This window comes from Lissotriton vulgaris, chromosome 1_1, assembly GCF_964263255.1.
Source record: "Lissotriton vulgaris chromosome 1_1, aLisVul1.2, whole genome shotgun sequence".
Taxonomy (NCBI): domain Eukaryota; kingdom Metazoa; phylum Chordata; class Amphibia; order Caudata; family Salamandridae; genus Lissotriton; species Lissotriton vulgaris.
In genome coordinates, this window is record NC_141685.1 from 1,136,557,815 (window position 1) to 1,136,679,710 (window position 121,896).

A 121,896-nucleotide genomic window follows, 5' to 3' on the forward strand; every position below is an offset into this window, starting at 1 on the left:
GTGAGTGCCGACGGGGTGCTCGGCTGATTGTAAGGGGCGATGGCGTCCGGCTTCAGGACATGACATACGCCTGTGAGCGATGTGTACAGTGGCAACTCAGAGATCGACTCGCCCCCTGGGATGATGGCGTTCAATCTCGAATAACGACTTCTGAGGACCTGCCCGACATACGGGGAAGTGCTGCACCCTTATTTCCTGAGACGCCCCTGCGGACTATTGACGTCCTAGTAGCCCTGAGTGATCTGCGTGCTGCCCAATGTGCTGCTGCTAGAGACCTGGAGGACCGGCTGGCCGCCATTTCATCCAGTTTGCAACCGACCGACCAAACTTGTCCGCGAGTGCTGGGCGCTGCGCCACATCCTATGCCTTATTACTGCGGATTGCCTATTCAGCTGTCCACAGTTGAGCCACTGGCGCAGTATCCGACCCCCGCCGTGTCAATACATGCGCTAGCTCGGAATACGTCTGCTACTCATGGTCCCACGCGGCGGAGAGGGATTCTCCCACGAGAGCCACGTCCGGCAACTTCACTGTGGTCCACTGATGGAACTTGTTATCTTCCCCTGGGACTGATGCTACTGCTCGGATTGACTTTCTTTGGCGACCTAATGCTGCATGGTATTCCTTCTGATACGCTTCTTGCATGCTGGGCTCCGTGTTGGACATTCCATGGCGGTCATCATTCTACCCTGCCGTGGCCGTTTGGTCTGCCTGCCCCGTCCGGGTTGGCTATCCTGCAGCTGGACTCTGTTGGCACATTGGACCGTAAGGGGCTGGGTTGAGGCTGCTTCTTTCTCCTTTGCCTGCTGAAACTCTTATTGCTGGGACTGTAATATATGAGCCGGGAATGTGAGTGTTGGTTTTGTATAGGTCTCGGGGCTCGGGGATGGTCGATCGTGGTTGCGCATACTGATTGCTCTATGTATACTTGTTATGTCCTCCTCCGCTTTCACCGGGAGGTATAGATCAGGTTCTTCTGTTCTTTCTCCCTAAATCTTTTCCCTTATGTGGGTATTCTTGGGGCGACAGGCACGTTCTTGGGGGGGGAGGGCCGTAGCCTCTTCGACGTGCAGGGTGGGGGGGTTCGGGCTTGATTTCTCTTCCTTTTTTTGTTTCTATGGCCTTTCTTCTTGTTCTCTCTCTTATTTCCTTTTCTTTCTCTTCTTCATATCTTGGGTCAGACGGGAGGTGGGGTTTTTGGGTTTTTTATTTTTTCCGGGATGTTCTCTGCGCTTTGTGCCTATGTCTTTACCACATGTTCTGTTGACAGTATGACCAAGATGTCGATTTTAATGCATAGCTACTGAATGATTGCATATCCTGCTTTTCCTTCCCTCTTCTGCTACCAATTGAGGGCGCATATCCTATCACGCATTTTCCCATGTAATGAATGCCTCTCTCCATACGTCGTCGGATCCTTTTATTGCTTGTGTGTAGTGGTCCCTCCTATATCCTCTCGTATCGTAGTCGAGCTAGGTTGCAATTCCTGATGTGATATGTTGATTGGGCGGGCGCTAATTAGGGCGACATGTACCTTTGTGCTTAGTTATCCTTGTTGTAATGATCCACTTCAGTAATTTTTATAACGATGTTTCACTTGTGGTTATCCTCTTCCATAGTTCGCCCACTCTGCTACCCTGTCTGACTTTAGGACGATTCGTCAAAATTACAAAACGAAACCCTCTTTATCCTTTTCCGGTGTTTCCTTGCCAGTCTATTGTAGTGCTGCTTATTTTTGCCAACTGTTGCAAGCAAGGTACTTTGGAAGGTTGTATATTGTCATAGCGGCCGGCCAGCAGTGGTTGTAGGCTGACGCTGTGTACTATGTTTGAGATAAATAAAGGTTTTCAAAAAAAAAAAAAAAAAAAAAAAAACATGGCCTAACACCAAGAGGTGGAAGAGCAGTTTTTGTAATAGAGGCACATAAATCTCACCAGACAGAGGTTTTCTACTCATGAATAGTATTCCCTGAATCAAATCCAGTAACACATTTGTTTCACTTCTACAAAGAAGATGATCCACCAGCAGAATATATTCCTTTCGAGGATGTTGAAATTCCACTCGCATACCAGGAGCATGAGCTTTGGTTTAACGGCGCCCTAAAACATTTAAATCACATTACCAAGCTCGGTCCACCAAGTAGACCAGGAGCAACATGGCCGATTTTAGCAGGTTACACACCTCATCCTGAAATTGAAGATATGACAGACATAGAATTACTTGCTCATCTCAAAGAGCTAATCAAAATCTACAGACAATTGGTCCAATATGTCATGCCGACTTTAACAGTCCAACCTACATTAGTTATTCCACAACAAACATCTCGCCAGGGGAATACACTAAAAACCACACCACAGACTTTACACGCAGTCATGGGTAAATTGCCCGCAAAATGTGAACAAATTCCGTTCTGGCTAGCTCAAAAAATTACTCAACTAAGTGGTATTTCCTAATACCAGCCCTTATGAAATCATAGAATTCTAACAATCTGTTTACCAATGGAGATCACACCACATCTGGAAGACTGCACCACTTGGGGCACAGTCTTTGCTGCTATCTACACTAAAACACATGGTGTTCCATCCATGGCGGTAATACCTGACGTCCTGAAACAGATTCAAAACTAATACAGGGCAGAGCCTGCTCTGAATTTAGGTATGAAATTACTGAAGATTTTTAACCAGGTTTCATCAATAATATTATCTAATATTAAAGGAGAAGCAGCATCAGTAGCAATCCGCCAGAAACTAAGGGAATTTGATGTAACAGAACAACCACAAGAACTAGCCAGAATAATTGAAAAATCTTATGAAGAATTAAGCAGAGACAGTTTGGGTGGGAAACCAGTTAAACCACAAATGTCTGAAAGTCCTGAAAAGGTATTTTCTAAAAACACTCCTACAGCTTCTAAGAAGAAGTGGGAAAATGGCAAACAACATTCAAAAGAGAAAGATTCTCAATCCTGGGGTAGGTCTCCTCAAAAGGAGCCCTCTGAAAGGAGGTATAACCTCAGGAATAGGGACAATTTAAGAAAACCTGACAGGTATCAAGATACTGATACACGCTCCTCTTGAACCTTTCAGATATCGTCACAGACATCCGAAAGAAGAGGACGGTCAGAACACAAGGAGGAACGCGTGAAGTCCAAAGACGATCAACACGTTCTGAAAAGCAAACCCAAACCTCAATTATCCAAAAAGAAAGTAGCAGGTCTAAAGATCAGACATGCCGAGGATTTTGAGAACACAGCTCAAGAACGGAGAATGGGCTCAGACAATGTTGGACAGCACAGCAGAAGTAACAATAGCTCACCAGAACGTGAAGGGACATCTGGAGACAGTAGACTTGAATGAAGACATTGAAGTTGAAACTGCAGACACCAGGGTTAGTTCTCCACATAGGTTATATGAAGTAACACTCCGGATGGACGGAGACTTTCAAAGGGTTATGCAAAACAAGACTGGCCACCAGAATTTGTCAGGGAGTGCCCACATGGTGAAGACATCAGTATGCAAGCCTTCTCTAACCATATTCCAGTACATTTAAAATATACTTATGCCAGGAAATGGGCAGTTGCCCAAGCCCCAGCATTATACAAAAACCATGTAGGATGTGATGAAGATTCACCTCACCACAAAATCCAGTTAAAAAATCAACCAGTTAAGCATGAAGCTAAAAAACAGGTCAGGGAGATTTTAGATCAACTTGAATACCAAGGGGTGATTGAAACATGCACCTCACCTATTAACAATCCTTTGTTTCGTGTTTCCAAACCAGACAATACATATTGTTTAGTTTTGAATTACAGACATCTACACTCTTGTTGCAAAACATTTGCAGTGCAAAAGGCACACAGTACAGCATTAATAAATAACATTGTGCTTAAAAAATATAAAACCACATTAGATATTTCAAATGGTATTTTGTCAAAACATTTCACCTGAAAGTAGGTATTTGACCGCTTTCTCAATAATGGGGACACAGCGTCAATTCTGTTGTCTCCCTCAGGGATTCAAGAATAGTCCGGGGTTATTCTCAGCAAGGGTAGCAGAGTTACTACAAACTTATGATGACAAGGCATTGTCATATGTTGATAACATCTATCTGACATACGATGACCTTGATAGGCACTTGAACAGGGTGAACACCATTATAGTGGGCTTCGCCTCTGAGGGTGATAAATTCAATTTTAAAAAATCAAGAATTGCCCATCTCAACGTCCTTTTTCTAGGGTATGAACTATCAAGTGAAGGCAAAAGCCTGGCAGCCAACTTTTTAGAAAAGTGCGCGCTGCTCCAACCTCCAAAAACGCTGAAAAACTTACAATCAATTCTAGTTTTCCTCAATTTCGGAAGAACTTACATTCTAAACTACGCAGGAAGGGTTAAACCTCTCCACAAATTAATCAAACCTGATTTTAAAACAATAAATTGGACTCAAAAACACACAGAAATTGTGCGTTCACTACAAACATACATGTTAGCAACAAAACATTTACAAACACGCGTAAATGTATGCAACTTAGTGATCCGAACCATTCCGGGTCAATGCGGATTCACCTACTTAACGTTTAACTTTTAACAAGGGTGAAAAAGTACCAATTGCATACAAATCGCATCAAGTGAAATTCTCTTCTACAGAAAAAATTCTGACAGTAGTTCAAACAGCTGTAGCAAAAGAAAGCGCCCCAGTACAGGGAAAACGCATTATGGTCGTAACCCCTGTAACAGCCTTAGAGGCAGTTACAAAAGCGAGCATTCCGAATGCAAAAGCTTTACATCCGAGATGGATACAATGGGTTAATTCTCTTGCAGCAACTGATGTTGAATATGTTTTTGATCCTTATTTGAAAACACAAGCATTCCTGCAATACGAACAAGAATGTCTTCTGCCTACTGAAATTCTCCCTCTAGACCAGTATGAATGTATAATTTATACTGATGGATCTGCACAACCCGCTACGGGGGGTAAGCAAGCTTACAGTGCAGCATGCACGATTGTTAACGGTCGTATGCGCGATGGCAAATTCAGACCTATGGTCACAGAAACGCAATCTCTAGGAGATTGTACAGCTCAGCGAGCTGAACTACAAGCATTCATCATGGCACTTAAAAATACGGATCGCGAATTCCCCACACTCATAGTGTGCGATTCTTTTTACTGTGTACAGTCTTACAATGAATATTTACAGAATTGGCTTTAAAACGGTTTCAAAGATGCAAAAGGTGGCACAATTAAGCATAAAACGCTTTGGGAACAAGTAGTTCAGTTGTGAAACGGACTACAAACCACTCACTTGATACACACGCTGAGTCATCAACGTGATGGCGTTCACGTTGAAGGGAATTCATTGGCTGATGAAGCCGCAAAGGGAGCTGTGCAACCGGCATCCGTAGCTGTAATCACTCGTTCAAAAACGAAAATAGACAGTGAAATAATACTGGCTGTCAATGCTTTAAGCAAAAGCAACGGTGCAGCGTTCCCTAAAAAGTTTCCACTTAAATACTCATTTATAATTGATGCGAACAGCATTCCGTTTGCTCAAATCCCTGGAGTCGGGGATAGGGTAATACCAAACATGGAACCTAGAGCAGATTTGATTTATGCAGCACATCTGGGAGAGGGTCTGATACATCAGGGGTTCTCTAAAACAATACTAACTTTAAAAGAGATGTACTGGTGGCCTGGGATGAATGCACATATTCACATCTTCATCATTAACTGCATAAACTGTAATAGAGACCGCAGCACAGAACGCCACCAGATGCCCAACTACAGTGTAGCCAGCCCAGTACAGATACCATTGTTAGACAGCATTAGACTATCTATGTGCAGCCGTCCTTAAGGACGAATGCAGTCCCATAAATACTAAATCAATGTTCCTTTGGATGTGGCCTAAGCCCTCGGCTGACGCTTGAACTGTTATAAAAGATTTGCGAGTCTTTATCGGCACGTACACAATAGGCACACTACATTCTGACCAGGGCCCTGCGTTTAGCTCTTGAGCTTACAAAGAAGCCATGGTCAGTTTGGGCATTGAAATGCGGTATTCTTCTCCATTCCATCGAGAGGGAAATTCTGTTGTGGAAAGAAAAAAACGGGACATAAAGCAGTCTATAACAGCTAAGGTATTAGGTTTGGGTGATGGGTGGGTCCAACATCTGTATGGGGTTCAACGTGCTTTAAACAATTTGCCAAGAAGTTCTCTAGGGGGTGTCACTCCATGTGAGATCCTATTTGGGACAAGAATGTTGGTTCCGGATTTTGATTGTCATGGAACAGTGGTGGAAAATAAGAAATTTGATATCAAAGATCGTTTGGCTGTTTTACAGGACTTAAATGAACTAAGAACGAAACAAAGCAACGTGTTCCTGAAGCCAACCACCACAGGGGAAAAAGCAACCGTCCCAGCAAGGCCTGTCTGGATCCCAAAGCTTGGTGATCTAGTCAGTGAAAAGATTGTGGACAAGAAGGAATTTGGGCCTTCTTGCAGACGACCAGTACCTGTCTTAGCAATCCACGGATCAAGAACAGTACTACTGCCGCCCCTTGCTCGTAAAAAGGAGAGAAGATTTGTGTCTCAAGACCTTAACAAACCACACTATGTGGCCGATAATAAGCAGTAGGCCCTCCGACAATGTAGCAGACGCACTCCTCTAGCTACAATCCAAGATGTTCAAACTGAAAGACTCATCACCTTTGAAGATTCTACAGTGAGAAAATAAGGACTAAGCAACAAAGCTATGGAACTCGTACCTCTTGAGACCCAAATAACAGTTCGTCCTGAAGCACCTGTCTACAATGAAGTAACTAGTGATCAAGTGGTTCCAGCGATTTCAACAAATCCTGATGCAATTCCAACCATTGACAGAACTGCCTCTGGCCATTTCATTAACTTTAATACGTTTTCTGAGGATCCCATGGAACCGGAAACAACTTCAGCAAAAAGAACTTTCAAAGAACAAGCAACTGACTTTTTTCATCACCTGGAAAAGACTTATCTGGTTTCACCATGGAGTGAACTTTGGATTGTTTTGGGAATATTTTTCTTTCTACTTTGGTTAGCTCTGGTAATAACTCTGGGTATGCTAATAAATGGAAGATATATTTGAATGGACACAGCAAGTAAAAGAGTGAACTTACTTCTCCAGCCACACAAATCATCCCATTGTGAACAAAGAGACTTGTCAGCATTGAACATCACAGCTGTTCCTATACAAGATGGTATAGTTTGGGACTAAACAGAATATGCCTTTTTTTGCCCGTCAGAGCTTTGAAGATTCCACCCTTATTCAAGATTTCATTAAATGAATTTATTACCTCTAGTACCTTTTCTGATGATTAGGACTTCGAGACTGTTAATAACATGATGTCTGATCTAGAGATGTCTGCAGTATTTACAAATCATGAAATTTAGAGGGTTCATCAGACTATGAACAAATGTATTGTTATAACCATTATGGTCATCATTTCTTGCACAAATCTGCAATGCCTAGAAATGTATATATGTATAACCAATGGGAACATTGTCCTACACCTCCAAAGGGTATCTCAAAAACTTTTGCGAATAAGTTTCCCTTATTTTTCATGGTTCAATGTATCCAATCCAGAATCATTTTTCTTTAAAAATGTGAACATAACAGGAACGAAAAATATGTTAACAAATACAAAACAGATTTATTCTGCAGCCTTTATTGCCCAACTGTCTAGAAAGGGTTTCGACTTTTGGAAAGACAACATTGAAACAAAAACTGTCTAGTGTACAAAAGATTGGCAAGTGCAGGGGGTAGAAGCTTTGTTTAGAGCCTGTATCATCCCTGAGCAAATTATGTTTTTTAATGACACTGTCCAACAAACGTCTTCCCTTGGGTTAGCCAAGATCAAAGATATGTACACACAACGACCGTACCTAATATTTTGCATCACAACCGATCAGATCCAGATTTAACAAATGGTTGCTCTGGCCCATAGACACAAACAACTGTCAAAATTGTTTCCTGAACAAAACTCAGGGTTTTACTATCAATAGGCCAGACCCAAGATATGTTCAAAGGCAGCATCCTGGGGTAATAACAACATACAGTGTAGGGAAGTTATGCCTTGATTGGCTACAGAAAGCTACACTACAGGGTTTTAAACACTTATTTTTACTTAAAGATGGCCACAGACCTTAGGGAATTCTTGTTAGGACCAAGAAAGCGCGTCAAAAACGTTTCATATATGCCGGTATATATGCTGCGTGTAACGAAATATGGAAGATTACCCAAGCAGAAACTGCAGAACGAATACGAGAAATTGATCGTATTAATTTAGAGAAATCTCTCTCTATAGTAGACAATGGGTTAACGACTCTGTCGTCCAGGACATATATATTCATTGGACTGCATTGTGTCTTCTGCCATAGACATCATGGAACAAGACTTGGTCATGTTGCAACATGGTCAGTCTCAATTACGTTCTATCATGCTATTAGGCTGAACACTTCAAAACATGCATGCAGGCTATGTGCCTTGGCGTTTAATCAACACTGCGTTACTGTTTTCAGAATTCAATCTCACTGATAAACAGATCAAACTGGCACAAAGGGGAGAAAGCTATACAGTGCTGAGCATTGAAAAACTGGAGAAATTACCATTCACAGTGGCAGAAAAACCAGTTACTGAGTGAATAATACATGGTAAAATTACTCTGCCTGTTACAATTTTCCATTTTCAGTATTGCCTAAAACATATACCAGCAGGCAAATATGAAAGGTTGGGTAAAGAATACATCAAGACATCCTGGGATTTACCATACCCACACAGATGTTGGAGTGGGGGGCGTGAAATGTTTCTTAGCGGTACTAACTGTGAAAACGCACTAAGCGGTTCTCTCCTTTGTCAGGGTATTAATTTACATGGAGCCTGCGATTGTTCTACTACCAACTTATCCTGTCATCTGCAGAGCTCACCAGCTGCAGTGATTGATCCAATTTTTGGACAACTTTCAAATAGAAGTTACCTCATGTTGAACAATCACAGCTGCTGTGGCATGTTGCCAGGTGTCCCATATCTAGTGACAGTTACATCCAGGGTCACTTGCTGTATGCAAGTATTTTTTCCACAAATCAAGACAGCCAGGGAGTCGCCTTTATGGCCTTTACTGAACATCTCTTCTATTCAAATTGATACTCTAAGCAGAATTAAAGCCATTCCTTTCCAACAAACAGTGCCACTGACCTCGGCCAAAGAGACCTATGATTTACAAGTCACAAGGTCTCCTGCCGAGCTACATGCCCTTTTGAATACAAACTGCCCTATACATTTATCAGAAATGCCAGGTCGTATCTTAAACATGTCTGATACGAGCGTTATTTAACATGTATTTAATCCTCAGAATTTTTCCAAACTCAGTGCACTCTGTGTTTGGCGGATTGCCGCTTCTTTTATCACTCATTACGGGATTTTATTTTTGCTCCTACTGCTACGATATGGCAAGCCAAATCACCAGCGTCACCCAATTCACTGTGGAGAGAGCTCTGATGGAGATGAAGTCTTGTGAGCGCATTGTCCAAATGTTGGGTTTACCTCGTCTACAAAAATTAAAAACCACATGGTTTCTGTCATTCAGAACAATCTGGCAAGATTGCATGTTACCTGTTCTACGCTGCCTGCTTTGCGGTGAAGAATGCATGCTAGACAACTGTCTAATACTCCTATCAGTCATGCCTATGGACGTCGATACTCTGCTGGACCCTGTAACGGCCCATGCTCTGTGTTGTCCCAAGCGGCTACCAATTCTGATGACGGCATTCATTGAGATCTCACAGGCGCAAATTGCAACTGCTGAGGTACGGGAGGAAATGTCAGGCAAGCAGGTAACATCTGATACGAATATTGCTGATGCGACCAATGTGAAGGCAACAGTTCACATCTATGTGCTGTTAATCTTCTAAACGAGGTATTCCAACTTTCACCTACAATGGTAGACAACTCTTTGTCTACAGAAATAGACGATTTCATGTTTTCTCCGAGCCCAAACAATGACTTTTGATTTTGGCACACAGTGTACTGAGAGCCTCTGAATTTGGCCTTCATTTTTCAAAACAAGGGACTAACTTTGGAACTTTTTCTTATGATTACTTTTTTTTTTCCAAATTTGTATTTTTCATTTTTTGGCACAAGTAATCTGCTTATAGTAGAACTATTCATAGAGAACAGAATTCTTTTGAAATACTTCCAGAGACTTTATGTGACCTTGCCCACACCAATTGATTTATGTAATCTGACATGAAATGGTTTCTGTCCCTTTTTCTTCGGTATTTACGAGCCATTTCATAAAAGCATACTTTCATGATTCATTTATTTAGCATTCAAATGTCAACATATGCTCAGAATGAAACATTGCTTTAATATGTACAACACCAATGCATTTTTTATGCTTGCAACCAGTTCTAATGCATTTTTTACAATGTATTTTAGACATGTTTTTAGCACTTTGTGTGTAGCTATATTTTAGATATGTTCAACATGTTTAGGATTTAGTAATGTTCATACGAAAGTGGAATGGATGTTGTCTGATATAGATACCGTATATAGATTTACAGAGTCATGCCCTTATATAGGTACAATTCACATTGCCCTTATTTAGGCATAGAAATCGAGCCCTTATTTATGGCATTGCTCAAGCTAACCAAATACAGGCACGGTCAACTACATCCGTTCATCTTCGTCACAACGAGTTCTTGGAAAACCAAACTCTTAAGCCTTTAGGATTTCCCCTTGCCTGGATATTGATTTCTCCAAGAACTCATTTATTATGCATGAACATCTATTCCTTAGAGGTTCATTCATGACGTTCTTATGCCCGACTTGTACGTCAATATTGGCATTCCTAAACACCTTCAAGGTATAAATATACCTTCACTTGCCATGGCAAACCACAGTGCGGGTCAGCTACCTACTAACCCGACGCGGCTCGCCACAGCAAGTTCGGAAGGAAGTCAAGTCCCCAACTGACCCACTGAGTAGACGCTGTCATCCCCCTCGCCGAGAATCCAGCTCCAGTGTTTCTGACTCCCCTTGCGGGGTGTTAGAGATCGAGTCCCGGAAAAGAGATTCCAATCTCTCTCTTTCTAAGGTATGGAGCAGACTAGAACCTAGAGAAACTTTTGGCAACTCTTAGCAAAACTAAACTAGACTATAGCTAAACAGGTCCTCCTTCTTCCCTCGTACTACACTTAGGTTACGTACACTGGGGTAGAATTCTTTTAGAAGCACCAGTTGAGTATTTTAGCCTGTTATTTATGTATGTATCTTTATATATGTCATAGCTACAGACCATGCTATTGCAGTATTATTTTATCTTACTGCTAATTCTGTATGTATTATACTTAACATTCTGTCTTACGATTGTAGCAGTTCATATCTCTTGCATGAGAAATAAGACTGTTCAATAAACCCTTTTATTGAAACGCCTGTCTCTCTATTTCTGTGCAACTCTGTAGAAACGAAGCATGCACGTTTGACTGAGTGAAACTGTTATCTATTGTTTCCACGATTCTGAGACATGTTCTGATTCTAAAGGGAAATAAAATTGTCATGTTTATGTGGTTGTCAGAAACTAATCCCTTCTTGTTCATTCAAGAAGTTTCTAGTGACCTCTGAGTTAACTGGCATACACAAAGAATTACGTTTAATGTACTTGATAGAGACATACTGACCTCAGTCCTATGTCAAAACTATAGTGTGTATTATTCCAATGTGCAGAGCCTATCAGGGATATAGGAACTACACTACACTATCCCCCATTGGATGACATTGGGCCTCAGCACTCTGCACCCGGCCACCCCAGAGCAGCTGAGGATGCTTTGAGAGTGCGCCCTCGACCCTGGGGGAACCCTTGTTCTAACCCCAGAATACCAACTCCCACAAACTTGTACTTACTTGCAAACCGTTAACTTCATTTTTCTCCATAGGAATACATTGACTGTTTTTCCTAAAAATTGTTTTAAGTGTGGAGTTGGTTTTGTATGGAACTTTGAAAAACTGCAATAACTATGAAGTGCTTACTTACCGTTTCTCTAGGAAATGACCCAGTGTGATATCTATGTGTATCACACTGAGTAGAAAAAGTAATCTGTAAAGCAATCTAAAGTAATCTAACAGTAATTTCTACTGTATTGAAAGCATTTACAGGCCTGTAACGACGTCATTTTCATCCAGATTGCTTGTATTGTTCAACCTGCCTTGAAAATTATCATATATACTTACCTGTGCCAGGCTTGCTTGGTTTTAGGAAATAAATACAACTAAATAATATTTGTATACAAATAAAATTGGTCTGAGTTCAGTCTTTGAGTGTGTGACATCATTTGCTGATTGATTGTGTACAACAAATGCCTAACACTACCCTCTTATAAAGCCTTACTGCTCGCCCACACTACCACAGATAAAGAGTAAGGTGCTATCTACTTTTACCTCAGCCTACCTTTGGGGTTCCACTGGACTCTGTACGCACTATACATAATTTTGGTACAGTATATACAGAGCCAGCTTCCTACACCCCCAGTGGCTGTTTTTGTTACCCTCGTCTTGACCCAGTGATTTGACCTAGGTCTACAAAATGCTGATGTAACACTTCATTAGTGCAAATACTCAAAAAATGTTCCTTCATAAACAAATTGCAAAACCATGCACATTATTGCCAGTTAACCATCCATCTAGTGTCTTATCTGAGTAGTCAATAAAGTAAATCCAGGGCTGATTAGGGGTTTTGTGATCCCCCTGAATGTAATCTATATTCCTCAGTTTTGAGTCCAAAGCCCTCAATCAGAGTATTCTTCATGAGGTCATAAGACCCAGCACTGCCCCTGTAAGGGTCAGGAGTCTCTCCCTGCAGATATCAGTGAACAGTTACCAAAGACGTGCCGCCCAGTGTGACTTCCTCACTCTTGCGAGAAGCAGAAACATAAAATAGTATTGTGGGAGAGCGGACCGGATAAACAGACGAGGAGGCTATATATATTGTGTGCCAGTTGGACTGCTTTTATTCAACAAGACAAGTCAGGGATATAGTCTCGGGTTTCACTGTTTGGTTCCTATGTGTTCTTCTTTAGAGGTGTCTTCAGTTCTCCTCGATGTTCCAATGGAGTAGGCTTTGTAAGCTGTATTGTCCTTCCCCAGGAGGCTCAGAAGAGAAAAGAAGAACAAGGAGCCGTCAGTTCTTCCTAAGGTTTCCTTTCCTATACTCAGGTTACCGTCACCACACCTAATAGGTGATATCATAAGAGGGGAGTGTGAAGAGGGGTAGGTATTGTGAGGGGTAAAAGTGCTGGCTAGGTTGATAAAGTTCACAGTGACCTAAGACGGTGCAAGCAGCAGTACCAATGGTCTGAAACCCCTTTTAACCACTGGCTTACACAGGGATGTCAGAATCAGTTAACTACCATCGGTAACATAAAGGTGTGGAAAGAAATGAGCATGTAAATATTATGAGGATAAAGTGAGGATAAAAACTGCAAAAACAATTATGTGCCCCTTCCTTAAATAAGGAACCTCCCGCCACCCTCCTGTATATCCCCACACCTCTCTCTACCCTCCTTCCCCTTCACTTCTCAAGTACCCCCCCACTCACCGGCTCCGCCGCTACTCTCCTCCTGAGTTGTGGCCGCTCTTCAGCCACCTCCTGTGGGGACCACCAATCCTCGCACCACGTCTCGTCTTCTTCTTCTTCTCCCGTTTCACCTCTGCTCGTGGCCTCTCTCCCTTCAGCTTCTTCGCTGTCCTGATCCTCTCGGCGTTCTTCCTCCCTTCCAGAATCTTCGCGCCCGCAGTCCGTTTCCTCTCCTCCTTTCAGTTCCGGCGCCAGTTTACTTCCGGGGTTAAACCCGCCCCCTTCCTCTCTGCTGTAGGAGAGTTCTGGGCGCTGAACAAACAGAGGACATGGGGGCGTTACGGGTTATCTCTGTCAGAACCGCATTGTCGTCTTATCAGGTAAGTTATGGGGCCGACAAAAGCGTTCTTACCTCGGTATTCGACCGGTCAGGCGCGGCAACCCCTCACAGGTATTTATACCATTTTATGTTTCTACTTCTTGCACTGCGAGAAACCAGTAGGGCAACACTCTTCCACCCACATGGAGGAGCCGCACCTGCCAAAGGTGCCTTCGCCGTTGGACTACTAACCCCAAGCTTGGTTTGTTTGTGTTCCTTAGGATTAATGGGGCCCCGTAAACAGGCAATCATCGCTATCTAGCAAGAGATTGCAATGCCCGCAGGGACTACAGGACAGTGCACTCCTCCATCGCACTCTCAGGAGCTGAGCGACAGAAGGCCCAGTGAGCCCTGCCGTGTGAGGAGAAGAGTTCCTGCAACCTGGAAGGCTCCGACGACCACCACCCCATGGAACACGCATGACGGGGTATGATCGTCGCCCATGGGACACCCTCCTGACGAACCACAAAGAGCTGGTTTGGAGACATCGGCCATCGCGCTGGCTGCGGGGTGGGGAGCCCCCCCACCCCCGTTGTGGCTGAGGTGCTATGGGGGAACCCCGGGTGTTTCGCCGGCTGTGGCCACTTCAGTGACATCAGAGTGGATTGGGAAAGAGAGGCCGTGCTCACCTGTGGCCAGGGACTGCCTGTACCGGTGGACGCCAAGGTGGGGAGGAGCCCTGCTGCAGACTTTATCTGCTGCTGGTAGGTGCTGTACAGGTGCACTTGGTGCCCTACAGTGTGGGGTGGCCTTGCTTGCTACCAGCAGGGGACTGCCTGTCTCTTTAAACAACACAGCAAAGAGGAGCACTGCTATGGACCTCGTCTGGTGGATGTGTAGTACTCTGGACATCACCAGCTTGGGGATCCCTCCAGGCCCAAGATCACCGTCCACGAGTGCAATAACACCGTGAAGGCCTGGCTGAAAGCAAGAAGATCATGCTGTGTAAATATTTAATATATATTTGTCTAACCCTAACCACTTCAAGTTTCATTAAAATGTAATCATGAGTCAATTTGCTACTTGTATATATGTAACTCTAACCACTAGTATTTGTAGTAGACTTTTGTAATTACTACATTCTTAAGCAAATTTAGAGTTTATCTGTTTGTATATTTTCATTGAGCTAATTTGCAACTTGTATATACGTATCTCTAACCACTAGTATCTTTAGTAGACTTTTGTACTTACTACCATTATGTGAATTTTGAGTTTTTCTGTTTGTATCTTTTATGTAACTCATATACTGACAGAGCGCAGGCTCACCTGCTCTGTATACTCACCTGGGCCCATAAAACTATATACACATTGAACAGGTAAACCTACACTCAATCAATTTTAATTTAACCATTTGGGACCTATACCATTTGACTTACCAATCCAAGTCACCGATACCTAAATTCTAGAGGATCAAGGGAGTTAGCAAGAAAATAGCTAGTAGAATTACTGTTTCATAAATAACCACAAACTCAGAAAGAGATTTAAGTTCTTTTATCTAAGTAAAATTCTTAAATATTTGAAACCATAAATAAATCAAATAATTTCTTGCTCTATTAGAATAATGAAATTTAAAATGTGCAATATTTTGGAAAGAAATATTGTTAAGCATTAAACACAGGGTGGGTAGAAAAGGGAAAAACAGTACAATGACAAACCCACACTTTATAGTTACCTAGAATGGTGTGAGGACCAACCCTGGCCACGCCTGGGATAAAGGATAAGAATCCCAAAGTGCAGGTGCCAGCATGAAAGAACAGGTGCTGACCAGAATCAGTAAAATGTAAATTGATACTTGTATAGCGCACTACTCACCCGCAAGGGTCTCAAGGCGCTTGTACGAATACCGCTGTGGAACCCATCCTGGCTTTCCCTGTGAGGCGTCCACTCCTGGGCACCCCCAAGGTGGAGGCCAGGCATCCTTAGCATTGTGGGAGCCGTTGTGGAGATAAAGCAAGCGATTGCCCAAAGTTGCAGAGTGGGACTCCATGATTGGAATAAGCACCGAGGCGAGAATTATCAGGTCCGTGGAATTTTGAGCCCAAGACCCGCCGAGGAATTGAACCCTGGTCCCGGGCTAGACCTCTGCATCAGGGTCTGCCGCTCTAATCATTGAGCCACATTTCTCCAGGACAGGTTACGGACCAAATTTGGATCAGGACTGGACCACCAGGGGCTAAAATCGGCACCCCAGCTAAAGTTCAGAACGCCAGCATTGTAAACCCTCTCTGCAGCTAACAGTTGAACCCCGATTAGGTTATCGAATCTTCAGACAGAGTGCTCCGCCAGCACCTCTGCTCTCGATCACCTATTGAGTGCGTTGGGTCAGTGACAGGTCAGCTATTCAGACAAGTCGGACAATCTCACTAACTAAGCCTACCCTAGTTATACTATTTGCCAGGTCAGTGTACCACCCTCCAATGTTGCAAATGTGTGAATCCCACAATTTTATTGGTCAAAAGACGAGGAGAGGTCATCACACCATATTAATATGAGGTAACTTGTCATTCTTTATTTTAATTACGTTCCCTCCCATAACTTTATCTTCACATGTACCTTTATTCCACCCGGCAGTGAATGTATCAATAACATACAATGTTTTAACAAATTATACAACTCAGCTTCCTCTGGCAGGGTGAGGAGGTTATGTTCCCATAGTTTTCACTGTTCATGTCTGATGCTGGCATCGGTTCAATGCCATGGCTTCAGTAGCTTGAGTTTCTTTGCGCTTGTGCAGTTCCTCCAAAGATGGAGTTCAGAAGTACATTTCAGGCCCAAATGCGATACATGAAAAAAGAGAAGGGAAACAGTTTTAGAGACACAGAATAAATGCATGCACTGTATACCACTCATCTCTATTCTATTCCCATTATTTTATTTTAACTATTGCATTAAAGGTTAGGTAGAACGAACAGCTTAGCAAAAGCAGCAATGCAAGCTTCTTGCACGTTAGAACACAGAACAGCCATCTTAGTTATAGTGCGTAGAAGCAAAAGTTTCCCACCAAGCGAAGTAATAAGTCATGTCACGTGAGTGTGACCGACGCATGCGCAGTAGAAAATCCTGCGTAGCAGCAGCCATTTTAATGCAAGCGGATTATAGTTAGTACAAGCACATTGTCGAGCTTCCCCTAGATACTAGAAATGTCATGTAATGCAATATTAATATGACGAAACATGTTAGTACATTAATATTGCTTTCGAGAGAGCTGAATACAAGCAAGTTGCTTTACGTGTGCAGACCTTGCTCCATCAATACTCTGAAGCCCTTATGTAATGTAACTGGTCCTTTTGTAAAAAGCTCTGACACCCTTGGGTAAAGTTTGCGCTATATAAAAACGTATTAAATAAATGACAGATTTGGGCTGTCACCCAAGGGAAAGAGTGAGGCTACATTTGCTGGATTGGCCCGCATTGCAAGGGTATTGCTTCCCCATCTAACCACTGAAAACTTCAGAGGATGCCATGGACAAGGTCGCACCCTCACTGGCTCCATTTGGAAGATGAAGAAAGGATTTGGTTTTTAGTTAGTATGCACTTTGGGCCAGATGTACCAACATTGGTGGCAGTGGCTGCTGCGTGGCAATATTTTGCAAATCGCTGTTTGGTGGTTGCTATTGCTGCTAAAGGAATGCTTGTTTCTCTCTTTTACCAGTAGGCTCGTCAACACTATTGAACGTTTCCCGGACTCCCTTTTTGTGGATCAATTTTACAATGGTCGTCTTGGGAGGCTCAAAAACGATTTCATCTTCTTCACTCGCGACATCCCCTCTTGGTCCAACAGTTTTTACAATTCCCTTAACGTCGTCTCCTCCTCCTCTATCCCTTATGGGAAACAACTAAAAATTTCCCCCTCTGGGTGCTTCAATGGCTACCTCACTATCTCACTCTATAACAACAGTACTGTCATGATCCAAGGCAAAGACTCCTGCCTCTCGCTCTTTGACCACCTCTTCCCCACCTTACTCCCCGTCTCTGCAACCGGGTTTCCCCTTGACTCTCCTTCCAGCTCCACCCATTACTCCCTTTCTCCTCCGCCGACCCCACCCCACTCCAATTGGCTGCACTCTCGAGAAGCGCAGGTCGGCCCTTTTCCCTCCCCCCCAACTTACCTCATCTCCTATTCCTCCCCCCCCCACAGGATGTCCCCTCCCGCATTACTTCAGCCTTACCACTAGCTAACACGCTCCTCGTCCCATCTGCACTATCACGATACTCCAATCTATTCTCCTCCCCCATACTTCTTCCCATCACCCCCTTCTTTAGTCCACCTCTCCTCCAACACTCTTCCCCAATTAACTGTCTCTATGCTCCCCTTAGCCCTCCTTCCGTCCCTCCTCTCCACCCCTTCATTCCCTCGTCATTCACCCCGTGTTTGCCACATTCCCACTGCATCTCGCTCCTCCCTCCTACTCCTCCAGTACTGCCGCACTACCCCCTTTCCCCTCCTAGGAACACCTTCCTTCTCCCTCCCTCGGGCCCAGCAGAACCACTTCCCCTCCTCAACTTCCCTTTCTCTCAACCCCCCTCACTCTGCCAGATGACCGTTCCCTCGCTGCTACCTCTCCTAACTGACAGGACCTCCGCAACCAATGCACCTCTTTTCCGCCCAAACCTCCTACACTCCCATGACGCCACACAGGCCTCCCCCCTCCTACTTCCCTGCCGACGTGTTCCGCACATTTCTCCCTCTAAATTTGTCCCTAATTCCTCTACCTCTTGCAACACCAACAATGACAACTCTCCCTTAACCCCCAATTCATTTACTCCCGCTCCCAACCTCCACCTTTCCCCACCTGTGAACCCCACCCCCAACACACCCCCTGTCCCCCCACCTCTCCCTGCCGTCCACCACCAATTCCACCCCCCCTTATTTCAATCGAGCCACCCAACCTTCCGTGCTCTGCCTCTTTCTCACTGGAAAATACGCTAGGCTCTCTGATCACCTCCATCTCTCAGCTGACAGCTGCCATTTCACTTTTATGCTCTAAGATCCCCACCCCTCCATGCACCTCTACCCCCTCCCAACTTCCCCAGAGATGCACCTCGCCCCCTCACCCCAATACAGCCAAGCTCAACCCTTCGTCTGCAAGCGTCGTTAACTCACACAAGCCCTTGAACGCCACCCTTCTTCAACAGGCATACCCTAGCAACCCCACTGTCTACACTATTCCGACAATCACCTCTGTCAGAACAAAGCGTCCACCTAAACCCTCCCGAGCACCTCCGCAAATGTACAATATCCCGATCACCCTTCAGAGCCCAAGTGCCCCCGTCACCAAAACAGTCTTGACAGAGCTGCGCTGTATGCTTCACAACTGCAGATCTGCAGTAAAACACAAACTTGAAATCTCCGACACCATCACCCTTCACAAACTTGACATGCTCTTCCTCACAGAGACCTGGTTCAAAGATACCTCTCACTCTATATTTGATCTCCTATTACCCACAGGTTATTCCATATTTAGGAATGACAGAACTGAAAACACGGGGGGAGGTGTTGCAGTCATCTTCAGAAACGCCCTCCAACTTAAGGCGTCTCCTAGCAGCTCCTCCCACACCTTTGAATGCCTTTCTCTTGAGCTTCAATTGCAACACCGTTCACCGCTCAGATTCCATATCATTTACCGCCCGCCTCGTAGTAGTAGCTCTTCGTTTATAGAAGATCTCAAAGACTTCATCAGCGACCAATACTCTCAAAGTGACAATCAGACCATCGTGGGTGACTTCAATCTCCACTGGGGCGCACCGCAAGACTCCTCTGCGAACTCACTGGCCACCTTCCTCTCGGCAAATGATCTTATCCAACACTGCACTGAACCAACCCACTCTAAGGGTGCAATCCTGGACTTTGTTATTTCTAAAGCAGGCATGCTTTCTACTACTACCCCTATTCATGTAGATTGGTCTGACCACCACCTCATCCCATTCTCTCTTCAACTTTCACACTCTATAACTCTTGGCCAACCCAAGAGGGCCATCTCCTGGTTCCGTGATGCCAAAAACATTGATGTCGGTCCCCTCTGTGAATCAGCTTTGCTTTCACTTCCAAGGCTAGACCCGAACATAGCTGTTGACGATCTCACCTCCCAATGCCTCACAGTTCTTGAAGCTGAAATTAATAACGTCGCTCCACTCAAAAGCAAAAGGATAAGGCCCACTCCCTCAGCACCTTGGTTCAACAAATCCCTTTATGAGGAAAGGAAGCAGCTAAGATTCCTGGAGAAGCAATGGAGGCAATTGCCTTCCACTGACAATTTAGCCTTGCTTCGCACAGCAAGATCCAAATACCACAAGCACATCTTCCTTGAGAAAGCGACGCACTTCAAAACCCTCCTTGATTCCGCCAAAAATAGACCCAAAAAACTATTCGATCTCATCAAGACTCCGAGCTGCTCTCCCCCAACCTCCAAGGTGGAGGATTCTACAAAGAGAGCAGCGGATTTCGCTACTTTCTTCGATGGAAAGGTGAAATCACTTGTGGATCAGGTTGCTCATCCTACACCTCCAGAGGAGCGCAAATCCTTAGCCATTTGGCAGAGCTTTGACCCCATATCTGAAGATGCCCTTCTCAAATGCATACGCGAAACAAAGCCCTCCAACCATTCGCTTGACCCTATCCCCAGTGCCATTGCCTTTGACTTCTATACCCATTCCCTCTCCTATTGGACCACTCTGATCAACCTCTCCCTCTGGCAAGGCTCCCTTCCTGTCCCCTTCAAAACTGGGCAGGTCACCCCTCTGCTGAAAAAGCCCACTGCTGATGCGAATGACCTCAACAACTTCCGCCCCATCACTAACCTTCCCTTTCTTGCAAAGATAACTGAAAGATGTGTAGCCAAACAACTCTCTCGTCATATCAAGGACAATGATCTTCTTGACAATTGTCAGTCCGGCTTCATCCAAAACTGCAGCACTGAAACAGCCCTACTGCAAGTGGTTGATGATGCGCTGAGGATACTCGACTCAGGGGGGTCCTGTCTGCTAATTCTCCTTGACCTCTCCGCAGCCTTCGACACTGTTAATCACAACACCCTCCTCAATATTCTTCAACAGAGAATGGGAATGGAGGGCACTGTGCTTAAATGGTTTGCATCCTTCCTCTCTGACAGATCTCAAATGATCAAAATAGCGAACAGTCTTTCTTCTCCTGTGGCGGTGGGTCAAGGTGTTCCCCAAGGCTCTATACTTGCACCCACACTGTTCAATCTCTACTTAGAACCACTGGGAAACCTCCTAAGCAAATCCGGGATTCACTATCATCTCTATGCAGATGACACTCAACTCTACCTCAAGGTTGCCTCCACTCATGATCTCTCCATCCTAAGATCTACTCTTGACTCCATTCAAAACTGGATGTCATCTCATCAATTAATTCTGAATCCCTCCAAAACTGAATTCCTCCTCTTCTCCTCCTCACTCTCTCCTCCCCCGGTTCAATCATGGATGGATCAGATGAATCTACTAAACAACAAACCCATCATTGTCGACAGCGCAAAATCTCTTGGTGTCATTCTAGACAAAAAACTCAATCTAACTCCCCACATCAATTCTATTGCAAAATCTGCTCGCTACCAACTGCCCTTCTTTGGGGAATCCGTCGCTTCTTCCCGGAGCAGGACCTTATAACCCTGGTGCAATCGCTGGTCCTCTCCAGACTAGACTACTGCAATTCTCTTCTTACTGGCCTCCCCAAATCTCACCTGTCCCCACTTAAGTCTGTCTTCCATTCAGCAGCTCGTTTCATCTATGGGGCCAAAAGAAGCGATCACATCACACCGTTGTTATCCACCCTCCGCTGGTTTCCCTTCGAGGCTAGAGCTATCTACAAGACCTCTTGTATCACCCACAAAGCCTTGCACTCCTCCTCTCCCCGCTACCTGGTGAATAAACTGAAACTCTCTGGAGGCTCTAGACCTTCACGCAATGCCGAGAATCTACTGCTTGAACCTCCCACTTTCAAGAAGGAAAGAACAATGGCCTAATCCTTTTCAGGCAACGCAGTGAGAATCTGGCACTCGTTTCCGCTTGAGCTCCGGACCATCGCCTCCTCCCAGGCCTTCAAAAGGGACCTCAAAGTTCTCCTCCTCCAGAGACACCTCCAAAAGTAATTCACGTCCTCTTGCTATTCGGAGGAAGACTTCCCACTACTGATATTTTCTACTTTCCATGACCATGGGAGTGCCTTCCCAGTGTTTTCCTGTGGTGGGAGTGTCTGCCTTTTTGCAGTATTCTCCATGTACTTGTGTTCGGTGCCCTTTTGTAACATGCACACAACACTTTGCCCTTGTAACACAGGGTTGCTACCTCTCACATGTTTTTACCTTTGATACTTGCACAAGTGCCACCTTGCCTACGTAACGCCTGTTCTTGTGCCTAGCACTTATTGCAGTATTATACCTCAAATTATACTCTGTTTTCTCTTATAACTGCACACTTGTCACTTTTCCTCTTGTGCACTTTTGACTACCTCATGTATTTTTGGTTGTTCACAATTTTTACTACCTCAAGTATTTTGTTTTCTCACAATTGTCACTATTACCTTTACTACCTCATGTACTTTTGGTTGCTCACAATTTTTACTACCTCAAGTATTTTGTTTGCTCACAATTGTCATTATTACCTTTACTACCTCATGTATTTTTGGTTGCTCACAATTTTTACTACCTCATGTTTTTTGTTTGCTCACAATTGTCACTATTACCTTATGTAAGTAACGTATGTTTTAGTAATCTGCTCTTCTGTAATGTTTCTCATTGTGTTTCATTTCTGTTCCTAATGTGAAGCGCTCTGACGCCTTCGGGTAAAGTCCGCGCTATATAAAAATGCATAAATAAATACATAAATAAATAAAAACAAGGAACCAAGACTGGCTGCGTGCTAATCCCGCCCATTTTCAGATTTGACCATTCTGTTTCCTGCATTGGTACACGTGGAACGGATCCGCCACGCAGTGTGGGGTCCTAGTCTGACTCTCGCATGGACTGGCCTCTGTGCGCCTGTCAGTGGGAGCAGCAGGCCCGGGAAAAGACAAGAAGGCAGCTAGGCAGTGTAGCTACTGCAGGCTAAAACCTAGTTCCCGGTCCTCACGCCGGCGGACGGCGAGCCCGGTTTCCCCCAAGAGCCAAAGATGTAGATATAGGCGAGCCTGAGGCAGCCCCAGGGCAAAGCTGGCATGGAGGGCGTGTCGCCAGCTGGGCGGAGTCGAGAGTGGGCTGGGCCTGAATTAAATTCCGGCAGGCACCGGTCCGCGATTGAAGTTACCGGGTTAGAAGAGGGAGACTAGGAGGTAAGTAAAACGCTTTTTTTTTGTTACGTCTAGTAGTTCCCTGGGGTACTGAGAAAATCAGGAAGATGTTCACATGAGTTTTCCCAGCCCCCCTAATGAACGTAAGCCCCACAGCAACTTTGTAGAAGAGTCATGAGTTGTAGGAGCATCACTAAAGTGATGCCAGTCCATCAGTGGCAGGCACAGTGCACATTGAAAGCTAAATTATAGTTAGTCTGCCGCATGTTTGCATTCTGTGTTTTGCAGTTTATTTTTTTTAGCATTATACGTTTGAGTTTGAAAATACCAGCAGGGAACACGTATTTATATGGGACTTGCTAAAAGTGCATCGGTCCACACTCCACAGTGCAGCTTTGTTATGCTTAGTTACTTAACTTTTGACTTATTAACAGGCCTTTAAGTGGTATGAAAAAACTGGGGGTCTCACAAAGGGGTGTGGCCAGCGTAATTAGGGGCGTGACTTTAAAACATTTACGTCCAAAATCTTTGTTTAGCATAGTGTGCTGCCCTACTTGTATTTTGCTGTTTCTGTCATTGCATCTAGATATGTGATACAACAAGTAACATCAAACCTACAACAAGTAAGGACTATTGGCTTTATCAATGGTTATTAGTTGCATAAGATAAATAGGCTGCAACTATGGCTTGTTGCATATAATATTGAAAAAGCTTCTAATTAAAGCCCTGGTGTCCCAGCACAATGTTGTTGCTCTTGCGTTTCAGAGAGAGAAGGGAAATCCAGAAAGAAATTGACTCTTTAACGGATTTACCTTCCCCACAACTCACCTGACATGAAGTCATGCCGTAACTTCTCCACTAGTGAGAAGTGGGCAGTGTGGGCAGCGCACATCGATGTGCCTGCTGTCTCGAATCGGGTCTCTATCTGGCTGTTTTACGCCCTGGCACTTTTTTCCGGACTGCAGTGAACGCAACCTGCTGTCACTGCAGTCTGGAAAGAAAACAGACCGCCTGTGCCAGGGCTCAAAACAGAGCCCGATAGAGACCCGTTTCGAGGTCCCCTGAAAAAAACTGCCGGTGCACAGACCCCTTGAGACCCGGCCCACTTAAAGCCCTGCTTATTAAGCACGTTGGTTTTAGATACAGCATAATGTACCCGCGATTGGAGGCTTGTTCATTGAGAATTTATCTTGATGTTGGTGAACAAACCTTGTTGTGGTACAGAGCTCTTAAGTTTTCGAGTTTCTATTTGCGTAGCTCCTCCAGTATGTTTTTAGGTCTAGACTAGGCAGCGCCTGCGCTGTCTTTGTGAGACCAGCTGCATTCAGGTATGTACTTCAAACTCTGCCCATTTTTAGGTCTCGCCTTTACCATTCCGCAGGAATGGGAAATGGGGAGAATTCAAGTCGGCTATTTTCTCTTCAAACTAAGGGCTTTCAGCCGCGGTTTTCTTTCAGTTCACATGCATCACGTGAGCAAACATGCACGAGCATTCACGGCCAGGGCTTCTCCTCCCCTAGCAGCACTCCTCCCACACCAGCAACTCCCCCCTCCCACACCAGCACCTCCCCTCTCTCTCCACGCAATCACAGCCTTTCCCTAGCAGCACTCCTCCCACACCAGCACCTCCCCCCTCCCACACCAGCACCTCCCCTCTCTCTCCACGCAATCACAGCCTTGCCCTAGCAGCACTCCTCCCCCCTCCCACACCAGCACCTCCCCTCTCTCTCCACGCAATCACAGCCTTGCCGTCTGGTATCTGCCTCATCCTTGTCCTCTAGTTCCAACTCTCCATTGAGGTGCGGAGGTTCTTCAAGCAGCGATTGATGCTGTTTCACTGCCGCCATGTTCAAGAGAGAGAGCCTAGGTCTGACCGGAACACTGTGGATCCTAAAACAACTCTGATTCAGGGGGCCCGGGTTTCCGCTCTAACATCACTCTATGATTCAGCCATCACCAGTCAAAGGGGATGCCGGGACAGCTGCACACAACATTACGGAGCGCTCATCTGTAAACATACAAAACGGACTTCACCACTTTTTTTCCACCGAGGGCTCCTTATAGAAACACGTTAAAAATACCCAATTAAAAACAAATGACATCATATTTTTAACTGCAGCTCGTGAGAACCCATTTCAAAATGAGCTTTAAGTTTTCACGAGCAGCTGAGCTATACTATTTTCGATATGACAATCACATTGGAATATAGAGGCAAAATAGCTCAGATCGTAATAACCATGCACATATTCTGACGCTTTTAGCTAGTTAGGAATACATTTTCACAAACACTTGGAAAGCTCAGAGTATTCGGTTCTCACAAACACATTCGGTTCACATTTTCAAAATGGCCGACAGATTCGAAGACGGTATTGTCAAGAAGGCTGGTTCTTACTGTGCCTGGATTCTAGATCAAAGATGTAAGCAAATTTAACCTCTTGATTGCTAGGGCTTATTTCAACAAAATGTATCCATACCAAATATATGTCCTTGTTTGTTGAGGCGTTGACTCTATCGGATGCACCTATGCGGCCTGATTCTGGACTCCGGTTGGCTTTTACATGGCGTTCGCTTGGCACTGAAATCCAGTGTCGTCAAGACGGGAGAGCTTTCCTGCCTCTCCATCCTTAGCGAGTTCTGTGTTTTTCGATCCGTTCCGGATCCTGTATGCAGAATCCATTCCAGATTTTGTTTGCGACCACCCTCTTACCTTATTATCTGGTTGATGCGCTGATATGTTGCAGAGCTATTTCGAGACCTTTAAATGAATCTGAAACTGTTAGGACTCCCTCGTCTGCGCTTGGCTGTGCGGACACCCGGCCGGGTATGTTCTCCTAGAGCTTCACTCAGTATCTTTCTTTCTATACTCCTGCACTTTATTTTTTTATTTTTATTCAACCCTGGATCTGTTCTGCCCCGTTTGCACTCTCACCGTCAGTGCATGGGTGTAGCCGTTTGTTCGCATTAGTTTTCACCTTTAACCTCGTGAGAGGAGTTTTATATGACCTGATTTCCCTTCACTCGTGGTGTTTGTTTTTCGTCACCCTAACCTCCGAAGACACCTGGTCCCCCGACTTTAGATCCCCTAACCGTCATACTAGTCTCGGTTATTTGCTATTTGGATATATATTTTTTTGTATTTACAGCCTCCTGAATTAATACCGAATCCTTTCGCTGATTCTACAAATCCGATTGCCTGGTGTGGGTGGCGCTAAACCATTGAGGTAATTAGATTGCGGCAAGGCATAAAACCTCAATTATAATTGTTTGCTCTAAATGTAATGACATGAAACTATGGTCATGACTGCTTCAGGTTGGCATAGTTCAGACCCCGTGCTCCATTTTAGGACTATCCGATAATATGACTATGAGACTACGGCCGAATATATTTCAGGTTTCAAAACCCAGGGATTACGAGAACCGTCGCCCCCCCCCCCCCCCCCCCCCCCACCCCCTTCTGCCGGATAGCTCCTTATCTGAGGTCTTTGCTTGTGATTATCCCCACAGAACCCGAGTGTACAATGCGCTTGAAATGGGTCTGTGCTCCTTGACGACACGCTTTCCTCATGCACGGAGATATTTCCTACTCCTGAATTGCTTGCCATCAGCATACGTGAGTATACAGTCTCTCCGATGATTTCCCCCCGACGTGATAGGGATACCAAAAACAAGCACTGGTTTGTTGTTTCCAAGTGCCCCATGCGGTTCAGACAAAAAACACAGACCGAAAGTCTGCAAGAGTGTGAAACATCACATGTTTTCTTTTACCAGTTGGAAACGAAACAATAACAGGATACTTTAGTGCTTTAAGCTGCGTCATAAAGATTGTAATCTGTTGCCTGGCAGCATCTGTGAGATGCAAATCAACTAACAGCAGGAAGCTAAGCTCCGGAAAAAAATAGAAGTCACTGCTGAAGTAAGGGGTAAAAACACAAATCCCCCTTCGCATACGTTTAAATGCACGGAAAATGCTATTACTTTGTAGTCGTCAAGATAAATAAAAATGTCATCTTTGCCTATATTTTACAAAGAGAACAGACCCAGGAAACTCTGTCAAAAGCCGTAAAATACATCACCAAGAAAAGATGTAAATTAAAATATTAGCTTTACTTAAAATACTGTTGGCCAGGCCCCTTGCCCCTATGCGTCTTAGTGTCACTGCGCCTGCAGCACCACTAATGCATACATGTAAATCGTCAGTGTGAACTATGCCCATGCTGTTAATAGGATCTCTGCTAATATTACATGGAACAATTTAATAACAGCCCCAGCAACACTAACAATACATATTAAGTCCAGTAAACTCAGCTGTCAAACAGCAAGTATTACATCGTAATTAAAGCACTAGTCCGGCCCACACTTAATATTTAACACAGTTTCTGTGTTAAATATTAAGGGACACCACCACATCACTCAGGGACACCACCACATCACTCAGCAACACCACCACACCACTCAGGGACATCACCACACCACTCAGGGACATCACCACACCACTCAGGGACATCACCACACCACTCAGGGACATCACCACACCACTCAGGGACATCACCACACCACTCAGGGACATCACCACACCACTCAGGGACACCACCACACCACTCAGGGACACCACCACACCACTCAGGGACACCACCACACCACTCAGGGACACCACCACACCACTCAGGGACATCACCACACCACTCAGGGACACCACCACACCACTCAGGGACACCACCACACCACTCAGGGACACCACCACATCACTCAGGGACACCACCACATCACTCAGGGACACCACCACATCACTCAGGGACACCACCACATCACTCAGGGACACCACCACATCACTCAGGGACACCACCACATCACTCAGGGACACCACCACATCACTCAGGGACACCACCACATCACTCAGGGACACCACCACATCACTCAGGGACACCACCACATCACTCAGGGACACCACCACATCACTCGGGGACACCACCACACCACTCGGGGACACCACCACACCATCCCTCAGGGACACCACCACACCACTCAGGGACACCACCACACCACTCAGGGACACCACCACACCACTCAGGGACACCACCACACCACTCAGGGACACCACCACACCACTCAGGGACACCACCACATCACTCAGGGACACCACCACATCACTCAGGGACACCACCACATCACTCAGGGACACCACCACATCACTCAGGGACACCACCACATCACTCAGGGACACCACCACATCACTCAGGGACACCACCACATCACTCAGGGACACCACCACATCACTCAGGGACACCACCACATCACTCAGGGACACCACCACATCACTCAGGGACACCACCACATCATCCCTCAGGGACACCACCACATCATCCCTCAGGGACACCACCACACTACACAGGGACACCACCACACCACTCAGGGACACCACCACACCACTCAGGGACTCCACCACACCACTCAGGGACTCCACCACAGCCCTCAGGGACTCCACCACAGCCCTCAGGGACTCCACCACAGCCCTCAGGGACACCACCACAGCCCTCAGGGACACCACCATAGCCCTCAGGGACACCACCATAGCCCTCAGGGACACCACCATAGCCCTCAGGGACACCACCATAGCCCTCAGGGACACCAACACAGCACTCAGGGACACCACCACATCACTGATGTACACCACCACATCACTCTGGGACACCACCACATCACTCTGGGACTCCACCACATCACTCTGGGACTCCACCACATCACTTTAATACACCACCACATCACTGAGCACCATAACAGCATCACTCAGCACCACAACAGCACTGTCCTTGCTGGCTAACAACAAGCATTCCCATAGCCAATAGGACTCGCATTAGGAAAGTTTAAGCTATTGGCTTTGTAAATAACAATGCTATTAATTTATATATTTTAAATGCCAACACATATTAAAAAATAATTGTCATTTACAATACCAATAGCTCACACTTTCCTAATGCGAGACCTATTGGCAACGCCAGTGCTTGTTTCAAATGGATCCTATTACTGGCCTTTGTAAATGTTGGCTTTTGATTCGTGTATAAGCTTAGTAGTCCCTCCTTAGTACCTTCCTCTCTCCTGTTGTTACCAGTGATGGAAGTGGGGGGAAACAAGTTGGGTAACTGTGGGCGGAGAATCAGAGGGCAGGAATAACCAGCGGATAGGGTCAGTGGGCGGAGTCAGAAGTGTGGCCAGAAAGAGCAAATAATTCTAAGTTATCAGGACATTTTTATTGTTGCCGAAAATTGTTTGAGGCCATGAAGGAGGCAGCAAGTGCTTTTAGAAACTTAATTCACTTGCAAACATGATGCCTCCACCCGAGGTCCGCGCCCTGTGCGATCACACCGCCCTAGAGCCACCCTGTGACTTCAGTAGCATAGTCACTTTCGCTCTAGGGGGTGCTGCTTCATATGCTTGCCTGCAAGACTGGAGGTGAACTTCTGCATGAATTGTGGTGGACAGGCCTTCAAGATTAGTCCACACTTGACACCCTCTGGTGCTAAGACACAAGGGCTTCTAAGGTCTTGCAGGGCCTTCAACAGTCTAGCATGGGAATGTGTTCCCTCAGGAGAGTGGACTGGTCATGAACGCTGAACCTGGTTTCCCAGTTCCAAATTCGGCAGCTCTGACCATAGGGCCACATCCTCTCCCCCACTAAACACCATAGTGCCCCACTGAGAGAAACTCGCACTGCCTTCAGCTGCAACCCAATTGTGCCCTGCAATAAACACCTGGATACGACTCAATTCAAATTACGCACTAGACATGAGTAATATGCTGCCTATAAAAAAAAAAAAAGTAACATCCTGAAAAAAGCTAACACTCAAGGTAATGCAAGATTTAGTAAAGTGTGAAATGTAAGCAGAACAGGGTTACTTTAACGCTTTTACACTCCTTCAGAAATCAGTGAGTGCTTTTGTAGAAAAAGGTTAAGGACAGGATTACAGGCCCCAGAAGGGAACTGTTTCAATTCCTATTGCTTATATCCTTACAAAACATAAGCAGTATAGTTTAAAAAGACCATATCCCTGAAGACCGAGCCACAGTGCACAATTTTGTTTTCCAATCCACCCATCAAACATGTATTACACAGTACCTCCAAGAATGGTGCACTTCCCCACCCAGGGAAAACAATGTTGTTGAAATAAGAGAACCCAAAAGTAGCGCTTCACTAGCAAACTCTGTAAAGGGGCACCAATGTGTCTGGGTGTGAATAAAATCAATCTGTCCACTTTGGACCACTCTATCTTTATTTCTTTCTTTAGTTGTTTTTCACATTTTGAACCTTTTATTTCTCTCCGAAGGCTGCACTTTGGAATAGAAAAATGTCTGAAAAAGGCATTTCCAGCAAAAGTACTTATGTTTTTTTGGATCCATTTCCCAGCAGCGGCAGAGCAGAAATGGAGACGCTCTTTGTCTTCTCTGGGCAAGAAGGATAAGACAGTCCTTTTCTTCCCACCCGCCCATCCCTTAACTTCCACGAACACCGAGCCTCCTCTGCAGTCCTTGACTATTCCTGCCGTCCTGGAACGCATGTTTAACATTTTTTAAAAGTAGTGGAACGGAATCTATTAAATTAAAGAAGTAGGGGCACGCCCTGCCCTGCCAATCCCTCCCACTTCTACCACTGGTCATTACCTCCCATGAGGACTGGCCCTTTTACATCTGTTGTTACTCAAAATGCTTTATTTACAGTCTTTGGCACTATTTTCTTAAATGAGATTTTCCTACCTACTGTTGCAGGCACGCTTTTTGCTTCCCATATAACACACACAGCATTTGTTTCCTGCTCATCATAAGAGGCGTTTTGAAAGGCGCCCGTTCCATGTACTTCCCCCTCCATCTTTGTTTCCTGCTCATTAGACCCCTGAGTTCGGCCGGCAACATTTTCACTTGATCCTATAACTGTACAGGTTCGACTATTGCATAATTATATTTGTTACATTTATTTAATGCCATCTGCATATTTTTTATAGAGCCAACGCCGAGGTTCTAACTCCGGTCCCCAGGACCAAGTCGGCAACTCTATTTGCTATGCCATGTGCTACTTGTTGTAAGCACTTACCATCCCTATTTGTTTATGTAGCGGGGGTGATGGGGGAGAATGAGGGGCAGGGAGACTGGAGCGTGGTATATAGGGCTTTATTTTAATAAAGGTTTTCTTTCTCCTTTGGGAAGTTCTTTCTCTCGCAAGTATTGCAGGGTTGACTCCTCTTCCTCCTGGCTTAGTGTGGGGAGGGCTGCTCTCTTTATCAGTGTCCAGCTCTTCCTCGGTTACTCCACCGAAGTTCATGCGTGAAAAGTAAAAGAAATGAGGACTGAGGTTAGGAAAGGACCTTAATAAAGTTTTCCCATGGGGAATACCCGGGGTGTGCTGGGATCACCGTGTTTCATGCCACGAATACAACTAGTGCACTCTGCCGGTACAGCTATCTAAACAAACTAGCAAGCGTCCTAAGAAGCAAGTTCTACGCGTGTTAGGCGGTATCTCCCTGCCTCCCAAACCACCCAGTAACGCGCTGCCGTACCTGGTGGAGCCACACTCCCTGGTGAGTGTGGCTGGGCGGCTCGCGTTGACGTTGGCCTCCTGTCTTTCCTTTTTCTTCTGGCCCGGACACCGGCTGGATCCTTTCTCCTTCGCCCGCCTCTGTTCTTTTGGAAACGTCTTCTCGGTTCTCTGATACGTCTTTCGGCTTCCACACGAACTGCTCTCCCTCCTCCGGTCTTGGTCCGGTCATGTCACACGCCGTCCCTTCTGCTTCCTGGGTTTTCACCAATCCGGTGGTGAAGACGTCAGTCCGGGGTGTGGCTTCGTCCAGCACAGTCTCCCAGTTAAAGGAGCCGTCTCCTTTTCCAGCGTAGTCATCTGGCCAGCTATTCAGCGAGTCGTGGCCCGAATTGTCCTGGTGTGGGGAACAAGAGGGAGGGGCATCTACGTCAGAGACCCACCAGTCCACTACAGGGGTTCCTTCTACTGGAGTTACGCTCTCCATGCTACAGTTTACTACTTTACAAAGTGTTTGGAGGGCGCCTGGTCTGTTCTGTGCACTACCCCTACCCCCGTAAGCTTGTTTTCTTTTGATCTGCAACATTTGGTCACCCGATCTCGTAACTGAACGCTGATGCGCGCTCTACCAAATGGATAAGCCGACCAGGTACCCCTGCTGCCTTCTGTGTTGCAAAGACATCACTGACTTGCTATAATAAGCAGAAAAAGCATTGAAAATGCAATAGGTCTCGCCTTTGATTAAGTTAAAGCCATTTGCTTTGCTAATGGTATTGTATAGCAAAGAAAATGGCTTTAACTTAATGAAAGGCGAGACCTATTGCATTTTTAATGCTTGTTATTTATTTAATGCCATTTTTATCTAGAGCCAACTTTACCCAAAGGTGTCGTAGCGCTTTACAAAAAAACAATTAAATTACATAAGGCCTTCTGAGGGCATGAGTTACATAAAATTTAGAAACAGAAAAACTCTAAATTTAGTGGTTAGTTGCATGTGTACACGTTGAAAGTTCACTCAAGATTACATTATAAAAAGAGATTAGGGTTGTACAACTATATATTACATACTTACAGAGCATGAAATTGTTGGCGTTGTTCAGCCAGTTTTTAATTTTGCAGTTTATGTAGCGCAAACTCGACCCGCTTTACATGAGCTCCGGTTACCTTACACAAGGACACAATCATTATCTTATTTTATTTTTTTGGGTAGAAACAGGGAGATTAAATGATTTGCCCAGAGTCACCGGATGAAGAGTCGACCCCAAGGCTCGAACCATGGTTTCACCAGCTCCAAGGTCGGCAGCTCAGGCCGTCGGACCACATCCTCTCCGTGATACACTCACAGGCAGCGGACTTGGGTCTGTAAGGATCCCGGAGGCAGTGGTGGAGATGGCTGTAGGGGTAGAATGGCTGCCTTCCAGGAGTTCTGTGTGCAGCTCGAGCCCCAGCCTTTCATGGAACAAACCAGTGCATTCTGGAAGTTGTAGTGCAGCGCAGGGGCGCACTCTCCCTTTTTTGCTCTCCGCCCTCCAGGTGGATAGTGTGAAGTCACCTTGACACTATGTCGCCGCTCCATGCTTTAATGTACTCTACCAGTGTGTTCTGGGAAATGTAGTCCTATATAGTTGTTTGGTGTCCCTCTCGGGATGGAGGGTGCAGCAGGGGGCGCTCCTTCTGTCCTGCCCCCAGCCACCCACAAAGATTACGTGTAATATACTGCAGCCTGTCCCCTGACCCCGTCATGATGTTACAGCAGCGCCCTTGTTTGTATAGAGCACATTTCCCCTGGTGCTGCCTCGAAGCGCTTCCAGCTCTCCACAGACCTTCTACGGGTCCGGGGCGGACATGGGTAGCCGCGAAAGTCTGCGACATCACAGAGCTGTGCTGTGTGACCTGGGGGGGAGGGGCGTCTAAGCTCAAGGGGCAGCCTCTGACCCTGGGGGCCCGGGTCATGCAGGGACTGGCTCCCTCCCTCCCCACTTTAATGAAGGGAACACTGCAGTGTCAGCCTGGGAGATAAGGCTCTGCTGTTTCGCAGCATTAATGTCTGCCAGGCCACAAAGCGCCTTAATTCGGACAAGAGGTCACAAGCACCCTCGGTCGCGAGTACATGACCACTTCGAGGCGCATTCCCTAGGGGGGCATCTTCCAGCTGATGACTGGGGCCATGGGCAGGCAATGGAGGCCGGAGGGCACGTGAAGGGATCGACACGGACACACCTCACACCACCCTCCCCCATGGTCTGCAGTGTAAAGGCCATCACCAGTATCACCAACCCCACAACAAACACACAGAGCAGAGCACATGCCAAGCGGTGCAAGCGTCCCAGAGACACTGAGCAGGCATAGTACAGGCAGTAGCAGCGGCGCAAGCTTCCCAGACACAAAACAAGCTGTCACCATTAAACCCGCAATGTTAAAATGAAAGCGGGCTTGTAGTTCTCCAAATTTATATAGCGCAAACTCGACCCGAAGGTATTGGAGCGCTTTACATGAGCTCTGGTTACGTTACACAAGGACAAATTCATATTTATTTTTGATAAGCAGTGAGATTAAATGATTTGCCCCCACGTCCCTTTCAGATCCGACAGCATGGTCGCCCGCGCTGCTGCATGCTCTGCAGTTCCAGCGATTGTCTCAGCAAGATCTCGGCTTGTACTTGCTGCCTCCCCCACCCCCTTGTCTCCATCGCACACGGAGCAGAGTCTCAACCTTGGGAGGGGGGCAGACACAGGTACACACAACTTAAAAAAAACAACGCGGTCCCGAAAGTGAAAGAGAATCTCTTGTCTTTATAGGGACATGTGTTTTGAACACGTGGCCCCATCAAAGATAAGAAACCTTTTGCGACGGGAGGAAAGCAGTCAAGCCCGTCCAAGTGGGCTGTCTGCAAAAGCCAAAAGTATACGTCACAAATCTCTTTTCCTATGGCTGGCCACCGTTTTGCATAAACGGTGATGCCAGCCAATGGAAAAGAGGGGCGGGGCTTAAAGCCCTCTACTGATTCTCCTTCAAAACAAAATCTCGCCGAGCGAACTGAGCATGCACGCAGCCACGCTAGACGAGACCTAAAAACAAGCAGGATAAAGCCTGGGAAGGGGCTGTTTCTGTGTTCAAGGGAAGCTTCCGTGATATCCCTGTCCTGGCAGATCGAGTCAGGGAAATGTCTTTGGTTCAACCACACTCCCTGTCTGTTCGTTGGCCTGTGCTTCTGATGTTTTTAGCAGCCTGACGTCTCATTTGTTTGTACCCTGCGCTAGTGCACTGCTATCAAACTACAATATTTTTCAGTTTACGCCAGATCATAAATCAATTTTCCCAATACATAAAGAAACAGTATGACGCACCAAACTTCACAGTGCAGTAAATGCGAAATTACCCATCCATATTCAGTGTACAGAAAAGTATTAGGCACCAACATTCTCAGTGTTCACAGAGAGCCAAATAGACATAAATATTAAAAGTGTACACAGAAACGGGGGCAGATCTTACTATTCAGCGTGCACACATCAAGAGCAAACATCAATATTCACAGGGGAAAGAGACCATATGATAAACCATTATTTGAGTTGCAAACAAGAAACCCAGACACCAATAATCGCAATGCAAAGAGTAATATCATACATCACTATTCACAATGCACACAGAACAGTATTGGACTCTGATATCAACAAGGCACACAAAGAACACAATCAGACATCAATATTCAAAGTACGCAGAGAAGCAGTGTAAGAGACCAATAGTGACAGCCTGAAAAACAATAGCATATGTTAAAATTCAGATGGCGCACACAGAGAACACCTTACACAGACATTTACTGTACACAGATCATAACTAGACACCAATATTCAGTGTGTACAGAAAACAGTATCAAACACTACTATTTGCAGTGCACACAAACAACAAATTCAGACATCAATATTCAGAGTGCGCAGAGGCAATAGAAGACACTGATATTTGCAGTTCACGGGGCACGATGTAGCAAGACCAGGCATCAGTATTCATAGTGTACACAGACCGTACAAGACCCCAATATTCAGAGTATTGTATTGTATTTGCATTTACATAGTGCTTACTACTGCTGACGAGGCGTCTAAGCACTTTTTCGGCGATTAGCACGCTACTCTGGAACCCATAAAGGATTAGTGTTAAATTAGTATAGTGAAATATGAAAGTAATTTAAGTAGGTAATAGGTTAGTCAGTTATTTGGATTCAGACGGCTAGCAGAAGGATAGAAGGGGGGAAAAAGTTTGTATTTATATAGCACTTGTTACCCCTGATTGGGTGTTGAAGCGCTTTTTTGGCAAGTAGCACGCTACTCGGGAAACCCATAAAGGATTAGTGGGGAATTAGTATAGTGAAATATGAAAGTAATTTAAGTAGGTAATAGGTTAGTCAGTTATTTGGATTCAGACGGCTAGCAGAAGGATAGAAGGGGGGAAAAAGTTTGTATTTATATAGCACTTGTTACTCCTGATTGGGTGTTGAAGCGCTTTTTTGGCAAGTAGCACGCTACTCGGGAAACCCATAAAGGATTAGTGGGGAATTAGTATAGTGAAATATGAAAGTAATTTGAGTTGTGGATATTAGTCCGTTATTTGGAGTGAGAAGGATAGCGGAGGGATAGAAGAGGGGAAAAGGGTTTGCATTTATATAGCACTTGTTACCCCTGATGGGGTGTTGAAGGGCTTTTTTGGCGAGTAGCATGCTACTCAGAAACCCATAAAGAATTAGTATTGAAAATTAGTATAGTGAAATGTGAAAGTAATTTGAGTGATGGATCTGTTATTAAGATATTTGGAGTGAGAAGGGTAGCGGTGGGACAGAAGAGGGAAAGAGGTTTGCATTTATATAGCTCTTGATACCACTGATGTGGTGTTGAAGGGCTTTTTTGGCGAGTAGCAGACACACAACCTAGCACACAACAATATCTGTAGGGCCAGGCATCCGTATTGATAGTACACACTGAGCCAGTATCAGACACCAATATTCACAGTGCACATAGGGATGATTTCAGACACCACCATTCACAGTGCACATTGGGATGACGTCAGACGGCAACATTCACCGTGCACATAGGGAGGATATCAGATACCACCATTTACATTGCGCATAGGGACGATATTGGAACTACCATTTACAGTGCGCATAGGGACAGTATCAGACGCCAACATTCACATTGAACACAGACAATATCAGACACCAAAGTTTACAGTGCACATAGGGATGATTTCAGACACCACCATTCACATTTCACATAGGGATGATAGAGACCAATATTCAGTGCACACAGACCATATTAGACACCAACATTCACAGTGCACATAGGGATGAAATCAGACGCCAATATTCACAGTGCATATAGGAATATCAGACACCACCATTCACAGTGCAAATAGGGATGATAGACACCAATATTCAGTTCATACAGACCATATTAGACACTAACATTCACAGTGCACAGAGACCCCAACATTCACAGTGCCCATAGGGATGATATCTGACACCAATATATATATATATATAATCAGACGCTACCATTCACAGTGCAGAAAGACAATAATATACTCCAACATTAACAGTGTGCATTGGTATGATATCCGACACCACCATTCACAGTGCACATAGGGATGATAGAGACCAATATTCAGTGCACACAGACAATATCAGACACCAACATTCCTAGTGCACACAGACAATATCAGACACCAATATTCACAGTGCACAAAGGGATGATATCAGACACTACAATTTACAGTGCACTTGGGGACGATGGACACCAATATTCAGTGCACATAGACCATATCAGACACCAATATTCACAGTGCACATAGGGATGATATTAGATGCTGATATTCATAGCGCACATAGGGACGACATCAAATACCCGTATCCTGGACAAAAAATGTAGCGTGTCTCTCACAGATATGCACCGTGTAGACACAGGACAGGGTATAAGACAGAAATGTGCTCAGGGAGATGAGAAGCTGACAATGTCCTCGGTGTACAATATCAGAAGCCGATATTCACGGGACATGCGTTGGATAAGAACAAACACAAATAACCTGTCTGCAGATCCTTGATTTGTAAATGGAGTTGAAATGCAAATGACTCGATATTCAATCAAATAAGTCTTTATTTCGACACATGTCATAAAAGACTGCACAATACATAAATACACATTTTAAAAGAACCAAGATGCTACAATAAAACCCCAGAAGTATCTGGGATGCGAAGTTCCTACCAAGGCCTACAGATTTTTCCAATACAATGTGATTATAATTATATTTGTTTTTAAAAACAACAATATACAGTTTAACCCCTTCGATGTTCATGACTGAACGGTTCCGTCATGAGCGTCGGTTGGCCTGTGCTCATGACGGAACCGTTCCGTCATGAGCCCGTTGGCTCATTAGAACGTTCAGCACAGCGCAGGAATCTGCGCCGCGCTGATGTGGTTAAAAACCTAGTATAATTTAGTTAAAAAGGATTTGGAGGTCAGTAGGCAGTTCATGACACAATAGTGGTAGTATATAAAGGTAAAAGAAAAAAAGTTAACCCAGGTTCAGTTAGAACAACATAACTTTCTCCTCCTTATAGCCCACATCCAATGCAGGAATTTAGAAACCGCGATGACAATGTTTTCAGAGCCGTCTGTTTCGAAGATCCTCAGTGTCGCTGTCCCACTAGTAATGCCTTTCAACAAACATATTGACTTTAGCCACTTTTGACGTGGTAGTTTGTACTCTGGGCAGATAAAAAGGATGTGGGCTAAACTCTCCAACTGGGTGCTACAGAATGGGCATAAAGAATTTTTACCTACAAGCCATTTACTTGTGAAGGAGTTAAGGGGAAGGGTGCCCACCCTGTACTGATGGAACCGTTTCCTATCTTCAGGAGATGTGATAGTGTCCCAGTAGCCTTCGTATGCTGGGTCCTGCTTGAGCTCTAAAAAATCTCTTGTTAGTGATGGGCCAGTGCTCGTTTGGAAGTTACGCTTTGACACCATTGACCAATAGTGCTCTTTTAGGACCTTGCGTGGTGGGAACGTGTTAGCTGCAGGATTCTCCCACAGTATGCCCAGGCCCATTGCATTGTAGGCAGCCTTGACTTCTCTAAATCCAGGGATTTCGTTTGCTCTATCAGTGCTCCGGACTTTGAGGAGGGCCAGGGCGTACTGGGAGAGTTCCGGTGTTACCCAGAGCCTCCTCCAGTATGCCACTGGTCTATACCTCGCCACTTCCTCAAGTCGTTGGCATCCCAGGTCGTAGTATAAGGGTAAAAGAGGCGTGGAAGATGGTAGACCAACTAGTCCCCTCTCAAACTTATTTTGGGAATTTGCTAATGGAGTAATATTACTATACCCCCATAGTTCGGCGCCATACAGGATGGAAGCACTTATTTTGGTGTTGTAAATTTTAAGTGCTGGGGCAATAGGTTTGGTGGCCGACCGTCGCAATTCCTTTAATAGTGCTCCTGCTAGTTGGGTATGTTTGGTGGTTAGGTGGTTAGTGTGAGGTTTCCATTCTAACCTGGAACCCAGTGTAATTCCAAGGTAGGTAAATGAGTGTGTCTGTTCCAGCGGTTCACCATTCATACTGACCCGCCCTTTCACAGACTTGTGTTTGTGCATAACCATAAATTTGGTCTTTGACACTTTGATGGTAAGGCCATAGTCTTTACAAAAAATTTCAAAACGCCCAATGGACTTCTGTAGCCCCTGTTGCGTCTTAGAAATTAAAAGGGTGTCATCTGCAAAAATCAACAGGTGTACTGACTCTCCATTCAGCTTGGGGGCGTCCGTAGGATGGTCCTTGAAGGTCAGTAACCCTGTTGATGTATAAAGAAAACAACGTTGGTGCTAAGACACACACCTGTCTTACTCCTCTAAGAATAGGAAAAATCAACAGGTGTACTGACTCTCCATTCAGCTTGGGGGCGTCCGTAGGATGGTCCTTGAAGTAGTCAGTAACCCTGTTGATGTATAAAGAAAACAACGTTGGTGCTAAGACACACACCTGTCTTACTCCTCTAAGAATCGGAAACCTATCTGTTGTTTGGCCTCGATCTTCCCTTCGGACCTGGGCAAAGTTGTCGTCATGTAATTTTTATTAATAAAGAAAGTACCTCCGGTGGCATACCTTGTTCCCTGAAGACGCTCCACATCTTAAGACTCTACACTAAGTCGAAAGCCGACTTAAGATCGACAAATGCCGCATATAGAGTGCCGCCTCCAAGAACAACCCACCGCCAATAGAACATGACAAGTCTAAGGAACTGATCTACGGTGCTCGTGTGTGCATGGAACCCGGCCTGGAGAGGAGATAGAACGTTAGCCTCATCAGTCCAGTTCAGGATCGTTGACAGCAGGAGCCTTGCTATCACCTTCTGGACACAATCTATCAGGCTGATTGACCTGTAGTTTGCAGGGTCCGAGCGGTCCCCCTTCTTAAATATCGGGATTATCACGGCTCCCTTCCAGGTGTCAAGTATAGGGGAGCTTTTGGCGATGGCATTTGCCAGAGTCTGAATGTAGGGTGCACACCTTTCCCTAATGAGAAGAGATCCACAAGTACGCTATCCGGCCCTGGAGCTCTGCCCTTTGGGACACAATTAAGTGCAGATTCAACATCCTTTATACTAAAATTTAGTGGCATGAAGTTTACAGCAGGGATGAAGCTATTAGGACCCAATCCAGAGTCAAGGGGAGGGCAGGCGAACTGCGTCTTAAAGTGCGTGACCCACGCATCTGGGGGGACATGGTTATGTGGGTGATCCCTAGGGCGCTCCTTCCCCCATTTCACCAGGTCCCAAAAAGCCACCATGTTCCTGGTTCTGCTTGCATTGTATAATTTTGCCCAGTATTGGTCATCCCAGGATCGCTTTGCTTCCCGCTGTACTTTCTTGTACATCCCCCTTGTAGCTCAGATTAGATCCCTGTCTTTAGATCTTATTGCCACAGCTAGTGATTTATATGCGTCCCTGCAGCTTCTACCATACCATGAATCTGCCTTCTTTTTGGGTTTCTGTTTAGGACCACTAACCTCCTTGATAAAAAATTCTCTTAACCTATTAAAGATTGTGTGGATTAGAACAACCTTGGACAAGAAGTCCAAGTCCGATGTACACTCCTGGAGCTCGATTCTGGCCTTTACTGCTACAGCTCCCATAGTGGCTACATGTTCTTCTCTGAGCAGGCAGTCAGCCCATTTTACCCTCCTAGTATCGTTTGCGGGCGTATGTTGAGAGATGTGGGTCTAACAACTGCTGACATTCCATGGAGCTCTGCTGTTAAAATGACTGGGTTGTGGTCACTCGCCACCCGTTTTTCAATGACCATATCTTTAATTGATGACCAGAAGTCAAGGTTAAAGAGGATATAATCTATCCGACTAGTACGAGCCCCGTTATCGAATGTGAAACGCCATCTCGGTCAGATTTGCTGTGCCATTCGCTGCCCTTAGCCCCTGCTCTAGGCATAGGGGTTTTAGCTGCAATGCAGCTTGCGTCCATCGCTTTATGGGGGGAATGGCCAATTGCGGGATGTCCCATGTACGGTCTTTCTCAGATGCTAATTCGATATCGTTGTTATCCAACGGTTCGAAGCAACACTTGAAGTCTCCTGCAATCAGCATATTCCCTTTACCATTATAGTAGCTGAGGTAGGAGTCCAACAAGGAAACTATCTCTGATGGTTTCCCCCCGGTTTGCCCCTTGCATATATATTAAATATGTACAAATCTCTAGATTTCAGACTCTGAATTTTAATAATTATAATGTCGCTGTTCCTGGAAGCCAGCTGAGAGACTGTATACCTGGCATCCTGTCTGACCCAGATCGTCAGACCCCCATGGGCCTTCCCTTCAAACTTGGTTTGGCTGGACTATAAAAGTTCAGGATTCCCTGTCTAAACTGGGGTTCAATCTGCCACGTTTCCTGGAATAGTATGATGTCATGATTATCTATGAACGTAAGCCAATCTTGTGATGTTAATTTGTTCTTTAAGCCTGCAATATTCCAGGATACCATAGATTGTACAATAGACTAATTATTAGCGCAGCCATTAGTCTGGGTAAGGCAACCTTGTGGTGCATTAATGTAGGGCAGCTGACCTGTGTCTATAGTGGCAAGGACTGGACTCTGAGCAGGGGGGGGGCAACTTAATTCCGTGGCAACCATCACATTAGGATCAACATCAATGTGATGTTCCAATATGTCAGGGGTTTTAAGGGCAATGTCTTCATCTCTTGTGATAGCAATATCGCCCTTATTGTGTTGAGTGGCTATTCCCTGGCTCATGCAAACTATAGTGTTACTCAGCCAATCATTCGCATCCAGGGTGCTCAATGCCTCACACCGGTCGGACACCACAGTTGCCCTCGGATTGCCACTGGGCATCTCACCAAATTGTCTATGGCAAATGGGTCTTTGTGACACATCAGGGCTGTAGAAGAAGCCAAGCGGGAGGATGTTTATACCCTCCTCTATGCATCTGAATTGGGCTCCCCTGTCCAGCCCTAACTAGGGCTGGTGATCTAAAAGGAAGGACCATGCAATCTCCTTCAAATCTCTTCTTGAATTGCCCTACCCATGGGATTAGTCTGGCCATCAACAATTGTTTAAATAGATGGTTTCCAAGCCCTGTTTTCTGATTCAAGTAGTTTAATGATTTGTGCTTAAAGGTGGACCAATGCTCCTCATCATAATGGGCGCATTTTGGAACATTGTCAAGAATAATTGTGTATGGCGTAGCCTCTGGTGGGAGATGTAGGGAAGATCTATCGGACTGCTCCTCCTCATCACTCCTAAATTTGCCTCTGGGACCCTGTGGTCCCGCCTTCCCCCTGCATATCTGTTTAGCATTGTAAATCTGTTGTGTTGCTGTGGGTAGGGCTTGTGCTAGAACTGTAGGGCTTACCGCCTGCCCCCCCCCGCCCCCCCCATGTGAGCTAGTTGGAAGTGTTAGTGCCTTATCCCTGGTGCTCATAGTAACACTAACTCCCTGGATATTTTCCTGATGGGTAGGTATATAATCAAGTAGATGTTTCTCAATCTGGTTCAATCTCTGGGTAATAGCCTCGAGTTTCGCCATAACTGGAGTGATCAATGATAGCAGCCTTCCTTCTACCATATCAGCTATTTCCCGTGGTGAGTATGAGCAATCTGGCCCGTGAGCAGCCTCAGGTGTATTCATATTATTAACTTCTCCCCCTTGCCCCTCTGAGGGTCTAAGTGTCACCACAGGACTTCTTGGGATGGGTGCGTGATTCATATATTTTGGGTGTTTAGAAGTCTGAAGGCTCATTTTGGGTGCACTGCATGCCTTATATATATATATATATATATATATATATATATATATATATATATATATATATATATATATATATATATATATATATATATATATATATATATACATACAATGATATCCCTCCTGGTCGTTATAGAAGCTTGTCGTAATGACTAGCCAGGGTAAGGTAAGCTAGAGGGAATACTGGAGAAAATCCAAGAGCTAGATAAATATCCCAACAATGAGGAGAAAAAAGAATTGTTGGAAACAATGGAAAAAAAAGATTCTCAAACATGAGACTGATGTTGAAAAAAGGAAAGCGAGTAAATTCAATCGAGATCGCATAGACTATGCAAATGGCAGAATATACACTTTCGCCAGGAAAGTACGACTCCTTAAGAAATAGAGCAGCAATGGACAGATGCATCAGTCATGACAATCAGGGTGTCCGATAGCTCTGATCCGAGCTCAACAGATGAAGAGTCAGACATCTCAAAGTTGGATTTTTGCGGGGAAATGAGGCTTGCCCAAATGGAGACGCGACAACAAGGAAGAGCCCGAGGAACGACATGGGGAAGGGGTAGGGGATCAAACCTATCACAACCAGACGTGGCAAAAGAAGAAACAAGGCCCAAAAGAGGAGAAGTAAAGAAAAAACAAAAATAAAAAAGATGGCACTAAATAAAGATCTGGTGATCAACCTTTCAAGCATGATTTTAAACAATGACCATATCAGTCTCCTGAATAAAGGACTTTCCTTCTGCCCCAATACAAAAATGGATATCCCGAACTTCCGCATTGACTTATGTACATTCTGTCGCAAGGCAAAGCTAAATAAATATTTTGAGGAAAGACCCCGCCAAAAAAAACAATTGACATCAACAGAGACATCTTTGCTGACTAGAAAAGAATTACCAGCTTTAAGGGCAATGTCAAATCTACAGACTGACACTATAGGAAAAAACTCTTGAATCTACTGAAAGTGATATCGACACCTGTCAGAGGGAAGCTATTAAGACCAATAAAGGTGGAGATAGTGGGCTCAAATCACAATCAAAATTTTGCTTACAACTACCACCAGGCAACAAAATAGATCTATTCCAGAAAATTGTTGTAGAGGAAATGAACCAGCTAACAAAGAAGGAAAAAAAGATATGACAAAACATCATGGAACCTCACAATAAGAGAGCAAAAGGCCTTGAATGAATTGAGAGAAAATCAAACCGTCATCATAAAGGCCGCAGATAAAGGCGGAAATATTGTCATACAAAATTGAGAACAATATATTTCTGAAGCCTATCGTCAACTGAATAACCAAGAACATTATACAAAGCTAGAGGTCAACCCCACAGAACGCTGGACTAAAGAGTATCATTCTCTACTTCTAAACTGGAAGGATAGAGGACTCATAAACTTTGAGGAATATATGTATTTGAAGGTGGAGAACCCCATAACAGCGACGATTTACTTTCTACCGAAAGTACACTAGTCCCTCAATCCACCGGGTAGACCCATAGTTAGTTCCATGGGCTCACTACTTGAGAACATCACATTTTGTAGACGTGTTCTTAATGGAGTATGTGAAACTTCTTCCGTCATACCTTAAGGATACGACAGCCTTCCTCATCAAAGTGAAAAACATGGATTGGAATGAGAATCTAATCATGGTAACCATAGACGTGAATTCATTGTATTCGTCAATTCTACATCAAAATGGACTGTCAGTCGTCAGAAAATTCTTGGACATGAGATCACTAAGTTTCCTTGAGCACTCTCAAATGCTAATGGAAGTGTTGAATTACTGCCTTACTCACAACGTTTTTCTTTTTAATGGGGAGGTCTATCTCCAAAGGCAAGGTACTGCAATGGGGACATCTGTTGCCCCAACATACGCCAATCTCTTTATGGCGGTATGGGAGGAAAACATACTACAGAGTAGGTATAAGTCGAATATAAGAACCTGGATAAGGTATATTGACGATTTATTTGTCATATGGGAAGGAGATCAATCCTGTCTAACAGAATTCATAAACAATTTGAACTATAACAACCAAAATTTAACATTCACATCCTCAAGCAGCAAATCCAGAGTGATATATCTAGATGTGGAGGTCTTTGTCAAAAATAAACGGCTTTGTACCAAAATATATAGGAAACCCACTGCCACTAACAGTGTCCTTCATGCAAGCAGCGGACATCCGGAACATCTAAAGTGGAGCATCCCTTATGGGGAGATGCTCCGCGTAAAAAGAAAGTGCTCGGAAGATAATGACATTGAACAGAACATTGAAGACACAGGTCTAAGATTCTTGGCTAGAGGATATCCTATGGAGGTTGTTGAAGAAGCAAAAATGAAAATCAAAGAAAGACCAAGATCCACATTATTGGAAGCATCGGAAAGGGTGGATAATGAGGAAACAACCAGCATCATTATGGACTTCAACTCAGAAAATAGAAGTCTTAAAAAAATCATAAAGAAAAATTGGAACATCTTGATGCTGGATGACTCATTGGAAAAAACACTTCCACCAACCCCCAAGATAACATACAGGAAGACAGCCTCACTGGGTGATATCCTCACACAAAGTCATCTAAATACCTACAATTCAAAGAATGAGAGAGGTAAAAAATCGTGGCTAACACCTGGCTTCTGGAAGTGCTCGAAATGCAAAGCCTGTGAGCATGGCTGCAACACTCTCTCATATCAACTACAAAACAGAAAAAAGGAAAACATCACTGACCACATATGTGAATCCAAATTTGTGGTGTACGTTCTACAATGCCCATGCCAAAAACTATACGTTGGGAGCACAATAAACAAACTAAAATTGCGCATATTATAAGGGCAATTAAGAATCAGGATCTCTCTTACCAAATGGCGAAACACTTTATGGAGAAACATTCCAGCAACAACCAAGAACTAAAATTCTTTGGTGCAAAATTGGTAAAACACAATGAAAGAGGTGGAGATAGAACCTTGGACTTAAGGAGAGCAGAATCGAGGTTAATCCTGGCACTGGGCACAGAGTCCTTTTGGACACAACCAGGATGCGAAATTATATGTGCACCTGTAGAAATGTAACCGCTTCGATAAGACATGAAGAATATATTCAATCTATTGGGACAGAACAATCATAAGTACAGTGTGATAACACCTCTAGGATAAATTGAACAACAACTTAAAATAGAGGAAATATTTGGGAAGAAGAAAATAAGGGGAGAGAGATGTGTAGACATAATTAAAATATTGAGCAGGGCAGAATTGTATAGAAGGATCAGGGGTAACCTTTCCCTTTTTAAAATCAAATGTGGTACTTGGGGATGGATTAAGAAATACTGGATAGATAATTCTTACTTTCCCCTCTCCTTATCTGTGTCTGTTTCTTGAAAGTCTACTTTAGCATGATTGAACACAGGGAGATGGTAAACTCTTTTAAAAAAAAAAAAAGTTTTTTAAGAAAGAGTTTTAGAAATGTATTGCGTATTTGCACATAAAAAATATTTGCACATGATGTTTTTGCACAATGCACATGACACTTTATTATTCAAATTCCCCTTGATCCATTTCATCCCATAGTTATCTGTTAACCTCCCTCGCTCTTTCCTCCATCATTCCCTTCCTTCACGGCCCCTTCCTTCCCCCCACTCCCCCCCCTCCTTCCCCTCTCCCATTTTCCAAACCCCCCTCCCTTCCTTTCCCCACCACTTTCCTTCCTCTCCCAAAACCCGTCACCCCGTTCCTTCAACTATCCCGCCCCCCCCCATCCCCCAGGTCCTGGGTCTCCCTTCTCTGTCCGGCATTTCCTGACCTTGCCTCTTCTCTCTTTTCAGCCAGGATTTCCATCCACATCGTCTTTATGACTATTGAAGGTTACACACTGTACATTCTGATATATATAAACCCTTATGTTTCCGTTTTTATGAATTTTATAACATGGTTTTTAGCCATGATATGTGCATTTTATTACCTTTCTTGTCTTAGGGTACTTTACCATTACGTTTCTCTGTCTTAAAGCGTTATTACAAAAATGTATATCCTAAATGGCCATTGAATAAGAACAGACTAGTAGGGTTAACAGTCTAGTCTATTTTTAAATGAAATGAAAAAGGGACTTATGCACTTAATGGACAGTTTAGACTGCGGGACTCTATGGTCTAGTTGAAGACAATTGCCGAAACGCGTTGACCGTCCTCCTTGTTTGCACAAAATGGTGTTGTAAAAAATAAAAATTACCTCTATCTGAAGAAATCACGCTTTGGAATCCGTTTGTGCTGTGGTGTTGCTGGGCTGCGAACTGGAGCTCGGCTAGGTCCGTTCTATGTCTGAGGAATATATATATATCATATATATCCTTTTTATTGAAGGTCCTTCTTAGGAACACTTGAAACAGTTTGTACAATATTCCTCAAACACTTTATTATAATCCTCGTCAACATGCAGTGGTAAAAACAGCCAAGCCAACACGTTTTGCGAAAGTTTCGCTTCTTCAGGGCATTCTCTGCAGTAACCATCTATCAATCACTGTGCAGTCATCTCAATATTTTAAAGGGCCACTGCAACTCTTGTGTAACACCCCAAAGTTCGCAATGCACAGAAAAATACTAAAATAACCTGGCCACGCTCCTCAAAAATAGTTTGATGCCAATTAGAAAACAAAACATCACTGTGACATTATTCATTGGAACCAAACACAAGTCACCACTGAAAACACAAACCGGACTAGAACAGAATAGTATAGCAGGGAACCACAAATGGAGCAATAATACAAGGAAATCTAGTTATAGCAGGAGAGCAGGCAGGGTGGAAGACCGTACAGGGGAAGAAAAATGGGTGGGGTACCGGCCATTACCTGCCAACGCATAGATAGGCCTGGCTTATTACTGAGTGCCTTGTCGGTCACTGGTGAGTTTAGGCACTCGATATGTTGTCACAAATGCTCTCTGCTGCGTACCCTCAGGGCCTGTATACCCTCACGGGTGACCAGAAGCGCTCTACAAATCTACTGATTGATTGATAGACAGAACAATGGCTTTTTCTTTCAAAAACTTTTATTCGATTGACATTTAGTAAATCATAAAAAGTATATCATAAGATTCCAGTGTATTATTTAAAACACAATATTATAATACAAATAAAAACTGAATGTTTGTTTAAAAACATTTAATAAAACCATTCTACGAGTTGATTCAGGTAAATATGGAATCATGGAGACGATATCCCAATTTTACAGCGTATTTTTAAACATGATTTTAAGTATAGAGCTACACATTTAGCTACATGTTGTGAGTCTGATAACTGAAGTGCCAGATAAGGTGGCCGACAGGTTCTCAACCCCATTAATCGAAGAAGTGGAATAATCCAGCGCTTGCGAGGTTGCTCATAGTAGCGACAGAACAAAGTTACGTGGATGGTAGATTGAGATGATACACCATCACACGGACATTTGGTCAGGTCATGGGACCAATTTGACTCGATGGTGAAGGTAACAAGGTGGAAAAAAGAGTTAAAACGGAACCTAGTTAGAACAAATGTTTCGTGGTTAGATAGGAAAAAAGTTAAATAAGGCTGAATACCAGGGGAGGTTTGGACCATTAGGATCTGCACATTTGTTGGCTTAGATACTTCATGAGAGAGGCGTAACTCTCTGAGATGGTTTAGACAGATTTTTCAGAGCACTTCTACTAATGTCAGATGTTGAAGACGGCTCAGTGAAGTAAGATGTGCGGTTCAAATCCTTTAGGAAGTTGGAAACATACAGTAACCAAGGAATTTTTTTCCAACACGCCAAGGATAAGCAATCAGATATTAGAGAACAGGTTAAATGGCATTGGGGTTTATTCCAAATACGGTGCCATAAAAGAATCGGCTGACATCTGGTGTTGTCAATTAGGTAATCGATGCCTAGCTCGATATGGCAACCGTATATTGGAGCACTTTAGGGAAGTGCCAATAGGTATTTTAAAAACCCGTTTTGGACCTTTTGTAGATCATCTACGGGGGCGTAGCCCCAGACGCCTGCACCATAGGTTGCTATGCTGTGACATTTTGCGTGGTATATTTTAAGCAGCTCGGTTGTAGCTGGTTTACCAAGTTTTCTTGTAAAGGAAACAAGAGCTGAAGTTGCTCTCTGATAGAGCAATTTTTTTGCTTGCCACTGCTTGTTTCCACGATAACTGATCATCCATTAAAATGCCTAGATAAGGATATTCCCTGGCACGTTCCAGACTAACTTGTTCTATAACAATAGGTTTGGGGTTCTTTGCCTTGGGACCAATGTGCATGACAAAGGTTTTGCTTTTGTTTACTTTTAACCCCAAAGGAGCATGAACTGACAATATTTGTCTAATTGCTTTTGCAACTGGATTAGCGTCCTTGCTAAAATGACAGTCGTCCGCATAAAGTAAAGCGGGAATGGGGCGATGGTTGATGGATGGAAGGTCCTGGCTTCTTGCTAACATGGCCGATTCCAGCCCGTTGGTATATAGTTTAAACAAGAAAGGGGCCAGGACACAGCCATGTCTGACAGAACAATGCATTTGCGGAAGTCTGAGCTATTGGAAATGACAATGACTTTTATTTATATGTTTTGAAAACCTGCAAGTGGTGCGTAAACACGTACTTTGTACTTACTGCCAGAATTGTTTCTCGTAAGCAACTGCACCTCTTTTACTGCCAGCCTTGCTTCTCGTAAGCACCTACTTTAAGTACAGTGTGTGTTTATGCACTACTTGTGGGTTTTCAAAACCTATAAATAAAAGGCATTGTCATTTACAATGCCAAAAGCTCAAAATTTCGCAAATGCGGGACCAACTGCATTTCAAATGCTTGTTTCATTGTATGCTAGGGTTTGCACCTCCGTTTAATCCATCATAAACCAGGACTCCAAATCCCAGAGTTCAAATAAAATACCTGGGTTGGATGAGCTATTCACAGTTGTAACTGGTAAGCTTGAGATAAGGGGTGGCTGAGTCATTTCGTTTTGTCTGATAGGCGGGGATTGGGTCAAGTGAGCTGCTGGTTCATCAAGTCCATGGGTAAATTGTTAATGGTTTCTCTGGTACAACTCAAGGTGGTCTGGTCTGAGGTCTTCTGCCTAACTTCCATCATGCACTTGAGTCCTGGAATTCATCTTTGGGTGTTTTGTTGGTTGTGATATTATTATGCACATTTCTTGGTCTTTTCTGGGTGCTTTCATGAGTGATTGAGTAAAATTTGTGCGGCTGGATGTCTTGGTGTAAAATGTTTAAGTTTGACCTAGAGTGAGAGCTACAGAGTTGGTCTGCTCATTTTCCCCCCCTAAAATCTGTGTTTTCTAAACTGTGGGTCGCAACCCATTGGCAAGTTATTAGCTGATTTTTGGTGGGGTCAGGAACTGAGCAATAAATAAAGATGCCTTTAAATTCTGTGTTTATTTTGTCATATTTGCCAGTGCTTTTAAAGACAGAGGTCAAATGGCAGGCAATGGTTTCTGACAATTGTTTCTTATTTTAATAGAGTTTGGTTTTGACTTTTCTTTCTCTGACTGCAAAGTAAAAGGAGCTGTTAAAGAAATTATGTGACAATCTTGCTGGAGTACAGGGAAAGTTGAAGGAATGGCGCTCAAGGTTTTTAATGAACAACATTCAAAATGTAAATAACTAGAAATAACTGTATATATTCAGCAGGTAGGAAAGCAAAAATGAATTTTTTTTTGTAATTCTGAAGTATGCTGGAAACAGAGTTTAATACGATCACAACAAAACAACACTTTACTAGGTGAAGCCACATGATACACGTGTTCACAGAAATCCAATTTCCACCCATCATTTGTTCGCTATATAGGTTTTTTTTATAACCACATTTTATTGAATTTGGTAAGCCATTACCAAAGTGTCGTGACCGATATTGGAGCCCTACTTGCAGCCAAAACCTCCTAGAAGCAGCCTGTCTTCGCGCTGTAAGCGCCTGGTGACCTTGATTGCTGTCCCCGCCCGCCACCGCCAGTTCCACCAAGCGGGCGCAGAGTGGGGGGGACTACAAACCCCAGAATCCCTGTTGACTCCTCCCCGCCCACCCACACCCACTTCCGCGCCCAGAGGCGCTAAAAACATCGTAGCTTCCTCCGCGTCGCTGGACGCGTGCGGGACCAGCCAGGCTAAGCCCGGGCAAAGGGTGGGCCGTCTGTGGCCGTCCGGGGCAGGACGAGGCTGTGCTGGGCCACCCCCCTGACATTGACTTCGAGACTTTCAAAGTAAGACCATTGTCTATTCACTGATCTTTTAACTATCGGTCTAGCCATTGACAGTATTGTATTACAACATTGCGCTTCAACCATCTACTACAGTCTTGTCTGGTTTTGTCATTCATCCTTCCTATTTTTCTTAGCTCTTAGACAAAAGACTATAGGAAGATGAGTGGACGCCGTAGTAAACCCAAGAAATCTTTGGTGGGAGGCTCTGTTAGGGGGACTCTTGATCTTTTTATTACTAGTGCTGCGTCCGTGCTCGAACGCGAGATTGAATTCACGGAAAAGCGTCTATCCTCGGAACATTTGTATAACAAACATTCATCTCTGGGTAAAATTCAGTCAGCAACCACTCCATCGGCCCAGATTTCCGATAAAACCCTAAACACTGACACTAGTATTCAATCTCAATCACAAGATCAAACACCTCTAACGCCCCCACATATAAACGACTCACCTACTGATCCACCAGTAGAGATCGTATCAGAGGAGCAATTATTCACAACATCCTCTAGGGGTTCCTTGTTTAGGGAAACGAACATCAAAACAATAGGTCATGGACAAATAATTTAAAAAAGGAAGCGCGGGGGGCAAACGATAGTCACAGAAATGTAAAAATGCCTAAATTGTTCAGGAGCCCCTCAAAAAACCCAGAAACAACTGTGAGAAATAACACACAGGACCATCACCCTCCATCCACCCACTCCACTAGTGAATTAATGGGAAGTATTGAGAAATTAGTCAAATCACTAATATTACCATTAGTAGAGCGAACCAAAAGAATGGCTGAACAATTGGACAATATTGAAAAGGCAATAGCAACTAACACAGAGTCAATTAATGAACTCGCAAAAGCTAGACATACCCGACATAAATGTAAGACACCAACAGGGATAACATCAGCTGATAAACTACCCAGTAACAACCTGTCAATAGCACCAGTCAAGAACAACTCTGTCCCCCTGATAAAAGATAAGGGACATTCTAGCCACAGGGAAGTAAGACTGGACGGGCAGGCGAAAATAATAGATAACCCTCAGACCAGCGCATCTACGATGCCTTTTTCTGCCAAGTCCCTAAAGACAAACTGGGAAGTAATACCGGACGGGCAGCCCAAAATAACAGATAACTCTCAGACAAATGCTCCTTGGAAGCCTATTCCTGTCAAGCCTCTAATGACACACCAGCAATAATAGACCTACCACCAGAGGCGGCACCCTACGTGGTGGTATTAACCGGGGTTCCGGAATTAACAGTGGGAAAAATCGAAGGCCACCAGGAGCTTAAAAACAAAGTGATATTTTGGTTGAGGAATAAAAGGCCATTACCCCCCAACATAAACGGTGAAATTCTTCACGTCAGAAGACTCGGTGAGTAGGTACTAGACCAAAGGACATAAGAGGAGACGTCATCATAATAAACTTTAGAGATCGCAGAGTAATCAGACACATTGGTGATTGGTACTCTGAGAGAGGAGGGGAAGAAATCTCCACACACGATCTTAGCTACTTCTACCCTCCATCCCTACTGGCTCATCCCCCCAAGATCCTGCGCCCTTTATGGGCGCTTCTCAGAAAGCTCTGGTTTTAAGGGCTTTGGTTTCAATGTTCCCACTTTCAACCATTTCTCCATGCTCCCTGGGCTGGAAGGAGTCGATTGACTTTCTAACCTAGATCCAAGGGTCAATCCCATTTTAAAACAATTAGAAACCCCAGCAATCCCAAAGGCTAACTTAAAGGGTGGTAATCAGCCTGAATTCTCGGGTTCTAACTTATACCCACCGATATTCTATCATGCGACAGATAATAAACCTGTCATGGCAGGAGAAATTGCATCAGGCATTATTACACACACAATAATGGCGAGGCCTTGGGATACACGGAGGAGTTAGCCGTGGAACAGCCTCTAGGGTCAGCTGAAACTCACCCAGGTAAAGTAGGCTCTTCCATCGTCCTTCTTTTCTGGAATATTGCCGGATTACGCCCTAAGATAGAAAAGGGTAGTAAGCTTCATACAGAAATTCAATATAATATGTCTCCAGGAGATTTGGTCAACAACCAAAATCCATTTGGTAGGTTACAAAACCTTTTTCTCCCCCGCAACACATGTAGCCTCAGGTAGAGCAAAAGGTGGTTTGACCATATACATCTCAAACACAATAAGGGGCCTGGCCATAACCTCAGTAGCTCTGGAAACAAATTACCAGATTTTGAGCCTTCACTTTAGTAAAGATGACACTGTTCTATTGGTAAATTTTTATAACCACTTACCGGTTGGTGAACTATTTACTGTCATGCGACAGTTGCGCTCTCAATTATCTATCTTGACTGGGGGCTCTGTTAGTGGGGCTACCATTCTGTGAGGGCGCAGTGATCACTTTGTGTGTTTATGAGGGTTGAAAAGCTGGTAACACGGTTCCTTGATGCATTGGCTATCAGGAAAAAGTCTATAGTGGTATGGCTACCCTGCCAATAAATGTTGCATCTAACATCTGGGTAGAAGTATTCATTTTATTTACAATTTTGAGATCCAGGTCAGGAAGAGAATCATTTAGACAGTTTCCAATAGTTGAATGGGAAAAATGCACTAAAGGATCCTCGTTCTCGTCTGTTAACCCACACAAGTGACGGTTACTGTGTTGGCAGGGATGTTGATTAAAATCGCCCCCCATAGGAAAATTGAACTCAAGCAGGCCTTATGGGATCAGCAGTGGGCGGAGGATGGCAGGATCCTTTCAGACATTCAGTTCGGTTTCAGGGAGGGCCTAGGGACAGTTGAACAGGCACTGAACCTGACATTGATTTCAGGGAAATAAGTTTGTGCAAAGGCGGGCAGTATTTACATGGTATACGTGGATCTGTCAGCCGCCTTTGACTGTGTTTGCCACACCAAATTATGGAAAATATTGTTGGACATGGGGGTAGACTTGCCTTTGGTACATTTTCTGCGCAAACTTTATACAAATGCATCAGGCAGGGTGCGATTTGGTGTAAAAGGAGAGCTATCGGCGTCGTTTGAAGTAGAGAGGGGAGTGAGACAAGGATGTGTCCTGGCTCCCTTTCTCTTTACGCTTTATACCAACAGACTGGAGCGAACCATGTTGAATCGGAGCCAGGACCTTCCTCAAGTTAAAAATCGCTCGATCCCGGCTCTGCTCTACGCGGACGCCGCCGTAATACTGGCGCGCACACCCCTAGAACTCCAGAAGGCTCTAAATAGGTATTCGCAATTTATGGGTAAGCTGGACCTACATATTAATATCAAAAAAACTTTTATTATGACTGCAGGATTAGGGAAAAAAGGGCCAAAGAGTATATTCTTAAATAAGGAGAAACTGGAAGTAACCGCACAATACCCCTATTTGGGAATTATTATCGACCAGAAACTAAATTGGCTTCCAGCCATAGAGTCAAGTAAATTCCACCTAGAAGAACTACTATGGCCCTTGCAAATTTCTCTAAAAAATTGGGCAGGAGACCGCCGGCAGAGCTCTTAACGATATATAGAGCTAAATGTCAGTCAGTAGCGCTATATGGTGCGGGAGTGTGGGGGTACGCTAACACCAATAACCTACAAGTGGCAGAAAATGCATTTCTCCGATTCCTTCTAGCGTTTCCAAAAAGCACATCCACCTTTTCCTGCCACATAGAATTGGGAATCTCTTATCTAACGGACCTAGCTAAAATACAGCCTCTCCTCCGGCACCGCATATGGTCGGCGGACAAAAACACACTTACCCAGCAGATTATCTTAGATTGTATAGCCATGGACTATTCGAACAAAATTGGATGGCTAGTATATATAAAAGGTTTTTTAACTGACCTAGGATTGGAAAAATATTACCTGGCTCCAACCACAATCCGGTCATTATCTAGAAGGCATTACAGGCTCTTTCACTTGCCCATCTAGAAAAATTTGGTTAACTAAAGAAGCCTCCAAACCATCTGTCCAACACTGCATCGCTGTCCAAACAACTTTTTCAATTCAGCCTTATTTAACCTATGATCTTACTACTTTTTGAGAGATTTCTCTTAATAAGATTTAGGTTAAATACCTTACATCGTTTGGTTGCTTTTCCAGAAAGAAACAACTGGTATTCAGTATTCTCTTTATGCTTGTGTGACGAGATCTCAACCCAGGCAACCATTCATACTTTCTTTTTTTGTAAGTATTATAGAGAGCATAGAAAGATCTGGCTGACTCCGCTACTAAAACTTGTTGGAATTAGAAGTTGCCGCCCGGCCTTGCTATTTCTACAGATGTTGGGCGATGAGTGGATGGCGAAGTGCATTGTCAAGTTTTTGAAATGCATCTTCCGACACCGATTAAACCTGTAATAAGAGGAAAGATAAATCCCCACATAGTGTCGTGTTATAATAATTCAACAAATCGTGTAAAGAGATAGAGACTTTCCCTTAGAATATTCTATGTATACATAATGAATGTTCTGATAACTTAATTGTGTAAAGAGATAGACGTTTCCTTAGAATGTTTTATGTATATATAATGAATTAGTTTTAACATTGCATAAATTATAGAGAAGCAAAATGGTAACTTCCCTCTTTTTAAAAAATCAATACGTTTTTCAAAGAAATTGTACTAAACGCTAGTATTTAGTTTTAAACTAGATCATGATATGTAAATGCTTTTATGGTTTTTCAAAAACCGAATAAAGAAATACTTGACTTGAATTTGGTAATACACAACTGCATCCACATATAAGTACAAGTACAATAAAATAAAAAATAAAAAAACATTTCTCTGGGTTTAATCATTGGGCACCAGCGATTTTCCCCCAACCAAATTATCTTTCTAGAGGCAGTCCATAGTGAGCACACCACCCTCCCCATTTCTTTGTGTTTTCGAGGGCAACCATGGGCCTCGTAGATGGGTCGTTCTTTGCGCACACACCAGTCGAGGCCCCTCTGCCACTTTTCCAATAGAGGGGGCCACCGGGCGCTTCCATCCGCTAATAATGTCCCCCTTGGCACCAGGTACAACACCCCAATGAATATATTCTCAGCACAGGATTCACCAGTCCCCTCCAATAGCCCCAACAACTCTTTCCTGTGAGGCCAACTCATTATTATGACACAGGACTGCAGAGATGTCCTGGCCACTCCTTCCCAGAAAGGCGTTAAGCGCGGGCAGGACCATGCCATATGAAAGAAATCAGCAGTTGGGGATTGGCAATGTTTACAACCAATCTGCTCTCTCCCACCCATCCACTGCAATTGGCATGGAGCTAAGTAGGTAGCGTGAAGATGGGTGACTTGTACTATCTGTAATCTAGAAGAAATAGCTAGTTCCTGTGGGGAGAGACCAGCATCTCCCCAGTCCTTGTCCTCCATTTCATACTTATTTTGTAGATGCAAGGTGAGATCTGGGGCATTGACTGTCAGGGGCCGATAAATCGTAGAAATCGCTCCCTTGCATAGGCCGCCCATCAGAAGCTTTGCTTCAAGGGGGCTGTATTTGGGGATCTGTTTGTCTGCTGGGATATGAGTTAAAAGGGCATGACTTACCTGTAAGTAACAGAAAAACTGTGCCCGTGATGAGCTATATTGTTCCTGAAGTGCTTGAAAGGACATCAGGAGCCCCTCTTAACGAATGTCACCTAAGTAGCTAATGCCAATGCGGTCCCCTTGAAAGAACCTCACAAGCCCGACCACTTGGTGTAACCAGGTGCCCTGCCACAGGAGTTTCTTACCTGTGAGGAGTCTCATCTAGCAGATGAGGATCTCGTGTGCTATATAGCGGACAGTCCTACCTGCCACAAGCCATACGCCGCTGCTGGGGCCCACACGCTGCTTGTTTCCCCCGCCGCCGTTGTCATCCACCTGCACGGCCGCCGGGGAGGTGAACTACAGCTCCCAGCAGGCTGAGCGGGACACTTCCTGGTTCTGCGTGCCTGGAGGTGCTGAAAAAGAGGAGGCTCCCACTGAGGAGCGGGGGGTCATAGTGGACAGTCCTACCTGCCATACGCCATATGCCGCTGCTGGGCCCCACACGCTGCTTGTTCCCCCCGCCGCCGTTGTCATCCACCTGCACGGCCGCCGGGGAGGTGAACTACAGCTCCCAACAGGCCGAGCGGGACACTTCCTGGTTCTGCGCGCCTGGAGGTGCTGAAAAAGAGGAGGCTCCCACTGAGGAGCGGGGGGTCATAGCGGACAGTCCTACCTGCCACAAGCCATACGCTGCTGCTGGGGCCCACACGCTGCTTGTTCCCCCCGCCGCTGTTGTCATCCACCTGCACGGCCGCCGGGGAGGTGAACTACAGCTCCCAGCAGGCCGAGCGGGACACTTCCTGGTTCTGCGCGCCCGGAGTCGCTGAAAAAGAGGAGGCTCCCACTGAGGAGCGGGGGGTCATAGCGGACAGTCCTACCTGCCACATGCCATACGCCGCTGCTGGGGCCCACACGCTGCTTGTTCCCCCCGCCGCCGTTGTCATCCACCTGCACGGCCGCCGGGGAGGTGAACTACAGCTCCCAGCAGGCCGAGCGTGACACTTCCTGGTTCTGCGCGCCCGGAGGCACTGAAAAAGAGGAGGCTCCCTCCACGTCGCGGGACCGCGCCGGGCTAAGCCCGGGCAAAGGGCGGGCCCTCTGTGGCCCTCAGAGGCACGAGGAGAACGGGACGGGGCCACCCCCCTTGACTTCATCACACTGCTAAGGTAACAACTCTTTGACCTTCCTGACATTCTGGCAAGGGATTATCCACTGGACTTTAGTTGATAATTCTCTAATACCCTCAGATTTCCTTGAGGCCCTGTTATAGCCTAATATTTGCACACCCCACGATGACTCATAAGGGGGTGACCAATAAATCTATCAGCCAGAGAGGGTTGCACTCAGGGTCACAAGTTCTTTGTAGGCCATCCCCGCCCACCGCCATTACGAATGAACCTGCCAAGACTAGCATATCCACCAACCAACTGCCCGACCCAATGAACGGTATAGCGCAACACCTCTCGCTGCTGGACGAGCTAAATTCCCTTTGCAAAACAAGGTATGCCACTGTGGAAGCCAGAAATGAAATCAAAAGTTCCTCCCCTTGCCCCGCTAAACGAACCAGTATGTCAACCCCAATCGCCAGCCCCCTGGTACAACTTCCCCAACCCAAAAATGTCAATCCACCAAACACAGTCCTTCCCCAGTCCTCATCTAGCAAAAGGAAGTGGGATGGGGTCAACCCCACAGGGAATAAACCAAAACAACAAAAACTGTGTTTTAGCTCCCCACTGACTGCAACTAACCCCCTTCTAAAATTGGAAATAAAAATAGACCAATTGGTAACCTCCTTCAATTCGAACTTTTTGTCTCAGATTGAACAAATGGTTAGCTCACTCATTTCTCCACTGATTGTCAAAATTACCACCCTAGAGGCTAGGCTGCTGGGAATAGAGAAATGCATTGAGGCCAGCCAAACTCGCACTGAAAAATCTGTAACATCAATCTGTTCCAACCCACCTGGTACAAACAGTAACAATCAAACTCACCCCCTAGTCCCTATCCTTCCACCCACCAATGCCCCTGAAGCTAACCCCAAACCTGGACCTTTACAATATACTGCTACAAGAGTAGAGCCTAATAATACAACTCACATACAGCTACCCCCGGAGGCTGCACCCTTTGTGTGTGTTCTTGCGGGAGTCCCAGCACTCAAACATTTGAAAACTGAGCGGGAGCAAGACTTACTGTATTGGTTAACTAAAAACAGGCCCCTGCCCCCAGGTTTTGAGGGTGGGCTGGCTAGGCCCCCTACAAAAAGATATTGAAAGTGACCTTGTTCTAATAAAATTTAGAAGCAGTTCAGTCATTCCCTACCTGCGAACTTTGTACCCCCGTGAAGGTGATGGCCCTATATCCATCTGGGACCTACGCGACTTTTATCCAAGCATGGTATATACCCCTCGACCAAAACTAAGGGCAGAGTCAGCTCACTCGAAGGGCAAAAACACCCGTGTACTGTGTGGCCATGGCTTTTCCGCCTTCAATCACCCCGTAACAATGTACATTGGCCATGGATATGGAAAATCATGAATTCTACTATGAAACAAAGGAACTTATTCATGCAGCATGGACAAATGTTTTATTTTTTTGCCATTCTTGTGCTTTTGTATGTAACTTTTGTCATGAGTGTTTTTAAATGTATGCTTTTATGATTTTAAACAAAAATCGAATAAAGCTAAAGAACTGAACTGAACAGTAAAACTATCTCTTTGGAAATTTAGTGGCCATTTAAATGGAAAATGTGCTGTCTGTAAATGTGTGCTACCACATAATGCTTTAGTTACATAAAAAAAATGGTCCTGGCACATTTCCATTGAAGGTAGTCGAGTCGCAAAAGTTTGTCTTTCTAAAAATTGGGTCCAGATTCTAAAAAGTTTGGGAAGCAGTGCTCTAGAGCATGCATTTATCCGTGTTCATTAACAATAAGGGCACTACTAAATTGGTTGTCTTGTTTTAGCATATTTCTAGTTCCGTGAAACTGTGTTTTCCATGTTGTTCTTAATGTAAGTTTTGTTTTCTTTTTGGATGCAGTGTGTATAAGTATCACTTGAGGAAATTTGGTACAACATATATGCATGTACTACATTACCCCAAACAACATTATGGGGACCCCACATTGCATTAAATCAGCTCGATGTGAACCTTCATTTCACACATGCCTTCCTGTTCCACGTTTTCTTGCATATTTACCCTCAGAAGATCACCTCGTAATACCTTACAGTGGGCATCGTCCTATACACCCTTTTTCATATTTTAAGGTGAAATGTTTGGAACGCCTGAATTTTGTACCCATAAGTGTAAATCCCTTGTTGGTCTACACTAGACAACATCTATTTAACTGTATTGCCCTTTCAGCAAGGGTATGCCACCTCTTATTTGATTATGAAGGGTTTGAGTTAAAGGTAGTGGTGTGTTGGACTTCTGTTGACGCTGTTCTGTTTATTTCACAGGTTGTAGCAGCTGCTTTGTGTTCGGGAGGAAGATGCACCTCAGAGAGAGCTCTATTTTCTACTTGGGTTTCCTCCTGGCCTCTCTTCTGACGGTCACACCTGCTAGGAGAGGCCAGGACCTGCATTGTGGAGGTAGGAGATAATCTGCTTTGCCTTCTTGCCTAAAACTAAAAGCCATCTGCATGCAAGACCAAAAAATGATAGGGAATGGGAACATTTGAATTGCGTTTCAGACATTAACTTCGAACATTAATTTTCAGTCTAAAATCTGTTACTTGTTGTGAGAAAGTGCATCTTATGACATTAGATCCCACTTTTTGTCTGCAACATTATGTTTTCTATTGTAGTGTGCAGAGTCCCTGTCAGCCAGGGTCCCTGTGCCAGTGTTTATTCCCTAAAACTGTACCACGATTGTCAACTTCAGTCCTCTCTAAGTCCCTAGTAATTGGTACCTTGGGCATGGGAACTGAAGAAGGCCCCATAGGGATTGCTCACCAAGGCGATGCACATGCCACTGCAGCTTGTGTGCCTTATTGCAGTGAAAAGTGACAGTCAACATTTGCACACTACCTGTGTGCCATGCCAACCGCCTACGGTATAGGTAAGTAACCCCTCTAGCAGGCGTTACAAGCCCTGAGGCAGGGTGCACAATATGTCGGGCGTGGACATATCTGCATGAGCAGATATGCCCCAACAATATTGAAGTCTATTCTTTAATATTGTAAGTGCCAGAGAAGCCATAAAGAGTACATGGACTGGAAACTCGACCACTAGAGCTCCCCAGCACCACGAGGCTTCAGTGAACCCAGGAGTGTTTGGTACCAAGTCACTCCTTTTATTAAACCCACACTGGTGTCAGTGTTGGGTTTATTAAAAAAGGGTACTCGGAGGGCATATCAGAGGTGGCCCCATAAAACCTACTAACCCTGGTGTGGTCTCTAACTGGCTTTAGGCATCCTGCTACAACAAGACATGTGTCTGGACCCCTCGTACGAGAACCTCTTCTCTCTGAGGATAGAAACAAAACACATACTGGTCGGAGATGTCACACCTCCTCCCCCAGGATGGGCACAGTGCTTGAGAGAGAAACTTCAAAGGCCTGCCGCCTTTGTAATGCAACCCCAGCCTCTGCTGCTGGCAGCAGATGACCTCCCCTGGGTAACCCCCCACTTTTTACGGGAAAACTTAGGAAGAAAAGGAGGTGTGCCTCCCTTCGCCAGCATCACCCCTCAGGTGCTGGAGGCGAAGTAAAGTACACTTTTCATTGCCCACAATCGTGAAGTTAGTGGGACTTTGTCAATCGGGGCTAGGGTTAAGCCCCCTCCCATGGCACAATAGTGGGTGTGGACACCTCAGGTAAGGAACCCATTGGTCCCTACCTGTTACTCTCGAGTAACGCCCCTAAAACTAGTGTTTAGGTGACTCCCCCAGACCCTGAAATCAGACTTCAACAACCTGCGAAGAAGGACCGTGCAGCAGCGAAGACTGAAGACACCAACTGACTTGGCCCCAGCCCCACCGGCTTCTCTGCATTGCAGCCCTTAAAGATCGTGCTAAAGAAGAGCGATCCTTCCCGTGGAGCAGCGACCTGCAGAACCCTGCCTGCCTATCTTCAAGAAAGATTCCTAACCTCCTGTGGACAGTGTACCGGTCCAGAAAAAACCATCTGCAAAAAAAAACAAGCATTTGCAATGCAATAGGTCTCGCATTAGGAAAGTTTGAGATATTGGCATTGTAAATGACAAATTTTGTATTTATGTGTTGGTTTTGAAAATAGATACATTAATAGCATTGTCATTTACAATGCCAATAGCTTAAACTTTTGCAAATGTGACCACTATTGAATTTGTAATGCAATATGTGTTGAGAGTGAGTGAGTGAGCCAGTGCGTGAGAATGAGTGGGGGAGTCAGTCAGTGAGTGGGAGAGTCAGTTAGTGAGTGAGAGAGAGTGGGTGAGTCGGTCAGTGAGAGTCTGGACAGTGAGTGAGTGAGAGTGGGCGAGTCGGTCAGTGAGCGTCTGTTAGTGACAGTGAGTGAGTGGGAGAGTTAGTTAGTGAGAGAGTGAGTGTTGGAGAGTGTCAGTGTGAGTAAGCGGGAGTAGAGCACGGCACCCTAGGCTCTAAATGGATACATGTGAGCTGCCAATCGAGGCACAGTGTGACCGTCTGCTGGAAGAGTCATCCACTGCAGCTCGTGGCAACACTCATGACACAGGAGGGCGGCCATTGGACATGGAAGGTCCTGAAAATGGCAGCGCCCTCTCGACCATACAGAACAAGGTGAGTTCAACAGGTCACTATGTTAGGGAGCACATAATATTACTTTTTCGACGCACTTCAGAAAACACCTTATTGCCCTAATTAACGAAGCAGCTCTATATTAATATGTTCGTTCACGACCTCCAAATGCTTCTAGCAGGTAATTTTTTTAAAACAGTAAATAACACCAGAAAATAGTCATGGAAAGCAGTTTAGTTGAACTGCTCAGCTGTGCTAAGAAAACATCGCTGCGAAGGTTAAATAAAGTATGTAATGGCAAAGGCTGACTGCTGATGCCTGAGAAGGCAGAAACGCAAGGCCGCGTCCCCACCGAGAGCGCGCGGCGACTAGGCAAGTATGCACTGACGCCTGCAGGGGTGTCCGTGTCCCTCACCCGGAGGGAGGCATGTATGACTTCACCTTTATCGCGCAATCTGCTCTCCAAGGTCTAAGCGCTAGGCAGATCCGCAATTACCATGAGAAATGAAATAATTTCTCATCTATGAAGTCACCAGAATTCCACGAACCTGACACTCACCTGGCTTTTCAATCTTAAGGGACGGTCAGTTTGACTGCTCGGTCAATCTCCATCCAATATTTTAATCGGCATGGAACGATCTAAAAAATCTTTCTAGCTGCATAAGCCCAACACCGCACTCAATTACATTTCCGACTTGTGGCCCAAAAATCTCTCTAGGCGCAAATACCTCTGTTGTTGGTATTTTAAAAATCGTGTCCGGTGCATTGACGGCTGGTGACATACAGGGTGGTGGTATGAGCGCAAATCCCTCCGCCATTCCTTCAAGACAGCACACGTCACGCAAACACAGGGTGGACCACTGACTTTAGCATCACCACGGTGCAGTGGAAGCAGCCAGGCCGCCGCTCAATCGCGGATCAGTGGGAGCTCCTCTAACAGCATGGGGCCTGTGTGGGACTGCCAATTCCTTCTAACCTGGGTGCCGGAAGGTGGAGATCTTCGCAAGAGGACATGCGAACACCATGTAATACAAATCCCCCCTTTCACTATTTGAAATCTAACTTAGGAAGTGCATGAAATATTATGAATTAAAAGTCATAAATTACATGGAAACAGGTTATATCATTGGAAAAACTTCACAGCACCTACACTAAAAAAGAAAGCATGCGTCACCTGCAGTTACAATTATATTACCTTATTGGGGTGTGCGGGTATCTGTCACCTTGCCCTATTACTGCGGACAGTTCACATGGTGAACAAGCAAACTCAACAGGAAGCCAGGCAACCTTTGTTGGGACGGGGGCGGAGCCGGACAAATACAGGAAGCAGACGGGAGCCTACCCAGCGCTCCTGTGCCCGCTGGAAGATTTGTGGCTCGTGGAGAGCCCCGCGGCCCCCGCCGGTTAACCAGAATGACCCGCTGGCTGCCGAGGGACACGCGAGAAGAGCCTGGTGAGTGGGGTGTGAGGGGGATGTGTGCGCGCGTGTGTCTGTGTGTATGCGTGTGTATGCACGTGTGCGTGTTAAAAGAGCCCGATGACTGGTTGGTGGAGGGGGGGGGGGAGGTGGAGTGGTGTGTACGCGAGTGTCTGTCTGCCTAGCATAGCATGACGCCACTTTCTAGAAGATGCACGCGAAAGCGAAACAGCGCACCCACAGCAAGCAGCCAGCAGCAAAAGCACGCTCACGAGGACAAATCTGAGACAGCAGAAGCGCGTGGCCGAACGCTGTCTCAGATTCCCAGGAAACTGAAAACAATAGTTGTCGAGCTAGATGCATGCTTTGCATGCGCATTCTAGCTCGACCTAAAAGAACTATGCCCTAAGCAACTCCGAACTATTCTCTGAATCCACCTTTGCACTCGACCCCACGGCCCAGGTCCTAGTGGCCCACCTGTCCTGCGCAGGCTCCCCAGCTCTTCTGAGCCCAAGTCCACCGTGGGCTGACCCCTGATGGACTCCTCGACGCCTACAGCCTCAGCTTGAAGACCCACGCCCCCCCCCCCCCACCCCCTGACCTCGACCTGCCCGGTAAGAGTTTCCGGCGCCTTAGGACCCTCCTGAACCCGAAGATCCTGGGCCTTGGGGACCTCGACCATCGGTGTCCCTATGTCCTCTAGCATCTCTACTTACCTGGGAAAATGTGCATTTCCTTTGTCTGGCTTCCTGGTCTGAGCCTGAAGCCTTTGCTCAAAACCGATCCCCCTCCTTTGAAAAGTATTGGACACCCAATGCTGTGTTGGCACTCTGCACCCTGCCCCTCCTGTGCCACTGTGGATGTAAGTTTGGTGTTGCCTTGTGGCCCCCACTGTGCTTACCTTAAATGCAGGAGATCAATCCTAGCCACCCCTTTACTCGCCTGCGAGCAGCTCATCTTCATTCACTCCCAGTCTCCATTGGCTTACGTTGGGTGTCCGACCACACCTGTGACCTCTGCACCTGGCCGCCCCTATTGGGGCACCTTTGGTCCCAACTTGAACCTTGCCCAGTGCTAACCTTAACACCCAAAGACTGGATTAGTAAGTTGAGTACTTACCTGTGAAACTGCAAAGTATTTTTCCTGAAAAACGCACCTAATTTTTTGCGAACATCTTGGTCTTAAAATCTTGAAAAAAGATGTTTTTTCTAAAATTAGTGTGAATCTCCTGTTTGAGTTGTCATTTATTAGTCACTGTATGCATAGCAATGCCTTACACTCCTCTGTGTTAGGCCTTAAGCTTCTCACCCACCCTACTTCAAATAGAGCACTTTGGGTTTAGATTGAGCCCTGTACATTTCTTTTGGAATCTCTGGACTCTATGCACGATATAACCACGTAGTGGTATACCATATACAGAGCTAGCTTCCTACACGTATCCTTTCCTTCTCCTTGTGTCCCAGCCCCCAAACGTATGTCTTATAAATACCCATTTGCTTCAACTTGCCATTTCAACTCTGACATTGCTTGTCAAAATATCTTCAGGTGGCCATCGTCAAGGCACATGTTGCTGATGGCAGGTCCAGAAAATCCTTAATCACCAATAGCATGTGCATGTAGGGAAAGGTGATGCTCAAGTGTGAGTGAAAGAGGATGGGGAGTTCCAAAGCCATGCATGAATGTGTGGAGGGGGCAACATATGCTGTTTCTTAACTCCTTTACTGGTCGGTTGTCCGGGCATGCTTGTTGTGCTACTACATAGGCCCCAGGCATTGAACACCACCATTTTACATGTTCATGTTTAAAGTTGACATCCCCTGCGTGCTAAGCCTTTTTTTGGGCTATTTGAAGTAGTTTGCGCTTAGGCCCCCGTAACTTTATGTCCACATAAGGCATCTATGCCAAATGTGCGTCCTTTTCTTCGAACATCCTTGGGATTCTAAAGGTACCCAGGGTTTGTGGATTCCCCTGAAGGGGACTGAGAAATATTTGAAAACTACACACCCAGGGGAATCCAGGATGGTGTGACTCTTGTGTGGCTCTCGCCAGGTTCTTTTACCCAGGATCTCTTGCAAACCTCAACCGTTAGTAACAAAACAAAACTAATTTTGGCAGTCAAACCTGGGACTAAAAATGCAGGTAATCTCCCTTGCAAAACCAGGTCGTTTTCTGATAGATCAATTCCCACAATATGGTTTGGGCCCTTCCCTGTCGCAGGTGCTTGGCTCACCCACACAAATGAGGCAGCATTTTTATCGTGAGATCTGGGAAATATTGGGTGGTAAGAAATTTGTGGGGGTTTTCTGATTCTGGAAGATTATGGCACAGTAATTGAAGGAAAAGGTGTGACTTTATTCACATTTTGAGGTTTGCAGGGCATTGTGGGTAAGAAAACCTGTTGGGGTCCACAAGAGAGACACACCTACCTTTACCCCCCTGGGTGTTTAGTATATGAAAATCTCTTCAGTTGGTAGATTTTCTCAAGAGCCTATGTACTCGCTGGCAGAGAAAGACAGAAAAGACCAATATTACTGCACAACCATCTACTCCTCAATGTACACACACATACTTGCTGGATTTGGCACGAGGGTGAGTGGTGGTTAAATATATAACATTTTATTAAGAAGCAATGTCTCAAATATAACATGCACTGTTATTAAATGAAAGTTCAAAACCCTGAACCAGTGACTTTGCAGCTCGTGAGCTGTAAAAAGCAGCGTCCAGGCCCCAACCGCTTTACAGGCTATTCACACAGCTTTCATACGTGACACACACAACCATTCACACCGCCAACCACAGGCCCAGCACATTACAACACTCACATCAACAGACTGGGCCTTTCAAGTACCCATCACTTTCATACATCCACATGCCTGATACAGCAACTCCACCGGCTGATGGAGTGTGTGGACTGGCATTTGGCTACCAGTGTGTGAAGTGACCAGCAGCAAGTCACTACTCCCACACCGCCATCCAAGCAGCGGTCCGCACACACCGCCATCCAAGCGGTGGTCTGCGCACACCACCATCCAAGCGGCAGTCCGCGCACATGGCCTTCAGATTTAGTTTTTCGCAGCAAAGAAAACACAAACCAATTGTAAGTAGATACAAAACTACAAACACAAAAGCTCTAACTTAATACATCGCACTAATGCCAACCTTGAAACTAAACAAAAAGTATAAAACAATACATACCAGGCAGTTCACTTTTACACTCGCTGATGCTCCAAAAATTATTTTGCGTGTGGTTCATTCTAAAACAGGCAGGCACACACAGCGCAGGTTTAGAAGGCCACTTGGGCAGTATATACGAGTTTCCTTCCGTGCATATCTTTACATAGAGACTCTGCATCTCCTACTGGGAAAGTCTGTTATTGGGCGTGGGGAGAATGTGATCAGCAAAGTGGCAATCTAGCCACATCCTCCCCCACTCCAACTCTAGGAACACTTGCCTATTCCACTACAACAAGGCTGCCCATCACAGACTCCTGAAACTTAATAAATGTTATCCTTAACTCTGGAGAACAATCCTTAAATAAAACAAAAGCATTGAAGGTTGCTACGTAGAAAAGACAGATAGTCAACTTCTTATACCAAATGTAAGCCTTATGAAGAGCAGTATAAGGTTCCAACCTCTGACCTACTCTATCAGCACCACCAATGTGCCTATTATAGTCTAAATTGCACACACGTTTGTGCACTTCAGCAACCTGACGCCAAACAGTCACAGGTGAAGTACTTTCATCATGGACTGTAGTCTGCATGTACACATCTCTCCTTTCTGCAAACTTCACAGCTAGAAGTTCATAAGTACGCAAAGCACTGCACTGTCCCCTCAAGTTTTTGTCAAACAAGTCATTTTGGGTAACCTTTACGGTTAGAGCGGATTGTGTCACAAGCAACGGTGTCCACTTTGACCAATTCCTTGAAAAATTGCACACCAGTGTACAAGTTATCTACATATGAATGGAAGTTCTCTGCCAAGTTCCCACACAATGTTCTGACTCACCTCGAAAGTGGACAGTCAACCAGGGGGTTCAACCCTGGAATCCCTACCAATTTACGCACTGAAATTAGAGACTTATCCAGTCCTACTCTCACACAGCATATACATCTTAATTCCATACTGTGCCCTCTTGCTAGGTATGTACTACCTAAAAACTAAGCCTAGATCTCTGAAAAATGATCAGGCCGAATCTTAAAAAGGCTTTCACAATCCGGTTGATCATGGGCAACGCTAAACCATTATTGACAAAACGCAGCAGAAGCCAATACAAATCATGACTCATGATTGCAAGAAATATAGCCGTTGCCATCAAGAGACAAGTAGACCAATACGAATACATCAATGGCTTACTTATCAAGCCCATCAAAAAAGTCAAACTCAAGAACTTCCACTTAACCAGATTTGTGGGAGTCCACCTGGTAGCTCTAGAGTGGGGCTTAAGACTGGCACTGTTGTCCCTCAAATGCTGTTCTGCATACAAATTAGTCTGCTCAACAATCTTATCCAAAAATAAATTTTCCTTAAACAACTTAAAACAATGTGTAGGCAAATGATTTATTCTATCCACTCCACACCCTGCAACACCAGCAAAGGCAGGCAACATCGGCTGCACCATGTCTTGGGCAACCCAGAGGTCAGCTCCCTTAATGGGAAGACTTGCACCCCCAGGCTGCATTCCAAATGTCTCTTGCTGCACTATCGGCAAATCAATGTCCTCCTCTAAAAAAGGAACTTCATCTGCATGGAGAGTGGCTTCATTATCAGATAATTCCTCTCGGACAGAAAATTCACTGCCAGAATCTTCCACTACCTTCTCTGCCTCAGATGCAGTCCATGCATACTGCCAGCTAAGCACCAGTCCTTGCACGCCGCCTGCCAAGCGCCATTCCTTGCACGCCACCAGCCAAGCGCCAGTCTTTGCACGCCGCCAGCCAAGCGCCAGTCTTTGCACGCCGCCAGCCAAGTGTCAGTCCACGCACACCGCCAGCCAAGGGACAGTGCACGGACAGAAAATTCACTGTCAGAATCTTGCAGTCGCTCCTCTCCGCAGAAAATGGGCAAAAGTAATTTAAAAAAAGGTATTGGCCCCAATAGAGGCAATCCTTGTCCAAGGGACTGCCCACAAACCTAAAATAACGTTATCCCTGATGCCAGTGGAATTTCTGCCTCCCCAGGAGCAGATGGACCTCTAAATAGGGCTGATATGCCCCCTGAAAGCGGTCAGAAAAGGGGCAAAAGTTACTTTTAAAAATTATATCCGCAATGGGGGCAATCCTTGCCCAATGGACCGTGCCCATGCCTAATATAACAACATCCTTGATGCTAGTGGGTTTTCTGCCCTGCAAAAAGACATTGGGTGAGATGAATAACTCTTTCCTCTCCCCTGATGCCTCTGTGTACGCCCAAACTACCCCTCCCTGCAAGTAAAATCCTACCTTCCCCTCCTACGACTGGAAACCAAATGGCTTCCCATGTAGTGTAGTTCCTATATTCCCAATAGGCTCTGCGGATTGGAATAATATAAACAGCAGTGTAGACGTAGGACTGAGGTCGACTAGGTCTCTACTGACTAGATTAGACTTAATTTGTTTCGCCAGCTTGGTCAGAGGTCACTAGAAACTTTCTCGAATGTTCAGGAAAGAGTTAACTCTCCGGATTAGACAAGAAGGGATTAGCTTCTGACAACCGTACAAACATGACAACTTTGCTCCCTCAGAATAGAGTGTATCTCTAGAGTCGTGTGAAAACAATAGGCAGCTATTTCACTCGGTCAATCGTGCATACTTAGTTTCACCAGAGTGCAGAGAAATAGAGAGACAGGCGTTTTCAATAAAAAGATGTTAATTTATTGAGCAGTCTTCTTTCTCATGCAAGAGAAATGAATTGCCACAATTGCAATACTAATTATGAAGTAAAGTGCGTACAGTAAAAGTAGTATTACGAAATAATACTGTAAAAGCATAGATATGGTTTCTTAGCCATATGATACTTTAAAATAGATAAAATATATATACATACATAAAACCATTGACGTACTCAACTGGTGCTTCTAACTACGCCTACCCCGATGTACCTGACCTAAGCCTAACACTTGGGAAGGAGTAAGTAAGTAGCAGTTTAAGTTAAGTTGGTTAAGATTGTTTTTGCCAAGGATCTGATTCAAGAATTCTCTTTAAGGGTTTAGTCCGCTCCGTACCTTAGTAATAGAATGTGGGAGGTCTGGTATCTTTCTTCAGGACTCGATCTCCCAGCAACCCGCAAGGGTGACTCAGGAACACCAGAGCTGGATTTTCTCGGCGTGAGAAAAAGTAGCTTCTCCAGCGCGTCAAAGGGGAGGGGCGGCTTCCGTGGGCTCTCGCATCAGCTGGGCTCTCGGGCAAGTAGATAGCCGCTCTGCTCCAAACCACTGTGTGTTTGCTTAAGGCAACTGTTGGTATTTTATACCTGAAAGGTGCTGGGTTTGACGTAAGGTTGGACATAAGACGTCACTAAGAACTAACAGTTCTTGCTGGACTCTAGGAGTTCTTGTTCAAATCAAAACAAAAGCAGGGGGGGGAATTTCCCGGGCTGCTGGAGGCTTGGTTTGTTTAAAGAACGCGTTGTGCTTTCTAGGAGTCGATGGGAGTAGCCGTGCTGTGCTTTGGACTGCATGGGCTATTACTGAATATGGATATGATTCTTATGCCTTTTGTAAGGATATTATTGATTATAACCGCACAAGGGCATGAATCGGGAATATCGAATTAGGGTCCTAGATAGAAATGCAACACCCACGCGTCTCGCAGCTCTTGATGACGTCACGCGCTGAGGTATGGATTGCTTGGGGTGGCCAGGGGTGCCAGCAGAACCTCTTCCGCTGCCATGCCTGTTTGGGGAGGAGTTAGATGGACAGCCATGGGAGAAGTGCCAGCCTTTCTACCATGTGAGGGTACGAGGACAGAACGGATCCGTTATCAGCACACGCTCAGGACGAAAAACAGTTCGTTCCTCAGCACGCAGGGGGTTAAATGATAACATTTGGTTGCACATCCATATGGAATAATGTTTTCAGAAGTTGTCTGTTTGGCGACAGCTCTGCTAGAGTAGAATAAACAATAACAGACAGACTAGAACTTCGGCATAGAGACTATGGGTGAAGATTATTATAAACTCTCCCAACCTTTTGTTTCGCCAGAGGAACGTTTTGCTAGCACTAGGGAGGTCGCCCCATGCTAGACATCCAGCCGAGCTGAATCCTGTTATCGTCCTGATAAGGACGGTGGCCTGCTTTACTCCAAAGATGGGTTTCCAGATGACACATACCCTCATGTAATTGGGAGAGAGGCCACTCTGTGGCATTCTGGCAGATCTGTACACTCTGCATATTTGATAGAAAGTGATATGTAGTAGTATAGATGCAATTATATCTATTCATATAATCAATATAACCGCACAGTGGGTGAACAGTTTTTTTTTTAACCATTTTCGTAATGCTGATGACTGTTTTGTTTTCCATTATTCATTATTGCATCACATGTATTTTACACCAGAATATTACTGCCTCAATAAATGTTTGAAAAGCCAATTTGAGTATTAGTTGTGTTTCCCTTTGGGCATGCCTAAGTTTTTAACAAAGGGTAGAATCTGTTTCCACAATTTCCTTGGGGAGTCTGCGTTGTCATGTTCTGAGGTTGCACATACCATCCATTACCTTGTGGGGTTTAGAAGTTCAGATGGTGCATTGTGAGTTGGCCAGGACGATGGTCAACATACCCTAATGGAGTGCATAGACTTAGTCCTGCACAGTTTTGACGTTTATGTTGTCCAAACGCACCGTCTTACAGAAATAATATAAGCCGTATGACGTTCCAGTGCCAGAGCTTTTCTTTAATGGTTGAACTGGCCTTGTGCAAATTTTAGAGGGCACTGCCCTTGCCATTTATGTTATTTATTTATTTTTAGAGTTTTCTATAGCGCGAACTTGAACCGATTAGGTTATCAGAGCGCTTTACATAGCACCAGTTCCGTTACATGTTATCACAGCAGTTTACATAGAATCAGTTACGTTGCACATTTCAGGATCTTGAACCGATTAGGTTATCAGAGCGCTTTACATAAGACAGCATTCGATGTCCAGTGCCCTCCTCCGCCATGTAGCGGGGGACCACTTCCAGCCCTCCGAAATCGTCGAGCTGTCGGGACTAGGCTCCTGGAATTTCAGCTGCCCCTTTACAAGGCACTTTACATAAAATCAGTTACGTTACACATTTCAGGAACACCTTTCTTTTTGCTCTAGTGGATAGGGTTATCTCTTCACACGGGGGAAGGGGTACACCTGGCTATATTCCAACAGTTCCACCGGCGATTAGTCGTAAAAGCTATGATTCTAACACAGGGAGGGGATACACATGGATACAATCTAAAAATCAAATAGTATACTAGTCATTAGAGTTATCTTCTATCTTGACAGGAGGGATGTGACTGGAAACACTCTAGGGGTAATATAGGGGTGGTAGAGAGTACAAAGGACCGCTGCAAACACTACACGAGTACCAGCATAGAGGAGGGGTGGGTGGGATGCAAAGGTCTGGAGGGAAGGAAGGGCTAGAGTCCAGCGAGAACTGTCCAAGAAAAAAACAGCAGCATTCACCGCATAGAGGAAGGGTGGGTAGGATGCAGGGTATGGAGGGAGGGACTAGTCCAACGAAAAAGTCCTCCAGAGTCCACCAGGGCACTATCCTCTGCGTTCGTGTTCCCGTAGCCTGCGTCGGGAGCTGTAATTATGGTCATACAATTCTCCAAAGCGTCTTATAGGAGTGCCCCTAATCAAAATAAGGTGCCCTGTCCGGCCTGATGCCTGTTTGTAAAGGTGCACTCTGGTGCTACATGAAATCGAGCTCATCATGTGTGGTCTCGGCCATCTTGGAAGCAGGCAGACCTTGTGTCATCTGCCTTTGAGCCTCCGGTGTCCCCCCTTGCAGTGCTATGTCAATCCTCAGTGTGATCACCGGAGCGGGCTCCCTGTATGCTCCGTGCTGTGCGTGACCTCCGCTTCAATCAATATTCAGCCCAAGAGTGCCTTTGTTGCAATGTCAGCCACCGCCCGCCATCTTAAAGTCAGGCACTGTGTGGGGGCAATACTCCGGTGCCCCGGTCCGCCCCGCAACTGCCCTCCAAGTCTGGCTCACCGCTGCAGCTGGTGTGCGCTCCGTTCCAGCACCCGACGGGCGCTGGAATTTGCTGGGATTTGTGGATCATTCCTTTGTTGTATACATACACATCTTAAGGTGCTGCTATGTATGCTTTTTTATTACCCATGTTTATATGTCAATAGAACAGTCGAGATTAAAACTAAGCTCTCCTGCTATTTTGGTACCAGCTGCAGGAATTACCATCTTTCGCGTGGTGTTCCCCCAGATTTTTGCCCTGACTGTTTTGCTCAGTGTTGATCTCTGTGTATGTTTCCCCTGCTAATCAGTGAGGAAGTACTTGTCCTCTTCCTTTAACACGCTGAAATGAGTATTTACCTGATTGGCATGTTTAACTTTGATTTAAGTCCCTAGTATATGGTACCCAGGACCTAAAGTTAAATGCCACCAGCGAACTGCAGCACCTATTGTGCCATCCGCTACAGTGGCAGTGCAAACATGGCTTCAGGCTATCAGTGTACCCTGTTTCCAGCAGTGTAAAAACTGCACTGTGACTTGTCAAAGGAAACCCTTTTGACGCATCAAAACCTCCTTTTTAATTAATAAGTCAACCCTATGTATGTCTTACACCCCCCCCCCCCTCAGGGCCGGGTATATTGTATTTAAAAGTAGAACATGTGCTGACACTGAATCGCACCCAAAAGCTTTTTTTTGTAGAAAACCACAGTACATATAAAAAAACCTAACTATACTATACTATAAAAAAAACTAACGCCACGTCTCTAAAATTGCATTAGCCTGAAAAATATTGAAAAAAGTATTTGTAAAAGTATCCAATTCAATGGTGAGGTTGGATTCTTAATGCATATTAAGGAAAAAATACTTTTAGAAAGTTAATTTTTCTTTGCCTTCAGTTCCTGCAGGCTAGATTTGCATTTGCTCTTCCAATTCTGCCAGCAAGGAATTGGCATTTGAACAGGTGTGGAAAAAGGTATAAAGTGCTTCCCGGAAGCAAACAGTTGGCTGACCAGAATGGTCAGAGATTACTTCTCCTAAACATGATACTGTGCAGGGTGGGCCTGTGAGCATTAGTAACATTTGTGTCAAATACTTCTTGACAGGTCTGCTGGGTTTACATATAATACTTTTGGGTGCAATTGAAAAGAGGGTGCAATTGAAAAGAAGGGAAACAGGGTGCCAGAACTTTTTCTTTGCAGAGAACCCTACTTTTGCTCTGTCAGACTTCTGTATCTTGGTATTACGTATAACCGTGAGAGTGCACTTGAAAGGAATGGAAACAGGATGCCAAAACATTATTCTTTTTATCCACTGTCCGGTTGCTGGAAAACCCTACTTTTGTTTCACAAGACTTTTGTTTCTGGGTTTATTGTGGGTACAGGGACTGCCCCAAACTGGATTGTAGTGTTAGATGTGGGGGGACACTAGGATTACCGTAGCCCTCGGAGCCCAAGTTTAATGTGGCTAACGGCTCCCACCATCTTAAACATACCCACAGTAGGTAAGGTTGGTACTAGGAACTTTGATCTCATTGGTTAGGGTGTGCCTAGGAGTCATTCCGACTCGCCAGATTGTGCCAGTCATAAACATGCCATCTCAAGGCACCCACTCTTCTGGAACTGAGTAAGATCAAAAGATGGCTGAACCTGCTGTCTGCAACCAGAGAAGAGCCCTGGACCTGCTCCCTCTTGTATCCAGGACAAGGAAATTTACTCTAAGGCAGGCTTCTCCAGCAAGTAGCTCATGGGCTACTGATAGCTCTCCTGCTACCAGTAAGTGGCTCTGCTAAATTTGAAGCTTTTCCTTGGTTAAATCAATGTTTTCATACCAAAATTGTAAAGTGTGTCTTCAATATTAAAATGTATATATTTTCAGAACTCGTAATCTGATGTTTGGAGAAAAATGGTTGAGTTTCCAAAATATATTTAAAGATGTGGCATTGGGGGAAACATTACTAATATTACCTTCTTGATGGGGACATTGCAGCTATTGTGTATTACTTGTATAGATGCAGTCCGCATTGACAACGTCGTTTTACTTTACTACAAGCACTCCTGCAAGATGTACTGATGTTTGTTGCTAGTAATCTTGCATATGATGGCCAATAATGTGATCTTGTCTGATGTTTTCACTATTACAACATTAAATCTGGAATATTTTCATTGAAAAGAAGTAGCTCTTCTCACAGAAATGGGTGGACACCCCTGTTCAAATCGTTATAGGGCTGACTCCTGTTAAAGGTACAGGAATACAAGAAGCAATAATAGGTATTTTTCCACAACTGGCCAGTGGGAACTGAACCTGGGCTCTGCTATTTGGCTTTTGCCTGGCAAATCTGTGAGTTTTTAAGTGCCTCTGTTGAGGTCCTGGTGGACTTAAGAAGTGTAATCCTGTGATGGATTTGGTCTTAAAACCTAAAGTCAGAAGGTAAAATCTTTAAGTAGTGTGAACCTGGTTAGTGTGTACGAGCAACACTCCATCGCAGTGAGCACCAAATTGCTCCTTGGTCCCAGTCTACTGTGACCATTTACTACTATTGTGTGTGTGTGTGTGCGTGTTTTTATATGTAATAACACTGGTGGTAATAGTTCCAGTGAAGTTATGGGTAGGTCAGAGTTTCAAAAGAGACGGTAGTCTTGCTTAATAACTTTGGTGCTATTCAATACGAAATGTTTAAAAATAATTAGAACATTGGAATGTTGGAAGCTCCATTGAAAACAATGGAGTGCTCGGGGCTTATAATGGCTGGTATAAGTCCGGAGCTTCAACATTCCAATCTTTCTTTGTTCACAGCTCTGGCTGTGAACAGAGGCTTCAGGGAGCCTGAGGGGATTTCAATTTTGATAGGATTCTTTTCTCTTTGATGCAGAAAAAAACCTCTAAACTGAACTACACAAGATTTGTGACAAAGGTAGAACTTTTCTCACAAATTGTGTTTTTGTTAGTTTAGTGTAAATCTGTTCAGTAGTTTTCAAGAAGCTTGATTTGGGCAGGAAGCGGCTAAAGTTGTGAGAGATCTGATTAGCTAATTTGGGGATCATGGGAATTTGCAACTCCAAGGAGGATTCACAAATCCATAAAAAAATTATAATAAAGGCGCCCCATTGAATTACAAAGTATTCGCTCCTTTCATTAATTGTAGATTCACAAATCCGCCACGTTCTAATTGGCTAGCTCTTACAGACAATGTTCTGTTTCAGCTGCTAATACCAGGGCACGGTGCACTTGAGCACTGTGTTGAGAAACATAAAAAATAAAAAGGGCATAAGGGGGCATGGTGAACCTATCCTGACCCACGTGGGAGAAAGGGTACCCAAAGTATTAAAATAAAAAGTAAAATTATTTTTGTCACTGGATTCGCCTGGAATCTAGGGGGTGTTTAGTGTGAGGCCACTGAGAGATCGGATAAAGCTATTCTCAATTGTTATCAGCTGAGATGTATTGCCAAAACCCAGGACCTCAAAGTAGGATTTGGGAATCTGCGATAGAAATTGGAGGAGGAGAAAACTATTTAGAGTACAAACTTTACCCGCTAATGATAACCTCAGGGATTGCAGAGACGCTTGTGGGTTAGTAGTTTGACAGTGCTCTTATGTGTCCGTGTACAGCAGGTCTAGCACACCTTCTTTCTTTTGTCTTTTAGCATGTCGAGCACTTGTGGATGAGTTGGAGTGGGAAATCGAGCAGGTGGACCCTAAGAAGACTATTCAGATGGGTTCATTTAGGATAAACCCTGATGGCAGTCAATCAGTATCTGAGGTAGAGTAATTTCCCCTGTGTGTCGGGAGCTTTTCCATCATGTAACGTTATGAAGTGAGACACTGGTGCCAGCTTCCTCAAAGATCTCAAATTGTTTCAAATCAAGTGAGTTGAAGCAGCGCTCAGTGGCTAAGTTAGAAGATGATCTGCACAAAAGATGATTTTGAGGAATGCTTGCAATAAGTCTAACCACTGTCAATTGCTAAGGGTAGCGTTCCAACCTACCATTCCTGTGCCCACTATGCCACCTCAGTTTGGACTTGGCTATATGCAAATCATCCCTAATCCTGCTTCTAAAGGAACAATCCAGCCCAAACTGCTAGACTAGGTCCTCCCTGAACCAGAACACCATCATCTAAAGACAAGTTTTGCCCTGAGAGGGGCTCGTCAGTTGGACACAGCTTGGCTCCAGTGGCACAGAGAGCAAGAGACGCATGCCTGGGCAAACACCTGGCCACTGAGACTGTTACATAAAACACACAAAAGATGGTAGGAGGAATGCTTGTGATAAGTCTAACCACTAGCAGTCACTCTGGGTAGCATTCCAACCTTTTGTTCTTTTGGCCACTATGCCACGTCAGTTGGCTGTAGCCATATGCCAATCAGTTTTGACTGTCCTCTAGTTGGAACGGTCTAACCCGAATTGCTAGGCCGTTCCTCTTTCCGGAACCAGGCAAAACTGGTCGGGGTTGCTTGTGGTTCCTTCTGGAGGGGGTTCTTGCACAGCATTTTGGAACGGACTGTTCCAGTGAGGAGCAGGGTCTGTACTGATTTGCATAAGGTGGGCATTTGTTTAGAGTGGCATGGTGGGTGAAAAACAATGGAATGTGACCAAATCAATTGCCAGTGGCTGAGATTAATGCAAGCATTCCATTCTTCACCTTGTGGTTGGAAATTATAAGGTGGGGGGACAGTATTTCAAGAGTGCGATACCACAATGCCTAATTATAACCAGCCCACAGTTCCTGCACTGGTGTAACGAGATAGGTCCCCCCCTCAGCCACCACACGGTCCTCCTGTGTGGCGCTAGCCCTGCTGCCGCCACTCGCTGTCCCCCGGTTCGTACCGGGTGTCCCCCGCACTGCCTCTGCACTGTTGATCATTTTGCTGTTGATCGTTTTTGCTCCTACTGTTGACTTGTGGCTATCTTGTGTGCTGTTTACTTCTTTTGTCCCCTGTGTGCCAGTTTCTCTGTGCCCTATTCCCTTCTGTACCACCCGCCCCACTCTCTCTCCCCTGCCGCTGCATTCCGCCCCCCTGGTTCCCCATTCGCCGCCCCGCTCCCACCTCCCAGCTGCTCCTCCCTCCCTCTGACTCTCATATGGAAGCCGCGCAGCGGGTGCGCCATAGGCAAGTCCGTCTGCACCTGGACCGCGCCCAGCACCAGGACCCCTGGACCCCGCACCCCCCGCAACGCCTGACTGCTCTACAACGCCAGCATCCTCCACGCACTCAACATCGGACGAAACCACCTCTGCTACCGGGCCACCCCGAAGTGCACCCAAGGGCCCTTCGCCTGCCGGAACTGCAGATTCACCAGCATCCAGCCCACCAACCACCAACCAGAGAACCCAACCACCTCCGCTGCATTCTCCTCACACCCGCTCCGCTCGCAAACACGCCATCGAACTCTTGGACCTCCTAGACTCTACCGCCCCCGATGTCTCCTTCCTAACGGAGACCTGGCTGAACGCCACCTCTGCACCAGACATCGCCATAGCCATCCGACAGGGCTACAAGATCTCCCTCAGAGACGGCACCAACAGAGTGGGAAGGGGAATAGCCATCATCCACAAGGACACCCTCAGAGTCTCGACCACCACCGACGACCCCCTCACCACCGCTGAGCACATGCACTTCCAGTTCCACACCAACGCCAACACCACCCTCAGAGGAACACTCGTCTACAGACCACCACGACCACCGCTCAGCGACACCATCGCCTACCTCGTCAGCACCCAAGCCCTTGCCTCCACGGACAAGATCCTCCTTGGGGACTTGAACTTCCACCTCGAGAACAACAACGACGCCAACTCCACTGCCCTGATCGCCAACCTTGGACTCAAACAGCTCGTTACGACACCCATCCACGCCGCTGGACACATGCTGGACCCTATCTTCTCCACAAGCCCCCACGTCTCCTTCAACCACACCACCGAACCCCACTGGACCGACCACAGATGCATCCACTTCACCTTCAGGAAACCCACCACACACAACCACACCCAACAGCTGCCACACCGCTGCTGGGGCAAGGCCACCAAGGACCAACTGACTACCACCCTCGCCCTGAAACCACCCGCCGACCCCACCGACCCAGACACCGCCACGACCAACCTCAAACAGTGGATCAACGACTGCGCCAACACCCTCCCCCATCTCAAGACCTCCACAACCAACCACACCAACAAGAAAGCCGCCTCGTTCGCCGAAGACCTTAGGATCTCCAAACGCACCTGTCGGAAGCTGGAGAAGAAATGGTTCCATGACCGAACACCAGACAGCCACACAGCCCACAAGAACGCCACCCGCAGACACCACCAACTCATTAGGACCGCCAAGAGGACCGCCTTCAAGGACCGCTTAGACAACAACCCACACAACACCAAAGAGCTCTTCGGCATTGTGAAAGAACTCTCCAACCCCAGCTCCAACACCAACGACATCCCACCTTCACAAGACCTGTGCAACTCCCTGGCCACCTTCTTCCACCGCAAGGTCGCCGACATCCACAACAGCTTCAACTCCTACACCCCTGCACCCACCACCGAGTCGTCCACCACCCCTGCGACCACCACCCGCACCAGTCGCCTGGTCAAACATCAGCGACGAAGACACCATCAACACCATGAACTCCATCCACTCCGGATCCCCATCTGACCCCTGCCCTCACCACGTCTTCAACAAAGCCAGCACAACCATCGCGCCCCACCTCCGGAAAACAATCAATAGTTCCTTCGAGACAGCAACCTTCCCGGAAAGCTGGAAGCACGCCGAGATCCGCGCCCTTCTGAAGAAGCCCAAGGCAAACCCTAAGGACCTCAAGAACTTTCGGCCCATCTCCCTGCTCCCATTCCCGGCAAAAGTGACAGGGAAGATTGTCAACAAACAGCTAACCCGCTACCTCGAAGACAACAACATCCTGGACCCCTCCCAATCTGGTTTCCGCAGCAACCACAGCACCGAGACCGCCCTCATCGCCGCCACTGACGACATCAGGATCCAAATGGACCAAGGAGAAACAGCCGCCCTCATCCTCCTGGACCTATCAGCAGCCTTTGACTCAGTCTGCCACCGCACCCTATCAGCTCGCCTCCATGACTTCGGAATCCAAGAGAAGGCCCGGGCCTGGACCACTTCCTTCCTCTCCGGCAGAACCCAGAGCGGCCACCCCCCGCCCCCTCTGCATCGAAAACCACCGAGATCATCTGCGGCGTCCCACAGGGATCCTCCCTCAGCCCAACGCTGTTCAATATCTACCTGGCACCGCTCGCCCACGTCGCACGACAACATAACCTCAACAACATCTCCTACGCTGACAACACCGAGCTGATTATATCCCTCACCGAAGACCCCCACACCGACAAAGCCAAACTCCACAGAGGAATGAAGGCCGTAGCCGACTGGATGAAGGACAGCAGACTGAAGCTGAGCTCAGACAAGACGGAGGTCCTCCTTCTCGGACCCACCCCATCAGCCTGGGACGACTCTTGGTGGCCCACATCGCTAGGCACAGCCCCAGAACCCACAGACTACGCACGTAACCTGGGGGTCATCCTCGACTCCACCCTCTCCATGACCAGGCAAGTCAATGCCATCTCAGCGTCCTGCTTCAACACCCTCCGAATGCTCCGCAGGATCTTCAAATGGATCCCTCCCGACACGAGAAAAACCGTCACCCAGGCCCTCATTACCAGCAGACTCGACTACGGGAACGCCCTCTACTCTGAACAACAACCAAGCTCCTGAGACGACTACAACGAATCCAGAACTCCTCGGCACGACTAATCCTCGACGTCCCCCGACGCAGCCACATCACACCCCACCTGAGAGGCCTGCACTGGCTCCCCGTCAACAAGAGGATCACCTTCAAGCTCCTCATCCACGCACACAAAGCTCTACACAACACCGGACCTACATACCTCAACAACCGTCTCCGCTTCCACACCCCTACCCGAAGCCTCCGCTCAGCCAAGTTCGCCCTCGCCACGGTTCCTCTTATCCGGAAAACCACCGCCGGCGGCAGATCCTTCTCCTACCTCGCTGCCAAGACCTGGAACGCTCTCCCTACCAACCTACGACAGACTCAGGACCTGCTGGCCTTCAGAAGACTTCTCAAGACCTGGCTCTTCGATCAGTAGCGACCTGTCTCTTCGATCAGCAACAGGCCCCCCCCCGCGCCTTGAGACCCTCACGGGTATGTAGCGCGTTTTAGAAATGCAATGATTGATTGATTGATTGTTATTGAATCTTTATTTCGGCCAATTGCGCCAATAAAAGATCGTGAAACAAAACCAGTTTAAAATATCCATCACGCATCAGATAAGATGGAAAGAACCATTGTGCAAAAGCCGCAGTTCAAGTAACAGTGAAAAAGGTATTTGAATTGCAAAGTTTTATAAAACAAAGAGGAATAAATAAACCCATCAGTAAATCAATATAATTCATCTCGTTACAAATCACATCTGAAATTAATCTGGTCATACATGTCCGAAAAGGTTTCTTAACTGCATTGAGCTTTAAAAAATTGTGTCAGGATCATAGGTTAATCGTCAATCCTTTAAAATCACTTTAAAAGCACAGGTGCGCCACAGAGCTTGTGCCTTAACCTCCAGGATTTGTGCAAATATTTGGCTACAGCACACCCATGTAAATCAGTTTTGTCTGTTAAAATCTTACGGGCATTCACAAAGTTCCTCTCTCCCAACTTACTTTCTGCACACAGACCAACCAGGATTTCCTGATACCCGTACACTGGGCAAAAAAACATAAACTGCCCTACTGGAGGAAGCACAAGTTGGACATTTTTGGGATGTCTGTGACTGAGCGCTCCAACTGCTTCTCAATCTGTTTACAGGAAGAATACCATATCAAAATTTCAGATATAAACCTATTGCCTCCAATGGCTCAATATTGTCAAGAAATTCTTCAAAAAGCAGTGAGAATTCTTCACCAAAATGGTGCCTACTAAATGTGTGGGAAGCTACCGACCTTAATACCAAAGAGAGAACCTGGGTGACACTGGATTTGGTAATTGCGAAGTGCAATATTGCGAAGTTGTGGGGAGCACCCGAAGCGCCACACGATTGGATGAAGGACCTTGATGGGTGTATGGTAGCGAAGAAGACAGTGTGTGAGAGCAGTGGTTTGTCCCAGGAAATGGGAACAGAGCTGAGGGAAATGGAACAGCTATCGAGTGAGCCCATGTATGAACCCACCAGAGGGACTGCATAGGAGGATGTATAGATGAGGAATCGTTCCCCGGTCGTTTCGCTGAGTGCAATAAATCACTTGTAATATGACAGCAATTTGGTGTTTACATTTAGAACTATATTCTTCCTGATCTAGGAAATGAAAAAAGTTTTTTTTGTCCGACTGCCTAAAGAAGGCTTTAGATCACACTTGCTGCTGACGACAAATGCACAATATCTAGTCTTCAATTGTTCAACCATCCAGGTACTGCTTAGGGGTGGGTTATCTCAGAGTTAACTCCTGTCAGGATTAATGAACCAGGACTTGGATTTCTACCCCAGAATCTAGTCTTTGAGCTCCTTGAGTAATAGCTGATACTGAACTATTTCTTTACTCTACCACAGCCTTATCCAATACTAAAGGGGTTTGAGGTTCGCAGTATGTGAGATGTATTGTTTTGCCAAGTCTAATCTTGGTGGAATCTAGGGGGTGTTTAGTGTGAGGCCACTGAGAGATCTGAGAAAGCTATTCTCAATTGTTATCAGCTGAGATGTATTGCCAAAACCCAGGACCTCAGAACCATAAAGAGCATGACTGCTTTTTCACTATAGATCTCCAATGCTGACGATAAGGGACAATAGATTTTAGTGCCCTCAGTTCAATCCTAGCCCTGTGTTTCAGAAGTGCCTTACTTTTCATAGTCTGCGCTGAAAATGATAGTGTTTTGTCAATTGAACCCACTGACTCCCTCTTAACCTTCACTCCCTCTAAAGGGACACCATGCGTGTACATTTTCCCTCTGACCTTGATGGGTCAAATGTCATAAACCTTGTTGTATTAATATTTAATTCTAGCCTGTGCGAATCACAGAAACTAGAACATTTTTCTAGCAGAATTTGCAGACCACCCGTCTTTAAAAAAGAAGGGCACGGATTTTCTCGCCTCCCAATCGAGGGAGTCATTGTTACAGTTCTGCAAATGCTGAATTACCCCATTGATATAGAGAGTAAACAAGGCTGGTGCCAAGACTCAACCTTGGCGGCCACCCCTTTCAATTGGATTTCTATTAGTCAACCCACCCCCCCCTCCGACCTGTGCATAGATATTGCTGTATAATCTTATGATCGAGATAGCAATGAATCTGGCAACCCCATTTTGTGGAGAGCTAACCAGAACTGCCCCAGGAACTAGGTCGAAGGGTGGCTTTCGAACTAAGATAGCCATGTACTGGTGCTCTCGCCTTAATCAGACAGTCTTGCAGACCAAGAGGGAGAAACGGAAGACTTGATCGATCACACTGGTTTTCTCCCTAACCCCAGCCTGCAAGTCGGAGAGAACAGTCCAGGACAATAGTCTTAATAAAATCAGGTCCGACTAAAGTGCAGTCCCAGAGGAACGGTCAATATTTGGGGCAGCACAACAACTTGGAAAACTCACTAAAGTTATTCTCCAGTTTCCCAATTTCCACCCTCATTTTTCATGGGGGAGGACAATCGATCTCATGTTAGTTAGGTAATGGGTGATCAGCTGGCAGTGCTGGATGATTAATAAGTCAATCAATTGCCCTTAAGTCTGAGTTTAGGGACCTTCCCAGCGTTGTATTCCATGATGGGATTTCAGGAACCTCCTTCTCCATCTAGAGCACTTTGGGGACCTCCATAGACGTTGAATCAGTTGACGGAAGGGCCTTAATTTAAATCTAATGCAAAACCCATTAGTTGGATTTGATTGTAGGTCGAGGTCCACTAACCTTTCCGCTATACCTCTTCCCTTGATTTTAATGACAATGTGGTCATAAGGGTCATTCGTAGGAGATACTCGTTCATCATGATGGAGATCTGATGTTCTTACTGAAAGGCAATGATGCAAGTACCTAATCCAGTGTAATTTTATGTTTGCAATAATGTTAATGTTTAATACCAATAAAAATATTCATTTTGCAATACAAGGTTTTGTGGATGCATCAGACAGGATAAAATACAGCAGCAATCGGTCTGGTGCATGTACTACTTGTTATACATGTTGTTCAGGTCTGAGCAATTGTAGAATGTAATAAGACATGCGCATCTGGTAATTTTTGCCTTGGCATCCGTATACAACAACAGTTCAGCGCCGCAGTCAGTGGCACCGCATACGTCCTATGAGCCAAATGAACTTAAGTGAAACATACCACACTGTAACCATATAGTGCAGGCACTGGGCAAAGTCTATATTAGCCAAGAGGCGTGTCTCCAGCCAGGTGGTGTTGGCTGTATGCTGTTAACATGTAATGTTTCGAGTAATTGATACACCAGGGCATATGCAGTGCGGAACATTGAGTGTGCTCCCCAGTGTCAGGGCTCAGCTATCCCAGTGGATCATCCCTGCTCATGGGATCGTGTCAACCGTTTCTCGACCAAATAACACACTCCCGCTTCTGGGAACCCTGAATCGTCGGTGTGATGCAATCCGCTTTGGCGATCTCTACATGTAGCCCAGGGAGGAGTATTAACTGATGCAACTATCAACATTCCAATCTGGGAATGTTTGATCCAAACCAAAGTCAAGAAAGTAAGAACCGAACAAAATGCTAATCAAAACCGGTCTGGGGGCAATTGTGTGTGCGTGTAGGGTGCGTGTTTTGCCGATCGTTGCATAAACAGTTCAGTGTGAGCGCGGGCCGCTGCCTCGGTGGGTTGGGGGGAGGTAGGGAGAGGGAGGGAGGAGAAGTTTTGGTAATGCAGTGGCTTCCAATGTCGCGTGTCTGTCACCATGGGACTGTGTTAAAGCGCTATCTGTTGCTGTTGGAAAGGGCGCAGGCGTGGGGGCGGCGACTGGGTGGATCTCTTGTCAAGGCTATCCCGGGGGTCCGGGGATTAAAGAAGGATGTGAGCTTAAGTAATGCCTCTCTGTATACAATCCTGGTGAAAGGCGGCAAGGATATCATCCCAGGCCTGGGCTATGGGGTGTTTACGAAGGCCTGCAGTCTCCTCCCTATGTAAAGCGACGCTTTCTGCTTTTTCCCAGTTATCAAATGAAGTGCGCCAGTGTATGGCCTGTGGGGGTTCTCCTTTTTTCCAGCGTTTGGTAATGAGCCTTTTTGCAGTTATGAGACCAAGATCCCAGAATCTAGCTGGGACTTTCGACTGCTTCGTCCTTTTGTATAGGCCCAATAGACTAGCCTCCCATGTGTGTGGCAATCCACCTCCCGCTTCTGACGCCAGTGCGGTTGAGACCTCTCTTTAGTAACTTTGCAAAGAAGGGCTGGCCCATAACATATGCAAAAAGTCTGCATCTAGTAATCCACATCTAGGACAGGACGCCGTTGTCAGCCCAAAATAGCGGTTTATCTTATCAGGGGAAAGGTATGCCCGATGTATAACATAAAATTGGATGATTTTATATCGGGAATTGCGTGGGATATCTATTGTTCCGGCTAGTGCCTTACCCCATTCTTTATCGGTCCAGTCCCATCCCCTGTCTCTGGCCCACTTATCCCGCAAGCGCTGGGAGGAGTGTTGTGTGTGCATGTGTAAGGCCTGTGCTAGCTAGTGACCTAAGTGAGACCCGTTCCCCATCACGTGCAGGTATTGTATCAGTAAATGAGGTGGTGGTTCCACCGCAAGGTCACCCCAAGCTTCTGTGAGTATGCGCGTTAGCGTTGCGTACATAAGGAACTGGCCTGCCGGAATCCCCGCGTCAGTAATCAGCGACTCGAACGAGAGCAGCGAGCCATCCTCGTACAGGGCGCCCACTGTGTCTAGATCCGCCTGCAGCCAGCTACTCAGCGCCGCTTCTGTGAGCGACCCAGCACCCCAGGGTGTCCCCAACAATGGCAGATTAGGTGCATACGGCTTAATCCTGTTTATGAGTTTTAGACTGCGTGTATAACCTTTTCGCGCCACCGCTAAGTGTATCTGTGCTGGGCATCGGGACTTGGAGAGCGGATGAAAAAGTTCATGTATCTGAGTGGCAGTTAAAACTGTCGCATCTGTGGCTGTATCAGCCAAATTTTTCCCGCTCAGCCAGTAGGCCACCCATTGGAGCTGTGCAGCTAAATAGTATAGTTCATGGTTCGGTACAGCTAGTCTGCCAGCTTCCAGTGATGCATATAGTGTGTGTAGCGCTACCCTGGGCTGCCCCTTGTTCCAAATCAATCGTCTGCTTAGAGTTTCTAGCTCGCGAAATATGCCAACAGGGACATAAACTGGCATATTGGCGTAAAAGTACAGTAATCTTGACAATGCCACCATTTTCGTTAGGGTGATACGAGCCGGAACGTTTAGCGGGAGAGAGCTCCAGAATGTAACCGTGTAGTGAGTGAAGAGATTGCTCGTACCAGGTTCCCCTCCAGCACAGCAGCCGAGTCACAGTAGATATACAACCCTAGATATCTAAACGTGGTGGGATACCACACAAGCCGTTCTCCCATAACGGCAATATCACACTCCTGTGTTGCTGCATTAAAGGGATAAACGCCTGAATTAGTCCAGTTGACCCGTAGACCCGACATTTCGCCGAATTCACGGAAAATGTCAGTGAGCGCCTGTGGGAAGCTAGTCCAGTCACGGATGTAAAGCAGTAGGTCATCCGCATATAGTGACACTGCATGCATCCCATCCGCCAGCTGTATTCCCCAGTCCTCGCCTGAAGCCCGCATTCGAATCGCCCAATGGTTCCATCATGAGGGCGAATATAAGAGGGAAGAGAGGACACCCCTGTCTAGTGCCTCTACGCACCCTGATCTGGTCAGAGATAAGCTTGCCTGTCTTTACACGTACCACTGGTCTTTGATACAGGAGCTCCACCAATTGCCGAAAGCCCTCCCCCAAGTCACATTTACTTAGCACCAACAGCAGGTAAGGCTACTCTACTGAGTTGAACGCTTTTTCCAGGTCAAGCACTAGACATCCCGAGCTAGGCCATCGGTGCAGGGACAGGCTTTGCACTCAAAACAGTCGTCTGATGTTATGGGATGTGCTGCGTGCGGGCACAAAACCATTTTGGTCAATGTGAACAAGGGTGGGCACCAACGCAGCCAACCTCTGTGCCAGGGTAGAAGCCAGGAGTTTATATTCCGTGTTGGGAAGTGCTAGGGTACGGTACGACCCCAGATTGGCCCCGTTCCTGCCTGGTTTCAAAAGTGATATGAGATTCGCCTCATTTAGTGTGGGAGGAAGGGCAGAGTCTTGAATAGCCGCTGCGAACATGCGCAATAGTTCCGGAATCTATATGTTAGAATAGGCCTGATAGAACTCCACGGGTAGTCCGTCCGGTCCTGGGGACTTGCCATTTGACAGAGAAAATATGGCCGATCTAAGCTCTTCCGATGTCAGGGGAGCTCCAAGTTAATCCCGTTGCACATCGGTAACAACCGGTAAGGGCAGGGTGGATAGATATGTCAAGATCTGTTCTGCAGTAACCTGTATGCGAGAGCGGTAGAGATCCTCATAGTGTGTTGTGAAGGCATTGTGTATTGCTTGTTGTGTGTATACTATGGTGTTCTGGGCTGTTGTTAGTGACATCACTGGGGTATTTTGGGTTTCCCGCCTGATCAGCCAAGACAGCAGTTTACCTGGCTTATCCCCAGAAGCATGCGTGCGCGCTGAATGTGCAGCGTAATTTAAATGTTTCAGCCTGTCTAGTAGCTCTGCATGTCGTTCTGTTTGCCAGAAAGTTCGTATCGTCGGCCTCAATCGCCTCACATTCCCCATCTAGTAGTGTGGCCTCGACCCGAGCAAGTTCGCCTTCAACCTGTCTGCGCATCCATCCCTGCCTGCGTTCCCAGACAATGTCCCCTAACCACCACCCTGAAAGCGTCCCATTCCAGCTGTGGAGAGGAGGCGGTGTCAGTGTTCTCCTCAAAGTATTGCAGGAGACTGATTTCAAGCGCTCCCCTGAACGGGCCGTCCAGGAAAAGATCTGGTTGCAGGCGCCAAGTTGGCACCGGCGGATGTGGGCGTGCCCAGGCGAAATCTAAAGTGTGGGGATTATGGTCAGAGTGGGTGCGTCCTAGATAGCGGGAATCAACCACTTGGCGAAGCAGATCGCTGGTCCGCTTGTATCTATCTAACCTAACGTGGAGTGTGTGTGCACCAGAGTAATAAGAATATGTCTTCGTATGGGGGTTACGTACTCTCCAAGCATCGTGCAAATCCCATTGTGCAGCCCAGTCTCTGAGTGTCCTGGCAGCACCGTTCACCGGTGCACTGGCCAAGGGTGGGGAACGAACGATCCAGAGCAACATCCAGTACACAGTTATAATCACCCCCCAACAGTAGTGGCATTCCGAGCCATGGCGCTAGTACTGCCGATAGCCGCTCAAAAAAACGGGGATGTTAAGTGTTAGGGGCGTAAAGGAAGGCCAATACTACGGGCCGACCATCCAGGGATCCCTGCAGTACTACATATCTACCATCTGTGTCTATCATGCAATGGGCAAGTGCAAAGGGAACTCCAGGCCGTACCCAAATGAGTGCTCCCCTCTCATAAGCTGAATAGCCAGTAGCGTAAATCTGTCCCTCCATTTGCGGCGGATCGCCAACGCCTCCACAACGGTCAGATGGGTCTCCTGTAACAGGTACCTAAATCAGTGTAATACCTTGTTTTTCGAAGATTCCTTGTTCTCTCTAGAGGCATTAGAAATGTTTGGGACACTTGTCATGTGCAGTGTCTGATTAGAATTATCAGACACGTGATCTGGATCTGTATTATTAAACTGTGGGCTAGGCCTGGCCAGTCGTGTATAATTATCTTGAAAAAAAATCCTATTTACTTGATCAGAGCACTGTAGCGAGCTTAGATTAATGAATTTAGGGCAGCTCGCAGCTATAGGTACAACAAAGTGTGCGCCGGTAACTCTATAGACCCTATCCAGTACTACCTTGCCACTGGAGTCCCTCTCGCTAAAGACGAGACTCCTTGGTTAAGGCAGTGCTTGATATTCTCTACTAAGGGCAGGGTTAACATGGCTACCATCCACACCTTCCCATCCTTCAATGAAAGGACTTGAGATTGTAAGGAAACCACCTTTTGTAGATAGATGCTTCACCAAGGCTCCTAGCTGCTTAACTTCTTACCTTAGCAAAAGTAGTAAGTCCTTAACCTCCTCTCTGCTAATATAATTAACATCAGTCAAAGTTATCACAGGGGGTAGAAAACCTTCAGTTCTCCCATTGTCGAGGAATCCAGTCGTTGGAGCAGTGCTGGTAGCTGGTCCCAGTGGCATAAGTGGATTATATCTATTATGACATTCCACCATAGGAACATTTATTATAGTTTTAGTTAACAAGGATCCCTTTGCGGCCTCTATTGGCTTTACAGTTGATTTAAAGTTGGGAGCATTGAGTGGGATTGCTAAATCTCCAATGGGTCTTGGAGACTGTGGGTTTGTGAGATGGCCAAGTATCTGCCTTCGAGGCACACAATTCGTTTTTTAAAAAAAATAGCTGGAACCCTGGAGCCTTTCTGAAAAGATAATGCCTGTTTGGTGGGCTTTAAGATTGATTCGACCTCTTCTATCATGTCAATTGCTTCACGTGTACAGTTGGAGCAGGGCTTTGCCCATGGATTTTTTTTAAGGCTTTCCTGCCCCATGGGGATTATCTGCGACTTTTCTTTCCCCCATTTTGAGGGTATACAACCACGTTTTACTGTCCCTGTGAGTGAGTGAGAAGTATGTGAGCACAGGCTGTAATTGAGGAAGAAACATCAGAGTAAAAATGTTAACCTTTCCCGGATAGAGAAAAGGGGAACTTTGCAGACCATGCAGCCAAGAGGGATTGCCCAGCTCAGCCTCTTCTGGGCGCATATGGGCCTGGTCTTCGCCCCGTGTGTCCTGGGCCTCGGTGCTCCCAAAGCACATAAAACTGAGCTTCAAGGGCCCTGGGGGGATGTAAACTAACCCCAGCAGCACAACAGGCAAGTGTGGGAAGATTTGTGACCTGCACTGATGTATATTTTTAACACCAACACATATTTTACAGCCAGAAAATCGCATGAGGTTTGGGCTGCGAGTACTGCATGACCTATGCCCCTGGTCCCTCCCCTCCATTGCCCGATAGAGGGTGAAGATACTCTCACCCTGCCAGCTCACAGCCTATGCTGTCACCTGGAACAGCCCAGTCCCCTTTCAATATACGCATCAGAGCAGTAAAAACAAAATGTTAGCATATTTGTCCCCAGAAAGAGGAATTCGCATAATTCCTGGTTTACATGTTAATTCCCATGCCGGGAACCGATACTCGGAATAGCCGCAGTTGTGTCTGGGGATACCAGCCAGAAACTTTATTCCGCCACACTGTATCTACACACACTAATCCTCGTAATCTAGGCCCATGTCCTGTTTTTCATTGCATTCTGGTGTGGAGTTTTTTTTCACACATTCAGAACTACAGACTTTCTAATTGATGAGATGTTTGAGAATGCTGACACATTTCTTCTATAATATACTGCTTATGTGACTTTCACCCCCCAATGGATATTACTTTGCTGGTGTGAGAAAGTGCCATCTTTCTTGCATGGTATGCCCCCACTTATTGCTGAATTGCTGAGGTGATTTGACTGAGTGTGCCCTGGGCTCCTGCCAATCAGGTGCCCAGGGCCTGTGTTCCTTCCCTAAAACTGTATTGAAGCTAAAACCCAATTGGCATCTCTGGCCACATGTCAGCCTGTGTTAAATGGTACCCAGGGCATTGTGACCAGAGAAGACCCCTAAGGGCTGCGGCACTTATTGTGCCACCCTTAGGGGCCCTGCACCCTGACACCCACACCCTGCCTTTGTCCTGGTGCAGACATAAACAGAGTCGACATGGCACACATCCCTGTGTGCCATACCCACAAATCCACTGCACTGGCATACATCAGTCACCCCTATAGCTGGGTTCCCTATGCCAGTGGTGTGGGCACAGGTGCATGTGCCCTGTGCCCTACAGTACCCAGGACCATTCATGGGCACTGTAAGTGCAGTGATGCCATTAAGAGTATATGGTGCTGGGAGGTTGTCATTAGGAACTCCACAGCACCATAATGGCTACACTGAAGACAGACAAGTTTGATATCAAACTTCTCAGCACATTAAACCCACACTGATGCCAGTGTGGGATTTAATGTAATGTGCACTACAGAGGGCATCTTAGCGATGCCCCCTGAAACCAAACCTACAATCCACGTCTGGTCTGAGAGGCTGCCTAGGTTGCCATACAGCAGACATGTTGCTGGACCCCTGGGTGGAGAGCCCCCGCTCTCCTGGGCCTGCAACAATGCACATCCTGGGCGGGTGCTAGGTCTCCCCCAGGGTGGGCAGGGGTAAGCTTCAAAGGCATGCCGCCTTTGTGAGCTTCTCCAGACCACTTGCTGTACTCCGCAACTGGCCCCCACCAGTTCTAACCCCCACTCTGGGGGGAAGACTGGCGGAAAATGCTACGTCAGGAAGGGGGGGGGGTGCCAGCCTGTGCCAACCCCACCCCTCAGGTGGGAGAGGCGAGGTGAAGCACAAATCCAGGCCGGCCATCTTGAAGATGGGGAGCCCTGCCCAATTGGGGATAGGCACCTGCCCCCCCCTACCGCAGGTGAGGAGCAGGATAGGTGGTGGTGTCATCCCAGGACAGGGACCTATTGGTCCTTGCCCTTACCCTACCTGTAACACCCCATAAATTAGTATTATGGGGCACCCTGAACCTTCCTTCCTCAGATCCCGATTTTCAAAACAAGAAAGCAGCTGCACAGCAGGTTTTTTTGATCTTCTAACAAGAGGACGACACCAACTGACTTTGTGAATACAAATGTTTTAAAAATATTGCAGTGCTATTTGTGGTTGTGCTAATACATACACACACATCTGTTGATCCTTTGAACCTGCTCCTGCTAAATCCCGGCGTCTCCTGCGGACAGCAACCTTAAGTAGCCCGGAGGACCTGCCTGCCTTGACCCTCTTAGAGTCTGGGACTCCCACGAGCAGTGGCTCTGCTCAAACAGCAATACCCCTGGTGCCAGCCAGGAACCGCAAATCCAGCACACTCTGCACCCGCCGAACCTTTGCCTGTGCCAGAGTGGACAAAACCCTGAGGACGTCCCCCCAGCGATTCTGACCTGGAATCCAGTGCCCAATCTCCCTCCGACGCCTGCAGCCTCGGAACCAGGGACCCTTCCAACCGTGACCAACAGAGGGTAAGATTTCCCGTCGTCCAAAGACACCCCTGCACCCGGTGCCCCCGGCCTCCTGTGCCCAACTCCGGGGTGCCTACCTACCCTCCAAGATCCCAACTTACTCCTCGAAGTGTTGGTCGCTCCAGAAGATCCTCCGTCTCGAGTCTGTAACCTTTGTTCCCTTTTCTAGATCTCTATTAAATAACATTGAGCGCCCGACGGCTCAAAAGCACCCTGCACCCAGCTGCCCGAGTGCCCCTGGCAGTGCAATCTTTGTCCTATCCTACTTCCCCATTTGCCTTGAGCAAGTGACCAGGAGCCCAGCTCTGCTAGCCAGCAGCCACCAACCGAAGGCCCCCTTCCTCTCATTGGATAACATTGGGCCTAACTACCTCTGCACCCGGCTGCCCCTGTGCCGCTGAGGGTGTACCAACTGTACCTACCTGACCCTGGGAGACCCCTGAGTCTATGCCCAGAACCTTAACTCTGCCAGTCGAGTACTTACCTAAAAGCCGATAACTCACTTTTCTTCCATAGGCTAACATTGACTGGTTTCACTTGGAAAAGTGTGGAGTTTTGGAACTTTATAATATTCACCTAAAATCAGCCAAACAACGACTTCCGATTTACTCACCTGTTATCAGGAGAGACTTTAGTGCTGCACCTTTCAGCCCAGCACAAACCCTGAAAAGTAATTTTAACGGTATTTACCAGTAACCTGAATTTTCTTCCATAAGAAACCATTGACTGTTTTTCTGTGAAATTTCTTCCAAGTGTCAATTTTTGCAAACTACAAATATTCTTTTAAAATCATACCAACCACCCAAACATAATTACTTACCTGTTTTAGATAGAGGTCCCAGTGCTGAACCTAGGAGTCTAGTACTGGATTACAAAAGTAACGTGAACATACTTTACCTGAATATTGAATTTCCTTCCATTGGATAACATTGGTAATTTCAACTGAAAGTTTGTGTCAACTTTTAAAATACAATAATATTCCTTAAAAATCACTACTGTAACCAAAACGCCTTTACGTAACTGTTTACAGCTCATGTCCTGGGACTGAATCTAGGATCTAGTCTAGTGGTTAGAAAAGTAATCTACGACCAGGGCACTAGACAGGGTTGCCCTCTTTCTCCCGCACTGCTCCTCCTGGCCCTTGAACCCCTCCTGACTGACATTAAGTGCAATAGGGAAATAGCGGGTGTGCAATTTGGCGACACACAGGTAAAACCAGCGGCATATGCCGATTGACATTTTAATCGCAACCGAAGATCCTGAGAACTCCATAAAAGGCCTTATGTCGTCAATTGATAGGTATTCAGCCCTTTCCGGATATAAATTGAACCGGGACAAATCGGAGGTCAACCCCTTAATGTACATACCACCAGGGACGTTCTGGGCGAGTCTGGACTCACATGGCAAAGTAGCTTTATTAAATACTTGGGTATCGAGTTTGCGGACTCCCTGATTGAGACGCTTCGCCATAACATTACGACTACCCTAGACAAAATTAAACGGCTTCTTGATGGCTGGTCTCCCCGCTTTATCACATGGAGGGGGCGGGTTGAAACCATCAAAATTATGATTTCCCACTTGGTCAACTACCTCAACACCATGCTACCCCTCACCCTCACTAGGGACTTTCACCACAAATTGTACGCACTGGTATCCTCCTTGTGGAAAGGGAAGAGAGCCAGAATCAGTCTAAAATAATTGCGCCTTGGCAAGTCCCAAGGGGGGGGTTAATCTAGCGAACTTCAAAACCTACCAGACGGCCTTTCTTGCAAAACAGGGCTCACATTGGCTGGTGCCGCAGACGGGTCACACCCCAGTTTGGCTCACCGTAGAAAGGGCCCTCCTTCAATCCCTCGACCCCACATCCTTCCTTACCATTGCTTTGCGCCCCTCCATCTGCTCCAGACCCATTTTCAAAAACACGAAAGCAGCCCTCCTAAATGTAAGCAAGCATCTACAGCACCAGTTCAAACGCTCAAAATGGGAATCTCTTTGGCATAATCCTGCTTTGACATACAAAGGGAACCCGTTATACAATGCTGCCTGGGTTGCAAAAGGGATTTTCTTCCCACACCAACTTTTTAGCGATTCCGGACCACTCTCCTTTGCTGAAGCACGAGATAAATATGATCTTAAGGAGTCAGAATTCTACAACTTCCTGAACGTCAAGGTGGCCATTTCCAAAGCGAAACTCAACAGCATCACACCTTCACTTCCTAGCTTCCTAGCTACCCTTAATAAACTAGGTCACCAAGTCTCTAGCCTATATAAACTGATGAGCCCGCAGAAGTCCAAACTCACTGAGCTACTTCGACAATTTTGGGAGTCACACTCCTCTACACCAATCTCAGAGGTGGAGTGGGCCAGAACGTGGGAATCCACCACACCTCACAAAGTTAGCCCTACTCTCTCCCAGACTAAATTCTGGCTCCTCCACAAAGCCTTTTGGACCCCCCACCGGCTCTTCCTCCACAACTTTAATGACGATGATACATGCTGGAACTGTAATGAGGAGGGAGGCGATCTTGTACACTTAATTTTTAAATGCAAGTGTGTCACAGGCTATTGGGATAGAATTTTCAAGTTCATTGCTAAAGTGCTCCCCATCTCCCTGCCACGTGAGTTTTCCACATTAGTCTTGGGTTTTACCAAAGCTGCAGAGATTAATGATGAAGACACAGCCTTGCTTGATCTCCTACTCACTGCTGCGGTTAAGATAATCCTGAACAACTGGAAGGACACTCGTAAGGCATCCTTCCCACATTGGCTTAACTGGGTCTCCAATTTAAAAGGTGCGGACATTTCACTCGTGAACACCCCCTGGCGTCCCCCTTGTAGGAAGATGTGGACCTCGCTAGACCACTATTTTAACCTACACAAACCCCCATGATCACTGGCGCTACACTCTAATTGATGGGACTGATCCCTTCGGCGGAAACCATTACCTCCACCTGAAATTCAGAAATGCCCCACCTCATGGCCCTCATCTTGTGCGCACATACACACCACTCGCGCACCATTACCCCTCTTCCAAGTAGCTCGGTGTGTCGTAGACTACACCTGTAGTAACGCCTACAAGAGTTGTGACTATCTGCATTCCTGTGCCTGATTTATTCTTCTTGTTTGCTTTTTTCTGATTCTGTTATTGTGATATCAGCACACCATGATCCTGTATTTTATTATGCTTTATTGTATGTTTTTTTGCCATCCTTAATATCTTTTTGTATGTAATGTTCTTTTTTGCTGAACTCCCAATAAAAATTTTCTGAAATCAAAAGAAAAGTAATCTACGAAGTAACTAATTGCATTTAACTAGAAATTCCCGTTGAGCTCAATATTGCATTGTGTTTGAAATTGTGTTGCCTATTGCAACAAACTGTAACTATTGCATTCAAAAAGTCTATTGCCTTTTTGAAAAGTATTTAGCTAAAGTAACTCATCTTGAGAAAGTATATTTTGATACCTTGTTGATTCTAAAATAAAACAATTATTTCTTTTGATACAAAATAATTGGCCTAGAGTTCAGTTCTTGGGTGTGTGAGACCGTTTACTGACTGAGTGTGTGCAACAAATGCTTTACACTGTCCTCTGATACTGCCTTACTGCTCGACCAAGCTACCACTTTAGAGAGTAAGGTTATACCTAACTTTAGCCTCTGCCAAACCTCTGGGTACTGGGGACTCCATACACACTTTACCTTACTTTGGTCCAGTATATATAGATCCACTTTCCTACATTGGTGGCAGCAGTGGGATACAAACTTGCATTTGTTGGACTACTTGGTTGCCATCTGATCACACAACAGAACTCTTAAAATTGCCTTTAGAATTCTGGAATTGGTTTTTCCAAAATACTAATAGTCTTGTCAGGGCCTTGCTTAAGTCCCATTAGAATTTTAGAAAAATAAGTCGCCATAGTCCAGGGTAGAGGATTAGAACTATCAGGTTAGAATGTCTCAACAGAACCCAGCTATTAGTGAAGGTAATACCATGGACCTAGTTGAGGAGCTCGACCTCACACCTAACTTCCACTTGAATTTCAAGGAATTGAGGTCCTTATGTAAACTTAAAAATATATACCAATGGGCCTGCATCCAACCAAACTAGGGCTCCAGGAACTCCTGGCTGAGTATGCTAAAGGCCACCCTCTCAACATGGTGATGACCGGTCAGAAGGGGGAGAGGTGTTAGAGGAGGAGGAGGATAATTCTCCCCGTCATCTCTAGGGAGGAGAGGGCCCACATACCCTTAACTCCAAGAGTCAATCTCTGGCATCCTAGGCTTCACACAGGTGGGCCAGGCCCCAGGGAACACATTGGGACTAGCCCCAGTTAACAGGACAGCTTTTTAGCAAAGCTGGCCAAAAGAATAGACCTAGAGTCCAGACTCCTGGCTCTAGAAAAAGAAAGGAAAGAGATGGGTTTAGCACCCATCAATGGTGGCATCAGTACTAAAAATAAGGATAGGGAGGAAACTTCTGCTCCTAAAATCCCCAAAGGGATTGTCCCTAAATTAGAGGAAGGTGATGACATCACCAAGTGGTTCACAGCCTTTGATATGGCTTGTGATATCAGAAGAGTAAAGAAACCTCTCTGGGGGGCACTCCTGTGGGAACCGTTCTCTGCTAACTGCAGAGACAGGCTTCTGACCCTCTCTGGGCCAGAGGCAAGGTCCTATGATCTCATGAAGAGCACTCAGAGGTATTTGGACTCTGAGGAATACAGAATTTGATTCAGAGGGGGCTCACAAAACCCACACCCAGTCCTGGATTGACTTCATGGACTACTCAGTGAAGACACTGGATTGTTGGTTAGCTGGACATGATGTGCATGAATTTACTGCTCTTTACAATTTGTTTATAAAGGAACACATATTGAGTCATTGCACAAATTAAAAGTTGCATCAGCATTTGGTAGACCTAGGTCTAATTTCTCACCAAGAATTGGGAAAGAAGGCAGACCATTGGGTCAGGACCAGGGTAACCAGGACAACCACTGGGGGTGACCAAAAGAAGGTGGTCACAAAACCTCCCCAGGGGAAAGGTGGTGAGAATCCCCAAGATAAAAAGTCTGAGTCTTCCAAAGGGCCCCAAAAAACTGTACAGGGGAGTGGGTCCCAAACGACTCCCTATGTGCCTCAGTCCTATAGGGGGAAGAACTTTGATGCCTCCAAGGCCTATTGTAACAACTGTAAGAAGTTGAGACATTTAACTGTAGACAAAAATGTCCCCATAACAAAGCCCCTAAGGCACCCAGTACAGCTACTCCTGGGGGGGGGGGGGCAGTAAGTCTGCAATTGGGATCAGAGGAGTGCCCAGAGCCAATTTGGGAATACACTCAAGCAAGTCTGGTTTCCATGGGGGAGGTTGAGTTTGCCAATGCAGCTGTGTGGCCACCCAACTTAAAGAAGTATTTACACTACCCCTGGGTGAATGGGAACAGAGTAGAAGCTCTGAGGGATGCAGGTGCCAGTGTCCCTATGGTGAGAGATACTGGTTTCCCCTGAGCAATACCTAGTTGGAAAAAAGTTTCCAGTCACCAATGCTGACAGTGTCACACCATTCATCCTATGGCTATGGTGACACTAGGCTGTGGGGGGTGGGGGTTACTGGCCTGAAACGGGTAGCAGTCTCTCAGAAATTACCAGCTGACTGCCTGCTTGGCAATGACCTAGAAATCTCAGCCTGGGCTGAAGTTGAGTTGATGACCCATGCAGCCATGCTGGGTATCCCTGTATTGGTGTGTGTGCAAACAAGAGCACAGAGCAAAAAGAAGGGTGAACAGGTAGGTTTGGAGCCTGAAAGTATGGTCCAACCAACCAAGAGAAAAAGCAAGAAGACTGGGGGGGCCAGCTTCCACACAGCAAACCTCTTGGGACCCCTCTCATCATGGAGAAGACTTGGAAACCCTAGAGGGAACTGAGCCCATGGATCTTGAGCCTTACCAGGTTGAACTCTTAGGCACAGGGGGGCCCACTAGGGAAGAGATGTGCCAGGGTCAGCAAGACTGTCCCACTCTTATACGCCTGAGGCAGCAAGCTGTTTCAAAAGCACAGGGAGATGTAAGTGGTACCCACAGAGCTTATTGGGAAGAGGGATTACTGTATGCTGAGGCAAGAAACCCCACTCCTGGAACCACCAGGAGGGTGGTAGTGCCACAGAGGTACAGAGAGTTCCTCCTAACTTTAGCTCATGACATCCCCCTAGCTGGACATCTGGGGCAAACCAAAACTTGGGAAAGGCTAGTGAGTCACTTCTACTGGCCCCAGATGCACTAAAAGTGAAGGAGTTTGTTAGCTCCTGTGTTACCTGTCAAGCCAGTGGCAAGGCAGGTGGCCACCCAAAGGCCACCCAGATACTACTGCCAGTGGTGAGGGTTCCCTTGGAAAGGGTAGGTGTGGACATTGTGGGTCCACTTAAACTTCCCACAGCCTCAGGGAACACATTGTTTCTAGTGGTAGTGGATCATGCCACTAGGTACCCTGAAGCAATTCCACTTAGGACTACTACAGCTCCTGCAGTAGCCAAGGTCCTCCTGGGTGTATTTACCAGGGTAGGGTTTCCTAAGGAGGTGATTTCAGACAGAGGTTCTAACTTCATGTCTGCTTACCTAAAACACATCTGGAAGGAATGTGGAGTGGAGTACAAGTTTACTCCCCATACCATCCACAAACCAATGGTCTTGTTAAGAGGTTCAACAAGACATTGAAAGGTATGATCATGGGGTGCCCTGAAAAACTCAAGAGGAGATGGGATGTCCTGTTACCATGCCTGCTTTTTGCTTATAGGGAAGTGTCACAGAAAGGAGTAGGGTTCCCCTCCTTTGAACTTCTGTTTGATCATCCTGTAAGGGGGCCTCTTTGTCTTGTGAAAGAGGATTGGGAGAGGCCTCTCCAAGAACCCAAGCAAGAAATTGTGGACTATGTACTTGGCCTAAGGTCCAGAATGGCTGAGTACATGGAAAAAGCATCCAAGAATCTGGAGGCCAGCCAGGAGCTTCAGAAGCACTGGTATGACCAAACAGATGCACTGGTTGAATTTCAACCTAGGCAACAGGTGTGGGATTTGGAGCCAGTGGCACCAAGGGCTCTCCAAGACAGATGGAGTGGCCCTTACCCTATCCTAGAGAAAAAGAGTGAGGTCACCAACTTAATTGACCTGGGCACAAGCAGGACACCCAAAAGGGTCATCCATGTGAACCACCTAAAGCTCTACAATGACAGGGGTGACATCACCATGCTGATGGTGACTGATGAGGAACATGAAGCAGAGAGTGAACCTATCCCTGATCTCCTCTCCTGCAGTCCAAAAGATGGGTCAGTAGATAGGGTTGTCTTTTCAGACACTCTCTCTGCCCAGCAGAAGCCTGACTGCAAGGAAGTCTTGAAACAGTATGCCAGCCTCTTTTCCCTGACCACTGGCCTGACAAATTGGTGTACCCATGATGTGGACACTGGTGACAGTTCTTCTGTCAAAAACAAGATCTATCGCCAGTCAGACCAAGTCAAGGAAAGCATCAAGGCTGAAGTCAGCAAGATGCTGGTGTTGGGGGTTATTGAACACTCTGAGGGCCCCTGGGCTAGCCCAGTGGTTCTGGTTCCCAACCCTCATCAACAGGGTGAAAAGAGAGACGAGGTTCTGTGTAAACTATAGAGGTCTCAACTCTGTCACCAAGACAGATGCTCCCCCTATTCCAAGAGCAGATGAGCTGATAGACAAATTGGGGGCAGCTAAATTTCTCAGTACCTTTGACTTAACTGCAGGGTACTGGCAGATTGGCATGGCCCCAGGAGCAAAAGAGAAAACCGCATTCTCCACACCTGATGGGCACTATCAGTTTGCTGTAATGCCTTTAGGGTTGAAGAATGCCCCTGCCACCTTCCAGAGGTTGGTGAATCAAGTCCTGCCTGGGTTGGAATCCTTTAGTAAAGCTTATCTTGATGATATTGCGATCTTTAGCTCCACCTGGCAGGATCACCTGATCCACCATGGGAAGGTTTTAGCAGCCCTGCAATCTGCAGGCCTAACTATCAAGGCATCCAAATACCAGATAGGGCAGGGCACTGTGGTGTACTTGGGACATCTTGTTGGTGGAGGCCAGGTACAGCCCTTACAACCCAAGATCCAGAGTATTATGGACTGGGCAGCTCCAACCACCCAGACCCAAGTCGGGGCATTCCTTGGCTTGACTGGGTACTACAGGAGGTTTGTGAAGGGATATGTGTCTATTGTGACACAGACAACCCCTCTCGAGCACATCATTATTCTCCTAAATTCGTTTAGAGCTTTTCCAGAGTTTGTGAGTCCGCCAGTCCGTGTTTTGTCTGTCGCCGAGAGTTGATCCGAGAGCCGCGAGCTGCCCGCCGCCCGCCGCCCATAGAGTCCGCACAGAGACCGCAGAGACTGCAGAAATCCTCCCGCCCGCCCTCCTCTTGCTCGGCGGATACTGGTTGTGGGCCCAGAGCGGAGCGGAGTAGGGAAACAGGCGACTGGGCTAAAGAAGCCGGGAGCAAAGCGGCCGAAAGTGGAAAGCGGCTTGCCCCTGATCCCGCCTCTGGCTCGCATCTGCGGAGAGTGGGGCTTGAGAAGGGCCGAGAGCTAGCCGTCTCCAGCTTTCTCCGCCTTCAGTGCCTTCATCGTCAGCCAGCCAGTCAGCCAGCCAGCAAGTCAACCAGCCAGCCAGCTAGAGGTGAGCTCGAAATACTGTTGTATCTACTGCTGTTTTACCTGGATTTTTGACTCCGCCATCACTCTGCTTGTTAACTGGCTACCCCCGACGGCTGTTGCTGCTGCTTCCATCCACAAAGGAGTGGCTTATTGATTTTGATCTCACATATCAATGAATGAATTTCTTTGAGTACTGTGTAATTATGTTTATGTAAGGCTTCTCTTAGCTAGGGCTTTTGTGTTGCTGACCTGACTGGGCGCTCTCATCAGCGGAACTTCGGAAGGACTCTGCCTTGCTGTCTCCCGGTCGCGGCTCCCGCTCCACGGCAGCTGCTTGACCCCAGTCCCCGCCCTCACCGCCCACACCGCTGCGGGACTGCGAGGCGAACCAACACACCTGCAGCCTCTTCCCGCAGCGGCAACGCCCCCCCGCCTGGCTTCAGAATTTAATCTCGCAGCACTCGCTGAGCTAGTGCTTCTCTTTGCTGGGGCTTTTGTGTTGCTGACCTGACTGGGCGCTTTCATCAGCGGAACTTCGGAAGGACTCTGCCTTGCTGTCTCCCGGTCGCGGCTCCCGCTCCACGGCAGCTGCTTGACCCCAGACCCCGCCCACACCGCTGCGGGACTGCGAGGCGAACCAACACACCTGCAGCCTCTTCCCGCAGCGGCAACGCCCCCCCGCCTGGGAGGATAAAAATAGTGCAACCGTCACGCGCGGGACGCTGGAGCTGAGCTTACTTACTAACTGGATTTATAGTTTCCTATATTAATATAGGATTTGTTAATAGTTGTATTTGGTCTGTACTATATTCTAGAGCACTTAGATAATTGTACCAGGATGACTTCTAAAAAGTCAAGGTCTGGGAGAGTTCTGGTGGGTAGAGCATGCTCTAAAACTAAATCTAACCCACTTAAAAATAAGGTAGGTCCTACTACACAGTTAAAGGGGAATTGTCAACTGTTCAGCCTCTGGGAACGTGGTTCGAACAAAATTACAATGGCGTCACCCAAATCCAAAGATAAGGTAGACATTAGTAAAGGTACGCCAGCCCTACTTGCTCCAAAGGACTTTGCTTCTCCTGAAAAAACTCTGGGGGGAAAATAAAAAAGAAGAGGTTACTGGTCAGACTAAGGTCGCAACAGTGAGCGATTCTTGTCCATCAAATCTCATTTACATCCGAGAGAACAATTTTAAAAGTGAGAATGTGTTAATCCATAATTTACCCTCGAATTCTAAGGAGCATCCTTCTAAAGATTGCTCTAAAAGGTCTTGTCGTAAATCCTCCTTAAGTTCTTCTACTCCTGAAAGAGAGGGCAGTAATAAATCATTATCTTTTGAAATAGATATGGAGCTTTGTGAGTGGTATGTTGCCGATGAGTCCTGTAGAAATTCTAATTTGGTAAAAACTCCGGCGGCTTTTGTCCCCTCTGGACTCCAATTGTATAGCAGCACGCCCTCCAATAAATCTACTTTCAATAGTGTATCAATGAGCCCTGATCTTAACATAATAGACCCAGATATGTTGAACCTTGCAAATTCTGTTAAACCAGTTTCTGATTCCCTGATTTCATTGGAACGCCTACTCTCTTCTATATTGTCTTTACTTGAAAAGTTTGTTGGGGGGTCCAATTGTGTTTTAGAAACGGTTACCAAAATCCTAAAAGTATTGTTGGATAATTGCGCAGAGAAGGTTTCTCCCCCTAATATAGTAACAAGCTCTATGGAGGGGGAAGGGCTGAATGATAAAATTCTATCTGAATGTACAGATGATGTTACTGATATTCACCCGACGTCTACAGTGGTGGAAAAGATAACTTCCCGCACAACTAATTTCACTCCCAACTGTGCGGTGATGCTTGATAGTCCTATAGTTGTACTGTCCCCTGACATGAACGCGGTGGAGCATGATAGTCCCATTGTTGTACTGTCCCCTGATAGGAATGTGAAACCAGTGAAAGAGTGTTTTGCAATATTCAATCATCAGAGTGGTAAGGAAGATAAGGCGGGCTTGGAAGTAGCTGTTAGATCAAAAGTTGGGAAATTAAATAAGAAGGGAAGAAATAAAAGGAAGTTAATCCGCAGGATTGAAAAAAATAGGCGGAGGAAATTCCTTTTTGAATCCCAACAAGATATATCGCCCACAGAAGAAGCCCATATGGAGCCCCCAATCGGCCCAACAAATACATTAAGGGATATAAAAGTAGGTAATGTTCCCTCCCCTCTCCCCCCTCTGGTCCAAATGACAATACCACCAATATTAGACTCTTCTTTACCAGTATCTAAGTTAGCCTCTGTTGTTCGTAATGGCATAACGGGAGAATTACAAGTCGAAAAGGGGGAATGTAAGTCAAGACATCTGGGGGTATTGTCTAATAACCTCCCGGTCTCAAGTGTGTCTGTCCTCAACCCTTTGGCCAAATCCTTTCCTGGTAAGGCGGTAGGTGTAGAGGTTATAAACAATTCTTCTGATTCTAGAAAAGAGGAAAATGTAAATACTTTTATACTCAATTTCCTTCCACTGTTTGAAGCAGATTGTATCTTGAATAGAACCGCCCTTCTTAAATGTTTCCAGGAGTCCGGAAAATTGGAATTAATTCAATCATCAGACATGGATCTAATCTTCATATTGGAAATAGAGGGAGGTTTCTTAACGAGGGCTAAGTTCCATTCTAAACTCATTGTTAATTTAATCCTCCAGCATTCTGAGATTTTTCAGAGTAGGGGTAGAGATGTTACACCATTTTGGGGTCATTTTTTGTCAGATAGACCTTCTAAATCCCCTAAGGGAGCATGCTATTCTGCTCCGCTCTTTCCATCTGCCCTGGGTAGGAAAGAACGATTTGAGGCCTACAATGACTTAAAAATATTCTTTTCAAAAAATATACGCTGCGTATCTGAAATTACTTCCCTTCCTTCCACAACACGCAGCAAGAATGAGGATGAGTGTTCCCGTTGGAATTGGCTTCCAGGCGTTCTCACGAGGAAACACACAGTTAGTCAGGAATTGCAACCTGACGTTTAGCAGTAATTTTAAAATTCTGTCTTGGAACGCTGCAGGACTAAAGAATAATTCTGATAAAATCGCGTTCCTCTTGTCCTCTGAAGCTGCTGTGATTTGTCTACAAGAGACATGGAGCACCGAGAATCTTGTTGTGGGTAGTGATTATATTATCCTGGAGGGGAAAGCCTCTCCCTCCCCTAGAGGACACGCAGGAGGGGGTATTGCTTGCTGTCTCTTAAATCGGATTAAATGGTCCTTTTCTCATTTTCTGGATCCTAGCAATTTATTTCAGGCTGTAACATTATTCAGCCTGGGTAATACGGAATTTCCCAGCCCGATTGTTCTGATTAATGTGTATATCCCTCCTGATGTATGTTTTAATCCTATTCTAAAGAAAGTTTTCTCCTATGCAAAAAAAGCCAGAGAGGAAATGCCGTCCTCAAATATAATCTTGATAGGGGATTTTAATTGCAAAATTTCCAACTTAAGTTTATCCCTCTTTAGGAATAAATATAGGGAAGAATCTCTGCACATCCCCCAAGCCGTGTTTCCTGCGAACATTAAAACCAACAAAAGAGGGAAAATACTTTTGGAAGAGTTATTTGAGATGGATGGAATCGTGGCGAATGGAAGACTTCCTTCCGATTCGCCGGCGAAATATACACACGACTCATACCAGGGAGAATCTATTTTGGATTATGTATTGGTGGATAATTCCGCCTTTATGTTACTAAATGACCTTGAGATCTCAAACTCCATTAAGTGATCATTCTCTTTTGGCTATTGTACTAAAGATTTGCCCCCCTATGTCTGACCGATGGTCGCTAAGCAGGGATTTGGTAAGCTTTGGTGGTTCATCGGGGAGATGTTTTTGGGATAAAAAGTCCCTTAGCGGGCTGGATAGTATCCTTGATGCGACAATAGCTGATCTACCGAATTGGGATGGTTCTGAAATTGATCATTTCTTAGATTTATTGCTGAATGTGACCTCTATAGCAAGACACCCTAAAAGAACTAGGCTCCCAGCCCCCCTTCCCAGTTCCATCCGTTTATTAAATAAAGATATAAATAAATTGGTAAGGGACCAATATTTAAAAAACATACCTGAAAGATCTCGCAGAATAGCTTTATTAAAAAGGAGAAGGAAAAGGCTAAAGCTTAGAATGTGTAAGGAGAGGGAAGACCAAATCTGGATGCAACTGAGAGAGGCAGCCTTTCATGGCTGAGTAAGAACATTTTGGTCTTTAATTGGTAAGGGTTGTGGGGCAAGGTTGAGTCCCTCTCCAATTCCTATAGAGGAACGAATCTGGGTTGAGCATATTAAAAAGCTGTATGCAAGCAATGGGGATTATTCACTTCAGGGAAGTTACAACGTGGTGCATTTAGCTCATGTGGAACCTCCTTCGGAAAAATCCATTGAGTTGGCCATCCGTGAAATGCGTACATCTGGGGCCATGGGCCCGGATGAGTTGCCTATTTCTGTCTTAAAGCAGAGTAGCACAAAGTGGAGTAAAATCTTATTACCTGTATTTGCTCGCTGCTTTTTGAATAGGGCTGTTCCCCCATCTTGGAAGGGGAGTATTTTGGTTCCCCTCTTCAAGAAGGGTGATCGACTTCTGCCTCAAAATTACCGCCAGATTGCCCTCCTGGATGCCGTCGGCAAGGTCTTTGCCAAATACCTTTTGAAATTATTATCTGAATGGGTAGTCCAGAACAATATTCTCCCCTTTGAGCAAACGGGTTTCCGTAAAGGACATGGAACTATGGATAATCTAACAGCTTTACAAGTGATTATGGACAAATACATCAGAGTAAGGGGTGGAAAGGTATATGCTGCCTTTATAGATTTTTCCACGGCCTTTGATAAGGTTGACCGGCATCTGCTGTGGAGGAAACTATTATTTTTAGGTATCCCCCCTTACTGTTAGATTTAATTCGGGATCTCCATACGGATACCTGGTGCAGAATATTGTTGGGAGGAGAAAGAGGTTTGTCCGATCCTATTCCCTCGGCCAATGGACTTAAACAGGGCTGTTTGCTGGCACCAATATTGTTCTCTCTTTTATGTTCATGATCTTCCTCAAGCTGTAACTTTGAGTGGCGGAATTGCTCCTGTATTGGGGGATAATGCTATTGTGTGTTTAATGTATGCCGATGACATATTATTGTTAGATTTGACACCCAAAGGATTGAACAAGCGTCTACAGGCATTACATACTTTCGCAGAGGCGCACTTTCTTCAGATAAACTTCTCTAAAAGTAAAGTTATGTGCATATCGGGGAAGAGAAAATCTGCTCATGGGAGCTTCATATGGACATTAGGCGGCCAAAAGCTGGAAATCGTAAATTCTTACCTATTTTTGGGGAAAATAATTTGCGGTAATATGAGTGATGAGGCCCATATTGAGAACAATAAGCGTAAAGCTCTGATACAGGGCAAGGGTCTAAACGCTATTTATAAAGCCACAGGAAAACGTAATTTTCCCTTCCTGCTAGAAGCTTTCCGAGCAAAAATCCCCGCCTCATTACTGTACGGAACTGAACTCATTGATGTGAGTAACTGGGGTTTTCTCCATATTATTGAAGGTAGACTCTTGCGACAATTATCCTCTGTTAATTCCTCTTGTTCTGTGGCCTCTCTTAGGCTTGAGTTTGGCTTAAGAAGTAGCTGGGTCCAAGGACTAGCTGGGATAGTCAGATGGGTCTTCTTCCTAGCTAAATGCAAACCCTCCACGCTAAGACATTTCATTCAAAAAGAATTATTGGGCCCTTTAAAAGAACTTTCTCCAATCGTAAAAAACTTTAGAAAGGCGATCTCTTTGTTGCGACTGGAGGAATCTTCTTTGTTTTCACTCTCTTCATACCAATTAAAGGCATTATTAAAAACAGCTTCATGGAGGTTAAGTTTTATGCTGGATAGAGACTCTATTGTATCAAGGAAAAGTAGTCTGCCGGTGATTAATTCCTATGTTTTTAAAACTATGCAATGTTACGCATCTTGGAATCTTCCACACGGCATTAGGCGCTTTTGGTACTTGCTAAGACAAGATATGTTACCCTTGAATAATCTTCTATCCAAATGGTATGGTTCTTCCAACATATGTACCTTGTGTAACCATTCGATTCAAGACCTCTTTCATGTTCTGTTTATTTGCCCAGTTTTGTTATATTTGCGGCGTAAGTGGATAAGACCAATTTGTTTGAAACTAGGTATCTTATCTGTTAATGCATTTACTGAAGCGATTCTAAGCCCCCCTAATGAAATGTTTTGTTCTAGATTATTTAACTTTTTTTAATGTTTTTTGAACTTATATTAATTTCTGGTCTGTTACTTTTTACTTTGTCACTACTGCATGATTTTATATACTTGTACTGTTTTGTAGCTGTACTTTTTATGTGGACCTCTCACGAGTTCCAAATCATAAAATAAAAAACTTGAACTTGAACTTGAACTATTGTGACTCCCCTCCAAAAAGATGACCAAGAAAATCAACTGGACTGTTAGTTGCCGAAAGGCTTTTGACACCCTAAAGGAAGAAATGTGCTCAGCACCAATTCTAAAAGCACCAGATTAAGCCAAGCAGTTCATAGGGCAGACTGATGCCTCTGAGCTAGGGATAGGAGCGGTCCTATCCCAGACCAATGATGAAGGCCAAGACCAACCTGTTTGTTGCTTTTATAAGCAGGAGGCTACTCCCCAGAGAGCAGCGTTTGAGTGCCAGTGAGAGGGAGGCCTTTGCTGTTGTTTGGTCCCTGAAGAAGTTGAGGCCCTACCTGTTTTGAACTTACTTCCTGGTTCACACTGACCACAGACCGCTCATATGGCTAATGCAAATGAAAGGGGAAAATCCAAAACTACTAAGATGGTTCATCTCCCTACAGGGAATGAACTTTGAAGTGGAACACCGACCAGGGACGGCCCATGCCAATGCAGCTCGACTTTCCAGGTTCTTCCTCTTAGACCATAAAGACTCCCTAGGGCAAGGTTAGTCATCACCTTTTGTTGGGGGGAGGAGGGAGATTGTGTGAGAAAATGCCATCTTTCTTGCATAGTATGCACCCACTTTTTCCTGAATTGTTGATGTGCTTTTACTGAGTGTGCCCTGGGCTCCAGCCAATCCGGTGCCCAGGGCCTGTGTTCCTTCTCTAAAACTGTATTGAAGCTAAAACTTAATTGGCATCTCTGGCCTCATGTCAGCCCCTGGTAAATGGTACCCTTGTGCCCAGGGCATTGTGACCAGAGAAGACCCCTAAGGGCTGCAGCACTTAGTGTGCCACCCTTAGGGGCCCTGCACCCTGACACCCAACCCCTGCCTTTGCAGACTGAGTGTCCTGGTGCAGACCTAAACAAAAGTCGACATGGTACACATTCCTGTGTGCCATGCCCACAAACCCACTGCCCTGGCATACATCAGTCACCCCTATAGCTGGGTCGGCTCAGAAGCCGGCAAAGAAGTACCGACGGAGAGAGCAGTGCTTCCCTCGTTGCCAGTCGGGGTGAGGTCCTAAACTCCTATGACTGGGTGACATGCAGACCTAACCGTAACCGGTTAAAGAAGACACCTAGGATATCAGGTGATCTTAGTCCTTGTCACTATATTTTATTCATTTTTGCACGTGCACATATATTTTTTCTTCACATGCACTGCAAATCAGTCCCACATCCACCTACAAGCTAGTATCATCAATACTTAGACTGCACTGGGAACTACCTGGTTGTTTGGAGGCGATTAGATCAAGGCTTACTTACTTTTCCGGTGGTTCTGCAAGTGGTTGGTCTTCAAGGAATCCCAAATGATGAAGGGCACTTCCGTGTGGTGACTGATGGGTATCCTTTTTAGATCACATTATGATCAGGATATCTCTTAGTATTTCTAGTGTTTATTGGTTTTCACTTTCCATAGGTAGGATGTCGCAGGACAGCGTGGATAGATATGTACATGTGTAGACCCCTTTATGTAGACCCATCGACACCTTTTTGTGTTCAATACACTGAAGACTGACAAGTTTGATATCAAACTTCTCAGCACACTAAACCCACACTGATGCCAGTGTGGGATTTAATGTAAAGTGCACTACAGAGGGCATCTTAGCGATGCCCCCTGAAACCAAACCTACAATCCACGTCTGGTCTGAGAGGCTGCCTAGGCTGCAACAGAGCAGACATGTTGCTGGACCCCTGGGTGGAGAGTACCCCCGCTCTCCTGGGCCTGCGACAATGCACATCCTGGGCGATGTGCTAGGTCTCCTCCCCCAGGATGGGCAGGGGGAAGTTTCAAAGGCATGCTGCCTTTGTGAGCTTCTCCAGACCACTTGCTGTACTCCGCAACTGGCCCCCACCAGTTCTGACCCCCACTCTGGCGGGAAGATTGCCGGGAAATCCTACATCAGGAAGGGGGTGTGCTAGCCTGTACCAACCCCACCCCTCAGGTAGGAGAGGCGAGGTGAAGCACAACTCCGGGCCCTGGCCATATTGAAGATGGGGAGCCCTGCCCAATCAGGGATAGGCTCCTGCCCCCCCTCCCGCAGGTAAGGAGCAGGATAGGTGGTGTAGTCACCCCAGAACAGGGACCTATTGGTCCCTGCTCTTCCCCTACCTGTAACACCCCTAAAATTAGTATTTAGGGGCACCCTGAACCTTCCTTCCTCAGATCCCGATTTCAAAACAAGAAAGAAGACGACCTGCCGTGCAGCTGCTAACAAGAGGACAACACCAACTGACTTGGCCCCAGCCCTACAGGCTTGTTTAACCTTGAACCTGCTCCTGCTAAATCACGGCGTCTCCTGCGGACAGCAACCTTAAGTACCCCGGAGGACCTGCATGCCTTGACCCTCCTAGAGACTGGAACTCCCACGAGCATTGGCTCTGCTCAAAGAGCAATACCCCTGGTGAAAGCCAGGAACCGTGAATCCAGCCCACTCTGCATCCGCCGAACTCATCCTGTGCCTGAGTGGACAAAGACCCTGAGGACGTCCCCCCGGCGATTCTGACCTGGAATCCAGTGCCCGAAGATCCTCTTTGACGATGCCTGCAGACTCGGAACCAGGGACCCCTCCAACCGCGACCAGCAGAGGGTAAGATTTCCCGACGTCCAAAGACACCCTGGCGCCCCCCGGCCTCCTGTGCCCAACTCCGGGGTGCCTGCCTACCCTCCACGATCTCAGCGTACCCCTCGAAGTGTTGGTCACTCCAGAAGATCCTCCGTCCCCGAGCCTGCAGCCTTTGTTCCCTTTTCAAGATCTCCATTGAATAACATTGAGCGCCCTACGGCTCAAAAGCACTCTGTACACAGCTGCCAGAGTGCCCCTGGCAGTGCAATCTTTGTCCTATCCTACTTCCCTATTTGCCCTGAGCAAGTGACCAGGAGCCCAGCTCCCACTACCGCGTGGCCTGCTAGCCAGCAGCCACCAACCGAAGGCCCCCTGCCTCTCATTGGATAACATTGGGCCTAACTGCCTCTGCACCTGGCTGCCCCTGTGCCGCTGAGGATGTACTAACTGTACCTACCTGACCATGGGAGACCACTGAGTCTATGTTCAGAACCTTAACTGTGCCAGTCGAGTACTTACCTAAAAGCCGATAACTCACTTTTCTTCCATAGGCTAACATTGACTGGTTTCACTTGGAAAAGTGTGGAGTTTTGGAGCTTTTAAATATTCACCTAAAATCAGCGGAACAACAAATTCTGATTTACTCACCTGTTATCAGGAGAGACCTCAGTGCTGCACCTTTCAGACCAGCACAACCCCTGAAAAGTAATTTTAACTGTCCTTTCCAAAAACCGGAATTTTCTTCCATAGAAAACCCTTGACTGTTTCTGTGAAATTTATTTTTAAGTGTTGCTTTTTGCAAACTACAAATATTCTTTAAAAATCGTACCAACTACCAAATTACTTACCTGTTTTAGATAGAGGTCCCAGTGCTGAACCTTGGTGTCCAGTACTGGATTACAAAAGTAACATGAACATACTTTACCTGCAAATTGAATTTCCTTCCATAGGATAAGATTGGTAATTTCAACTGAAAAAGTTTCTTAGTGTCAACTTTTAAAATACAATAATATTCCTTAAAAATCACTACTGTATCAAATGCTTTTACTTAACTGTTTACAGCTCATGTCCCGAGACTGAATCTAGGCTCCAGTCCTGTGGTTAAAAAAGTAATCTGTAAAGTAACTAATTGCATTTAACTAGAAATTCCCATTGAGCTCAATGTTGCATTGTGTTTGAAATTGTGTTGCCTATTGCAACAAACTGTAACTATTGCTTTCAAAAAGTCTATTGCCTATTTGAAAAGTATTTAAGTAAAGTAACTCATCCTGAGAAAGTATATTTTGATACCTTGTTGGTTCTAAAATAAAACAACTATATCTTTTGATACAAAACAATTGGCCTAGAGATCAGTTCTAGAGTGTGTGAGACCATTTGCTGACTGAGTGTGTACAACAAATGCTTTACACTGTCCTCTGATACTGCCTTACTGCTCGAGAAGCTACCCCTTTAGAGAGTAAGGTTCTATCTAACTTTACCCTCTGCCAAACCTCTTGGGACTGGGGACTCTATACACACGGTAGCTTACTTTGGTCCAGTATATATAGAGCCACTTTCCTACAGCTGGTTTCTTATTTTTATGTAAATCAGGATAATCGTTAAAATTCAGTTGGGAGGAAAAAAAACAGACATTTGAGTAAGCAAAATGTTGGTGTTTATGCAGTAATGCAAGTCAGTGAGAATGAGATATGTTTTTCAGGACTGACCTAGGATCTTCAGAGCTCTTAGTGCAACCAGGTGTCCAGAGTTGATTTAATTAATTCCAGGTGGGTAGAATTGTATTTTTCTATCATGTATCAATAGGCCGCCATTCGAACTGGTAGCTGTTAGGTCGAGCCCAGTGACAGCGCGCATGCACTGCTCGCTCTGCGAGACTGCTGTAGTAGAGAATGGGAGAGAAGCCGCTCCCACTTTCCTCCCATATTTTTCATTGGCTTGTTTCATTGTCTTTCATAAATGCTGCCTTCAGATTCGTTAATAGGCTTGTTAGTCCCTCCTTAGTACGGCCTTTTCTTCATTTATACCCTCCCTTGGCAACTGGCCCTTTTACTTCAGTTGTTACACGGGACTTGTTATTTAGTCTGAAGCACCATTTACTTTGAGTTTCTCTTCCTGCAGGCTGGCCATGCGCTGCTTCAGCTGAAACTTCTTGTGTTTTTTTTTAAACAGCACAGCCGCTCCCGTAACACATGTTCCTGCTTTCAATCCCTTTAACCCAGCATTATCTCGTGTTTGTTTCAAGCCCCCATGTAAAATGGATTAAGAAATGATTAGTGAATTAAGTCATGTGAATTCCAGGTAGCACATAATCCTGTGCTAATGGGCTGAAGCTGACAACCGCACTTCTGAGTTACATGTCGTGTACTAAAGCCACCTGACGGGTTGTTTTCAAAAGCCTATTTTATTAACAACACCAATACCACCACCACTGCCAATACCACCACCGCCAATACCACCACCAGTACCACCACCACTAATACCACCAACCCACCAATACCACCACTAATAACACCACCACCACTACCACCACTAATAACATTACCACCAATACCACTACTACCATCAACACCACCACTACCACCACCAATACAAATACCACCACCAATACCACTACTATCCCCACGACCATTACCCCACCAATACCACCACCACCAATACCTCCACTAATAACCCCACCACCACCAATACCCCTACTTCCATCATTACCACTACCACCACGACCACCAATATCACTACCACCACCACCACCACCAATGCCATAACTGCCAATACCACCACCGCCAATACCACCACCAATACCTTTGCCACCAGTACCACTACCACCACCAATCCAATACCACCACCACCACAACCAATACCACCAACAATACTTTCGCCACCAATACCAGTACCATCACCACCACCAATACCACCACCAATACAAGCACGAGCACCACTTCCACCAATACCACCACTAATACCACTGTACCACCACTAATACCACTCACTGTACCACTAATACCACCACAAATAACTCTACAACCACCAATGCCATCATCACTAATACCATCACCACCAATGCCAACAATACCTCTACCACCACCAAAGCCACCATCTCCACCACCAATGCCACCAGTTTCCCCCACCAATACCACTACCACCAGTACCACCACCTCCACCAATACCAGTACCACCACCAATACCAGTACCACCACCAATGCCAGTACCACCACCAATACCAGTACCACTACCAATACCACCACATCAGCGCCACTCGCTCACTATTGATAGCAGGGGCACTGTACGAAGCCGGAGCTGCAGCCGAGACCATCCCTCCCTTCCTCCGTGCGTGCCATAAAGCACAGCCCGCCCTGCAGTAGCCAGGGCCCTACTACAGCTGGAGTGTTTATTAGACCAAAGATCGCAATGACATTACGCAATTCCACACTTCATACTGAAATCACGGAGAGGGCAGGAAATGCCCCCCCCCCCCCGATCATATGTAACTCTCACTTCACTCTTTGTGTCTGTGTAATTTACAAAACTTGCACATCTTCTTCACTGCACTATTTATCACTACTTTGAAGACATCACATGCCGGTCTCTTCCTCTGATATTTCGATCTAACAAGCGGTCGAGAAGGCCCTTTATTGCAATGCAATAAGTCTTGCATTAGCAAGAGTCTAAGCTAGTCGTATTGTAAATGACAATGCCTTTTATTTAGGTTTGAAAACCCAAAACATGAATAAAAGGCATTGTCATTTACAATGCCTATAGCTCAAACGTGCGTGAATGCGAGACCTATTGCATTGCGAATGCTTGTTTTTATTTCGGCTTCGGTGGTGGTTGCAGGAATTATTTTAGGGCTCCCATGGCAAACGGGAGTTACTGGCTCAAATTGTTACAATGAGCACCTTTTACTAATGACGTCTTGGAGCTTTAACTTGCTATTCAACCCAAAATTGAGCACCAAGTGCATGGCCTTGGCATTTAACCATCTGGTTGGCGAAGTCCACAGCTCACTCAAGGAAATGTAGAAACTCAGAACTTGATGAGACTTATAGTGACACTCAATAAAATATTGTCCTGCCAGTGCTTCTACTTAAAAGAAAAAGTAGTTTACTTTCAACACAGCTTAATACTGTACACAAAGAGCAGAGGGCAATAATATGGTACACAGTTATCAACAAAGTAAGTACAGTATGGGGAACTGGTATATGGTTTGGCTGTTCCCATTGGTAAAGTATAATACAGATAGAGTTGTTGCAAGTTAAGACGCATTGCTCCAGCATGAAGAGGTGGTGGTAAGGATCTCTTAACATTCCTGTAGGTTCACTGCCTAGCTGTTGAAAGTGATACATTTCTAGTAGAACATGAACTGTCCCAAAGGCCAGGTTCTCCCCACAATGTCTTACTCTTGTCCTAGATCTTTCATTTTTACTCCACAGCAGTCAGGGCTTCTATCTGCTGGCTGGGGGCGTAGGCTACATAGCTCCCTCTTGCATGTATGTAGCCCCCACTTGCATTTATGTAACCCCCACTTGCATGTGGTCCTACTGGGAGATACCACACTGACCCTGTCCCACCTGGCCAATGCTGTTGCTGTCTCCTTCCTACCCCTTCTGTGCGCAGTTGCTCTCTTCCGGTTGGCAAAGGCGAGGTGTGCAAACCAAGGCGAGGTGAAGGCCATGCTCTGACTGCAGTCGGGTGGACATCCTTTTGTGGATCTTGCTCTGGACGAAGAGCCAGAGAGCAAATACTTGAATGTTACAGGTTGATCCATGCATGTCATGCCGAACGCTCTCCACCTAAACCAGACGCACCCCAGAGTTGATTATTTATGTTTTGTTTAATGTTTCTTTTGGATGAGTTCTGTGCACTTAACACGGGGGCATCTTGAGATCCTCTGGATAGGCTACAGTTTTTTTGTACCAAATGAACCTGTGAATCTTGAAGCCTGTAAAACTTAAAACAACCGCACGTGCTGAGCCACAAGGACACCCCTCCAATAGGTCCCCAAATTTGGAGACTTTCTTTTAAAGCAAAGTACTTTATTTTTTTATATATAAACCGACTTACTCCCTTCCCAGTAACGACACAGTGACCAAGTATCACTTCCTTTAATCTCTGCTTCACAATGTTTCCTTTGGGCTGTACTATGAACAAAAATGTAACTCTCTGAGAGCAGAGATGGGAGGTTGTCTGAAAACTGACTGCATCACTAAAAGGCGTTCATCTTTTACGCCGGAGTCGTCTTTTGAGGAGGCTTTGAATGTATATATTGGCATTTGCTCATTACACACCTTCCTAGAAAGCAACAGGGCGAGAGCCCAGTGTGGCAAGTTTGCCAGTGTTGCAGCCAAAATAGATGGCCCGTCAGTCCTATTTTGTTCTGTAATATTCTTACCTGAAGGGGTGCGTCTTCAACTGCTTCGTGAATTGCAAGTGGGTTGGCACATTCTTATGTCTGTTTAGATGCTGGCCCTTATCCTGGCCCAGATGGAGAAAGTCTGCCTTCTCATAACTTGAATAGCATGCGTGGTAGAAATAGAAGCAGAAAATATTCTTAGGATTTTATGGAGAGGTTCATTTCTAATGATCTTTTATGCGTAGCAGCAATATGCCTTTTTCAGGAGTTTTTCCAATTACAAATTATCATCCGAAAATGGTTCTTAAAAAAAACAAATACAATATATACTTGTTTCTGGTTGAAGTTCATAGGATTAAGAGTAGTTTGTGATGCAGCTGGCAATAAAAATGATATAGTGAGTGTTTTTGTCATCACTTGAATGGGCTGGAAATTAAGATATTAGCTCAATTGGTGTTCTTGGTACTGAAAGAAAAAGTCGAAACGAATGCATTTTTTTTCAACATAAGACCGCTGTATACATTATTGGTTACAGACCGCTTCCTTTCAGTGTTTTAGAATGTCTTGGTGTAACACTCTATTTTTGTATCTCAATTCTTTATTAAAAAACAAAAAAAAAAACAAATGGTGATCAGCAGTCAAATACTATAGCAGCAACATACAGCTCTGATGATGCATAAATGTATAAGCAGGACAGGGAGAGAAAAAGTCACAAATACCGCTTCTACAAACATAAATTATCAGTTGTCTCAACACTATATATGTATGCAACAAAACAAGAGATTATGTAAACAAACTTTAAATGGATATAGACCAATCAGTAATAAGTGGATACGAAAAGATCAGATCTTCAATTAACCTAAAAAAGGGCCCAAAATGTGATCAAAATGATGTAAGTTGTCATTTCATTTATAAATCATTTGTCCAAATGCAGCCTCTTCAAACATATCGTCAGACCAAAATGAATCGACGGAATAACATTTGTCCTCAAATTGTAATATATTAACTTTGGCTAAACTGGGAGCAGTGGAAAGCCATTCAAAGAAATAAATGGAGATGGGAGGCAATTCTGAGGTGTTGTGTTAAAGCGAGAAATGCTTTGTTTGACCGGTCTGACTAAATCATCACTCTGCAACCAGCAAAGATGTTCATATTTTAAATGTAGGCCTGCTTTCAGTTTTCCTTCGCAGGCAATCCCTCTAGACATGTGCAATGTGCGCTGGTGTGTGAACGATGCCTGCATTTCATGGTCACCTTCTTGCTCACACTGCAGGTACCGTATGCACGATCTGAAGCTCACCTAACCGAGCTCCTAGAGCGGGTCTGTGAGAAGATGACCGACTATGGGGAGAAGGTGGACTCGTCCACCCAGCGCAAGACGTACGTACGTGTCCTGTCCCGGGACGGCACCAAGATGGATCTGTCGGGAACCAAGCTTGACCAGGACGTGACTTCCAGCCTGAAGTTTGCGGTGAGTGACTGGACGGAGAACTCCCATGGGTGGCCTCTGGGCTTCAAGCATATGCACCCTCTGCTTCAGCTGTGCAATCCACTGCTTTCCAGACAAATCTTTAAAAAGGCATAAAACTGTACTCCATGCTTTGCTAGATGCCACTCTATGGATACCCTTTGAAAGGCCAATGGGGCACCATGGTTAGATAAGTGTACACACTGAATTTAAATGACAGTTCTTCATATTGTCATGGTTATCCTGAAAATCTTGCATGCATCCATCCCTCAAGGGTTTGTGTTGGGCACTAGCCCTATTATTTTACTGCTAGATGTGAACACAGCGTAATCATTACAAGGTATCCGGTCTCCTGTATCTATGGTTCCTATCGTGGTAGCGCTGCAGTAGTCTGCTCTTCTTTGTCCTCTCCCAATTGCTGCATCGTTGTAGACCACAAGAGTAGCTCTTCCATTCCCCTATCATCCGTCCTGTGATCCTGCATCCTTCGCTGACCAAGACCACTCTATCGAATCCCGTTACCAGGATGCGATTGTCGGTCCCTTCGGCCTGATCCGATGTGCGGCTGTGCATCCCTTTGCTAGCACCAGACCCAACATCTCAAACATTTGCTGCATTCTAGTTTCCCTGTGTTTTGGTATAATTCCTAGTATGCATTGTTTCATGGTGGCACATATGTGGGTATTTGTCACGATATTTAATCTCTGCACTACCTATTGGCAATAGTGATTGACCCGAACGCAAATCCACATGTGAGCAAAGGTGGCTTTGCATGCCGTATCGAGGACATATCTTGGGTTTATGTGGATACATTTTATACAAGTTGATGGGCGTCCTTTAGGTGTGATGGAGAAAATGTGCCAGCTGAAGTGGGCCTTGCTGGACACTTCTTTCCATTCTGCATTGTTAATAGTGCCCTAGTTCCTCATCTCACAACTGTTAAACTTTCACGGGGGGAGGGGGGGTGGTTCACTCTATCTTCTTTGAAGGCCTTGTACATGCAGATAATCAATCTATGACTTGCGCTGATCTCCAACAGCACATCCTTCGCTGCTGTAACAGTGGGAGCATTAGGAAACTCCACTAGATTTCTCTGGCTTGGCTATTTTAGTCAATCTGGCATATTGCAGGATTTTCTCCGGTTGGACACCAATTATGTGCATCTGTAAAGGTCACAACCCTATTGTTCGGGTATAGGTCACATAGAGTACAACCACCGTCCCTCCATCGGATTTTAGTCCTGTCCCTACTAATGTTACTGAAGGGCTGTCACCAATTGATATTTAGAACTCTATAAAAGGGGGGCGCATTAGCACCCTCCTCACCGCCACCTCCTATGGATTGGCCGTTTGTCGCGCAGTGTGAGGGCTGGTCCTTGGAACGTTCCCTCCTCTCAGCAGGATAGCTGGCAGTGTCTCTCCCTGTGTTGTTCCACTTATAAGGGGGTGCAGCTTACACCTGTAGATATTATGTGATGTTTTTAAACCGTCATAGGCTCTTTTGTCTTCCTTATTTCTAGGAGTTTCCGTTTTATTGTCATACAGGGTCCTGTCCCTTTGTTACTTGTTGCACAAAGTACATGTGTAAGATATTTTGTTAAGAACCCATGAGAACAATGTGCTGATTATAACATACTCTGAAGTATAATTTCTTCAAAATTCATTTTTTGTATTGATGTATTCCATTGCTCTATACTTCAAAGGTTTATGATCACAGATAAATATTTTGCCCTTTGCTTTTCTCAGTCAAGCAAGTTACACTTGCCCTCACACCATAACTCACTGGTGGTGGTAAAGCTTAATTTGTGGTGCAGCTGAATAGGTAAATGTCCTATAGATTATAATCATTGAGAAAAGATACAACCACACCTTAAATTAATGTGTCGTATTTTCCTTTTGAGTCCTTGACACACTGATAAAATAGTTCATACAAAAAGAAATTGTATAATATTTTCATTTTCCATCCCTTTTCAAAATATTTTTTTCAAGCATAGGTCAACATAACTTTATAACAAAATACAATCCAATTACTTTTAAACTGCAATGTGTTGTATAAATTAAGCTAAAACTAGCCGACAATCCATGTAATTGTATTCTGTGGCAAAAAATGCTCTCATTTGTATGGGTAAAGTGCTTTCAGCAAAGGATTAGCATATGTGGGTTTTATCATTGGCCATATATTTCCTGGGTCTTATCAAGGTACACAACTCTAGGAAAGATACAGGCGTGACGTCTAATTCCGAATAGTCATTGACTATGTCTCTTAAAATGCTGGCCAGCAAGTGTAAGTTGTGATGCATTCTGAAATACACATAGCATAAAATACCCTTGCTGCTGAAGCCGATTCAGTTGTGTGGTTAAGCATATGCTTGCTTAACACACTAACTCCTTCCCTGCTTTTATTTCCACAGTGTGAGCGTATTGCGGAAGAGTATGAGGATGAGCTGATCGAATTCTTCTCACACAAGTCTGACAATGTGAAGGACCGGTTGTGCAGCAAACGTACAGGTGTGGTTGAGATTTGACACCACCTCCTTAATCCCTTTTGTGCTTTAGACACACTTTCCCTCCATCTAAATGGATATGCACTGTTGATATTTCCAAAGGAAAAACTTGGGAGCGCTTACAACATTGGGCAGTTGGACATCCTCCACAAAGCTTTCCCAAACATGTAGAGTGGAAGTATGTAAATGTGATCTTGGGAAGCTTCACACTAATTAGTTAAGGGGAATCCACTCCAGTGGGGTGGCAAATTCTTTCCCACAACAACTTCCATAGGAAAAGTGTATGCTGGACGATCTCAAAACTGCTTGGTAGATCTACACCTCACTTTCACAGAAGACCACATTACAGAAGGTTTTAGCCAGAAAAGCGATGGTTGGGGGATTATAAACTGTGTGGGACCCGCTCTGAGAAGTAATATCCTGGTTCCTTGTAGACAACAGCGTAAATGGTGAGCTCACCAGGCCTCTTACAAGGAACAGTGCACACTTCTCAGGATGTTGGACAATGCTCCTTAGGTTTGACAAATCGCATCTCCCTAAAAGTCTGATTTTTGGTGGTAGAATGCACAGGGGTGTAGCCTGTTCTGCAAATATCATACTTGCGATGCCTTGAAACCTGAGACATCAGTCCTGAGAAGAATGTTTGTAGACTTCCACTGATGACTGCTTATTTGTTCTGCAAAAGGCCCAAAAAATAGAAGCATATATGTCGGGGTCTGGTGTACTAGGCACGAATCGCTTCCCCCCTGCCAGGTGCATATAGGGCAAGGTCTCAGTTACACCATTCCTGTGCATATGAATTAATGCCATACCCAGTACTGGCATGATCCCAAACCACGTTCTGAGATGTGCGGGCTTAACACATGGTACGTGAAGTATCCTTTTCCATCGGTACTGGACATGGATGGGTACTAGTCCTGTCCAGTACCCGATGCATCGAGTAAAGGGTACTGTGGACAGGGCTGTTAGCCTTCCCCCACCCCATAGCCAGATCTTTCTTTGCACACATACAGTTTTCCTCCTGTGGTGAAGTAAGGTGTTGGAGTTTGCATCAAGTATGGACAGATTGTGAAGTGTGTGTTTTATATTTATAAGCATTTTGCAGAGCAGGACTTTACCTCGGGCTAATATTATTTTTGTTTCTGGTATTGAGGCAATAGTTATAGGCACATCTGGCTAGCATTTGTTTCTTTCTAATGCCTATTGTGATGTTCCAGTTTCAGACTAGCCTGGCTACTTAAAGATGAACGGTCCAGCCAGACCTTTATTTGTAGTTTCTCTTTTGGAAGCCTCTTGTTGAAATGAATGCTGTTGTGCACTGCTTTTATTTTCTATGATCCATAAATAAATTGACACACTTGGAAGGCAACCATGTTTGAGTGCATAATGCATCTGTGGCTATAAGTGCTCCTCACTAATCCCTTTTCTGTTTCTATAGATCTTTGTGACCATGCGATCCACCTCTCTCACGATGAGCTGTGATGAAGCATTCCTCTGTTCTGGATGGTTTAATTTTTTTAAACATCTCGAATTCCTTCTGGGTCCTCCATCAAGATGCACTCTGGGAGGAAATCTGAACATTTGGTGTATTTCAGAGGAAGTGAAAAAAGCACAGCTATTTATTCCCCCCCCCCCCCTAACAAATCCTCAATATTGCTTGTATTCCATATTCCTCAAGGTTAGGCCATCAAGGTGTTTGAAATTCAGGTGTCTGCTGCAAGCTGTGAAGACTCTAGCGCTGCCTTTCCTTCATTGCTTTCCTTTGTGCTGGAGCCCTGATCCTGCAGCTGGTGTTTTTGGTCGCTGGTTCCTTTCGAGTAGCTACTTGAACAGACCCTTCATCCTACCCTGAGACCCGTCCTCTCAACCTGCTGCACACTGGGGCGGCCTCGGGAAGACCAGCAAACATTTTCCAACAGCAGCTCCTTTTGAAATGTGTGTGGTGCGCAGCTTTCAGTACAGTTTGTCACCCTACACGCTCTCACTGGGACATTTGCTTCACTGTTGCTAATTCAGTGTATGTATAAATCTGCTGGGATGTGGTGGGATGTTACTACCAGGACTTCTCAGGAGCATGGTAGCTAGCTTCATGTCGATGAAAGCAGACACGATCCAAGACATCTAAAGAAGTCTGTCTGTTGCAAAGCCGCCATCTTAAACTCTATACTGTTTCTTAATTGCACACTTGTTTTTTGGAGTTACTTTTTTACATACTGCTTTTTTAAAATTTAAGTCTGTTTCTTCTTTTGTCCATCTGTCAGGCATTTCCTTCATTGTACAAGTGTCGCAGAAACCTGAAAAATGATGCCAGATACAAACAGAAAAGCTGTTTCTTTAGTACATAAAATACAGACTTGCTGTTGTCGCCAGCACTGTTCTTATTCACTGGCTGATATCACTTCCATGTTCTGTCTCTGGCGTTTCGGAATTTTTCTAGGTACTATTAGTACAGCGCCTCTGTTCCAATCTGATTCCTTGTGAGGAGCGTGTGCCAGTTGACCGATATACCTCTTGTACCGT

At 45.6% G+C, this 121,896-nt stretch overlaps 1 protein-coding gene across 1 annotated transcript; it reads left to right on the forward strand.

Annotated features, from left to right (window-relative positions):
- Positions 1-23,130: 23,130 nt before the first annotated feature.
- On the forward strand, positions 23,131-121,630 carry CNPY2 (canopy FGF signaling regulator 2). Its single transcript, XM_086963818.1, has 6 exons — positions 23,131-23,257; positions 60,218-60,349; positions 76,669-76,784; positions 116,679-116,876; positions 119,284-119,380; positions 120,815-121,630. Exons 2-6 carry the CDS (start codon positions 60,250-60,252, stop codon positions 120,856-120,858), a joined length of 555 nt encoding a protein of 184 aa, XP_086819944.1. The 5' UTR covers positions 23,131-23,257; positions 60,218-60,249; the 3' UTR covers positions 120,859-121,630.
- Positions 121,631-121,896: the final 266 nt, after the last annotated feature.

Bases quoted from the DNA above. Each gene is read 5' to 3' on its own strand.
- CNPY2 (XM_086963818.1), top strand. From the start codon at position 60,250: ATGCACCTCAGAGAGAGCTCTATTTTCTACTTGGGTTTCCTCCTGGCC. The intron at 60,350-76,668 runs GTAGGAGATAAT...TTTGTCTTTTAG, and splicing joins CCAGGACCTGCATTGTGGAG to CATGTCGAGCACTTGTGGAT. The intron at 76,785-116,678 runs GTAGAGTAATTT...CTCACACTGCAG, and splicing joins GCAGTCAATCAGTATCTGAG to GTACCGTATGCACGATCTGA.